The sequence below is a fragment of the Telopea speciosissima genome, chromosome 3 (assembly GCF_018873765.1).
Source record: "Telopea speciosissima isolate NSW1024214 ecotype Mountain lineage chromosome 3, Tspe_v1, whole genome shotgun sequence".
NCBI lineage: Eukaryota > Viridiplantae > Streptophyta > Magnoliopsida > Proteales > Proteaceae > Telopea > Telopea speciosissima.
In genome coordinates, this window is record NC_057918.1 from 35849233 (window position 1) to 35993411 (window position 144179).

At 40.6% G+C, this 144179-nt stretch overlaps 4 protein-coding genes across 7 annotated transcripts; 3 read left to right on the top strand and 1 right to left on the bottom strand.

Moving 5' to 3' along the window:
• The first annotated feature begins 54233 nt into the window (after positions 1–54233).
• On the top strand, positions 54234–55677 carry LOC122653695 (lysM domain receptor-like kinase 3). Of its 3 annotated transcripts, none has more exons than XM_043847628.1 (2): positions 54234–55101; positions 55150–55677. In XM_043847628.1, exons 1-2 carry the CDS (start codon positions 54266–54268, stop codon positions 55661–55663), a joined length of 1350 nt encoding a protein of 449 aa, XP_043703563.1. In that variant the 5' UTR covers positions 54234–54265; the 3' UTR covers positions 55664–55677. The 3 variants fall into 3 exon arrangements, with proteins under 3 accessions (XP_043703563.1, XP_043703562.1, XP_043703564.1); XM_043847627.1 differs by having other exon boundaries at positions 54234–55078; positions 55112–55677; XM_043847629.1 differs by having other exon boundaries at positions 54234–55070; positions 55122–55677.
• Positions 55678–78920: 23243 nt separating this feature from the next.
• Positions 78921–80014, top strand: LOC122654748 (DNL-type zinc finger protein). The gene is made up of 2 exons (XM_043848984.1): positions 78921–79032; positions 79476–80014. Exons 1-2 carry the CDS (start codon positions 78957–78959, stop codon positions 79964–79966), a joined length of 567 nt encoding a protein of 188 aa, XP_043704919.1. The 5' UTR covers positions 78921–78956; the 3' UTR covers positions 79967–80014.
• Positions 80015–80695: 681 nt separating this feature from the next.
• On the bottom strand, positions 80696–106736 carry LOC122654747. Of its 2 annotated transcripts, none has more exons than XM_043848983.1 (9): positions 106623–106736; positions 105499–105630; positions 90569–90764; positions 87323–87375; positions 86324–86414; positions 85385–86229; positions 84409–84684; positions 84277–84333; positions 80696–80981 (listed from the first exon to the last, which is right to left on the bottom strand). In XM_043848983.1, the coding sequence occupies exons 2-9, from the start codon at positions 105610–105612 to the stop codon at positions 80781–80783; spliced, it is 1833 nt and encodes a 610-aa protein (XP_043704918.1). In that variant the 5' UTR covers positions 105613–105630; positions 106623–106736; the 3' UTR covers positions 80696–80780. The 2 variants fall into 2 exon arrangements, with proteins under 2 accessions (XP_043704918.1, XP_043704917.1); XM_043848982.1 differs by having other exon boundaries at positions 105499–105632; positions 106618–106736.
• Positions 106737–141349: 34613 nt separating this feature from the next.
• LOC122655124 (uncharacterized mitochondrial protein AtMg00860-like) lies at positions 141350–141955 on the top strand. The gene has a single exon (XM_043849357.1). It carries the CDS (start codon positions 141350–141352, stop codon positions 141953–141955), a length of 606 nt encoding a protein of 201 aa, XP_043705292.1.
• The last annotated feature ends 2224 nt before the right edge of the window (positions 141956–144179 follow it).

Here is a 144179-nt window from a genome sequence, read left to right on the forward strand (position 1 = left end):
GAACTTCACTCATGACGGCACTAAAGCGAAGTAGGTACCATTTCTGCCCCTCTTTCCTTGTATTTTTGTATGTACATATGTTTTGGTTGCCCAAACCCAATCTGACTGAATTGTGGATACAGGTGCAACAAGACACATAGCGTGAGATCGAGGAGGGTACGTAGATTATAGAAAGATTCTGGATGGCGCCCAAAGTATCTACATGGGGAATGGTACGAGTGAAGCAGTTCGAGGAGTTGGTACCTACTAGCTCATCTTGCGCACTGGGCGCATCTTGCTACTTCATGATGTGTTATACGCACAAAAAATCCAGTATAATCTACTTTCTATTACTGCATTATTGACTTTAGGATATTCCTTTATTTTTTATGGTGACTCACTTGAGAAACGATTGGATGGCAGTATTTTTGGATATTGTAGACTTGAGAATGGTTTTGTTAAATTAGATTTGATAATTCTTGTTGTTTCCTCTTCATCTTTTGTAGTTGATTCTAATACTAGTCCTGATTTAATTATATGGCATGCTAGACTAGGACACATAGGTCGAGATAGGATGGGACGGCTAGCTCGAGAAGGTCTTCTGGGCTCATTCGTTAAAGTTAACTTACCGACATGTGAGGCTTATTTAACGGGTAAGGCCCATCGAAAGCCTTTTGGAAGGCTAAATGGCCAACCCAGACCCTATAGCTTGTCCATTCAGACATTTGCGGACCAATGAACGTGAAGGCACATCGTGGTGCTTCCTATTTTCTCACTTTTATCGACGATTACTCGCAATTTGGTTATGTCTATCTGATCGCTCACCGCTATGAAGCGCTAGATTTCTTCAAACGCTTTATAGCAGAGGTTGAGAATCAACAAAGCAAGAGTTTAAAAACTCTGCACACTGACCAAGGACGCGAATATTTGTCAGATCAATTTAAAGAGATGTGTGAGGAAAAAAGAATCACTAGACAACTTACTATTCCCAACACCCTGCAACAAAATGATGTAGCGGAGCGGAGGAATAGGAAGCTTTTAGATATGGTTAGGTCGATGATGGCGCAGGCTAACCTCCCAATATCTTTATGGGAGGATGCTATGTTGATCGCTGCCTACGTCCTTAACCGTGTGCCATCACAGTCAGTTCCTTCCACTCCCTATGAATTGTGGAAAGGCGCAAAGTCCACTTTGGGGCATATGCGACCATGGGGTTGTGCAGGATATGTTCATAGTACCTCCCATAAGTTTGGAAAACTTGACCCTAGAGCTAAAAAGAGTATCTTTGTAAGGTATTCCGATACCTCAAAAGGCTATGTAGTGTACGGTGAACATCAAGATGGAGGAATAACAGAGAGTGAGTCCCGCGATGTGGATTTTCTTGAGACCGATTTCCCTAGCATCAATGACGCTAGTAGAGACCTTGATCTCTTTGAGATAGAGACTGATGAAAACGTTTCACCTACTCTTGGCGAGGGTGAGTGATGAACACATTTATGTGTGAAATCTTAGGGCATAAAGCATACATTTTATCACATTGGACAGAGTTACTTCGGTACTTTCTTGTCTTTTCAAGTTTTAGGTGAATTCTTGTGAAAATGGAGCAAAAGATGCTAAGAATAGCCAGAAGCGCCCAGGAGTCGAGAAAATCAAGTTTGGATTGAGCACTGAAAGAATCATGCCAATCAATCAAATTTGAATGTGATAACAATGGGCCCCTTAGCATAATTTTGAGGTGTTAATAGTATGGATGCGTAGCCCGTCAAGTCAGCTTCGCAACGGTTCAAACGGCACTTGATTCTGAGTTGAAACGAAGAAGTTACGGTCGTTTCCGTGGATAGGGGTTTATTTATAATTATTGACAGTCGGCCAGAGACAAAGTAAAGCGAAAGTTCGGATTCCAGGGGCCTTAGCGCAATTATCAAAAGTTATCTTTTTGTCAGCCGAAAGATTTCATTTAGAAGGCTCTGGAGCAGTCCAACTTCAACTTGAGATATCTTGGGCTCTCGAACTCCAAATTGGATGAAATTTGGGTCTATTTTTGGGTGATTTTTTGTAAGGAATACAACAGTGAACCCATATAAGCATCCCATGCTCCACATTTTTTGAAAGACAGATTTGACATTTCATTAATTGTGAGTAGAATCCTAGTCATCACCCTTGCTCTCTCTCTCCTCCAACTTTTCAAGGGTATTTTTGGAATTCTACTTGGGATAGATTTCTTTTGAAAGATATTCTCTCATCTATGGAAGGTTGAAAGGTCAAAGATACCTTGATCTCATTGCTTGAAGAAGACACCTACAAAGAAAAGAAAGCACAAGTTAGAATTAGAAAGAAAGATATTCTCTCATCTATGGAAGGTTGAAAGGTCAAAGATACCTTGATCTCATTGCTTGGAGAAGACACCTACAAAGAAAAGAAAGCACAAGTTAGAATTAGAAAGTTATTTTTTAATAAATAGAAGGTTTATGTATCTAGGATTCTTTTCTCTCCCTCTTTCTATTTTTTTTCTTTTTTCTTGGGATTCAAGGCAATGTAAAGGAGGAAGGAGAAGAGAATATTCTCTTTTCTTAGAGAATACTTCTCCTACCACTTCCCTCTTCTCTCTTGTCCCTTCCCCCTATAAATACCCCTTGCCCTCTGAGTTGTAACAAGTTAGTTTTTTTAGTTCAGTTTTTAGTTAGTTTCTAGTTCAATTTTAATTCAATTTTTAGTGTAATTTTTTGTTCATTCACTTAGTGAAAAATTTCTTTTTTTTTTTTCTATTTTTGGCTTTAGTTCTTAGTTTGATTTCATAAGATTAGTTCTTTCAAGTTCTTAATTTTGCTTTCATAAGATTAGTTAATGGTTGTAATAGGATTAGTTTATGCTTTAATGTCTTCAATATGGTTGTAATAGTTTTAGTTTAAAGCTTCCTAGTCTAAGTTCCTATGTTGATGACAAGACTTGGAGATTTAGAAGAGGAAGCCATGGTAAGTTTATTCAAGTATTCATGCAAGCAAGTTCAATCCTGTTCAAGCACATCAAGGTATCTCATTCTCTAAACCCTTAATCTCATTCTCCCTCTCCTCTATCTCTCTCTAACTTTTTCTTCTCCCTCTTTTTCTTTTAATATTTTTTATATGGTTGAGGTATGTGGATGCACTTTTATTCTCTTATTTCTTTTTATGTGGTTATGAAGTGTGGCTACGTTTTTGTTATTTCTTCCAATTTACGTTAGTTTGATAGGTTAGATGCTCATGTGTTAGGACGCCAACTTATTCCCTTAATTTTGTTAGATGCTTATGAGTTAGGATGCATTAATTTTCATTAGTTTGATTAGTTTAATTTAACACTTTAATTTGGTTCACTTTGCATTACTTTTAAGTTAGTTAAATAGAGTGGCGTATATTTCCTCGTGTTCGACCCATAGCTACGATTGACCCGTACGCTTACGATATTATTTTAATTCAAACTAGTTTTTGGTGCCATTGCTGAGGAGATTATTGTCCACTTTATTTTTCTAATTATTAAGTAATTCGAAGTGCTTTATTTTATTTTACCTTCTGTTCTAAAAAATATATATATATATATATTTTTTTGAAAACTTCATCTTGTTTCTCTTCTGTTTCAAAGACTGTGAGTCCAATCTAAAGTCCTTCTTATGCTCAAACCCAACCTCTTTTGATGTCCCTCATAGGATTTGGTTACTTATAACGCTGCATCTTGATTTGGTTGGGTGAAATGGCATATGACTTATCTTTGGAGGTGACCAACTTTGATAACAGGAAAGTGACATAGTGAGTGCCTTGGAAACAGAAACGTATAGTAGTCCTTCACTCTACATTAGAATCCAATTGGAGTCGCCCGTAGGTGGCTCTTGAAGACTATACGGGTTCCCTTACCGTCAACCTATATGGCAACCTTACAGCTTTGGAATCATTGTTTCGATTTTTGAGGGCAATGTACCAACTGTCTATTTATTCCCTCATGTTTTTAGTGAAATTTTTTTAGTCTTTTATTTTTCTTTAATTTTTCTAAGGGAGACCTCAATTTGGAATAGGTGGTTAGTTTAGAATAATGGGAGATACACTTCCACCTATGACTTTGGGGGAAAGATGAAACTATGCTAAGGCAACTATGACTTTGGGGAAAATGTTTAAACAGGCTAGGGAAGCCAAAAGTAGTGAGATAGAGAACAATTTTGCACCACCCTAGTACAATTTTGCTCCCCAACCCAACTATGGGCTTTCGGGAAATTTTGATTGGTCACATCCCCAGACTACCCATGTTATGGAAGGATGCCCTAATCTTTATGGGGGTAACTTTGGTGATGAGAATATGAGTCCTCTATTTCAGTACAATTCTTTTGGCACTTACAATCAGGGGTGGAGTGACCATCCCGATTTCTCGTGGGATCAATGGAATAACCAAGTTGGACCACCCAATTTCCAATACCATGGTCAGTTTGGTCCTCCAATGCCCAACCCTCCATTGAATCTCAATGGGTCACCTCTCCTTGAACCATATCACCAACCCCCTGAGTTTCAGAAAATGGGTAAGGAGGCTAGACTGAGTGAGCTTGAGAAACACATAGCCCTTCTCACAACAAGCCACAATACCATGGAGAAGCAACTCTCTCAACTGATCACCATGGTGTAAGAGGAGGAAACGGGTACATTACCTAGTCAGCCTGCACCACCCCATCCCCAGTTTAGTGATGTTGAAAGTCCACCACCCCAGTTTGAGGTTAATGAGAGTCATTCCCAACACAATGATTTTCAAGATGATTTATTTGTTGAGATTGAGTCTTCTAAATATGTTAGTGCAGCAGAGTTTGATGAACTACCTAGGGAAGTCCAACTTTTGCCTGAAATTTCTGATCTTAGTGAGTCTAGTGTTTCCACTGATTTAGAATCAGATTTTTATGATAGCATAGAAACCTTGGAAATTTGATCTCTCCCTCTCTCTTTGAAAAACCCAGATAATTGTCATTATGAGGATTCAGTTGTCCCACCTATTGATTTGTCCAAACCTCCTAGGTTTGATAATTTTATTGAGGAGGACAATGTTAGTCATGATGCTTTTGAAGCAAATTATCGTGATCCTTATTTGGCGAACCAAGTTATGCAAAGGGCGGATAATTGTATTGCTAGGATTGATTTGAGTAAACCTCCCATTTTTTATAATTATTTTGATGAGGTTATTCATAATCCTTTTTATGCTTACTGTGATCCATTCTTGGTTGGTTTTTGCAATAATGACATGTGTTCTACATTGCAAACGAGAGAGAATGGGAGGATTTATGGCATGAGTTTTAATGCCTTCATTTTTTACTGTCTCATGAGGACAGATTTTTCTATTGGATATTTCTTAATTGTGCTTAACTTCTATATTATTTATCGCTTTACTAAAATTCATGGTCGAGTGTTTTCTGGTTTTGAAGCCTTTTCTACATTTGCCGACCATGGATTGAGATTTTTTTTAATGCCCAAAGTACTTGTTGTAGAGCTCATGATTCTTCATGATCCTCTTTTTGATTATATCTGGTAAGCTCTTTCATCTCGTCTCTTGTCCTTATTATTTCTTTTATGCAAACATTGCATGAATTAAGTGTGGGGGGGTATGTGAGCTAGCTTATTTGGTAAATTTTGATTGTGGCGGTAGTTTTGGTGTTGTGCATACGTCTCTTTGATTACGAAGCGAGAGAGGGAATTAGGTGCCCTAGCATGCGAAATAATAAAAAAATCCATTTTCAAGGACGGTAGTTGGCATGTATTCGATGAGAGGGACTGAATTGAAAAATATGAGCGTTATTTCATTTGATGGCTAGATTCCTCTATGTGTTTTATGGACCCTTTGATCTTTTGGCTAGTAGTTGAGACCAATTTGTTTGTGGCAAGGCAAAGCATAAAAGTGAATGAAAGAAAAAGAAAAAAAAAAAAAAAAAGAAAGAAACAGAAAGGAAAGTGGAATTCCTTGGGACTAGACAGGGCACTGTGCCTCATGAAGCAGGGTGACTTGATCGAAATTCCTTGGAAGGAAACTCAAAAAAAAACTCTTGTATCAATGTCTCAATGTCTTTATGGATATATGCAAAAAGCGAAGCTACCAAGTATTTGGGTGTCTGGTGTATGCTCCACCATGTCATTCAGAGAATAGTAGTGGAGTAGAAATAGAGTTTGTTGTTGAGAAAGAAAAAACACTTTTGTCTTAATGCTTGGAAAAAAAAGTATGGTAAAAAATACACAAGCCTAAGTCTTTGGTTCCATTGATATTATGAGTGGTTTACTTGAAAGTGAGTAGTGTTCAGAAAATATGAGGAGATTCCTTAATCTTGATGCATGTTTATTGCTTGAATTGATGTGGGGTGACAAAATTCAAGTGTGGGAGAACCTTTGGCTCCTTGATCTTTAGTTGAGCACTTTTTGGGATTATGTGCACTATCTTACTTATGCCATGATTAAAATTTATAGCATTCATTTACAATTGAATTTTGGGTGTATATTCACTGTAAACATCCACGAGACACAACTCGTCCACTAGGGGTAACCTAGGGGTTCAAAGGCTTGTTGCACATGCTAAGTGCAACCGTGATTCCTACGAAAGTGAGTTAGGATTTTTTTTTGCATTCTAGGTTAGTTTTTCTTTTTGTTTACTTGAGGACAAGTAACGTTCAAGTGTGGAAGAATCTGATGAGCACATTTATGTGTGAAATCTTAGGGCATAAAACATACATTTTACCACATTGAACAGAGTTACTTTAGTGCTTTCTTGTGATTTTTAGGTTTTAGGTGAATTCTTGTGAAAATGAAGCAAAAGATGCTAAGAATAGTCGGAAGCGCCCAGGAGTTGAGAAAATAAAGTTTGGATCCCACCAAAATGATGAACCTTTGAAAAAATCACGTCAATCAATCAAATTTGAATGTGATTACAGTGGGCCCCTTAGCATAATTTTGAGGTGTTAATAGTATGGATGCGTAGCCCGTCAAGTCAACCGCAACGCGGTTCAAAGCGGCACTTGATTACGAGTTGAAACGAAGAAGTTACGGTCATTTCCGTGGATAGGGTTTATTTATAATTATTGACAGTCGGCCGGAGACAAAGTAAAGCGAAAGTTCGGATTCCAGGAGCCTTAGCGTAATTATCGAGAAGTTATCTTTTTGTCTGCCAAAAGATTCGATTTGGAAGGCGAGCCGAGCGCTCCAACTTCAACTTGAGATATCTTGGGCTCCCAAACTCCAAATTGGATGAAATTTGGGTCTATTTTGAGTGATTTTTTGTAAGGAATACAATAGTGAGGCCCATATAAGCATCCCATACTCCACGTTTTTGAAGGACAGATTTGACATTTCATTAATTGTGAGTGGAATCCTAGTCATCACCCTTGCTCTCTCTCTCTCCTCCAACTTTTTAAGAGCATTTTTGAAATTCTACTTGGGATAGATTTCTTTTGAAAGATATTCTCTCATCTATGGAAGGTTGAAAGGTCAAAGATGCCTTGATCTCATTGTTTGGAGAAGACACCTACAAAGAAAAGGAAGCACAAGTTAGAATTAGAAAGTTACTTTTTAATAAATAGAAGGTTTATGTATCTAGGATTCTTTTCTCTTCCTCTTTCTATTTTTTTTCTTTTTTCTTGGGATTCAAGGCAATGTAAAGAAGGAAGGAGAAGAGAATATTCTCTTTTCTTAGGGAATATTTCTCCTACCACTTCCCTCTTCTCTCTTCTCCCTTCCCCCTATAAATACCCCTTGCTCTCTGGGTTGTAACAAGTTAATTTTTTTAGTTCAGTTTTTAGTTAGTTTCTAGTTCAATTTTAATTCAGTTTTTAGTGTAATTTTTGGTTCATTCACTTAGTGAAATTTTCTCTTCTTCTCTTATTTTTGGCTTTAGTTCTTAGTTTGATTTCATAAGATTAGTTCTTTCAAGTTCTTAATTTTGCTTTCATAAGATTAGTTAATGGTTGTAATAGTTTTAGTTTAAAGCTTCCTAGTCTAAGTTCCTATGTTGATGACAAGGCTTGGAGATTTAGAAGAGGAAGCCATGGTAAGTTTATTCAAATATTCATGCAAGCAAGTTCAATCTGGTTCAAGCACATCAAGGTATCTCATTCTCTAAACCCTTAATCTCATTCTCCCTCTCCTCTATCTCTCTCTATCTTCTTCTTCTTCTCTCTCAATTTCTTTTAATTTGTTTTACATGGTTGTGGTATGTGGATGCACTTTTATTCCCTTATTTCTTTTTATGTGGTTATGAAGTGTGGTTGCGTTTTTGTTATTCCTTCCAATTTACATTAGTTTGATAGGTTAGATGCTCATGTGTTAGGACGCCAACTTATTCCCTTAACTTTGTTAGATGCTTATGAGTTAGAATGCATTAATTTTCATTAGTTTGATTAGTTTAATTTAACACTTTAATTTGGTTCACTTTGCATTATTTTTAAGTTAGTTAAATAGAGTGGCGTATATCTCCTCGTGTTCGACTCGTACGCTTGCGGTATTATTTTAACTCAAACAGTGAGGAATCAAACACTCATCAAGAGATCGTCAGAGAGGGTGAGAGAGATCATCAGCCCAGTGGGAGTGCGCTACCTAATGAGAGCGCATAACCCGCTGGTCAAGAATCCTCTACGCATAAAAGCGCACGTGGACACGTTTCCCGACGTCATTTTGTGATTGAAGGGGACGCTACCCTCGTTTAAGTCTAGAGGGACGAGGATGAGCCAGTCTCAGTGAGTTAGGTACTCTCTTCTCCAACTAAGAAAATGTGGCAAGCTGCTATGGAAGACGAGTTGAGTTCTATGAGTAAGAACTAAGTCTGGGAGTTAGTTAATCTTCCACCTGGGCACAAGGCCATCGGGAACAAGTGGGTCCTGAAGGTCAAGCGAAAGGCAGACGAATCAATTGACAAGTATAGGGCACGTCTTATGGCGAAGGGATATACCCAAAAGGAGGGTATAGACTATGATAAGATGTTCTCCCCTGTGGTGAGAATGGCCTCCATACATCTCATTCTAGCCATTGTCGTAAAGTTGGATTTGGAACTCTACCAAATGGACGTTAAAACTGCTTTTCTCAATGGAGAACTGGACGAGGAGATCTTTATGGCTCAGCCTGTGAGCTTTGAGAAGAAGGGACATAAGCACAAAGTATGCCGTCTCAAACGTTCCATCTATAGCCTTAAGCAATCATCTAGACAGTGGTACATTAGATTTCACCATGCCATTACCACTACGGGTTTTGACATGATTGAAGAGGACCACTGCAAGTACATTAAACAGTCCAATGTAGGGTTTCTTATCCTATCCTTATATGTTGATGATATTTTGTTGGCTGGGAATGACATTGAAGTGATTGTCGCCACTAAAGAGTGGCTGCCCTATACTTTTGAGATGAAGGACATGGGTGAGGCCAACTTTGTATTGGGCGTGAAGACCGTATTAAGATACTTCTTAGTTTGTCTCAAGAGACTTACATAAAGAAAGTCCTGGAGCGATTCCATATGAACAACTCAAAACCCATGGACACCCCAATGGACAAGACATGCATTTTGAGCCTAGACCAATGCCCTAAGAGTGATGAAGAGAGAAACCAAATGTCCAAAATATCCTATGTAGCGGCAGTAGGCAGTCTGATGTATACGATGATGTGTGCCTCCAGATATTTGCTTTGCCGTTGGCATGGTGAGCCGTTACTAGAGTAACCCAAGGCCAGTTCATTGGCAGGCAATAAAGAGAATACTTCGATACCTACATGGCACTATAGACCTCTCGCTCACCTTCAGTGGTTCAGACTTGAGACTGAGAGGCTATAGTGATGTTGATTGGGCTAGTGAGAGACGAGCGCAAGTCTACTTCAGGATATGCGATATGCGTTTGTCCTGAGAGGCGATGCTATCACTTGAAGTAGCAAGAAACAGACCTGCATCGCCCTATCCACGATGGAGTTGGAGTACGTCGCATGTTTGGTAGCTGTACAGGAGGCCGTTTGGCTCAGGAGGTTCTTGCAGAGAGTTAGTGTTTCTACTCACTCAGACGATGCTGTGCTTATACATTGTGACAGCACGACAGCGTTTAAGTTTGCGAAGGACCCCAAATTCCATGGTAGAGCCAAGCACATTGACATACAGTACCACTACATTCAAGACATGGTCACGCAAGGTGAAGTTGTTCTACAACATATCTCCACTAGTAACATGTTGGTTGATCCTTTGACTAAGCCCATTGCCAGGGTTGTGTTCTCTTTGGGATTCCATCTCTTCCTAGGGATTTGTGGTGCAGAGTTCTTTGTGGAGAAGCCTGTCATGATCGTGGAGATTCATTCGTGTGCTCGTAACCATAAGCTTGGAGTTCGATCCCTCTTCCGTTGCGCTTCCGTACACATTTAGGTATGATCCAAACCCTAGTTAATTTGGATCTTGGTGTATGTGACCTAACACAAGAATTAACACAAATAATTTAACATAGTACAGCATGAAAGTTTAAATTCATCCAAGACAGCCTGATAATTTTTCACCAAGTCAAAATAACATTCTACACAAATTTCATCTTGCAATGTCATATCTTTTCTTTCTATCTAGGATTTTCTCTAGAGAGAATATGTAGGAAATATTAAAAGTTATAATCTCATACAATTACTATTAGGGGAAATGTTCTCTGCACTAGGGGCATAGGATGCGCCCAAACACATGGGGAGTGGGCGAAATGACCACCCTAACCCCTGAATGGCCGAAATGACTTGCGTGTCTTGCCCATGTGCGCTTCCGGGCATAGAATGTCTCCCCTAATAATTATGTTGATCATAAAAGAATACAACATAAACTCAACATACCTTACGGGTTAGGTCTGATTAGGGGTGTCAATACCCAACCCGAACCGATGAAACCGGCCCGAACCAACCCGGACCGAACTCTTAATGGTTCGGTTCGGTTTGTGGATCTAGAAAGGCAAACGGTTTGGTTTGGTTTGGGCTAACCTAACCCGATAAATGAGTAAATCAGTAAATGCCTAATGCCCCATTGTCCCCTAAATGTGTTGTGATAGTTTCTCACTTTATCTCTTATCCTTTGTTAGTTACCCAACCAATTGTATCCATAGGCCATAGGACATAGGATACAAAGATGCATTGTATTTGAAATATTTTATGTACTTAAAAGAGAAAGAGAAGAAAAATTAGCACTAACCGGACCTTACTAGTTATATAAAACCGGTACCAAACCGAATCCAAACCGATATCAACCCGTTATCATAAACCGAAACCGACACGAAACCAAACCGCCCGAAACCGAAACCGCACCGAAACTGAATATTTCTTAATGGTTTGGTTTCGGTTTCTATAAAAGTCTCACCGAAACCGACAAGCCCAAACCGGCCCATTGACACCCCTAGGTCTGATAAACATAATTTGGTACAACCAATCAGTTTGGCCACATGTCACCTTCAAAACCTGTAAAGGCCGACCCGAGCTAATTAGTAAAGCACAGATCGAAAATAAGCGACAAAGGTAAGAAAACTACGAAACCCGATATTAAAATACTCAGATCGGCTATACCATCACTGAGTCAACCATATCGCATCTCCAGGTCAACAAGTAAGCCGGGGTTCAGAATTACTTGACCCACAACATGCATCCTGCATGTCTTAAGGTCATGCCTTCCGCATGACTCCTTGTCAAAGATATCCGTGCTAGGGAGCGCCACCTATGCGAGTAGGAGTCAGAGACAATGGTCTAAAACTGATGAAAAGCCTATGATGATATACGAACTCAACCTTATAAATTGCTAAGCATCGTACAGGTAAAAGGGCAATTCACTTCACACTTTTCTCTACTTTGAAATTATCTGTTGTGCGAGGTTTGACTTAGGCATTGGAGCTAACTTCGCCGCTCAGATCGGTATTCCTCAACAAATTTGCTCATCTGTGCAGGATGGTTTGGTTCTAGAGGAGCTCGAGCAAATCTCATCATAATAGATTGGCGCAGTCTGTGGGAAACCGCATCAAAAAAGCTACGGAGACGATTCATCATGGCAGTAGTATAGCAGTCAGAAATTTCTAAAAGAACCAACCTTTGGGTCGGCAAGGAATACCTCATCTGTGAGGTGTGAAGAATGGATCTTCGGATCGGCATACGAAGACCTCATCCGTAAGGAGACGAGCCGACCTCCAGGTTGGAAAGAGACGAGGCCGACCTCCGGGTTGAAAAAAGACGAGGCCGACCTCTGGGTTGGTAAAGTCCTCATTCGTGAGGAAATGAAGACCTCATCCATGAGGAGGCTGACCTCCGATTTGGAAAGAGACGAGGCCGACTTCTGTGTTGGTAAAATCCTCATCCGTGAGGAGATGAGCCGACCTTCGGGTTGAAAAGAGACGAGGCCGACCTCCGGGTTGGTAAAGTCCTCATCAGTGAGGCAACGAAGACCTCATCTGTGAGGAGACGAGCCAACCTCCGAGTTGGAAAGAGACGAGGCTGACCTCCGAGTTGGTAAGAGACGAGGCCAACCTTCAGGTTGGTAAGATACGAGGTTGACCTCCAGGTTGGTAAGAGTCAAGGCCGACCTCTAGATTGGTAAAGTTTTCATCTATTTGGTATAAAGAACCAATCTCCGGAGATAAGGGTGAAGCGTCATGCCCCTTCCCGTGGAAATACGAATGAACGCATTTAGTGCGATTATTAACCATGTTACAGGCTGACTTGTGGCGTAAAGTAAAACCTTCTCAAGCTATGGACTTGTGACTACTTAGGGCGACCTCACCCTAAATGAGTGGGGGCCTCTAATGAACTAAATTACTGTCAACAAGTGAGAGGATGATATGTGGAAAACATCTGGGATGAGGCCGACCCGATCTGACCTAAGTCGACCATCAAATCATCCATCTAGCTCATCATACGTGTCAGATGGCAGACTGACCCGATCTAACCTGAGCTGACCCTCAGATCATCTATCCAACTCATCACACCTAGTAGATGTTAAGTCAACCATCAAATCATCCATTTAGGTCATCATACCTGTCAGATATCGGGCCGACCCTAGCTGACATGAGTTGACCCTCAGATCATCCATCTAGCTCATTACAACTATCAGATTCTAGCCGACTCGATGCCAGGCCGACCCAAGCTAACCCGAGTAACCTATCTGGTTAAAAAAGGGATCACACCTTCTGCATGACCTCCAAGCCAACATGTAACTAATCTGAAGAGCGTCACGTATACAAATCAAGGACACCCCGCAAATGGTCTACCATCATGGGAATTCTACACTGATCTATCGTCCAAACTCTATAAATAGCAACTCCAAGCCCAGGTAAAGGGGGAATTTCACTTGTCATTTTCTCTGCTTAGAGATTTATCTGTTGCAAGAGGCCTGACTTAAGCTTCAGAGTGATTCTGCCAGCTCAGGCCGACCCTCCATTTCTTAGCTTTGTTCTTCGGTGCAGGTCAGCTCAGCCACAGGAGAGCTTCGATCAGATCTTGCCGCAACAGATTGTCAGCTCGGCCATAGGAGAGCTCAGATCAGATCGTGCCGCAACAAGGTCAAACTCATCTAAACCCTGGTACGTAATTTTTATGATTGTGGCCTCTATGAATTCATTCGACTAATTAGTTCCCTGGACCTAACACAAATGTCCCTAAAAAGGGAACTGGTTGATCTGAAAGCTCAGGCCACGATGAGGAGAGAATCTCTGTACTTATAGGTCCTGATGCTATCAAGGATTGAGATATTGGTATTGGGGATGGTTTTGGTTTGGGTTCTTTTTATTTTACCTTTGATCCAATACCGATTACCGATTCCTCATAGGCTGATCCCAATCTTGCCGATTCGAAACGAATACCTCATTTTTTTTGGTAAGGAAACCAATACCTTATTCTATGGATGCTATTTTGGACCTTCATCTGTAGGAGGTAAGATTAAAGACTCCCCACAACAAGAATAGTGGAATTGCCATACTTTTCCTCATCCCATAGCATCATAGACCTAGATCCTTTGTGGTGTGGTAGGTCAGACGTTCAGGAGCACCTGACCACACAGCTCAACACACGGGCGGCGTTGGATGGGGCTGCGTACCCGGATGCTCCTGGCTATCCGATATGTGTGAGACACCCAGCTGCGCCATAGAGGAACCCATCCTAACACCATGCACACATTGATGTGAAATCCGCTTTACTAATTGATAATTGATGTAATCCTATGATTAAATTCTCATGTATCATTAACCCCCACTCTCTATTGTACATAATTAAAAATACCACATCCCCTTTACCCAAAATAAAAAAAACCCATCCCATGTTAATCAAGGGTTAGGTCTCTTTGGTGAAGTATTCTCTCTTCACCATCTATCTGGGAAAATGGTTCATAAGTGATTAACTAAGAAAAAAAAGTCGTTGACCCCCTTCTAAAGATAGACAGGAAAGCTACATAATTTTTTGGAATGGACTTCAAGTTTTGATTCTACCAAAAAAAAAAAGAAAAAAAAAAACTTCAATTTTGGAGAACTGAATCAATCAAATTGGTCGATTTGGATAAAAATTGGGTGTAATCGATTTGACCGATTTCCTCAATTGTGAACAATTTCTGGTCAATTTCGATTGATTCCGACAAATTGATATGTGGAAGGTTTCTACATGTTTACCTATCTTTAAGAAGACAAGAGACAGAAAACAAGAGAGTGATTATAGGAATTTAGTTGGTTTAATTTGGAGGGAGTTGATCCTCTTATCTCAATAGAGACTTTATACGTATTATTATCATATCCTTTTCATTCATTCATTCCTACGTATTTACTATGGCTGCCAAGTAATGGCAACTGTTACAACTCCTCCTTAGGATAACTCCTTTTACCACTATAACTCTTCCTACCACTCCCCACGACTCCTATCCATGCACATCAACTGACTCAACTCCCTACAATAACTAAATACTAGGGACAAATTATAATTAATTAAAATAATTAAATAAAATGACCTTTATTCTACCGGAAATTGATGCACCGTAGCTGTGACATTCTCTTCATCTTCATAATTCTCTTCAGTAAAAAATAATTTCTTACAACAGTGACCTGATACAAATCGTTCATTTCAATTATAGTATAATCCTTTCATACGTCTTTCTTGAATCTCCGTTGAAGTGAGTCTATGAACGGAAAGAGTTGACCCTTGATCAATTGGTTCAATGTTAGGTGGAATGTTCTTCTTCTCAAGTGAGTAGTTGTGGGCCTTGTACTACCGAGCTAGGCCAATCATCGATGACAAAGAAGTGGGACGGCTGGCTATGACATTTGCCCGTAGGTTCTCCTTGATTCCATTGAGGAAACAGTTAACCTGGCGGTGGGAGGGTAGTGACACGACCTTGGACAATTTTTTAAATTGTGTCTGGTAACTTCGAACGGAACCCAATTGTTGCAATTTTGCCTACTCAGAAAAAAAAACTCTTGAAACTGGGAGGGTCCATATCGCATATGCAACCCATCACAGAATTGCGGCCAAGTCATTTCACATTGTTCTTGCTAGAATAATTGGTACCAAAACTGAGCTTCCCCCTCCAAATGAAATGAAGTGAGTGCATGCCAGCGGTGTTTGGTGGAAGTGAAAAAACTACTCGACACGGCAAACCCAACTGGTAGTATCCTCTTCACCATTAGCACAAGGGAAATCGAGCTTGACAAGCTTGGCTGGGAAGGATTGTTGAGAGCCTTAAGGTCGACTACCCAATGATTGCCCATGTCGATCTTCATAGGTAGGTGGTGGACTCATGGAGTTTTCTCCCTCTCATTCTAGTGATTTGAACGTGTGCCGAATCTCTCAAGTACCTCGTAAACTTGCTCATGATCAAGTTCTATTCTCCTTCAAGCTTCTCCACCCTTTGATCCATGTTCTTGATCTAATACCAGACTGGTACGTGGTTTCTCCGCGTTTACCTATTGTTGTGTCAAGAACTGTGCCGGAGCGACCTATTCCTACAATATAGAATTAACAAGAGAGGGCCGGGCTGTGCCGGTATGTCCACTCCGATGTTTATGTCAGAACTCTTAGCAACAAATAATGATAATTGAAATCAGATGATCATGGAAGGAATTTACCCAGTTATTTATAGGCTTGGAGTGAAGCATTATGAGTAGAATCGTGCTCCACTAGGAAAGGAGAGTCCTGGGCATAAAGTGAGAGATTTCAGGAGTAATTCTAGGGATAGTGTTGATCCCTTGATCCCCTTGCGCCTTATTAGGTGCCACAGGGGCTATAATCTCGGGCACAGTTCGTGGCGTGTTCTCTTTTAGCAGAGTATGGTGCTCGGATCACCTGGGTAAGGTCGTCCCCTTCCTCCTACGAGGTAGTCCAGACTGTTGGCCAGGTCGTGCTCTAAGGAGGGGCTCGACGGGCGACCCCCGCTATCATGACGATGTCTGGCCTTGTGTGTATATCCTTTGAGATCGGGTATGCGCTCGGGTCTCGCTCTTCATGGATGGGGTCGACTCGCGCTCACCCTACACGACCTCAGTTCGTCCTCGATGCACATGTCAGCTTCTTATTGGTTGACGTTTCTTGACATATCACGAGCCCCCCACTCCTCTGGGCGTTCTCGCCCAGGGGAGTTGAATCGATTTCGTCCTTAATGTCTGCCTTCGCACGTGTGGATGTGACGGTTCGTAGCTGGGCATGGACTTGACGTTTCGTCTCCTGATTGACGCGTGGCAGGGAGTTATGATGGTGCCTCGGGCATGGCCACCGTCATTCGGGCTCAACGGAGCTTGGCGTTCCAATGGTGGATGGCACGTGGAACGTTATCATGATGTCTTGGGCAAAGCTACAGTCATCCATTCTCAGCCCTTGATGGCTTTAGATTTCGGCCGTTGGATCTGGATGGTTTCCTTCCTTGCTAAGGCCTATAAATTTGGAGCCTTTGCTTGCCATTTCTCCTATTGCTGCCCTGCGTTCTTTGCGTTTGTTTTGTGCTGCTGCTCCTTCTGCTTGCTTGCTTGCGCATTGCCCTACTGGTGCCTTGAATCTCATAGCTGCTCTAGCCTTCTCTGGTCGTGTCACGCTCGTTCTTAGGCGTTTCAATCTCGTTTTTCTCTTTAAACTTCAACCCTTTTCATTAAGTATTACTTTGTCTCCATGTCTTCTTCATCTTCTCTATAGGAGCTCAGTAGGGGCTCCGACAATGTTCCTGGCATGAGTGGGGGTTCTGACCCTGAGGTGAGTTTTGAAAGAACTCATGATGACCAGTTGGTACTTTTTGGGTCTAAGAACTTCGCTGCCCGTTATGGTCATTCGGCCGTTTCATCCTCTACTCCCCCGAGGAGTGACCCAGCCCCTGCCCAAGTTCTGGAGGAGCGAGTGGCTGAAGGAGGTAAGGCTCTGGATGAGGACAAGGATGAAGAGGGTCCTGACTCTGAGCCTGGAGAAGAGGCTATCAGGGGGTTGATTCCTATGACAGCGTTTTGACAGATCGTTCTCTATCAAATCTGTGGAACCGATACGGGTTCCCTAAAGAAGTGCGTGCCTGGGTGCCAAACCCAAGGGAGAAGGTGAACCACTTGCGTGAGGTCGATGTGTGCCTGTACGTGGTCGCATTCATCTGCGGCCTTTGTTTGCCCGTACGAGGGTTTATAGCCGACACCCTCCGTCACTACACCCTTTCTCCGGGTCAGCTGGTGGCTAACTCGTGGTGCCAGATAGTTGGTTTTTACCTTTTCTTCGCCCAGCTCGGTCGCGACCCGACCACGACCCTTTTTGCCTATTTCTTCATGTTGAAGAAGTCCCTTGGTGGGTGGTACTACTTGGCGCTCCGCCCCTTGAAGAGGTCGTTGAAGTTGGTCCAGTTCATCAGCCACCTTCCCCAGTCGGCCAAGAAGTGGAAAGACCGATACTTCTTCGTGCGAATCCCTGGGAGCCCCTTCAAATCGGAGTGGGAGAAGATCCGACAGAGGTCCATGAACCTCATTCCCGAGCTGTGCCAGTATGACCAGGAATCTCTTGACTTGTGTTTGAAGGGCGTGGCCTTCGATGTGCGCAACTTAAAGAATGAGGGTTTGCTGGCTCGCTACGGCTTAAGCTCGGCTCAGGGTGAGTGTGCTTGGCCTCAGCTACCGGTCTTTTCCCGTGTGCCTATACGAACCGAGCTTCTAACTTATGTGTGTTTATTTTTTGCAGTGGATTTCCAAGTGGACTTGAGGTCTCTCTGATCGTCGACGTCGGAGCAGAAGAAGAAAGCGGTCGAGGACCAGGCTCAGCGCTCCAAGGCCCCAGCCACCGGTGGCACCTCCAAGGTCCTTCCGAAGGACCAGGGTCGTACAGACAAGGTCGTCCCTCCGCCTTCCAAGGTCCCTCCAAAGGACCAGCGCCCTCCCCCTAAGAGAACCCAGGACGAGGTCGTTGACCTCGAGAAGGGGGTGCTGTTAAAGAAGGCCACCCTCAGCGCCTCTCAGGGTGCCAGCGCCAGCAGCTCACCCCAGGTTTCTGGGAAGGGGGTGCGGCACAGAATAAACTTTCGGTAGAACATCTCCGAGGGTGACTCGGCCTTCAAGGACCCGAAGGTCGCCAAGGAGTGGATGGATCAGGGCCTCCCCCCAAATCTGGAGGTCATCCGGGAGGGTCGAACGAGGACCTCGTCAATTCTTTCGCCTCTGATTTCACTTGGGTAAGCCTTGGTGTTCTTTGGATTGTTTTTCTTTGCAATATATGTGTTTGCTGACTTGGGGTTGTCTGTTTAGGTCTCCAACAAGGCTAGTGAGATCTGTCAGAGGATGGAGGTCCTCGTTGACCTCTACGAGCAGGAGAAGAAGAAGCGTAAGGCTGCGGAGGAGCAGGCATTGGATGCCGGGACCCAGGTCTCGACCCTTGACTTCAAGGGCAAGGATATGGAGGGGATGCTCAAGACTCTAACCGAGCATAAGGACGAGTTGGAGAAAGAGGTCGTCGCGGGCCAGAAGAAGATTCAGGGCCTTCAGAAGGCCCTGGTTGACCAGAAGGCGAGGGAGAGCGCGGTCTGTTTGGAAGCTATCGAAGCATTTAAGAAGTCGAAGGAGCTGACTGAATTTTTTACATTGAAGACCAAACAGGCTTACAACTTTGGCATTGGCGACACGGTTAGTTACGTCCTTGGGGAGAGCCAGGGCTTTAATTTCGCTAAGTTTGAATACTACGTCCCTCCTCCGCCAAAGTCTCCAGATCAGGTCGCCCTAGGCGACGTTACTTCTCTAGCCTCGGAATAGCTCGTGCCTCCAGCTCCGGTCGACCCTCCGGCTCTGGGCTCTCAGTCATGATCCTGCTCCTGCTGCCGATGCGATCGCCCCCACAGATCCTCCAACCAAAGAATAATAATGTTTTGCTCTCTTCTCTCTTTGTTTTGAATGTAAATATTAGGATCTTTAAATGAAGTATCTATTCCCATTTCTTGTTGTCATGCATGGAAGTCTTTTATTTTATTTTTTTTAACTCTTTGGATCGCTCTTCTTTATGCTTATCAGGGTCGGGTAGGTCTCTAGGTGCTAACTGTTAGAGTTGGTTTTTAGTGCCAACTTCCGAGGTTGATCTTTAGTGCCCAGTGGGGTCTTTCGTGCCGACCACTATATCGGTCTTTGATGCCAAGTTGCCAACCCCTGGGGTTGGTCTTTTAATGCCAACACCTGAGGTCGGTCTTTAGTGCCAACCTTTGAGGTTGGACATAAGTGCCAACCTCTGGGGTTGGTCTTTGGTGCCAACCTTTGGGGTTGGACTTTAGTGCCAACCTCTGGGGTTGGTCTTTGGTGCCAACCACTGGGGTTGGTCTTTAGTATAAAGACTCGAACTTGGACAGAGGATTTGCTCAAATCATATCTTTTTATTGAAGGAAGTCGTTCTTACAACAACTTTATTGAAAAAATTTCTTCAAATTTTTTGAGTTCCAAGGTCAGGGTATCTTGCTACCCCCTAGGGTCTTCAAGCGATATGTACCCGGCCTTATTTGCTTGGAGACCATATATGGACCCTCCCAATTTGCATCTAATTTTCCTTGGTTGCGAGGTTGTGAGGCGCTGGCCTTCCTTAAGACCAAGTCTCCAGCTCTGAACACTCTTTTTTTTACCTTTGAGTTGTAGAAGCGAGCCGTCCTCTGTTGACAGACTATGTTTCTCATGAGAGCGTCTTCTCTCAATTCATCGAGGAAGTCTAGGTTTGCTCTCAACCCGTCTTGATATGTCCTCTCGTTGAAGTTGAGGTTTCTGAGCGACCCTACTAGTATCTCGACCGACACTAAGGCTTCTGTTCCATATGTTAGTCGGAATGGGCTCTCCCCCGTTGGCGTTCAAACAGTAGTTCGGTACGACCACAGAACACTCAGGAGCTCTTCTACCCACTTTCCCTTTGCCTCGGTCAGTCTTCTTTTTATTCCTGCCAACAGGGTTCGGTTTGTGACTTCTACTTGACCATTTGCTTGGGGGTATGAGACCGACACCGTCCTTAGGTCTATGTGATAGTGTGCACAAAACCTTCAAAATTCTGGGTTGTTGAACTGAAGCCCATTGTCTGTTACCAGGATCTTAGGTAGCCCAAACCGATAAATCAATTTGTCTCTGAAGAATTTCTCCATCTGTTGCCGCGTGATCTTTGCTAGAGGCTCTGCTTCCACCCATTTGGTGAAGTAATCTATTGCGACCACCAGGTATTTTCTTCCTCCAGAAGCTGGTGTGAAATCGCCTAATATGTCCATTCCCCACATGGCGAATGGAATGGGGCTGAGTATTGAGGTCAGCTCGGTTGCTGGTTGGCGGGGTATGGGCATGAACTTCTGACATTGCTCGCACATTTTTACATTTTGCATGTTTGGCCAATAGAAGCCTAACCGAAGTATTTTGTAGGCCAAAGCACGGCCTCCCATGTGACTTCCACAGATTCCCCTATGCACTTTCGCTAGGGTGTATTGGGCGCGACTGAGTGGCAAGCACTTGAGCAATGGGGACGACATCGACCTCTTGTATAGCTCCCCTTCTATCAGCGTATATCTCGCTGCTCATCCTCGTACCTTTTGCACCTCGATCTTATCCTCAGGTAAGACGTCATCTTTTAGGTAGGCAACTGTTAGATCCATCCAGCTCGGTTCTACTTCGATCGGCGTGACCTCTTTCGCTTCATGGGATGGCTCGAGCAAATTTTCAATATATACCGATCCATCCAATTAGGCCAGCTCCTCACTTGAGAGGCTTGAGAGCACGTCAGCTGTGGCATACTCGTCCCTCGGTAGTCTATGCATCTTGAATGCTTCGAACACGTTTACCAGCTCCTTTGCTTTAGCTAGGTAGGCCGCCATCCGGTCATCTTTTGCCTCATAATCACTGTTCACCTGATTCACGACCAGCTGAGAGTCGCTTTTCACCACTAATCCCCCGACCTGGATGGCTTTAGCTATTTTTAGCCCTGCTATCAGTGCTTCATATTCGGCCTCATTATTGGATGCCGGGGATCCAAAAAATAGCGAGAACTGTATCTTAAAGCAATCTTGACTTGTCAGTATGAAGCCCGCTCTGTTGTCCCCTGAGTTACTTGAGCCGTCCGCGAACATGGTCCAGGATGGTGTAGATTTGACTTGTTCATCAGCTTGTTCCATTGGGTCGTGCTCAGTCTTGCCTTGTGTACACTTGACCACAAAATCGACCAGGGCTTGGCCCTTTATGGCTGTCCAGGGCTTGTACTCGATCTGGTACTCACTCAATTCTATTGCCCAGGCTATAAGTCTCCCTAACACGTCCGATTTGTGCAATACCTTTTTCAAGGGCTGATCTGTCATTACTGAGATGGGGTAGGCTTGGAAGTAGGGTTGTAGCTTTCTTACTGCTTTGACCAATGCAAACGCGAGCTTCTTGATCTTTCGGTAGCGGCTCTCTGTTTCCAGTAGGACATGGCTAATGTAGTAGACCATTTTTTATGACCCGTTCTCTTCCTTTACCAAGGTCGCGCTCACTGCTATGGGCGACGTTGCCAGGTAAATCATCAACTCCCCTTTTGGGTCAGGATGTGCCAACAAAGGTGGGTTGGCCAAGTATTCCTTCAAATCTTCGAACGCCCTCTGACAGTCATCAGTCCAAGTGATGTCTTTAACCTCCCTCAGGTTTTTTAGAGTCTTGAAGAAGGGTAAACACTTATCTCCAGATCGTGACACGAATCTGGCTAGGGCCGCTATTCTTCCATTCAGCCTCTATACCTCACGGACCGCTCTTGGTGGGCTCATCTCTTGTATAGCTCGTATCTTGGCAGGGTTGGCCTCGATCCCCCGTTGGGATACCATGTACCCAAGGAATTTACCTGAACTTACTCCAAAGGCGTACTTTGATGGGTTTAGCTTCATTTGGTGGGCGCGCAACACTTGAAATACTTCTCCGAGGTTGGCTAGGTGGTCCTTGGCCCATACACTCTTCACCAGCATGTCGTCCATATACACTGTACCTCCATATTTTTGCGGATCTGGGCTTTGAACATTCTGTTGACCATCCTCTAATAGGTCGCCCCTGCATTCTTTAAGCTAAAGGGCATAACCCGATTGCAGAAATTCTCTTGGTCTGACCGGAATGCCATGTACTTCTCGTCCCCTTCTTTCATCAGGATTTGATTATATCCTGAATATGCATCCATGAAACTCAGCCTTTCATGTCCTGCCGTTGCGTTTATCAGGAGGTCTGTCCTAGGGAGAGGATACTCATCTTTGGGGCAAGCTTTGTTGAGGTCGGTGTAATCTACACACATCCTCCATTTTCCATTCGGCTTCGGTACCATCGCCACATTGGCTAGCTAGGTAGGGAACTGCTCTTGTCGGATGAAGCCTGATGCTCTCAGCTTTCTTATCTCTTCTTTCATCGCAGCCTGTCGCTTTGGGGCGAAGCTCCTTTTTGTTGGATCGGCTTTCTGGCTGGGTCCATGTGCAGGGCATGCTCTGCTATATGGCGTGGGATGCATGGCATGTCGGCAACCATCCAGGCGAATACATCAGCATTCTCTCAAAGGAAAGATCCGAGCTCTCTCGCTTCTTCTTCCTTTAACAAGGCCCCAATTTTCACTATCTTCGTGGGGTCCTTGTCTTCGATTGGAACCTCAACGAGTTCTTCGACTGGCTTGCCCCGCTGATATCACTGGTCTCCCTCTCGATTGTCGCTGACTTCGACCACGAAGGCCATTCCCCTGCAGTTGCCTTTGATCTATTTTAGGAAGGCTGCATGGCACTCTCGCGCTTTCCTCTGCTCGGTCTGGCATTCTCCTATGTCATTTGGGGTAGAAAATTTGACCTTTAGATGTTTGGTGGAGACCACGGGCCCCAACTCATTCAAGCTTGGTCTCCCCCAGTATGATATTGTAGGCGGTCGCGACCCGGACCACCATAAAGTTGACCTTCACGATTTTTTGGCAAGGGGCTGTTCCCACTGCCATCAAGAGTTCGACCGACCCCTCGATCGAGGCGGGTGCTCCTGAGAACCTGTACAAGGGTGCGATCTCGGGTTTCAGCGTACCTGGTTTGAACCCAAACTGTAGATAGGCATCATACGACAACATGTCTACAGATGCCCAGGTGTCCACCAGTATCCTGTCTACCGGTCTGTTGGCTATAACTGCCTGAACCACGACAGCATCGTCGTGTGGCCAACTTAACCCTTCAAAATCCTCATCCGAGAAGGTGATTGTGGGCTCGGTTCGCGCTCTTTTTTCAGGTACTTCTGCTACTGCCACAAACCGTGCTTTGGACTTCGCCTTTCTGGATGATTCCTGTCCCGGACCTCCCAGGATGGTAAGGATAGCTGGGGCATTGGAGGTGTTGGCCCATTCCCCTATTGTCCCTTCGATCATCTCTCCGATCGTCCCGACGATCTCGCTCGTCCCTTCCTCGGGGTTGATCGTCCCTCTTAGGGTCACCATTTGCGCCATCTCGGCCCTGAGGGTTATCTTTTCTATCCTCATTGATGTATCACCGGAGGTGCCCTTTTTGGATTACGTCCTCGATCTCTCTCTTTAGTTATCGACAGTCTTTAGTGTCATGGCTGACGTCCCAGTGGAACTTGTAATATTTCTTCTTGTTTCTATCTTCGGGCTTCGAGAACACTGGTCTGGGCCACTATAGCAGGCCCCGATCGTAGACCTCCATCAGGATCTTTGTCCTAGTGGTATTCAAGGGCGTGTAGTCCGGGCTCTGGTCTCTGTCTGAGTACCGATCCGACCTCAGCTTCTTGGTATCTTTCTTGTCCTCTTTCTCGCTCGTCCTCTTCTTCTCTGCCGCTTTGGGGTCGACTGTCCTTCAAGCTTTCATGATGTCAAACATGTTGGCATACTGATAGCACCGGTCAAGCAGCTGGGCCATGGTAGAGACTGATTCGAGGGCGAACGATTTCACCAGATCATGGTTGGTCACCCTGTTGTGCAGGGCATTAAAAGCCATGCCATCATCTAGGTCTTTAATCTCGAGGGCTTCTCCGTTGAAACGGGTGATATAATCCCGTATGGACTCATCAGGCCACTACCGTACTGCCAACAGGTTCGCGGTCGTCATCTTTTTTTTGACGCTACTTTGGAATCGACTCACGAAGGCCCTGGCCAGCTCCGTGAAACTTCTTATGGAGTTGGGCTTTAACTTGGCGAATCAGAGCGCTGCTAGTCCCTTCAGGGAGGTCGGGAAAGAGCGACATGACATGACGTTAGATCTGCTGTACATCATCATCATTGTGTTGAAGTAGCTAATATGGTTGTTGGGGTCGGTCTTCCCATCATAAGCTTCAAAGGAAGGGGGTTTGAAACCCCGAGGAAGCTCGGCCCTCATGATCTCAGTCGTGAAGGGGTGTTGGCCAGGCCTGAAGTTTTCTTCTGGGGTGCCCCCCTTTTCTAGGGCCTCCAACTTGTTGTTAATCTCCTTGAGCTTACGATCAAGCTCGCTTTCCACGACCTGGTTTGCCATCGGCTTGACTCGTCCGTTGTGCCCGTTTACCTCTTGTCGGGTCTCTTACCTGACCGACCTCTGGAGACTAGCACGTGGGGTGCGCGAGTTCAAGTTCTTGGTATGGCTTTGCTCCGTCCTACCGTGAGTCTCCCGGGGTATCGAGATTGACGGATCCAACGCGCGAGAGGGATTGACTCTAGTAGGTAGGTCTTCGGTGCGAACAATCCCTGGAGGGGGAATGTTTCTTTGAGAGGGGTGGGACGACCCAACCCGGCTTCTAGTTCCATGCACATCACCCTCCCTTGGGGCTCTTTCTTCTCCTCGCGCTGTCTTCGGGAGGACCGGTGGCGGGGTAAAGCCCTTGCCGCAACGAATGCTATGTTGGCCGCCCTCACTGCTTGTAATTCCCTGAATATGTCTCTGAAGAAGGCGTTCTGCTGGAGTACCTGCTGCTGCAGGTCGTGGATCTGGCCCACCATGGCGGGCGCATCCGGGTTCATGCTTATTGGGATACTCCGGCAACAGTGGTGGGGGTGGAAGAGATCCCACACCCTGGGTGGCCTGAACACCCTTCGAGAGTGTACTTGGCCTTGCCGCTATTAAAGATGGTGGTCGGCATCCTTCTATTACTGTCGCCGTTGTTGACGGTCGAGATCTAGTCGTTGTAACTGCCGCTTGTCGTGCGGTTTGTCTTGCGGGTTATCCTCCGCCACAGGTGTTCTTCGTTACCCGACGGGGTGCTGGGTTCTCCATAGGCTGGGGAACTTCGCGATTGGTGGAAATGACATTCTGTTCACCGGCCATCGTTCCTGATTGATTTGTAGAGCTTTGGAAGGCTTGTAATTCGTCGTTCCCACAGACGGTGCCAATCTGTTGTGTCAAGAACTGTGTCAAAGCGACCTATTCCTGCAATATAGAATTAATAAGAGAAGGCCGAGCTGTGTCGGTATCTCTACTCCGATGCTTAAGTCAGAACTCTTAGCAACAGATAATGATAATTGAAATCAGATGATCATGGAAGGAATTTACCCAGTTATTTATGGGCTTGGACTGAAGTATTGTGAGTAGAATCGTGCTCCACTAGGAAAGGAGAGTCCTAGGCATGGAGTGAGAGATTTCAGGAGTAATTCTAGGGATAGTGTTGATCCCTTGATCCCCTTGCGCCTTATTAGGCGCCCCGTGGGCTATAATCTCAGGCCACAGTTCGTGGCGTGTTCTCTTTTAGCAGAGTGTGGTGCTCGGATCACCTGGGTAAGGTCGTCCCCTTCCTCCTACGGGGTAGTCCAGACTATTGGCCAGGTCGTGCTCTAAGGAGGGCTCAACGGGCGACTCCTGCTATCATGACGATGTCTGACCTTGCGTGTATATCCTTTGAGATAGGGTATGTGCTCGGGTCTCACTCTTCATGGATGGGGTCGGCTCGCGCTCACCTTACACGACCTCAGTTCGTACTCGATGCACGTGTCAGCTTGTTATTGGCTGACGTTTCTTGACATATCACCTATCTTGAAGAAGACATGATACGGTAAACAAAAGAGGGATTTTAGGAATTTAGTTGGCTTAATTTGGAGGAACCGATCTTCTTATCTCAATAGAGACTTTTAAGATAATATTTTCATAACATTTTCATTCATTCATTCCTATGTATTTTATATGACGGCTAGGTAATGACAACCGTTACAACTCCTCCTTAGGATAACTCCTATTGCCATTATAACTCTTCCTACCACTCCCCATGACTCCTATCCTTGCACAACAACTGACCCAACTCCTTACAATAACTAAATATTAAGACTAATTATTACTAATTACAATAAATAAAATGACCTTTACTCTACTAATGCACGTAACACAAACCACTTTTTAAAACCTTTGGTTTCAAACCATATCCATGGGACATCGGTCTTGGGACCACTTGTCATAGTGTTCTTTGGGATATGTTGGTTTTCAGTTCGAGTCTCCTCCATAGTCCGAAATCTCGCGAGATCTCGCCAAGATTCTCGATTTTTTCATTTATCGAGTCGAGATGGCCTACGAAACCAAAAAGTGTATTTTCTCGCCGAGATCTCGATTTGACATAGGAAAATACCCATGTAGGTCTTTTATATGAGTGCCAGATCTTGAGATCTTGCTGGAAATTCTTGGTATACATACACCTATCTATGCCTGGATGCAAGACAGACACTTAGGCACACACCTATCTATGCCAGGAACCAAGACAGACACTTATTTATGCCTAATACCATTTAAGTAAATGCTTTTGTATTTGTATTTCATTTACTTAAGATATTATTCCCCCCCCCATTTGAATCCATTAAAAATAGTTAAAAAATCAAATTCCAAAAGGAAAAAAAGTCAATCCTCCAGTTCAAGAACAAAAATTGGATTTTCGGCGGTAGGTGCAATTTTCAATTTTTTAATGCTGGGGTTTTTCTCAAATCTAAAAATTCCATAAATTTTATTATGGTAAAACATTGCTAAAAACCAAAAGTGCAGTAAAATATTCATTTGTTTTGATGTCCAAAAAATTATTTTCATTCAGAGCGATTTTGACAGCATTCGTGCACACCGAATTAAGTTTGACCGATACATAACTCTTTCAATATAAATCAGATTTTAGCAATCTTGGACAAAATTGCTTAAATCTGATTTATATTGAAGGAGTTATGTACCGATCAAACTTAATTCGGTCTGCGCGAATGCTATCAAATTCGCTCTGAATAAAAATATATTTTTGGACATCAAAACAAATGAATATTTTACCGCACTTATGATTTTTAGCAATGTTTTACCATATTAAGATTTATGAAATTTTTAGATTTGAGAAAAACCCCAGCATTAGAAAGATAAAAATTGCACCTACTATTGAAAATCCAGTTTTTGTTCTTGAACTGGGGGGTTGACTTTTTTTTCTTTTGGAATTTGATTTTTTAACTATTTTTACTGGATTCAAATAGGGGGGTATTTGCTTATTTATAAATAATATCTTAAGTAAATGAAATACAAATACAAAAGCATTTACTTAAATGATATTAGGCATAAATAAGACTGTTTATCCTGTGTCTGTCCTGGTTTTTAGCATAAGTAAGTGTCTGTCTTGCTTTCTCACTAACTGAAACTCTTATTTGGACTTTGTTTATGTAAAATCTGATAGTGCCATTGTGTTTAAATGGTCTAAAATAGGCTAAATACCAACTTTCAGACTCAAAAGAGGTCTAAAACCCACCAAGATGGGTTTTCGAGTCGAAAAAAAAAAAAGTGCACAAACTCACCGAGATCTCGGCAAGATCTCGTCCCAACTCGATTTTGGGTTGGGCCGAGATGGCTCCGAGACCCGAGTTTTCAAACCTTGGTCTCCTCCCCTATCACTTACAACAAATCAGGTCTTTTCTTGAATAAGTGTTGGTCCTTCATATCCCCTTCTGACCCTTTTGTGAGTCACCCCTAATGGTTTAAATTTTTTTTAAAAATTTCATACACGGCCAGCCCGTATAAGCATACACAATCGTATCTCCTCTCACAAAGGATTGAAAAAGTCATCAACTCCCACCCATTAATTGCTTTGAAATTTTCACCCACATTACAAAGCCGTGTAAGAAAACTTTTCCCACAGAAAATAAACAATATCCATTGATTGGGATTGACAACTTTATGTGTGGGATGAGCACTTTTTCGGTCACATGAACCACTTTATGCGTCATTCATTATCCATCACAGAGCGAGACAGCGACTCCAAGCACGCACTTTTTTTTGTTTTTTTGTTGTTAATTTGGTCTCAATAGAAAGTCGCAGTTAAAAAGTCCACCCTGAGTAGTGGTTCCATCTGGACCTTGAAATTTCTATGCTCGTATCCTCAGACTTTGACCTAAATAATCAATTCCACCATTTCAGCTTGGTGGACTATAATTTGTCCAGTTTAATTGCGTAGGTTTGGAATTCTTTTGACCAAGTCAATTTTCAAATTTAATGGGACTATCTCAATCCTTTGATCTACCATTTATAGAAATTTCTCATTTATGTTTTCTTTTCCTGATTCTTATTTGAACACACTTCCAAGACATTTCAAAGTTCCTTAAAAACCTCAACATCAATAGTGATAAATGGGGATAAGAAATTCATCTGAAAGTTTATCTATTGATTAATATGGATTTATATTACATTATACTAAATATAGGTCCCAACTGAATTGCCACATGGCTTTTTATTTCTTAGTCTTCTGGTTTAAACAAGGCTATTAGCAGGAGTGTACTTGAATGGATTCATGGTATTGAGTGTGCAGGAAGTTTACCAAAAAAAAAAGTGTGTAGGAACTCTGCCTCTATTATATTTAAGAGGAGAAGGATTCTTTGAGCAAGTGGCATTGAGGAGCGCACCAAATGAGTTGTGACAAAACAGTATTCTACATAGAAGGGAAGCAAGCTCATTTCATGTTAAGAGGAGAAAAATGGACACTGAGATGCTAGTGTACCCTGCCCCCAATGGATCAGAGAACCTATTTACTATATTAATTAGGGAGAGGGTTCTCTAACCATGCGACATAAGAGACTGCACTAATATGGTGTGATAGAATGGCATCAAATATAAGAAGGCAGCGAGTTTATTTCATGTGATGAGGAGAGAGATAAGCATAGATTGAGGTGCTATCATCTAGGGAACCTTTTACCATATTTTTTTTATTTTGGTGCAGTTGTCAAGGGCCTATTGGCCATCAGGGCCCCACAAGGAGGCAACAGAAGACCCACAAGGGATCAATATGGTACCCGCATGGACTCCACTTCTTGGAAAACAAATAAATGTGGACTTGGTGTCGCTAAGGAGACTTGAACCACCGATCAAGCTCCTGACGCAGTTCTCCCAAGGAAATAACGAACCACCAGTGCAAGCCCTGGATCGACCTTTTACCATAATTTAACTAATAGTTAATAGATTTTATCACTTCCTAATTCCTTAATGTTGTTTTTTATTTTCAATAGTTATTCTAGTATTCTTCATCTTAATTCTCCTTAAATATTCTTTTTTTTTGGGGGGGGAGGAATGGAATTATGTAACATTTGGGTAACCATTGTTCAATTGGGGGAATGTTCTCTGACATACTAAAAAATCTTTTCTCCTTCACTTAATTGATAAGGGGGAGCGTTCTCTGTGGGAGAGTGTGGCCCTTGCGTGGGGCCAATGAGAATGCATGCGGAAGTATCTTGGGGGGCAAGATTTCCACCTTTCATAAGGGGCAAGGCGGTCATTTCATCCTCCACTCCATCTAGACGTGGACGGTACACTCCCTCATATAAAACTTTTCTCTAATTGATAAATAGACAGAAAGATCCTATCCTATGCCCACTGGGTTTTAAGAAAAAGTTCTCCTCCACCCATAAAGGACGGTTCACCCACCATCCTAGGGTTCATAAATCCCTATAGGGTTTTAGTATATTCTTAGAATATCCTCCCAATGCCCTCTCTCATCCCCTATGGATGGAGGAAAACTTAGTCCGAGTTTTATCTGCCCCACATATCTATTTAGGTTACTTTTTATTCCTCAAGGAGATTTTATTCTTGTCATCCTCCATCGGTATGAACCTATTTGAAGTCATAAAAATTATAATTTTCATTTGTTTTTAGTTTTCAGTGTTGTGGTCCTTTGTGTTTGTTAAAAGAATGAATGCTGCAACCATCAGCATTACCTAAATTTAAGGTGTAATATATTTTGCACGAAAGATGACATTTTTTTAAACTAACCATCTCATTCATATGGATGAGATGGTTTGGCATTCTCACTCTTTGGATAGACAGAGAACTTTGATAGGCTACATGGTGGATTGGTGGCATGTCTCAATCAAATGATCCACCATGAATAGAGCTTTTTATATATATAATTTAAATAATCCCCTCTTGTTCAAATAATTTAACGAAGGATTGACTTTTCAAATGATGTTGACACCACATGTGGGTTATTTTAATATAAGGTTGTGTTTTGTTTACATTATCGGAGTAGATTCTGGGTCTAGAATGTATTCTGAAGCAAAAAAATAAAGAATTGGATTTCAGAATGCGTTCTAGATCCATAATCTATTCCAAGAATGCATACCAAACACACCAAATTTGTAATTAATGATGCATATGCACTTAAACTAGGCACTTCTGAAGATGTGACATGCATGTGTGGGGAAGAGTTCCTACAATAGGCCTGTTGGAAACATGAGCTTTGCAATTTTCATCAAAATTTAGAAAGTTATATTTAAAAACTAAGGGTTCCCCATTCATTGAAATTTGTTTTTGTTACCATAAAAAAAAAAAATGATAGTGTTGCGACATAAAACTGACTTTCCTTAATTACGAGCTATAGAAACAGACACCGTAAGAGGGTCGGGGCTGTGCTTGGCAAAGATTCTCCAATGCTTAGGTCAGCTTCCTAGAAACTGAAGGGAATATCAGAGTAATCTCCTCTAAGTGTAAAGTAGTAATTGTAACTTACCTTGCCCCCTGGGGGGAAGTTCTATTTATATTGATGGCATGGTAGCCGTGATTGGAGAGGAGGATCCTACTCTGATGTGGATCTGACTTGACTTAGTAGTTTCCTAATAGGAGTAGGAACTTATTCTTGGAGAGCCTGTTTAGGAAAACTTCTATATCTCAGAGATTGATAAGATTCCTTCCCTCAATGGGGAGATGGTGGCGTAGATCTTCTAAGCCTCCATATTGTAGTGTATTTCTTTACTATTAGAATTTTAGAAGGTTTCCATATAAGGAAAGTAAGGCGAGAATCCTCGTCGTTTACGTTTTCTATTTTTGTGTCTCCACGTGTCTTACTGTGAGTGGTTGGAGGATTTTACTCGTAACAGAAAGCAAACACATTATCCAACTAAATATTAGTGGCGTAGGAGGAATATTAAAATTTGAGTTAAAGTTACTAGTTCCACCAATTAACAATGCAAGTGTGGGGAGTAAACTGCCCACACCTAATGACTATACTAAAAAAGTATCATCCACATGAGGTCCACATATTTAAAGTAGGAGTGAAAGAAAAAATCTGTGAGGAGAAATTGCAATCTGATGTATCGTGGGGAAGTCTTTCTTTTGAATCAATTATTTGTTTACTGCTGCATTAGCACTCCCTCTCTCTCCCTCCCTCTCCCTCTCCCTCCCTTATTAACTCATCGCCATTGGCTGATTCCCCACCTTAACTCATCGCCATTGGCTGATTCCCCACCTTGTTGTCTCAAATATCACTCTCCCTTGTTTAAAAGGGGTGGGAAACTTACGAGGGTGAATCTCACATGTTGTGAATTGGATTGACAAGAAAAAGGAAGGAAAAGAAATAATGAAATATGTACTTTGCAGTGAGATATGATTTGGTGGAAGAGAAAAGAAATGGAGATGGAGTGGGATTCTATAGTTTAGAGAGGAAATGGGAGGAGGAGAAAGACAACACAAAATAAACTTCTCCATGAATAGTGCACTTTGAAAGTGAATGGAGTAGGAAAAAATGAGATGTCACATCACCAGTCAAGATTAAATGTATTTAATAAGGTTGTCTAGAAGTTTCCTACATCATCTAATCAAACACTCATACTTGTGGTAGTTTGTAAGAAATAAATACAAGTTTCTCACTCTTTTTTACCTTTTCCACTTTTCTCCATCAAACGAACATGGCCTTATGGAAAAAGAATGATGCATAGTCGCATGGCCTCTGTGTCTAAACAAAGGATTCCACGAAATTACTAACCCGACCCCTATGAAATAAAAGATCTCATCCATGTTGATGCCCCTCCGCACTTCACTCTCATTGCCCAAAACATTAATAGCTATAAGAAGATGAACTTATACTAGTCACTCTAAAGATTTGGTTCCGGATCTGGATATTCAGATCATTTTTCTTGGAGAAAGGGTTAATTTATAATAATAGCGGAACAAATAAAGATTTACATCCTAAAGAATGTTTTCACATTAGCATCATCTCGAATTAGATCGGAGAGAGCCTCAGGGAGACTGTCAATACACAGATGGACTTCTTGATAGGAAGGAAGATGACCCGCCAAGAAGTCCGCACAACCATTCACCTCTTTGATGTGGTGCTTGAAGATGCACGATCTAAATTGCTCCCGCAGCTCAAGAATGTCCCCAATAAGCCCAAGGGTATACCAGGGCACCGCATACTTGCAAAGAATAACCTGGATGGCCAACAAGGAATCTGATCTCACCTGGATTTGAGTTATGCCCAGCGATCTGGCCCTAGCCGTGCCATTCCGATTAGTCATGAGCTCCATACAGATAACATTTACATCTGCATCCCTTGTTGCCCCTGCTAACCCGAAGATAGGATGTCCATCATAATTCCTGCTTATAACGCTATAGCCGCCCATGTGGCCCCTTACAGAGCCATCACAATTAACAGCCACCTAACCAACAGGAGGACGTTGAAGGAAGTCATTATTCAACGCAAGTCAGATCATTATTATTGTATATATCAAAACGCAAGTCAGCGAAACTATCAAGATCTCCTCACAGGCATTAAGACAGTTTTGCTAAATGGTTCCTGTTCTACTGATTTGTATTACCTTACTGTCCCTCCTTCTTCAACTATTTTGCTCTTTCTCTCTTCTTTCTTCATTTAAACACTACCTTTCTTTCACCTACTTCCTGAGCCGGATTTATGTGATTGGGCTTTTGGAGCGTGCCAAGTGCGTGGCCAGAGTTCTACACGACAAGCTGGCCTCCTCTTCTTCATTTTCGTTTTGCTTTGCTCTTTTTATTTCGTTCCCTCTTCTCCTCTATTTCTTGGCCGCTGGTCTACTTGGTGCTCGTGGTTCTTGCACTGCTTTCTCCGGGGATTTGTTAGTTGATTTGAAATTACTGATATCTCTTTCCATCTGATTGTTGGGGTGCTTGATCACGTAATCTTCCTATTTTGGTGGGTTACTGGTCTTGCTAAGTTTCAGTTACTTTTATTTTGTATTTTTTTCTGCCCTGGCTTGGTGCACTGCGCTCCTGGTCTTGCGATCTCGTTTGACCAGGAGCTGTGTCTTTCTGGGTTTGGCTTGTTCTTTTGTCTGCTGCTTCGGTTGCTCCACTTCTTAATGTCTTCTCTTCCCCGGAGAACTCAGTTGGTAGGGATTCGCAGGCAATACCGTGGCGGCGAGCTTTTGGATACAGGCACAGAGGTACCTTCACCCCTACCCATTCTCAGTTTGCACCCCATGCTCGAGGAGCTCAGCTCTTCATACAAGACCTTCTTCGATCTCGCAGTGTCATCAGAGAGGAACCACTTCTCTCTTGCAATGGTAACCCACTGTTGTTTGGATTTTCGATCGGCTTCCCTCAACCCTCCAATTTGCAGCTGAAAGAGCATTTCACCACATTGTGGCACCCAGTTGGCCTGCTCTCCTTTACTTCGGTTGATGAAGGCCGATTCCAGGTGGAGCTTTCATCCATGGCAGCCCGTGATAGATTACTTAAATATATTCCCTGGTGGTGCGGTAACAATTTGGTCCATGTAATTCCACGTAGTTTTGATGAAGATCTCCATGCTGCTGAAAGAGAGTATGTGCCTATTTGGGTACAAGTTAGCCCGATTGCGGCCGAGGCATTCTCCAATGATGCTATAAAACAGGCTGTCTCTTGTGTCGGGAGAGTTATTTCTTTATATTTGGTGTCTGATTTGGCTCTGCCACCTACTGTTGCCCGAGTTAAATTACTAATCAAATGGAGACGTCCGTTGTGCATGCATTCAAAAATCAGGCCCTGTCGTGGAATTTTATCTCCAGTGGATTTAAAGTATGAGGCATTCAAAGTTTGTGGGCGTTGTGGACGGTTATATCATGATATTGGGTCCTGTCCTTCTATTTTTGGACCATCAAGCTCTTCTTCTACTACTGACCCATCTGTTGGGTTGTTTGATCAGGCCATCACTGTTCCTTTATTGGTGAATTTTACTGGGTTATTGGAGGATCATAATACAAGGCAAAATGATACTGTTATTTTGACTAAGTCAGATTCTTCTCGTGAGACGGTGGCTCCTTTGCCTGTGATTGCTAGCTCAGTGGCGTTGGAGGTAAATATTTCTATGGAATGGGAGGGTGTGACCGACCCTCTTGATTCAATGGTGGGCCCTACTTCTGATGGCTTACAAGAGGTCCTACCTGAACCAAACCTAGTCCCTGTGGAACCCATGGAGCCTTTATCCATCCTTTCACCTTCAGACTCCAGTGATGATTCATTCATTAACTCTCTTCTCACTGATCCCAGAACTGATTCGCTTTCGGCTGATGTCCTACCTGCTGTGCATAACGGGCTGGATACTCTAGAACCTGCTATTTCAGCTCCTATGTACCCACCACCTTTACCTCTTGACCTGGATCCTCAGTTTGGTATTTCCCCTTGCCCTGTGTTGGTCCCTTCTCTCCCAACCCAGCTGAGTTCTCTGCTGACATTCATCTGCATCAAGTTATAGCAAAAAAGAGAGACCTATCCCTCCCCCCTCTTTCCTCATCCATTTCCTCTAACATTGCCTCTATTAAGCTACTCTTGGACCATTATCTGGCTTCCACTACAGACCCTTCTGCTTTTCTCCACTTCTTTTCTGCTTGGTTTAAGGAGGCTTCTACTGGGTATTCTGTTGGTTTTGGCTTCTCGGATTATCACCTTGATCCTGGCCTGGCACCTAGAAGGATAATACTAAATCTCGTTTCGTTTTGGTGTTTCGGTCTGACCAAAATTTCTGAAATACCAAAATTTTGATGAAATATCGTCGAAATATGGTATTTATTTTATGGGTGTAAAATGCCAAAAAATGACCGAAATTTCTAAAACGAGATGACCGAAATTTCACCAAAATTTTTGAAATATTCAAAATATTGCATTTTTTAATTCGATGTTGCATTTCGTTTCGACTCGACCGAGATGCTAGAAATTCTCAAAATCTTGACCGAGACGAAACGAGTTTTAGTACTATGCCTGGCACTACTCGGGGAGCTCAGTCACTAAATCTAGTACACCTCTTATCCCTCTTTGTTGATTTCTTTAATTATTCCTGCGTTCTGTTTATTTGCCTTCTTTGTGTTTCTGTTAGTATCTGGATCCTTAATCGTCATTGTAGACACCAATTTTTATCACCACCTTCGGCGATGATGACAACAGGACACGGACAGACATCGGTATCTCTCTCAAGAAGGATTTTTGTCCCTACATCTGAACCAAATCACCCTAACATCTATAAAATGACTCATAAGACCCTTTACTGAACATTGAAGGAGGTACTGCTTACCCTCCCCCACCACGGCGGTACTTATCTGGCCAAGGGTGAGGGTCCTCCCTCCCCTATAAATAGGAGGGTCCCCCTCCCTCCAAAACAAGCTTTTCTCGAGTAGGGAGACCCTCTAGGGCTTGTTTTGCCCCCTTTTCATCCTCTTTTCTTCCGTCTTTCCCTCATGAGTATGTGAGTGAGTGGAGTTCTTCGACGTGGGTAGATCTTTCGGTTACCCATCCAAGCATAGAGTGATTCTGCTCTTGGGTATTGTTATCTATCAGTGTACGGATAACGAAAAACCCCCTTCACAGTCGTTATTCTGTCTGTATACAGATAACAAGAATCCCTTATATAGTCATTACTTTGTCCGAAGTTTGATTAGCGAAACCCATCTCATATAGTCCTTACTTTGTCCGACAAGAGAGAGACAAGCCGATCGTTTGTCTCCACCTGAGACGTGGGCCATCACATATTTCGCACTCAGTGCGCTTTGGTTTATTTTGTGTATTTCTTGACAGGTATCTGTATCTTTCCTTCTTATTATTTTTGGCTTAATGTAGACAATTAAAGTAACTCGTTTTAGTGTACATAGTAAATGATTTTTCTTTCTTTGTCATGATTAGTGCATCATAACTTAGCTTTACATGTTAGTATAGGATATATTATTAAGGGAGAATATTCGAAAACCAGCATCTAGTAGAAAGACCGGTTTATCCGGGCGAGGTGGGTGCCTAACACCTTTCCACCCTCGTAACCTGACTACTTACCTTGAATCTCTGACCAGACCATATGGAATCACGTAGCCCTTTCCGCTAACCTTAGATGGGGCTACACCCATTGGGTCCTAGGTCCTAACCCTAGGTGGTGACTCCATTTCTTTATAAAGCATGATCCCAATCCCCATGATGATATATCAGAACGATACGCGGTTATTCATCAAAGCCAATTCTTGTCGCCAAGAGGCCGAGGAACCCTCATCCCGAGGACCACGGTACTTACAGTGGCGACTCTGCTGGGGATAAAGTCAAGCTTTCAACACTAGATGCTCTCGTTAAATGTAAGAATATTCTCCCTTATGCATTGTTTGTATGATAACATGTTTGGCTAACCCTTTTGTTTGTATTAACTACATCATGCATAGTACTCAAAGTGAAATCAAACAACAAGGGTACTCCCTATCGTACCTCTACCCCCAGGGAGGTGAGGTACGTCATACTAATTACTCTGAGATCAAATGATAGCCGCTTCTTGCACCACTTGTGTGCACACACGCACTGCATGGGAACACTCTTATCCCCGTAGTTAGTCGTTGGACCCCATGAGTAGTCATGGGTAATTCACGGCAAAGCTACAGCCTTTGATATTTACTGTACGAGTTTAGAATCACCAACGAGGGTATTCACTAGTGTGCTGTGGGATGCATTAGCCATTCAAAAAAGGCACTAGCATGATTACTCTAAGATTGAGTGACCTACTCTCCAGGTATATTAAAAGAACCACGTACCCGCAATTTACAACCACGAGCGATAGGTTTATCGGTTCTGTCAAGAGTGACCTTTTTTTGTCCTATCAAGCCTACCCCTTACATGCATCATGTAGGAAAATAGACCATATATGATTAGGGTGCGACACAAACAAACCCTTGTTAGCTGTAAGAAAGACCGAGTTTAAGGTCGCTTGATGATTAATTTGGCCTTAATACAAAACGCCGCCCAAAGTAAGTAATTCCATAGTCCCGCGATAGTCCCTCAAAGAAAGATGGGAGCCCACTCCCATATGATGGATTCCTACATGTCCCTCGAAAATGGGGCACCTCGTATTGATTCAAGATATAATCATCAGGAACCTGAAACTCGGCTTTCTTCTTAGTTTGTTTATTTTTCTTTTTTAAGAAATGTTTGGAGCGACGATGGCATTTGAAGTATGGTCTGAGAGAACTTCTACAATTTCGAAAGCTCCGATGACAACTTCGATTACTTGAGCCAAATAAAATATAAAAAAAATGATAAAATACAAAAAATGATAAAAATAAAATAAAATACAAAAAAAAATATTTTACATACTCAAGTAAATTCCTTGTGACCTGAAATAATTCTCTCTGACTTATGTAAAGCACAATTCACATCAAAAGACTTCCTGTTACCTGCGTGAGCCCGTTATGACAATAGGCTGACCCGAATTGGTCTGATCTAATCCAGAGGTGTTCAGAACTTCCCCTTTTCCACTCAACATCGTGAGGCAGAGTTCGGTCAGGTTTTTCCCGGATAGAATCACCATGGATTCGTTAGGCAGTGATCCACCCGAAGTACGGTTAGGTCGACAAATGGACCAATTACAGGCTAAGGTGGCAGAGATGAAGCAACTTATGGTGCAAATCTTACAAACAGTACAAGACATGTCCCAAGGAGGCACAATACCTACTTTCAGGGAGCCGGAGCATGCTCAGCCTATGACTCGCAGAGTACTCCCGACAGTGCCTAGGGTACCCACCAGGATTATGATGGAGGAAGAATATGCCATAATCAACGCACCTCAGGAGTATCCCGAGACTGAAAGGGAGCGTATGATGAGGGAGACAGTTGAAAGCCTTGAAATTACTATCAAGGACACAGTTTGCGAGGAGCCTGAAGGTGACTTGGGGTTCTTCCCTGAAGGAAAGACACCCGAAGACTTCAAATGGAAATTGGATAAATTTGATGGTTCAGGTGATCCTAAAGCTCACCTCAAAATCTTTGCTACAGTGGCTAAATCTTGGGGCCTCACAAAAAATCAAATGGGGCAGACTTTTCTCTACTCGCTTGGTGGACCTGCTTTGCGATGGTTGACACAGTTAGATCAGGCACAGACTCAGACTTGGCCAACGGTGGTGAAAGCCTTTACAAAGCAATACTCATACAACACTGAAGTAGATGTCACACGGAGAGAGTTGGAGACACTAAGGCAAGGCCCTACTGAAGGATTCTCCAATTTCATTATGAGGTTTAGAAAGAAGGCCGCAAAGATGTGGAATCGCCCGACAGAAGCAGAACAGGTGGAGATGATCCTGGAGAAACTATACGGAGGATATCACGATTGCCTTTACTACCAACAAGTCAAGACTTTTGAAGAGCTAATGGTCGTAGGGAAGCGTATTGAAGACAAATTGTTCAAAAAGGCATATGGCCAGTATAGCCACATAGTGCAATATCAGAGCCAAAATTCAGAGGCGAATATGGCAAATTCAAGACAACGTGAGTTCACCGATTTGGGTGTGGCTAGGTCTGTTGCATATGCTGAATTAAAGAAATTGGGAATTCTGGGCACGGTTCCTCCACGACTGGTCAGGTATCCTCCACCATCTTGGTATGACCCAGATCAATACTGTGACAATCACACCCAAGAGGGGCATCCCACTGATGAATGCATTACACTCGGGCATGCTATCCAAGACCTACTGGAAGCAAGAAAATTCAAGCCAGGGGCAAAATAACAGTCTGTTAATTAGACAATCAATGCCCTCGAAGAAGATTTAGAAGGGTTTGATCCCACCTCCTTAATCCAAGCTTTGCCGATTCCTTTAGAAGAGGTAGTGACAGGTCAAAAGTCTCCATCAATGATGTTCGCCCAGGATGTTTATGAATCCTCTCTTCCTTCAACAACTGATATGACCAAGCTGAATGGGTTTGAAGGCCATGAAGAGATCAAGGAAAAAGAGGTTTTGGCAGGATTGCAATCTCGGATTGACCTTTTACCTTTCCATCTCCAAGAACAGATCATGCATCAGGTCTTACAATCAAGGAGTGAAGATTGCCTGGATTTGTTTCATGAAATTACTCTCCTCAACCATGGGAATGACGACCTCCGAGGACTTCCTGTCCATCCAGATTACCTTTCTTCAATATCTTCAGGATAAGAGACCTCTACTAGTTGTCTACTGAAGCCCTTTGTTTCCTTTTGTACCTTTGCGAAAGGTATGTGGTAGCATTCAGCTTTTGTGTTCCAGAATTATTGACATATATGAGCCAAGACGAATTGCATCCAGAATTTGTTCCTCCTCAGTCAAACTTTGGCAAAATTCTTTCTTCGGTTTCAGACACAGACTCAATGGCTCGAGCAAATATTCAGTTGTGCAAAATGGAATGTCCTCTATACCCTCCATAACCCTTATTAGATACAGGAGTCGCGAGAAGAACCAAATGCGAATCTGATCATGCGTCGACCTCGCTGCACCTTTCATTTTGGTACAACATTTTATTTGGTGGATTTCTTTAATAGAGGATACAGAAAGGATGATTGGGAGAAGATAAGGAATCATTTGTGTGAGGTTAATGGAGTCCCTAAGGAGCAGATTCCTCCAAGTTTATGGAAAAATCCTTTTGATGCTACCACTAGTTTTAAAAGGGAATACTTCTTTTACATTGCCAGCCTGCAAAGTGGTAGAATCGCCGAAGAAAGTTCTCCGTATTCCTCCGATGGAACAGGGGCAAACACTGATTGAGAACATCACAGTCATCCGAAGGCGTTAAACTACGGTCATTAACTTGATGAGCATTAGTCTTGCTGACTGAAAATAGTTCCAGCACCCGGCTCTGGTTAGAGGGGCACTTTTTTTTAGTACAAACTGCACAGTCCCGTGACAAAGCAATGACAGTACTTCACTCTTATGTAGACAGGATCGCACTGAAGACATCATCGGGTCTGCATCCCTTAGGTCTTTAGGTGTTTTCTTTCAGTCGAATCCTTCTGTAAACTCATCCACTGTGTTTTCTACAGTTATCAATGACTATGTTTCTTTCTCATCTCTTTTCTTTTTTCAATTCATCCAAATAGAAGTTTATGATGATCTCATGACTGTTAGTTTAAAAAAAAAAAAAAAAAAACTGCTACCCATTTTTCCAATGTTAAAGTCTTGATGGTCAAAGATCTAGAGCTTTCCATACATCTGATCCCCTTCCAACGAGCCAAAAGTCTGGATGAAGATTTCATCTCATAAAGCCTGTTAAGGGAGGCCCCCTTTGGCCGCTAGTCATCTCAAATAAACCCTGAGCTAATAAAATTCGCTAGTCCTCCGGTTGTGCCTTAGCCTTTCCCTTTTAAAAAAAAAAAAACAAAAAAGTCACTTTGGCCCACCTACACCTCATTATCCATATATCCTCTTGCTCATCAAAATGTCTCATTAGCTTCTAGGGTCTAACCGGGAAAGGTATCTCAGTGAAGTAAGATGTTACAAGGGCAATACGCCTCCGAAGGATTCAAAAAAAAGAAAAAAAAAGGTAGTTCTGTCTCCACAACCAAAATTGGGCCAATCTAAAAATTCAAAAAAAGAATTCAAAAAAAAGAGAGCAAAAAAAGAGCCAAAAGAAAAAGAGTGAAAAAAAAAAAAAAAGAAAGAGAGAAGAGGGGATGCATTGGCTCAAGACATAACAGATAATTGGGAGCACTTGAACCATGGGGCAAAAATAGCCACTTTTCCTTCGAAAACAATATTGTCAAAATTATCAAGGTTGAAATTACCAAAATCTTCAGTTGAAACACGAGAAGGATTGCCAAGCTTCTTGATTACATTATTAAAAAAGAAGAAATTCCTCAACAAGTTCAGTTACCAGAATCTTGGTAAAGTTTTGGGAGCAGAAGTGTCGAGTCATAGTTAGACCCTAGGGGCACATTTGAGCCTCTACCATCCTTTAGAACCCAGTCCTAAGCCCCATTACAATCTAGTAAAGCCCTCCCGGGCCAAATGGTGATGAGACTCTCATCCATAGCTTCGAGCTCACCCGGCTATGAGGGAACTTAATCATCAAGGCTTTGACGTTAAGGCATCTTTGTCCTGAACTACGTTCGACCTGATCCCTATTTGGGGTACGTAGGCAACTTGATGAAGTAATAATCAAGTTCAGTCCTCCCACATGTACAGTTTTCTATTCGTCCATGTACAACTTTTCACTTTTGCTCACTTGCATCATATCCATCATATACTTTCCCTTTCCTCTGTATCCTATCTCTTTGATCAATTCACTTTTGCTCACTTGCATCATATCCACATATTTCTTTTCCCCTTTCCTACTGGTATCCCTATCTCTTTGATGCAATCCGATGGTGTAAAGAAAAAGAAGCACGTCTACCAAGATCATGAAGATTTCTGAAGAGATGATTAGGGGATTAAATGCCAGCAACATTGTACTCACCCTCTCAACCAGTAAGATGACCAGAAAAATCAGCTTGTCACTGGGGCAATCCCTATCCAAGATAAGAAGGACAAAGGAGCATAAGAAAAAAGATTTTTTTTTTTTTGGGGGCAATCTACCAGGCAAGAGCATGTGAAATTAAAGGGGCATGTTGTTCATGAGGATCGACTACCAATCATGAAGAGTTTCAGCCTAAAAGATAAAATGACCGTACAAGCAGAGAAGGATGATACTGTCTGGGATAAACTATCATGACTCTCCATGAAGGGAGGGAAGAATGACCTATCCACCCATCTTGTTCATACACATTCTCTCAATTTACCCCTTTGACTCGCTTTGTCAAAAATTCACCCCACACCCGTTCGATGTTGGACAAGCGATGTTTGATGAGTCTACGAGTGTAACAGGATGAGAATAATATGTCTATATGGAATTGTGCATTACTAGGTTAGAATGTGAATAACCATAAGTTTTCAAAATAAATTTCTCTCACAAATAAAATTGTTTCTTAAAAAAAAAAAAATTTTAAAAAGGTTTGAGTGAATCTCAGATTTCTCTGCCAAAGTTTTTTTTTTGTAACGTATAATTGTGCACTAAACTTTTGTGAAGTACAAGTGTTGTGCAATACAAAAATGGAGAATATCTGGTAAGTGTCTATGGTTGTATGTGATTACTTTTCACTTGCTTGTATTTGTGTCATAAACATTTGCATAGAATCGATTACTTGCATAGGGTTATGTTTTCCTTTTTGCATGACATATTTTGCATTAGGCCTGTGATTCCCTTTGCATACTAAAAATAAAAAGATATATATAAAAATATGAAAAATTGCTTGCATAAGATTATTTTTTTTGTTGCATTTTGGATCATAATGCAACTACCTGAGTTTTAATGGTAGACTTCCTTTCCATTGTCATCATGGATACTGCACATGCATAGGATTGTATTTTTCTGACCAATGGCTTGATCATATACCATCTGAATTCTTATTTCCGTTGCACTCGCGTGCAACCTACTCAACCAATCATGATAAAATTCGTATACAGTCTAGGCTCTGATCATTTAGTTCCATCGGACCCTCGTACTTCCTGCACTCACGTGCAGTTGGACTATCTGATCACTGTTGAATTCATGTACAACTCGATCTCCAATGATTTGACCCCATGTACAGTTTGACCAAGTCCTTGACCACTTCTGCACTAATGTGCATTTGGTTTTTTGGATCACTGTTAGTTTGATCTTTCGGTTATACCAGATTCACATATGCTTCCGCACTCTCTTGCAATTTGATCCTTTTAATCCTTGCTATACTCGTGTATAGTTCGATTGCCATTTGAATCTTCTGGTCCCAGCTGTACTCGCATACAAATTGATTGAACCTTTGACCCTATTGAACCCTGCTATGCTTGTGTATAGCTTGATCATTCATTGATTTTTTTGATCCCACTATACTCACGTATAGTTTGATCACTCTGTGACCTTTCTGATCCTTGCTATATTCGTGTATAATTTGATCATCTCATTAACCTTTCGATCTTTGTTGTACTCGTGTACAGATTGATCCATCCTTTGATCCTTCTCGTACTCGCGTACAAGTTAATTGTTGAACTTTCTGACCTTCACTCTACTTGCATGTATAGTTCAATCATACCATGAATCTTCGATCTCTTTTGATTAACTATAGTCGTGTGTAGTTCAATCACCCCATGAATCTTTCGATTTTCGATTGGCCTATCATCTAGTCCTCCTTGTACTCGTGTACAAATTAATCATTGAACTTTCTGATCCCTCTATACTCGCGTGTAGTTCAATCACCCAATGAATCTTTCGGTCTCCATTGTACTCGTGTACAGAGTGACCCATCATCTTGATCCTCTTTATACTCGTGTACAAGATTGATCCATCATCTGATTTTCCTTGTACTCGTGTACAAGTTAGTCATTAACATTTTAATCCTCGCTATACTCTTATATAGTTCAATCATTCCATGAATCTTCGGTCTCTGTTGTACTCATGTACAGATTGACCCATCATCCTAATCCTCTTTTTACTCGTGTACAAGTTAATCATTGAACTTTTTGATCCTCATTATACTCGCATATAGTTCGATCATCCTATGAATCTTTTGGTATCTACTGTACTCGTGTACAGATTGACCCATCATTTGACCCTCATTGTACTCGCGTACAAAATTGATCCAGCATCTGATCTTCCTTGCACTCGTGTGCAAGTTAATTATTGACATTTCTAATACTCTTATATAGTTTAATCATTCCGTGAATCTTCGGTCTCTGTTGTACTCGTGTACAAATTGACCCATCATCCTGATTCTCTTTGTACTCGCGTACAAGGTAATCATTGAACTTTCTGATCTTCACTACACTCGCGTGTAGTTCGATCATCCCATGAATCTTTCGATATCCATTGTACTCAAGTACAAATTGATCCTTTTTGGTCTAAACTAATGAACAGTTTATCATCCAAATCATTGTTGTATCCAACCACTACAAGACTCATGTACAGTCTGATCCTTGTGATCTCTTGATCACCTTGAAATTTTGTCATCCAACCATTGTCAAAACCTATGTAGAGAAAAAAACAAAAAAAAATAAATAATAATAATGTACAAATAAAAGAGATGAAAAAAATAAATGATAATGGGAAAGTAATAGTTATGACCCTAAGAAAAAGACCGAGTCCGCTTGCTCCCAACCAAGCTCAGTCAAGTTCTCTTGCTCCCAATCAAGATCAATTAATCGAGTCCTCTTGCTTTCAAGACCAATTGAATTCTCTCAAATCAAGATTGAACGATCCAATTCTTGGAATCGATCAAGTCCTCTTAGAGTCCTCTTGCTTTCACGATCAATCAATCGAGTCCTCTTGCTTTCATGATCAATTGAATTCTCTCAAATCAAGATTGAACGGTCCAATTCTTGGAATCGATCAAGTCCTCTTAGAGTCCTTTTGCTTTCAAGATCAATCAATCAAGCCTTCTTGCTTTCAAGATCAATTGAGTTTTCTCAAATCAGGATTGAACGATCCAATTCTTGGAACCAATCAAGTCCTCTTGCTCTCAAAATAAATTAGGATAAATCAAGTCCTCTTGCTCTCAAGATAAATCAAGTCCTCTTGCTCTCAAGAACTAATCAAGTCCTCTTGCTCTCAAACATAAATTAAGATCTATCAAGTCCCCTTGCTCTCAAGATAAATTAAGATCAATCAAGTCCTCTTGCTCTCAAGAACCAATCAAGTCCTCTTGCTCTCAAGATAAATTAAGAACAATCAATTTGTCTTGCTCTCAAGACTGATTGAGTCCTCTTGCTCATAATCCAGATCAGTTGAGTCCTCTAACTCTCAGATAAGATTTTTTTGCTCACCCTCAAAACTTGATTCTCGGTTGAGCGGTGTCGTATCACCCTCAAAACTTGATTTTCGGTCGAGCGGTGCCTTATCACCCTCAAAACTTAATTTTTGATCTAGCGGTGCCTTATCACCCTCAAAATTTGATTTTCTGTCAAGCTGTGCCATATCACCCTCATACATTCTCTATTGATTAAGTAGAGTCATTTCCTCATTAACTTCTAGTTCATCTAAATCTTTTTCTAGATTTAGCGAATGATTTCAACCCGTTTGAATCTTTTTCAAGATTTAACGGATGATTCTTCAAAATTTAGCAAAAGATTCCTTACCATCTGAGTCTTTGATTTCTGACCATTCGGGTCGACTGTTACTCTCAGGTAAAAGACCGAAAGGTCACTTGCCAGAAGAGTACAGAATGAAGACCGTTACTCTTAGACGTGTGACCGGATGGGTCACCCGATAATAGAGTGTGGAATGACAGAATGAAGACCGTTACTCTTAGACGTGTGATCGGATGGGTCACCCGATAATAGAGTGCGGAATGACAAAATGAAGACCATTACTCTTAGACGTGTGACCAGATGGGTCACCCAATAATAAAGTGCGGAATGATGGAATGAAGACCGTAACTCTTAGACATGTGACTGGATGGGTCACCCGATAATAGAGTGCGGAATGACAGAATGAAGACCGTTACTCTTAGACCTGTGACCGGATGGGTCACCTGATAAAAGAGTGTGGCATGAAATTACTTTGAGTTGCTGAATGATCGGTATTATCATGAAGATTTGGTTATTCCTAATTTTTTTTATCGAAAGTTTTCATCGCCATTAACCGCCTGTTTGGTAACTCCGGTTGAGTGGTACCACATTACCCTCACATAATAAAGATTTAAGTTCTTCCCGAGTTTTTCTTTTGAGGTTTATCGAAGGATTTCATCGTGATCAACCGTCTATTTTGGCAACTCTGTCGCCTTTGAGCAAAGCATCAGCAGTACATGCTTTTGGTGACAAAATTAGTTGGTCTTTTGTCTTTACCCTTCAGCTGTTGGCACAAGCCTCGACCAAAGAGGGGCAAACTGTGGACACCAATTTTTGTCTCCACCTTCGACGATGATGACAACAGGACACGGATAGACATCGGTATCTCTCTCAAGAAGGACTCTTGTCCCTACATCTGAACCAAATCACCCTAACATCCATAAAATGACTCATAAGACCCTTTACTGAACACTGAAGGAGGTACTGCTCACCCTCCCCCACCACGGCGGTACTAATCTAGCCAAGGGTGAGGGTCCTCCCTCCCCTATAAATAGGAGGGCCCCCCTCCCTCCAAAACAAGCTTTTCTCGGGTAGGGAGACCCTCCAGGGCTTGTTTTGCCCCCTTTTCACCCTCTTTTCTTCCGTCTTTCCCTCATGAGTATGTGAGTGAGTGGAGTTCTTCGACGTGGGTAGATCCTTAGGTTTCCCATCCAAGTATAGAGCGATTCTGCTCTTAGGTATTGCTATCTCGTCAGTGTACGGATAACGAAAAACCTCCTTCACAGCCGTTATTCTATCTGTATACAGATAACAAGAATCCCTTATATAGTCGTTACTCTGCCCAAAGTTTGAGTAGTGAAAACCATCTCATATAGTCCTTACTCTGTCCGACAAGAGAGAGACAAGCAAATCGTCCGTCTCCACCTGAGCCGTGGGACATCACATATTTCTCACTCAGTGCAGTTTGGTTTAATTCGTGTATTTCTTGACAGGTATCTGTATCTTTCCTTCTTATTATTTTTGGCATAATGTAGACAATTAAAGTAACTCGTTTTAGTGCACATAGTAAATGATTTTTCTTTCTTTGTCATGATTAGTGCATCATAACTTAGCCTTACATGTTAGTATAGGATATATTATTAAGGGAGAATATTCGAAAACCAGCATCTAGTAGAAAGACCGATTTATCCGGGCAAGGGGGATGCCTAACACTTTCCCACCCTCGTAACCTAACTACTTACCCTGAATCTCTGACCAGACCATATGGAATCACGTAGCCCTTTCCGCCAACCCCGGATGGGGCTACACCGTTTGGGTCCTAGGCCATTTCTTTATAAAGCATGATCCCAATCCCCATGATGATATATAAGAACGATACGCTGTTATTCATCAAAGCCAATTCTTATAGCCAAGAGGCCGAGGAACCCTCGTCCCGAGGACCACGGTACTTACAATCGTGCTTTGGCTAGAACCTTTACTCCCCAACGGTATAAATTTTGTATGTCTACTGCTTTGTGCCTTGTGTCTTTTATCATCATGCTTTTCCTAGCTTGGAATATTAGAGGGTTAAATAACAAATTTACTCATAAATGCCTCCGGCTTCATGTTAAAAAAACATTCTCCTGACTTTATTTTTCTTTGTGAAACTAAATGCGTTGATCATTCTTCTGATTGTGTCACAAAAATTTTGCCTGCTTATACTTCTTGTTGTTCTATCAGTAGTTCAGGAACCAAAGGAAGGGAAGGAGGTTTATGGGTGTTAGCTAAACCACATTTTAAAATACTTGTCACAAAGTCTCTCCAACACTTTATTGCATTAAAAATTTTAGACAGATTTGATAGGGCTTTCTGGGTAATCTGTGTTTATGTCCCTCTGCATGTTGGACCTCGTGCGATTTTTTTGGAAGAACTATATTCATTCCTTACACAACTGGATAGTTTCTTCTGCATTATTGGAGACTTCAATGAGATCTTACGGCCAAAAGAAAAATTGGGCAGTTTTGTGTTTAAACAGTCGAATGCTTCTCTCAAACTTTCATCACTTATTTCTGATCTGGGGCTGGATGAAATAAAGTTTAAGGGATCGTGGTTCACCTGTACAAACAAGCAAAAACCTCCTCACCTGATAAAGGAATGTCTGGATCATGTTTTTGCCTGCCAATCCTGGTTAGCAGCATTTCCTAAGGCTACCATCACAAAACTTTCACCGATTGGCTCTAACCATAACTCTATCCTTTTGTCTACTGATGGGAACCGTCCAACTTATAAGAAATTATTTCATTTTCAAGATGCCTAGACTTACCACCCTGACTTTCCCAACTTCTGCCAAACCATTTGGCAGAATTTCTCCAGCGATCTTTTTCATATTAAATTGTCTACCTTATCTAATGCTCTTCGGCATTGGAATAGAGAGGTTTTTGGACATGTGTCCAATTTGCAATTTTCACTAACAGAATAGCTTTTACACCTTTCTAAGAGTTCTTGTCCAGATCAAGCTTCGCTTCACCATACCTCAACTCAATTAAATTGGCTTTTCCAGGCTGAGGAGGTCTTTTGGATGCAGAAATCCAGACAATTTTATATTCGGGATGGTGATAGAAATACCAGGTTTTATCACTCTATTTGCAAATCCAATTTGTGGCACCGACGCATTGAGATGTTGATTGATGACAATGGGAATCATGTTGAGGATCCTAAATTGATGGCTCAATTGTTTGCTAGCCATTTGGGCACTATCTTCACCACATCTAATCCTCTGGACGCTTCTTTTGTTGAATGTCTATTTCCATCGGTTTTGTAGGAACAGGATCAATCAATCCTCACTGATTTGCCTTCTTTGGGGTAAATTAAAAAGGTTATCTTCTTGTTTGATCCATTCAAGGCTCCTGGACCTGATAGCTTTCAGGCTGTTTTTTTCCATAAGTTTTGGGACTTGATCCATCAGGATTTATTTTCTCTTGTATCCAATTTTTTTCTTAATGCCCATATTCCTTCTGGTCTTAACCATATTCTTATATGCATGATTCCTAAAACCCCCACTTCATCCAAGGTAGGAGATTTTAGGCCTATTAGCTTATTTAATGTCACCTATAAAATTCTCTCAAAACTTATTGCTAATAGACTTAAACCTTTGTTGTCCAATATCATTTCTCTTTTCTAGGCCGCCTTTCTTCCTGGGCGACAAATTTCTGATAATATTATTATGGCCCATGAGATTTTCTATTTCTTTAAGCATTCCCAGAGCAAGACTGGCTATGTGGCTATTAAACTCGATATGTCCATAGCCTATGATAAACTCGAGTGGGGCCTTATTCTTTCTCTTTTTGATTGTCTCGGGTTCGGTGACCATTGGAAGAATCTCATCTCTGCTCTCATTTCTACCACTTCTTTCTCCATTAAGTTGGATGGAAGCCCTTTTGGGATGTTCCATGCGTCCAGAGGTTTGCGTCAGGGGTGCCCTCTTAGCCCCTATCTTTTTATTATTGCGATGGAGGTGTTATCTCGCCTTTTTGCTGCCTATAGAGACTTGAACCTTTTTCATGGCATCAAGATTGCTTGGACGGCACTTGAAATCACTCAGCTTTTATTTGCTTATGATATTTTTGTTTTTTGTTGGGCTTCATATGAAGATCTGTCAACGGTAAAGGCCATTCTGGACCTCTTCTCAGATATTTCTAGGCAAGAAATTAACTATTCTAAAAGTGGATTGCATTTTAGTAGAAATGTCCCTGTTTCTACCAAAAAGTACCTTGGGGAATTGATAGGAATTAAGGAAATGTCTCCAAACTCTACATACTTGGGTACTAATCTCTTTCCTTGCAGATCTAAGGTTAAGGACTTCAGCACTGTAGTTACCAGAATGCAGAACAAACTTTCAACTTGGAAGTCTCACCTCTTATCCTACGCAGGTCGCAGAGTTTTAATTCAGTCCATCCTTGCTTCAACTCCTGCTTATCTTATGAATTGTTTCCTATTTCCAAGTAAAATTTGCAGGAATATTGATTCCATTTGTCTAAAGTTCTAGCTCGGGAACAAGCAAGGTGGCAGAAATGTAACTCCTATAGCTTGGGATAAAATGTGCCGTCCCAAGTCGTGAGGAGGTCTGGGGTTTCGCAAGGCTGAGATCCATAATAAGACCCTATTGCTAAAGCTCGGATGGAGGGTGATTATCCAACCACAATCCTTATGGGCATGGATTATTAAGGCCAAATATTTTCCTTATACCTCCTTTTTTTATCCAACCACTAGATCTAAGAGAGGATCCTCAATTTGGAATAGTATTGCTCATATGATCCCTAGTCTTGAGAAAATGGTTATCAGGAAAATTGGAAATGGTAAGGATACTTTCTTTTGGAGTGATAGATGGAATCCATCCTTTTCTTCCTGCTTAGCTAATCTGGCATTGTGCTCTTTATCTGATCGTGATAAAAGGACCACGGTCTCTCGGATTTTGGAAGAGGAAAGCAACTCTTCCAATAATCTCCGATCCTTGTTGCCTACTCATATGCACCCTTTGATTTTTAATGTAAATTTACTTACGTTTGATGACAATGGTGGTGCATTTTTCATAAAAATGGCATCTTTAACACTCAAACTACTGCTAAATTTCTGCTCGTTTCTCCAGGTTCCAAAAATAATGTTCATACCTCTTGGTGGAATTTCTTTTGGAAACTCAAACTTCATTCTAAATTTAAGATGTTCTTCTGGCATGTGATACATGTAGGGCTTCTAGTCAAGGCTTCTCTTTCCAAATGGACACAGATCGATCCCACTTGTGCGTTCTGTGGAAAATGCATCGGATCTTACTGGCATCTCTTCCTATCTTGCGATTGGGTCAAGCACATCTGGGTGGCTGGCCTTCTGGGTTTACACACTGAATTTCTAGCTTATGATTCCATAAGTGATTTTTGTGTTCGGTTATTTTCTTCCAAAAAACTAGACAAAGTTTCCATTTCTTGGTTTTTTTGAGGTGTTTATTATTACGTGTTACTATGTTTGGAATACCCGAAATAAAGTGTTGTTCAATTTCGAAAAACCAAATGCTTTGGGGGTCTTGCGCCAGGTTTCACGCTGGCTGTCAGAACTACATTTGCAACCCTTCCCCTCCTTGCCCAATTCTATACCTAAGGATTCTTGTTATTTTTATACAGGACATTCTTGGATACCCATTCCTAAATATGAATATCCGATCTTATTGTGTGCAGGAATCCGGACCCCAGGGATAAGACTGGCAGGTTGGGCGTATTTGGTTTTGTTGGATGGAAGGTTTTTGTTTTTTGGTGCAGGACAGATTTCGACTTCTAAGGATTGGGATCTGGAATTGTACAGTATCAAGGCGGGTCTCGACCATGCACAGGCTCTAGGCTTACATATCAGAGAGATTTGGTGCTCTAACTCACAGATAGTTACTGTTCTTCCATCCCCTACTAACATTACTTGGCCATGGTTATATATCCAAGACCTTATGTATATCTGTAATCGTGAGCCGGATGTCGTTTTTAGCAACTTTAAGAATCCCGTTTGTTTGGACATTGTGCGTAACCTAGCAGCTTACGCATAGGGTTCTTAGCTACGATAGGTTTTCGCTGTACTGTGCTTCCTTTTATCTTCAAAAAACCAAAAAAAAAAAAGTCAACGTATGGAATGGGATTGTTGAAGGAAGTCATGGAGTGGTGGAATCCCATTATTGTCTAATGAAAATTGGAAGTCATGGAACTGCGTTGATAAGTATGAATGGCATATATTATATGACAATATATTGGGTAATGGACGCTGGAGCTTATCATTAAATGAGAAAGTCCAAAAAGTGCCTTTGGCTAATTTGAGAGAGAGGTATCCACGACGCCAATGTGGAGAAATCTACCATGCCACACCAATGATGATTTGAAGAATAATATTTTTCATGTGAACTCTACATGGTTAAAATAGGCGAAAGAAAATAATAAAAAGAAGGGAGAAAGTTCTCTATCCGGGAGTGTGGTCTATGCCAACACTCCCATGAGTCTATCTCTCTCCTTCCCATTTAAAAAGACACCTCTGCCCCTTTATTTTAAGGAGGAGAGAGATAGACACATGGGAGTGCTGGCGTAGATCACACTCCCACACAGAAAACTGCTTCCCTAAAAAGAAACTTCATGTAAAGAGGGGTAGTATATATGACATTGTGGAACTTCCCTATAAATTTTATGGCAAAAACACGAACTCTAAGCATGAGGTTGAATCACCTACCAATACATGAAGGGTTCACATACAGTTTCATGACAACATGTCTGCTTTTGCTTTCATAAATGTTCCCTCCATGCTTCAATTAAGAATATTTAGAGTAGCATTTAAGGAAGCAAAAGGCTATGTATGGTCACAAAATCATATGAAAATGAATTGACCAGTCCAATCATTAGATACAGAGGATATAGTGTAGGTTAGCCACACGCCAAATTTCAAAGTCTCATTCAATTAAATGACCCTCCCACATATTGGCATGCATCTCACATATATAATTATAATATCCTGACAATTATTGAATTTATTTTTTACTTTTCAATGTTTTATTTTACTAAAGGTTGACAAAATTTTATTTCTAGCCTAACATTCATGTAATCCTATGCCATTTCAAATAATAATTATAATAATAAGGGAGAGGGTTGGACATGCCACTGGCTTTCTTGGAGCTTAGCGATTGTGCCCAATGGAAAGTGTGGGAAGGGGAGGGCAAGGGGTCATTTCCATAGGGGGTGAGAGGGAGACAAACTTAGGTTGGGCATATTACCCTAATAATAATAAAAACAATGACAACAATAGGGAACAAGAATGCTAACCAATCGTGTGGTTCTTGTGTCTAGACACAGGATTGCCTGAAATTACCACTCAACTCTATGAACTACAAATCTCATTTTGTAAAATGCTCTTGCACGCGCTCCTGTTGACCCTAATGTTGGTACATGCGCTACTCAACTAGATAATGATCTCTTGCCCTAATGGGAAAAGACTCTCTGAGCCTAAGGCGTACACTATGCTTCCTCACATTCATTATCATATTAGGGAAAGAGAACGCTATCTAGTTGTGTGCGACGCGTGGTTCCTATGCCTAGACATAGGGCCGAACAATGATCATCGCATCCCCATGGAAAGGCAGAAATCTCTAAGGACACGACATTCATTTTGCACGGTCCTATATCTAGGCATAGGAACCACGCATCCCCTATGACTGGGTAGCGTTCTCTTTCTCATTGTATTAATTGTTTTAGAAAGAGAAAGAGAGAGAGAGAGAGAGAGTAGCTAATGAGATTGATGCAAATGTCACACAGTTTGGTTGTCTTATTTTCCCTTAAAATAAATAAGAGAAAGGATTGGGTAGGAGTGTAGGACACGCTAATACCTATGTGCCTATCTCTTTCTTTCTCACATGAAATGACTTTATTGCCCTCCTATTTTACATTTACCATACCTCATACCTCTTTGTGCTGCTGCAGTGCTGCTGCTCGCTAAGAGAACCTCTCCCAATATATAAATACATAAAATGATGGTGCTACTACCATATGATAATGTTCGGAGTGCCTAACTCGGTAACTGCATTATTTATTGCCAGCAGCAAGTCCAATACCAATTGCCTTTCTTCTTCCACATTCTTCCAGAGCTCACCGGCGGCGACAGCATTCAGCTTCCGTAAATGGATTCAACTCTGCTATAGCCCGCCGCTGGAACAATCACTTCGACTGGAGCTCCTCCGCTGCTTCTCCAATCTCAATTTCAATCTCAATCTAGCCCCAGCAAGCAACCGCACTACTACGCCCAATTCCACAATAAACTCCATTACCGTTAACCCTCAAAACTCCTCACCCGCTCCAAACCCAATACCCAATGCCACCTTCACATTGAAATCTATCTGCGCCTCTATCTTCCATATGTGCAACTGTTTAAAGAGAACTGATGCAACAGAACCCACAGCTACCCTTCGCAGCTCCCGAAACTCACGACTTTCCAAATGCTCTTCCTCCATGTCCCAGTCACAGGATTCTCGAACTTCTCCCATTTCCCCTTCAATTTCTAGCGCCGAGCACTCCATTAGTAGGAGCAGGAGCAGCACTTCAAGCGCTGTCTGTACCAGCGGTTCTATCAATAAGGGCTCATCCAGAGCTTCGATTTCCAGCAAAACATCCCTTTCCAGCATCCGTGAATCCTTGCCCGATAACCCCAACATCTATGATTTCTCCGAAATCTGCGCTGCCACCAACAACCTCTTGGCCAAACGCTTCTCCTCTTCGTCGGCTGTCTGGCGTTGCTCTCTCCACGGCAAGGACGCCATCGTCATCCAGCGTAGGTTGCGACGCTCCATGGAAGCCTCCATGCTCCGCGAACGGCTCTCCTTGATCTGCAGGAGCCACCACTCTAGCTTGATCAAATTGCTTGGTGCGTCCATCTCCGGCGATCATATCTACCTTGTCTACGAGTATGTAAACGGGGTCAGCCTCGCCGATTGCTTACGGAACCCTAAAAACCCAAACTTCACGGTCCTCTCCAACTGGATGTCGCGAATGAAGGTGGCCATAGATATCGCCCAGGGGCTCGATTACATCCACAACTCATTTGGGTTTAACCAAAATTTCGTCCACAACCACATCAGGAGTACCGGCTTGATCGTTACGGATCAACCCTCGTTCCATGCGAGGATCTGTCACTTCGGCACGGCAGAACTCTGCGGAGAGATCCCTGAGTATCATGATCAGCATCAGGAGGGAAAGTGCGATGTCACAGAGATGTCGAAAGCCTCGGCTTCTCTTTTTTCGAGATTGCAGATAGCAGACAACCGGAGCATGAGATTCGAAGGGACGAGAGGTTACATGTCGCCGGAATTTCAGGCGACCGGTATCGGAACTCAGAAATCCGACGTGTTTGCTTTTGGGGTTGTGCTCTTGGAATTGTTGTCGGGAGAGGAGCCCTTTAGGTATAGATTGGATGAGGAAAAGAAGGATTACCGGAGAGTCTCGCTGATCGAGATGGCCAGGGAAGCGATGGAGGAGGAAAAGGATGTTACGGGTAAGGGTGAGGAAGAAGGTGAAGGTGGACGGACCGGGTGGTTGAGGAGATGGGTGGACCGGAGGTTGAAAGATTCTTTTCCGGTCGAGGTGGTCGAGAAGATGACACGTGTAGCGCTGGATTGCGTTGACGTGGATCCAGGTAGGAGGCCTAACATGCGTGACGTGGCCGGGAAGATTTCCAAACTCTACTTGAAGTCGGAACGGTGGTCCAACTCCTTGGTTGGTTTACCTACGGGCATCACCGTTTCTTTAGCCCCTCGATAAAAGAACCAGAATATTTTTTAATGGAATTACGTAAATGCCCCTACTAAATCCTATTTTGTCTTTTTGTTGAAGTTTTTTTTTTCGTCATTGATGACGATCACCAAATCCAAATCGCAGGCAGGTTCTACAAATTACCATAGTTTTGTAAATAGTAGGTGTGGTTACAGCAAAGATGAGGTCGACACTTAACATTACTTTTGTGTATTTTGTGATTTTGGGATTCGTTTGTTTCTTTATTGGCTTGAAAATAGAATAAATGAGAATGATAGAATTGAAGACATCATGGGATACGTCATAAGTGAGATTTTTTGTCACCTTTCTCCAAAAAAAAAAATTATATTAAATTTAAGCTTTTTTCGTTTTTTTGGTAAGAGAAATTTATTAACGCCAAACGTTCCAGAAGAGTTGGAATACAAGAGAAGATTAAGACAATGGGGCGGGATGTGATGCCAAACAAAATGATCTTGAACAAAGCGCCCAAAGAGGCAAGACAGTCTGCAACAGAGTTGCCATCCCTATGAATGTGCCTGAATTGGATATCCTCAAACCGAAGGGCGAGCTGAGAGGAATCCAAGATGATCGAAGCGATCCTCCAAGGAAGAGCGCCAATGACTTTGTTGAGGATATTGATAACAAGGAGGTTGTCACTCTCGATGATTAAATTCCGGATGTTGAGATTGAGCGCCATAGTAATGGCTGTTCGAACCGCAAGAGCTTCGGCAAGAACCGCATATATAGTTCCACCCAATACCGATGGCAAAATCACAAATGAAGGCTGATTCTGAGCTTCTACAAACACCTCCAATACCGGCTTTGTCGGGGTTACCTCTACTTGCATCGTCAACATTGAACTTGACATAGAGTGGAGGAGGACTCCACCCGATCAGAGCTGTAGTACGTGTCTCCGGCACCCGAAGAAGAGGGACATGGTCCCTAACCCCATTGATAGCACGCCTGATGATTATATCCTGCTTGAAGGATTGATTCCTGAAAATGAAATCCCAATATCCAATCCAAATGTGCCAAATGATGTTGCAAAAGTAAGCCAGTTCGATGTTGCTATCTCTGTTGTTCTTGTTCAAATTGTTGATGAAGTGAAGGATGATGTTTGTGAACTGCTGGTTAATGAATTGGTGGCTCAAACCTGATTGAAGCCACAATTGCTGAATAATTGGGCAGTCCAAGAAGAGATGATTGGCCGATTGTTCTTGAACTTGACACAGGGGGCAGTAAGGATTGAGATTCATTGCCCTTCTGTTAAGTAAATCTGGAAGCAGTAGCTTTTGATGCAAGAACTTCCAAATAAAGTGTTGAACCTTTGGAGTAGTGGGTAAATGCCAAACTTTCAGCCAAGTTGAATTCACATTGTGATCAAAACCCCTGATTGCAATGCTATAAGCTGACGCTACAGTAAAACAACCACTAGCTGCAAGAGCCCAAATACACTTATTCGGAGAAGGGAAAATAGGAATTGGGATGGAAAGAATTTTAAATGTTATGTCTGGATGCCACCAATGGAAAATCAAATCCCTAACCCAAGAGTTACTGGAGGCAACAATGAATTCAGCAACAGAAGAAGGGGCATCTCTAGGAAGAGGGAAGGGAGCTGCAAAAGGGGGACAATCTAGGATCCAAAAATCAAGCCAAGGATTGATAGACAAACCATTACCAACCCTAAAGCACAGACCTTTTCTAAGAAGGTCCTTCGAAGAACAAACCGACTTCCAACCCCACAAAGTCGAAGAAGGACAAGCAGCATATAGGAAAGTCAAGGAGGGGAAGTACTTTTCTTTCATCAACTGGCCCCAGAAGGAAGAAGAAGGATTGAGGAGTTCCCATCCCTTCTTGGCGAGCAAAGCCAGATTCATATGATTAGAAAGCTTGACATTGAGCCCACCAAATCTTTTTGGGAGGCAGATAGAGTTCCAAGAGACAGTAGGGGTCATTTTAGAAGTACCACTAGACCAATAGAAGTCTCTACTAATTGAATCAAGAGCTTTATGGACTGTAGAGGGGATTTTGAAACAGGACATAGTATACAAAGGCATCGCAGAGAGAGTAGATTGAATGAGAACAATCTTACCAACTGGACTAAGAAACTGAGACTTCCAATGTTGGAGTTTGCTTGAGACTCTGGCGATAAGGTTAGAACAATGAGATCTTGTAATCTTCCCATTAATAAAAGGAATGTCGAAATAGGTGTCAAGGGAGGATGTGGGGGTAATCTAGAAAAACTCCTTTAACTGTCTTTTAACAGCAAAAGAGACATTCGAATTGAATTGAGCTCTACTCTTGTTGATATTGATTACTTGACCTAAAACTTTGCGATAAGTTTGAAGGACTTTGTTAAGAGCTCGAGCTTCCGTCATAGAGGCTTCCCCAAACAAAATCAAGTCATCTACAAAAGCCATATGAGTGATGCACTCCCCTCTTCTGCATATTTGAAGTCCTGTAATGTGATTCTCTTCCTTAGCAACTGCAAGTTTAGTGGACAGGACTTCAGCACAAAGGACAAACAGGTAAGTAGAAAGTAGGTCTCCTTGTCTGAGTCCTCAGGATGGCTTGAAAAAAGGGAGCGAAGAACCATTGAAAAGCATGACACGTTGTACCCAAACCTGATCAAAGCCATAACTCAAGAGAGTCTTCTGCAAGAATGACCATTCCACCCTGTCACAGGCCTTGTTCATATCAATCTTGTGAGAAAAGAATCCTTTGCTTCCCCTCCTGGTTTTCTTGATCTTGTGCATGAGCTCATGACAAATTAGAACATTATCCTGGATATGCCTCCCCTTTATGATTTGATTGAAAGAGATGATTCTATTCAAGATAGGTCTCAATCTGCTTACCAGAATCCTAGAGATAATTTTGTATACAAAATTGCACAACCCGATGGGCCGAAATTCTGAGATGGATGAGGGATGTTCCACTTTAGGGATGAGGGCAATATAGGTCTGGTTCAGTTGGAGACTAAAGGCCCCTGTAAGGAAGAAATTCTTGACACATGCACATACATCAACTCCAATAATAGACCAAGAATTATGAAAAAAAATCCCTGAGAACCCATCCGGACCTGGGGATTTGTTGGATGGCATTGACATAACGGTGGAGAAAATCTCTTCATTAGTGACCGGCCTGTTGAGATTGAGATTGTCAATGTCAGAAATTCTGCCCCTTATATGATTGAAGTAAGAGTCCTCAACCTGTGGATTTTGAGTAATATAAAGATCCTTATAGAAATTTGTAAAGGCAATCCCATATCCATTTCCTCATAAAGGTTAAGCCCATTAACATTGATGCACCTGATCCGATTTCCAGCTCTTCTTTTCAATGTCGATTGATGGAAAAACTTTGAATTTCTATCTCCAAACTTGTACCATTGAGCCCTCGACTTCTGTTGCCATAACAATTCCTGTTGGTGAGCAAGTCTCTTTAATAGAGCAATCAAGTATTTCTCGTGGTAAAACCATTGATCATCCCTGAATTGCGAAGGAACTACATAATGTTCATTCAAATCAGCTTTGGACTCCTCAAACTTAGAGAAAATATCCCCCACATAGTGTTCGGGTAAATTTCACACATCACCCATTATGGTTTTGATGATAATAAATAAGTTAGTTGTACTAACTCTTGTCTAAAAGATGCATAGATAAGAGCAGAGCATCAAGTGAGGGGGAGCACTCAATTCAAGAGATTGATGCTCAAAACAACTTGAACTTGTCCAACCTTTCAAGACATCAAAGAATCATGAAGAATGGAGAACAAGTTTTGAAGACAAAGATCAAGACAAGTTAGAAGAACTCACTTTGAAGATACTCATGTAAAGAAGTGAAGTTCAAGACTTGAAGAATTGTGAAGACTTAGAATTGTACTAAGTTGTAAATTCATTTGTTAAAGTCACAATTGATGTAATGCATACACGCACATATACATTCATTTAGAATGACCTTAGGAGGTTAAATGGACCCCTAAACATGTGACTATTGAGTTTTGGAACCCCCTAAATCAAACCCTTTTGGAATCTCCCATGTAAGTCCAATAAAGGACTTAAAAATGAGAATTCAGAAATTTGAGAATCCAGCATGCCGGATCAAAATCCAGCATAACGGATCAACTGTTGATCTCAGGAAAATGGTCACAGTAGCTTGGTTAAGTAAGCTGGATAAGGATCCAGCATACCGGATCATGAATCAGCATGCTGGATTATCACTTTATAACTATTTTAATTTGACCATTGCACCTTGTTTCAATATGGAAATTAGGTAATCCGGCATATCGGATTGGAATCCAGCATAGCGGATTATTGTTGTCTAAATCTATCCGATCTTAAGACAATTTTCATATTGATTAGAGCTACCTAGCCTATAAATACCCTTTTGTTTAAGGCTCTAATGACTACTAAGAATCATCATTAAGAGACTTCATCACAAGCTCTAATTGCAATAGCCTAAGTGAGTATTCAAGTATCCAATCATCACAAGCTCACACACTCAAGCTCCTCAACCTCATCTAGCTTCAAGCTCCCAGGGTGGAAGGTAGCATACACTCCTACTAAGGTTGAGGTAACCCTTTTCCTAGTAGTTTTTACTTTATGTTTTAATTGAGTCCTCTTGCTCGGAATCAAGAGTAGTGAGTCCTCTTGCTCGGAATCAAGATTGGTTGAGTCCTCTTACTCGAAATCAAGAGTAGTGTTGAGTCCTCTTGCTCATTTCTCAAGAGTAGTTGTACGAGTCCTCTTGCTCTTACTCAAGATTCTTATAGTAAAATTCTCTCTAAGTTGAGAAGAGTGGACGTAGGCACATGTTGGCCGAACCACTATAAATCTTTTATGTCTCTCTTTAATTATTGCTTGTCAATTGATTAACTTTACTTTTTTATTTTCTGCATAATTTTTTTTTCCAACCTTCACCTATTCACCCCCCTCTAGGTGAATTCGCACATAGAATTTGTTCCAATCCTTAAGATCAAGCTGAAGAGACTTGAGTTTGGAGCACATTTTAAAAGAAGGAGATCCACGGGGCTGAATAGAATTCCAAGCAGTCATGATGATATCACAAAACCCAGGTTCGGAGATCCAGAAAGCCTCAAATCTGAAGGGCCTAGGAATTATCGGCCGTTGTAAGTCAGGCTGTAGAATTTTTGCTTGATGGTCCGAGGATGAAACAAATTCATAATAGACCTTAGCTTCAGGAAAAAGAGTGAACCAATCTGCATTTGCTAAGACTCTATTGAGTCTTGCATCAATTCTTCTGCTGCCAAACTGATTATTAGTCCAAGTAAATTGATTGACAGGAGAGCCAATGTCAGACACAAAGGCATTGTTGATAAAATTATTGAATAGAGTGAGCTGGGTATCAGTGATAGGGCGACCACCTCTTTTATCCTCTTTAAACAGATATGAATTCCAATCACGAATCAAAAGCCAAGGGAGTTGAATGGAGGAGGAGAGAGAGCCAATAATGAGTCGAATTGGGCTTTCCTAACAGACTCTGAGAAACAAACGACACATTCCATGTCTGATTCAAATCAGGGAGGAACATTTCCACATGGATACACCACTCAGATTGCTAAAGCAAAGTGACATGAACAACATTAGACCACAACAATAAAAGACCTCCAGCCCCATTAATTACTGGGGAGCAGACAAAATTTGGGAATGCAGAAACTACCAAGAAAATCGCTAGAATTTTTAGTTTCAGAAAGAAAATAGAAGGAAGGCTTGTGCTTGATCACTAGATGACGAATTTCACGCTTGGTCGAGGGTTGGCCAATTCCTCGACAATTAAGAGCTAAGGCTTCATATCTTACCCAGTGACTATTTACGGCCAGTCACCAAGGCCTCAGAATCAACCAACGTGGGAGTCTTGTTGCCAAAATTGACTTTCTTGGAGCACAAGGCGGAAGAAAGGAATTCCTGTCCAAAATAGATCCACTGAAGATAAACAATATGAACCCACAAAACCACCATTGGGAAAATAACACGTTTTGCAGGTGTATCTGTATTCCATCTTTGGAGCACCACCAAATGGCCATGATAAATCCAATGCTGAGAAAAAATTGTAACATTCATATCAATAGCATTATCCAAAAGATGGATCTCTTCCACCTTCACAGCCCTAGAATGGACCATCTTGTTAAACAAGGAATAAAACTCGAGAATCGATAATCGTACTTTGTCGAGCATCAACCCAACAACAAAAACTTGAAGGGTAAGTCTAGCATTTTCTAGCGCCAAGATAGAGACCTCCATAGAACTAGCATGTAGATCAGATAATTCAAATTTTAATGAAAACTTGGCCGCTAAACGTTCAGAAAATGCCTTGTGACAAGAAGCTTCAACAAAAGAGAAAGGAGAAATGGCTAATGTAGACTGTTGGTGCTCAATGGGGAGGAATAGAGCTTGGCACGATTGTTCCACAAGTACAAACACACACAGGGATGCCACAAGGGTCGAAGAAGGTTTGGCAAATCCACCCCCAAAACCAATCCTACATATAATGTCTTCCGTAAAGAATCGAGCCACATAGTCATAACCGTGAACGCAACATAGCATAACACACACATGATGAACAAAACATAGGTTTTTGATGATCACATGCAAAGAGATGAGGGAGGATAATAGTAAGCCGCAATAAATGATAGCTTTAAGGGAATGCACCTCGAGTAGCTCAAACAAAATAAATGAAGAACCAATCTCAAATCTCATCCATAATCATTACAGTAACAAGAGAAGATGAAGGGACTCACTGGATAGAGAAGATCTGCATCGATAAACCATGGAGAGATAGTGAATGTTATAGCCTTAACTGAGAGGGCCTGCACTAAACGGCACACAAGCATGCCCCTACGAAGGACGGAGCGAACAAAAAAAGCCCGCAGGTAGATAATAAGGCCAGAAACGATCGAGACCACACTTCGCCTAATTGTGAGGCCAAAAATAATGATAATCCTCAAAATACAGAGTATTCCAGCTGAGCAACGATGAACGACACCTCCTAGGGCTCTCCGCTTCACCACCACTATTCAGTCGCTAACGCTGACCCAAAATTCTTATGATTATATGAAGAAGGTGCTTACAGATAGGCGATTAGTAGAGGCATACTCGTTTAAAAGAAATTTTGAGAACTAAAACAGCGTTGGGAACTCTGGGTCCATTGGGAGAGATCTAAGAGAAGATCAACAGCAGGAAAAAGAGGTGCAGTAGCTCAAGAGCATGGAGTGCATATAGATCATGAGAATCCGACACAGGGATCGGCGGCAAGAAACTTCGTTACCTTCGCTTGAGAACCTCGGTTCTTCTGCTCTTAGAGAGAGAGCTCCTTTCTCTCATAACTTATTTTAGTTCTCGTTTCTAGTGGCTATTAAATTTAAGCCATACAAATACTAAATGACCTAAGCTCTATTTGCAATGTCATTAGCCTTTCTATGCTGCTTTTCCCAAAAGCTGGCTCTAGCGTATTCGATGGGGCAGCCCATAGAGGGGAGGTGTGAACCCAAGAACCAATGATAGCAATGGGTTTTCACGTACCTCATACTACCACGTGGTAGTATAAATGCTACCTATCAATATGTGCATGACACATGGTGCGTATGACTTAGGGGTGAAACAAGGCCGGGTTTTTTAAAATCCTGGCCCAACCTTGAGTCCTCTTAGCCCAACCTAGCCCTAGTTTGGGCTAGATATCTCAGCCCTAGGCCCAATCAGGCCTTGATTATCCTTGATCAGGTTGGGTTGGGCCGGGTTGGCCTTGATTGACCTTGATTTTTTCTAGGGCCTAGTTGGCCCTTAATACACCACTTTTTATGCATCCAATCTCTACCTTACACGTGGCCTCCCTTGGGCTACAAGCAAACTGGTTCTCAAACCAAAACTAAAAAAGCCACGCTCAAGACAGTTATACCGGCCATGACACATCAGCAAAGACAGTTGTGAACTTCTAAGTGGGTATAGGCTTATAATCGTAATTCACGTGCCACATATGGAAAGGCCCCAAGATTTGATGAGGGAATCTTGGTTCTATAAAGGTTTCCTAATCCGATCATGCGGGGACCACTTTACCAGAATGGAAAGGTCCACTGGAAGAACGGAGAGATGAAATAGGAAAGGGATGGGACTCGAATTTGTATAAATAAGAGCCATAGTGCTCATGTAAAGGGGAATTCATTTATTCATTCATCAATAAAGAAATCAAGAAACTTAGCAGAGTTATCTTCATTTTTCCCTAATTCATCCCTAGCCCAAGGCTAGCTTGAAAGTTGTATTGCCTGAGGGCCTTCCTCCGGGCAGATTCTTTGTGCAACATTTTGGCGCCATCTGTGGGAAGCGAAGAACAGAGGCCTATGAAGTTCTCACCGTGACTAACACCAGAAATAAGTCAAAAGTCATAAGGGCCGCCGCAGCTGCAACAGCCGTTGCACCAACTATTGCTCCCGCTGTCGCTCAGGGAGGAACTTTGGGCAAACTTGCAGGCTCTTGTCAGGCGACGAAAGATCTTATCCTCGAAGTGAATGAATCACAGCAGGAGGAATCTCATCCAAGACTTCCTGGAGACCCACCGCGGTACGTGATGGTGGAACAGTTCGATGCGCTGCAGACTCGCTAGTAGGACAAGATGGAGCAGATGCTGAAGCTGCAGCGTGATTTCTTATAGGGGATCCAAATACCCCCACGTCCACCGTAGGACAGAGAAAAAACTCCTGCCCTGAAGCATAGCAAGAACCACAGTAACGTGAACAACGCCAGACGGAAGGACAAGGAAGTACCGAGGAACGCCAAGAATCAGGGTTCCCAGATGACTAAAGTCGAACAAACTCTGAATGACAAAGTCTTGGAACTACAGGATCAGATCCAGGGTTCTCGCGCCTCCAACCACGCTCCTTCTCCAACTTTGTGGGCCTGGGGCGAGCCTTCCTGGCTTACTTTGTGAGCAGCAGGATCCACAAGAAGACTGCCACCAATCTTCTGGCCATAAAGCAACTCCCCAATGAGTCAATTAGGAACTTTCTTACAAGATTCAATAAGGAGGCTCTGAAGGTGTGAAACCTAGATCAAATGGTGAAGTTTCAGGCGTTACGCAGCGACATCCGAGATGTCGAGTTGAAGAAGTCCTTAATCATGGATGAACCAGGGGATACGTATGAACTTTTCTCATGCTATGAGAAGTATATCAATCTAGCTGAAGTTCTAGCCGTAGAGTAAGAAAAAGAAGATAAACCTGAGAAGAATGGCCAAGAAAAGAAAGACAGCCATGTCGGTGAGAACAATTCAAAGCATAGTAGAGATGAGAAGGAGGGAAGGAGGAAGAGAGAGGACAAAAAGGCGTGGGTTCCCAAGAGTGACGTGGAGCCAGAACCTATTTACACCATCCTCAATCACAAACGAGCATACATCTTGAATAAGATAAAGGACCAGGTGACCCTGCGCTGGCTGGCTAAAATGGTGAAACCCGCGCATGAGCGCAATAAGAATAAATATTGTCGATTTTACCATGACCATGGCCACGACACCGAAGACTGCAAGCAGCTGAAGAACGAGATAGAAGCACTCATCTAAAGAGGCCATCTAGGCCGATTTGTCAAAAAAGATGGTAATGACAGAAGTTAAGACCATCGTGCCCAGGAGCCAGAGTTGAAGCCTAGATCACCTGCTCGATTGGATAGAGAAGACCATACCAGAGAAAAATAACATGCTGAGAATGCCCCCGTAAGGGAAATAGCCACCATATATGGAGGCCCAGGGTTTGGAGGCGAGTCCTCCAACTCAAGAAAAAACCATGTTCAAAGTGTGTTCCAGACGGAAGTACCGGACAAGAGGAGGAGAACTGAGCATCAGATTACCTTCTCGAATGAAGATTTATCTAACATCCAGTCTCCCCACGATGATGCTCCGGTGATCAAGATGACTATCGCCAATTGTACGGTGGGAAGGATCCTTGTGGATAACAGGAGCTCAGTTGACATCTTATACTACGATGCATTTGAGAAAATGCTCTTGAAACTTGAGAAGCTGAAAAGAGTTGAATCCCCCCTGTATAGATTCAATGGGGCCCCGGTACATGGTGAGGGGTCAATTGAACTATTGGTGATGGTGGGGACGTAGCCCAGGCTTGCTTCAGTGAGGATGAACTTCCTGGTGGTGAAGGTAAACTCTACCCATAATGGAATACTGGGATGACCGGGGCTTAATGCTCTACAGGCAGTGGTCTCCACCCCACACCTGGTAATGAAGTTCCTAATCGATCAGGGAATAGGGGAGTGCCGAGGAAGTCAGATAACTGCCAGAAGATGCTACGAGGGATATCTAAGAGCCAAAGGTAAGGAACCACAGATGCTCGTAATTAACCTAGACAATAACCGGGATATCACCGAGCACGAAAGAACAGAGCCAGCAGAGGATTTAGTCCCCATAGAGGTTGTTGAAGGAGATGCAAAGCGTACCGTGCAGATTAGAGCAATCCTGAGTGGTGAACAGAGGAGCGCCCTCGTGAGTTTCTTGAGAGCCAACGCTGATATATTTGCATGGTCGACATTTTGACATGCCGGGAGTAGATCGGGAGTTAGCCGAGCATAGACTCAGTGTGTACCTTACCTCCTAGCAAGTTTTTTAGAAGAAGAGGACCTTCACCCCGAAGTGACAAGAGAAAGTGATCGAAGAGGTGACCAAGCTGTTATAAGCAGGCTTCATAGAAGAGAGGCCATCTATCTAGAATGGCTTTCTAATATTGTGATGGTGCCAAAGCCTCATGGCAAATGGCAGATGTGCATTGATTTCACCAATCTGAATAAAGCATGCCCTAAAGACTACTACCCTTTGCCTCATATTGATTTATTGATAGATGTAACGGCTGGCCATGAAATGTTTGAGTTTCATGGGCGCCTATTCAGGATATAATCAGATGAGAATGTACAAGCCTGATATTCTGAAAACTTCCTTCATCGTCGAAAGGAATACATACGATCATACCCGTATGCCCTTCGGGTTAAAAAATGCCGGAGCCATGTATCAAGGTCTGGTGAACCGCATCTTTAAGGGTCAAATAGGGTGTAATATGGAAGTATATGTAGATGATATGCTAGTGAAAAGCTTGAAGGCAGAACACCATATCTCCGATCTAGATGAGGCGTTTCAGGTCTTAAGGAAAAGCAAAATGAAGTTGAATCCGGTAAAATGTGCCTTTGGCGTCACCTCAGAGAAGTTCCTCGGGTTCATGGTCTCAAAAAGGGGAATAGAGGCTAATCCAGCTAAGATCAAGGCCATACTAGAGATGCATCCACCAGGCAGAGTCAAAGAATTACAGGAGTTAACTGGGAGAGTAGCGGTGCTAGGAAGGTTCATCTCTACTTTCGGTAACTGCTGCCTACCCTTCTTTCAGGCATTAAAAAATCAAGCGCGGGAAAGAGAAATGAAGGGGACCAAACTCACATTCGAGTGGACGGAAGAATGCTAGACAGCGTTCATGGAGTTAAAGAGATATTTGGCCCAGCCACCACTCTTGACCAAGCCGGAGCCAGGAGACACGCTCCAGCTTGATTTAGCCATTACTACAGTAGTGGTGAGCGTGGTGTTGGGGTACAGAGACCCATCTACTATGTTAGCAAGGTGCTCTTAGATGCAGAAACTAGATACAACAATGTGGAGAAGTACGCCTATGCTCTAATAACGACTGCTCGAAAGTTGAGACCTTATTTTTAAGCCTATATCATAGAAGTAATAACAAACCAGCCTCTGAAGAAAATCCTGGCCAAACACGACCATTCTGGGAGGCTAGTAGCATGGTCAGCAGAGCTGGGTGAATTTAACATTTAGTATAATCCTTGCGCTGCTATTAAAGCCTAATCCCTTGCAGACTCTGTCATTGAATGCACCTTACTCAAACAAGAGATAGTACCAGAGACTGAAGCTAGGGAGGTAACAGAGACTAGAGACTAAAGCTAGGGAGGTAACAGAGACTTGGACCTTGTTTGTGGATGGTTCATCTAATGCCAATGGGTGTGGCGGGGGCTTGATATTGACAAGACCAAGGGGATTCTTAGTGCAGTATGTACTAAGATTTGAATTTCAGACCACAAACAACAGAGCAGAATATGAAACCCTAATTGCAGGTCTGAGTCTGGCCAAGAGTTTGGTAGTAGGGAACATCACCGTGCATAGCGACTCCCAATTGGTGGTCAATCAAGTCAATGGAGAGTATGAGGCGAAGGAACCACGCATAGCATAATACCTGGGTAAGGTGCACAACTTAATTAATGAGTTTGCCAGGTTTCAAATATTACAGGTACCTCAAGCACAGAATGCCTCAGTTGACGTGCTTTCTAGACTAGCCACCTTGAAATTTTAAGACATGGGCAGAACCGTATACATTGACATGATCGGTATGCCAAGTACAGAAGAAATCGAGGACGTACTACCTATTGAGGTTAAACCTTGCTGGATGGATTCCCTAATAGCATATCTCCAAAGGGACTCACTCCAAATAGACAAGGAAGAAGCCAAAAAGATAAGGATGAGAGCAGCACAGTACATGATGATTGGGGGAGTGCTTTACAAGAAGGCGTATGTCATGCCCTACCTGAAATGTCTCAGGCCATCTAAAGCAGAATACGTTCAATGGGAAATTCACACAGGCATTTGCTGACAACACTTGGGGGGCATAGCACTCGCCCACAAAGTCATCAGGCAGGGATACTTTTGGCCATATCTACTCAAGGAAGCAAAGAGTTTTGTGTGCAAATGCCTCAAGTGCCAAACGTTTGCACCAATCACGCGTCAGCCGGCCATGGAGCTCACTTCAATCTCAAGCCCATTACCTTTTGTACAGTGGCGCATGGATATCCTAGGTCCTTTCCCAAAGGCATCAGGAGGTAGGCAATTCGTGGTTGTGGCCGTGGACTACTTTACTAAATGGATAGAGGCAGAAGCTTTGGCAATAATTTCAGCTGCGAAAGTGTGGAGATTCTTCCTCCACTCTATCATATATAGATATGGAATTCCAAGAACTCTCATCATTGACAACAGAAAGCAATTTGAGCAAAAGTTCAAGGAACTCAGTGATCAGTATGAAATTCAGTTGCAAAAGACCTTGGTAGCGCACCCACAATCCAATGGCCTGGTAGAAGCCATGAATAAAATCCTACTGGACGGAATAAAAAAGAAGTTGGAGACAGCCAAAGGAATATGGGCAGTGGAATTGCCCAACATTTTGTGGGCGTATTGAACAACAACAAGAATTGCAACAGGTGAAACACCCTTCATGCTGGCATATGGAATCGAGGCTGTAATCCCCGCGGAGATAGGGTAAACGTCAATGAGGGTACAATTATACAATCCAGAAGCTAATGATGAGGAATTAAGAGCGAATTTAGACCTGTTAGAGGAAATCCAAGAAACAGCTCGGGTAAAGAACGTTGCTCACCAATAGCGAATGAAACACCATTATAACTCGAAGTTGAAGCTCAGGAAATTTCACCGAGGAGAATTGGTGCTTCGCAAGGTAGAAGCCTCTGACCCGAGATCCATGGGAGAGCTAGCGCCCAATTGGAAAGGACCATACAGAATCTCCAAACAAGTGGCGCCAAGAGCTTTTCATTTAGAGACTTTAGAGGGAGCACCCATACCACGGTCTTGGAATATAGAAAATTTGCGAAAATTCTATCAATGAGGTCAGTTCCCATTTGTTTTGAATCAAAATAGAAATTGTTTCAAAGTTTCATGTGGCTATGACCAATAAAGATGTCAATGCTTATTCAGTAAATTATAGCAATGGTTTATTCTTGCAATTAAACTTTGGAATCATTCTTCTAAGCAAATTTCATATGTTATTACTAATGATGTACCAAAAATTCAATGGTCATCCGACCATAATGGTAAGTTGCACCATAGGGGCGTTTCCCCAATGAAGATCATGGTCATCCGACCATAATGGTAAGTTGCACCATAGGGGCGTTTCCCCAGTGAAGATCATGGTCATTCGACTATAATGGTGAGTTGCACCATAGGGACGTCTCCCCAATGAAGACAATGGTCATCCGAGCACAATGATGAATTACACCACAACAACAAAAGGATTCAATTTATTACTATGGAGCGAAAGACCGAGCATAGAAAACGAAGCCCAACAAAAAGAACCAGAGCAGAAATAAATCGAAAATAATAAAGTTCTTTATTGACACTTCAAATGTTGGTACAAATACATGTGATTGTTACAAACATCAAACAGTATTACAAATACAAAGGTTAAACTGTGCTCGATTTTAGTTGGATTCTTTTCCTGGAGGATGAAAGCCGGACAAGATTGAAATGCTCCTAACCCACAAGCCCGATGTGCCTTATCTTGATCTTCTCGAGAAGAGCGTTAAGGCATGAATGAACCAGGGGACAAGAAATATGAAACAGGTGTAGCCATAATAAGAACATCGGGTAGAGTATGATTAACCCCGACATTCATGATATAATACGACCTGTCCCAAAGCGACCCCGAGAAGCCAAGAGGGGACTACTTTGCTAAATGGGAATCACCATCAGGGCGTCTTGAAGCTCCTCCAAAGCCCAAATGGCCTCCATTACCGGTCTCCTAAATCTACCACAGACGAGGAGATTAAAGACGACGAGCGTGGCACCAGTTTAGGTTCTCCAGCGCACTGCTTGTACAAAACCACCACACCTCGAACTCAGAAAAGGTTAGGGACGGCAAAAAACAGCCCCCTCAAGACTCTCATTCTCTTTGCAATAGCATAACCCCACCAAGTATTGGCAAGGGCACACCACGCAGAAAGAAAGCCCAAAAGCCTGGAAACCCAAAGGGCACTATGTGTCGATTGAGAATCGAAGCTGTAAGGGCCAATGTCGATTGAAGATTGGAGCCGAAAACAATACCATCTACAGAAGGGTCAGCCTTCAAAAACATACATCTTGTATAGCCATAAAGGGAACGGCAACCAAAACATCAGAGAAAAATAAAGGCTTCGACAGAACTACAAGAAGAACATCCACTGAGAGGACTCATGGCTTCGCTATGAATAGCAGAAGTGCAAACCAGAGGCACTACTTAAAGGCAAACCGACGGTTCAAGTCAAGAGAAGAATATCAAAAGGCAACCACCAAAACTAAAAGGAATAACTACCGAGGCCAAGTGGCCAAACCTCATTACACCTATACCTTTCAAAAATTGGGAAAGGGTCCAACTACGGAGGCAACGATTCGGCTCCAACTTAAGTTCCATTAATGGCATAGTAAACGAAGCATTAAGTACGACATAGGCAATAAATGTTTTACTTTGGGAGTTACAGACAAAATCCCTTGGAAAAAGATCTTCGTCATAAAGGCAATTCTTGCCAAAAGGAAGGGCGAGTGTTACAAAAAAAATAGAACGGAATTGTTCATCAAGACAGAGAAACTAAGCAGTATGAGTCAGACAAATACCGAGCAAGATGATGATTCCATAAATAAAATGTGACAACTATTGCTGCCCAAGGTACAATGAATTGTCTTTGAATACACACACATAGGGCATGGAGGATTAGGGGGCAAAGGTCCTGGAACATTCTGAGGAGGAGGAAAGAACGGTATCGAGAGGGAAGATGGATCTAACACCACCTCCCGTACAGGAATCCGAGGATTAAAGCCCAACTTAATCTTCCCCCATTTGAAATGGGGGGCAGCTTCCCTTATCTTATCGTACAAACGTTGGGCACCTTCTAGTGCCTTATCTTCGCTGAAGCACTGGAAGGCTGCCGACTTCACAACGTGCTCTATAGTAAGGTTGGCAGCAACATACTTCTCGACCCATAGATAGTCAGGAACGTTATCTACAATATCCCAAGCAAACTCCAGTCTTTCTAGTAAATCTTTCTCCCAACTTTTGAGGGACTTGTAGTAATTTAGTTCACTTTCAAGATGGAATAGTGCTTTCGTAGGACAGCATTTGCATTCGCATACGCTGATATCTGGGCTTATAAATCCTTTTCTTGCTTGGCGGCATCAGACATGGGAAGATTATCCTATAGATAAGATACAAAGGTTATGGTCGAGTAATGCCAAATCAAAGAAATTAACTCGGGATAAGAAATAAGGAAAGCGATGAAAAGGTAATCATTCTTCATTAAAGGCCCTAGAGGCAAGTTACATTTTTTCAGCAGACAAAAAACAAAAAGAGAAAAAAAAAATCAGAAAAAGGAGGAGAGCTAAACTAGGGAAGCGTCCTTGGGATCCTGAGCATTCAGAGCAGGGATTACCCACTCTGCAGGCACCAATGAAGGATTCTCCACTCCCAGCTCAGTACTCTACTCGGTGACCTGATCGGGAATCCTCGCAACTGTCTCAGCTTGCTCGGGAACAATGGTCTCAGTCTCCACAACACCTGCCAAAGAAGTCGACCCCCCGACCTCAATATTAACCATAGGAGGAATCACAGAAGAAGGATGCGATCGGGGAATCTCCAGTTGACCCCTAGACAAGGTGGGGACATAAGCACCTAATTCTAGCCAAGTAACCATGTACTGCACCTTGGATATGCTACCAAAATTGAAGTCAGGCTGCTTTTCCTTCACCTGCTCCCAAATGGAGTGAGACACTTTTAGATAAACCTTTGAGGCCATCTTCAGGTGCTCCTTAGTATTAGCCTCCGAGAGAGATAATCCTCCACAGCCTTGGCACAGGGATCCTCAAGTTAGGACTTCAGACTGGCAATCTCCTTCTTCTGATCCTTGATCAGCTGCTCCTTGTCGTGCAGCTTTTCCTTAATCTTCTCATAAGAAGAAGAAAGAGTCTTCACCCATTTCTCCGCCGCCGCAAGCTTCGCATTTGCCTCAGTACGAGCCTTCTCCGCAGCCTTCTTCCCCACTGTCAGATCCTTCACCTCAGTATCCAAGAAGTGAATCCGAGCATTGCTTTCATGATTAGTTTTTTCAACTCCCGGCACTCTTTCTCCCGCTCACTGTACACAGAGGCAATCTTTCTCTTATGCTCCACCAACCCGAAAGCAAAAGCCAAAGCCTGGAACAAGATAAAAATTAGCAAAGACCACCTGAAACCCGAGTTTCATGGAAAGACAAGAGTATCACCTCATAAACCTGTGCGAGGGTAGATCTCTCTAGGGTGTCATCATCCATATTCGAGAGCAAGTCCTGGTCAACTGGAGGAACATAGTGCAAGGCCAGATGCTCGGCAGTCCGTGTGTCGCCAATCACTTTCTGGTAGGTACGAACCAACCATTTAGGGACTAACACATCTACGTTCATCTTCTCCTTCCCCTTGCTCTTCTTTGCAATTTTTTAGGACGGAGGATCCTTGAAGACTACAAGAGAACTCTCCTCCCACATTGAATGCTCGGAGGAAGAAGATGTCTTCTTCTTGTTGGACTACTGCTCCTAAATTTTAAGGCCCTGGGAAGACGGAGGAGGTAGATTCTTGGACTCTTTCTTTTCAGAACAGTATCCTCGACCATCTGAAGATTCTCAGTCTCCATGAAACTGGTGAGGGAATCTAAAGCAAACTCCACTGCAACAAACATGAAAAGGAAGGTTAATGCAGCGTAAAGGTCCACGGGAAGAAGACAGGAAGAGGCAAATTCTAGAGATGCTTACCCCTCTCCATATCATTCATGTCCAGAGTGTCAATAGCATCCACTTTCACACACTTCTGGTCGGTCACCATCTTTTCCAGAGTAGACAAGTCAGCAGGTTCAAGGTAAGGGGTTCTATTCCGAGCAAAGGTGTCTGGGTAACCCCACACGTTAGGACACTTAGGCCCCTTGTATGAAGCCTAAAAGAATCTCTATTTCCAGCCATGAATGGTCGACAGGATCTTGCCCATGATAGGAACGTCATGCTGATGAAAATAATACCACACCGGGTGACCTCTGTTTGAGTTCAGGGTGAAGCACCTAATAAACAGAGCGGGACAGGGATGTCTACCTAACTGAGAACATGTAACAATGAAGGCTCCTACACACCTCTAGCAGTTGGGGACCAGTTGGCTAGGGGCAACCCTGTAATGCCTAAGGAGAAAAGTGATAAAGGTAGGAAAGGGATAACGGAGCCCCATCTTAAAAGCATCTAAGATGAGACCGACCTCGTTGGGTTGCGCATGGTTCAACCTATCCTCGGGAGAGGGGACCCTGAGGTCAACAGACTCTAGGATCGAGTAAACATCTCGGATCTCCACCAGGTTATATTCTGTCAGTATGGAGGAGATCTCATCCAACCCTTTCCCGATGGTGGGATCGAACTGGGGTTGGCGAACGCGATAACCCCTTTTTGCCGATGATTTCTTAGAGCCACGACTGGAAGTGCTGGCAGAAGCACTAGATGAACTTCGAGGAATCAAAATGGAAACCCTAGAAGCTACAGCACCCTCCATGGATGATAGGGGAGGAACCCTTCGGTTTCCTCTTGGAATCTCTCCATGAACCAACTTCTCGCCCTCTTCTAACAAAGAGCCCACCTCTTGGTTGGACTCAGGAACCGAAGTTTTCTTAGATTTTCCCATCTCTTAGAATGAACAGAACAGCAAAGCAAATAAAGAGAAAGAGAAAGGGAGAAACTTACTTGAGCAAGAAGGGATGCGATTGAAGAAAAGAAGAGGCATTGAGCGAGATGACTTCAGGAACTTAAGAGGTTTTTTAGCGAAAAAACTTGTAGAAGATGAAGAAGGAATGACAGGGGAAGTTAGAACGCTTTATACTCTTGGGGGCAGAAGAATAAAGCTTCCAAATCCAACCATTCGTTTTACTGGAATGGCAAGATGAAGAAGAAGAAAAGACAAATTTTGAGGATGAGAAAAACTACATCTACAAGAAAAACACCGGAAAAGCAAGAAAGCTTAAATCTAAACTTTATGACATCCCATCAAGTTTTTCTCAAAAGGCGTGAAAATTGAAAGATATTTCGCACCCACGTGCAAACATCGGCGAGTAGCGGCACGATTATAAAAGACCTATGGAGGGCAATGTCATCTAAAGAAGAAATATGATCCAAAGGACAAAACGATTTGTTCACAACCTGCACACGCCATCGAACATATAAATCGAGCTGCATTCGCGTCTGCACGGGATACCTAAGAAATATCCACCCCATACCTCACTTCAGCTAAGGGGAGTAGGGGGCAAATGATACACCACTTTTTATGCATCCAATCTCTACCTTGCACGTGGCCTCCCTTGGGCTACAAGCAAACCGGTTCTCAAACCAAAACTCAAAAAGCCACGCTCAAGACAGTTATACCGGCCAAGACACATCAGCAAAGACAGTTGTGAACTTCCAAGTGGGCATACGCTGATAATCGTAATTCACGTGCCACATATGGAAAAGCCCCAAGATTTGATGAGGGAATCCCGGTTCTATAAATGTTTCCTAATCCGAGCATGCGGGGACCACTTTACCAGAATGGAAAGGTCCTCTGGCAGAACAGAGAGATGAAATAGGAAAGGGATGGGACTCGAATTTGTATAAATAAGAGCCCTAGTACTCATGTAAAGGGGAATTCATTCATTCATTCATTCATCAATAAAGAAATCAAGAAACTTAGTTGAGTTATCTTCGTTTTTCCCTAATGCATCCCTAGCCCAAGGCTAGCTTGAAAGTTGCATTGCCTGAGGGCCTTCCTTCGGCAAGATTCTTTGTGCAATAGCCCTGATTGACCTGTCTCATGTGAATTAGTTTGTTTCATACTCAATTGACCATTAGATTTTTCTTTGGGTTAAAAAACTTACCCTAATTTTAAAATTTTAAATACTTTTATTCAATAGATAATTAGCAAAAAATGTAGCTCAATCTTAAAATTTTAAGTACTTTTGTTCAATAGATAATTAGCCTTTTTTATTTGGTAAACCAATAGATAATTAGATACTAAATAAAAATTACAAAATGTAATCCATAAATTGTAAAACATAACCTAACACCAAGCCGAGTTGGGCTTAGCCTAAGGCCTCAACCTTGGCCCAGTCCGACCCTAACCCTGGGCCTGAAAATTTCAACCCTAACTTGCCCTCAAGGTTGAAAAATCCAGCCCAGGCCCTATTCGGGCTCAGGACGAGCCAGGGTGGGCTCAGGCCGATAGGGCCAAACTTACACCCCTAGTATGATTTATAAATCACAAGAATGACCAAATTTCCCAGCAAGATCGGAACTCCCTTTCAATCCCACAAAGGTTCATAGCAGATCGGTATTTTCCATATTAAACACCCTTCAATTCAGAACATTTTCCAGCTAGGAGACCAATGTTGTAGTATAATTTGAGGAAACTTTCTCCATTGGGACCTCCCCAGAGATTCACTTTCCATTATCCCACAAAGATTTAACTTCCTTATTGGAGGTGTCTACCTTAACTAGACTTTCACCACTATCATTCTCAAGGTCTAAATATATGGCTAATGACACAAATATTGATCGAATTCACTATTGGCTAGTCTGTTGCACTATTGTTATACCAGTTCCTAACGTTGTTGCTAAAGAAGCTGACTTAGCCTTTAGAGAGTCCCCACCCCCCACCCCTGGAGTCGCCTCCGGTCTTCTCTTGTGTCTCGTATACTATCCTTGCAGGCAAACGTGGTGCCACATCAAAGCAGGTCCAGTTTTTACAGCAACAATATGGGTTTAAAAGTGGGACTTCATTGTTAACAGAGATGGATTGATATCCTTGTTGATTTTTGATTTCTTGTTCCTCATGCAACCAAGATGTCCATGTGTTAATCAAATTCATTATATGAAATGTTATTAACAAACCAATTTCTTTCATACCAAATGATGTACATAATGATTGCCCCGGCCCATAGATAAGAATGACTTGACACCTTTTAAAGGGAGACTAGGATTGGCAAGAATGTCACAAATTAAGTCTTTAAAAGAGTTTGTCCGAAGTAACTCTGTTCTAAGGCCCAAGTGATTCGCTAACCGATTTCTCTAGAGTAAGGTTCTTCAAATTTATTGCATACAACACATAAAGTATTAATTGGCATAATAAATTAGAGAAAATTACAAGATTAGACAAGATTGGGTTTTCCTTAATTTTATTAATCAATCCTTTGTTAGAAGCCAGTTATGACTTATGACAACATTTTCATAAGAAAGATTTTAAATTTGGGTGAATATTAACTTTTAAGGTAATAATCTTTCAATTTTATCAAAAGCTGGAAAGATGTTCTGTTTGGAAAGAAAACAAGTTATTGTCTTGGTATTTAAGTACCCTGATTTTGAGAGTGGACAAAATGATTTATCTTTGCAAACGGTTGAAGCGAATCTTTATTTTGATTATATGATCAATATTTTGAGGAGCAAAAAGAGAAGTCAAGAGAGGCAAATTCCAATTCCTAGAAGGATCTTCGTGTAGTTGGGATTTTGAAACCTTGTACTGTTGGGATCCAAGGATCTTCCCAAATCAAGACATCAGTTTCAATTCTGTTTGACTCTTTTTCTGGTTGCTCAAACAATCGGTTAACCATAGAATCGGTCTGCAATTGGTAACAATAATGGAAAGCGTGGGTGTGCTAACTCAATATGGAAGAAGTTCGCACTTCTAACTTCTATCAGGCTATGAAGATTACCCTCTTGCCTTGATTGCTCCAAGGACTTTAAATTAAAGACCAAATTGCAATATGTCAAGAAAGGAATAATCACGGAACAATTGATATTGAAATGAGAAATCGAGAACTTCTATTGATCTTAATTTGGGGGTATACACAGAGGACATACCATTATTACAAGTAATCAAAGAAGAACTTGACAGAGGGAGAGAGAAACTGATCGCAAAGATCAGGAGGGAGAAGATTACACTAAAAATAAATAAAATGCAAGTAAAATAAAAGATAAATTTAAATTGCAGGTTTGTTGATTGATGTAGAGATCCCTTCTTCCTCTGTAATTCTATCTTTTATACTTTCGAGGATGGAACCTCCATGAATGGTTTCTAACTGTGTCTCCCTTTGACAGTTGTGGAACGGTTTGAACACCATGTTCTCTTGAAGTAGCTCCTGGTTTGGAGGTAGCGTTCAACATGGGCAGATTGCAGTTGCAACCGTTTTATCATCCATGTTTTCTCTTCGCAAGGGATTTTGCCTTGCTAATCAATCCCTTGTAGCCTAAAGTTAATCAACCTTTCATTATCGGTCAGTCGGTAATTTTAGGGTGTAAACAAATTTCAATCCTTCAACAAATCATTTGTTGGAAGAGCGGCCTAACACTTATTATTCCTCTCCAAAATTTTGGGCATATATTTGAGGTTTGGGCACGTAGAAAACTTGAGTTGTTGAAGTATTTTGCCTTGAAGATTTTAGCCCAAAGGGCAAAAGGTTTAGTCAGTAGAGTCCAACTGCTATCATATAAGCATTCCAATTCATTAAACATAGAGGTGTAGATCTTACCTGAACGGAGTGGAAACACAGCGAAAGGGATGATCGAACACGGCTTGCAATTACGAGCAGTTCACGATCTCTACAGGCTTCTCTACGTAAAAGAACTCCACACCACAAAACCCTAGGCTAGGATGAAATCCCAAGAAGAACACAGAACTTGAAGGAGAGGGAGAGAACAACTTCTCAAAGATATGTCTCATATATTTAGGGTTTTAACCCTATGGGCTCACCAAACCCTTGTTTTTGTTTTTTGTTTAATGAAAGGTCATCAAGGATCACATCAAACCCTCTCAACTGAGGAGTAAGCCAGAACTCACGACAATGATGTAGGGATTCCAGAAGGCTCAGGACTTTGATCTCCAATTGCGAGAGATATGAAGTTTGAGCAAGGAAATATTACTTTTTGTTCCTCATGCAAAGAATCAACCATGGCCGTGGCATTTAGTTCCTCTTCTTTTTTATGTTTCAGATGATGATTAGGACTAATTCCCCAAACTTGAACCATGTTGTATCCTCTTCGTTTTATTATTAATATAATATTTTCTCTTGTGCATAAAAAAAAAAGGAAAAAAATTCTCTGTCCAGGAATGTGGCCTACGCCAGCACTCCCATGAGTCTATCTCTCTCCTCCCCATGTGAAAAGACACCTTTGCCTCCTTATTTTAAGTAGGAGAGAGATAGACGCATAGGAATGCTAGTGTAGGCCACACTCCCGTACAAAAAATTGCTTCCCCAAAACAAATTTGTAGAAGTTTTAAGGAGCGGGTTTTAGGATGGATGGGTAAAATAAGAAATTTATACAGTTCGATTGCCCTAGTTGCTGGGCACAGCCGCTCAGGGGATGTATAGGGGTATGAAAAATTGAAACCCATGACCCAATTTTAATTAAACCTAGGTACAGAGAATCCCGTTTATCATTTCTGTGCTGAACCAAGATCCAAGCATCGACTTTCATGGCGACTCGGCTGCTACGAAGGCGAATCTTCACCATCTTTAGCCAAAAACAATCTCGCATACCTCTCCTCAAGGGTAACTCTCTCTCTCTCTCTCTCTCTCTCTCTCTCTTTCCCGTTCTGTGTGTGCGTTAAATTTCAGTTCTTTATTCGAAACCCTACGAGACATAATAGCGAACCCTAATTCAGAAGAAATATGCAAAAGATTTCAAGTCCATTCAATAATGAAGAAATATATCAGTTGGGTTCCAAAAAAATTTCGAGATGTTGAACCCTTGATAGAAAATCCGTGAGAACCTTTTCTCTTGAAAGATTGATTAGCCACAACAAAGTTTCATATTTGTCCGAGAACCTAGCAAACCAGATGCTACGCAAGCTTTCTAACTATGCTTTCAGCTCGAGTCCAAGGTGGTAGGAGTTCTCCTTATTGCCTTCGACTTTGCTTGGTTCAGTCACTTCTTTTGTTACTCTGAATCAATCTTCCCCATGAATGTTGATGTATCAAGCGGATACTTGCAGGATCCTCATTGCATCATCTTCCCTCAACAACCGTTCTGCTGAACGATGGCACACATTCACAGGTGATGTTGGATAGAAGAAGAAGAATCCACACAGAGACAGAGCTTACCATTAGAGCAAACGAAGATGAGGAAACCCACGAACCCCGTTCAGACAATTGTGATACTGATAGTTCTTCTGTGAAGTACACAGCCTTATCTAACCTGAAAGCATCGAAGCGACACGACCTAGCCATGATATTTACCTGCAAGGTCTGTGAAACCAGGTCAGTAAAGACGGTTTGTCGAGAATCATATGAGAAGGGTGTGGTGCTGGCGCGTTGCGGTGGGTGTAACAATCTACACCTGATTGCAGACCGGCTTGGGTGGTTCGGAGAACCAGGAAGCATTGAGGACCTGTTGGCTGCTCGTGGGGAAGAAGTGAAGAAAGGCTCTATTGATACTCTTAATCTAACTCTTGAAGATTTGGCTGGAACCAGTTCTACTGGGTAGATTATGAGATTCTATCTGCAACAACATTGTAATTGTTTGTTGTTGATTTTTACGAGCTGCTAACGCCGACCTTTATTGTTCAAAATCCCCTCCCCCCCCCCCAATAAAGGTCAGCCATAGCTTAAAATAGGTTAAAAGATTTGATTTAACACGTTTCTTTCAACTCTAGAGTTTTTTACGTTGGACCAACCTAATATGGGAGGGATAGGTTTAAAAAACATATTTTAACACATTCTTTAGAGTTTTTATAACGTATCGATATCGGCATTTAAATCCATGTAAATTTTTCTGCTTCTCAATATCATAATTGTTTTAAACCAAAATAGTTCAGGCTATGATTTTAAATCAATGGCCAATCCAATTGGTTTGCTATCAATGCAGAAATTGTGACATCTTTTGCAACCACTGCAACTAGGGTTTCAAAAATCAGGATCGGCCTCTTATCAATTCCTCACCGATCCTGAGTCCTGACTGATTCCTAAGTTGCAGCCAAAAGGTTTTTCATAGCAATTTGCTCCACACAAAAGGAGAAAGAAAAGGAACACAATAAGATTAACCTAAACAGTGCCCAAATAAGTTTTTCACTATCTACAGTATCTAGTAAAGGAAAAATTCCCATCTGTTCTTACTACACCCCAAGCTCACTGCGGCATTTTTTTTCCGAGGTTAACAGAGATTCGAAACTGTACATATAAAGGTAAGTAAGTAAAGGCCCAAGGAGGGGGAGATCAATAACCAATATTCTATCACCATGTTAAATTGTTCCTGTATCCATTGAAGCCCTTAAAAGATGGTCTCTTTTACCCAACTAATTTCAAGTAAAACTCTTCCTGTGTACAATTCTTCCACAGCGGCTAACAGGGGTGCCACTCTCGGGAGTAGCAGTAATGGGGGTAGCACATAAGAGCTTGGACTTGCGCTGCCTCGGGTATGGATAGATGATGGCCAGTTCGCTTACACGTCGAAGTACAGATTGTGGTATGGGCTGTGATGCATTTTTCCGTCCTTGTTCAACCTGCATACCCATTTTTCTGAAACACTTATTTTCTATATTGAGGAATACTAAACACATAGATAAATCAAGTGAATCAATATCCTAACAAGCATTGTCATTTCATGAAGGAATCGGATGGGGGTAACATGCCATGCAATATCTATATTGGTAGCATAGAAAACAAAAGAGCAAATATAATACTATTGGCTTCAAAGTGTACAAGATAGTATTAACTGGATCGGATAGCATGCAATAATAATATTGATACTTGACATACATCGAGTACATAACTATGATACATGTAATGACCAACCATTAAGTTTCTTACATTCTGTAAATTGAAACAATGACACTAAGAAGTTCAACTGTGCTCATTCATGCTACAACTCATAAATGAGAACCAATTTTTGAGTACTCACTTTGCAGAAATTATAAGATACTCAAGGTGGCACCAGGCAGATTTAAGTAGCAGGTTTCGTTACCCTTAAAAAGTCTATATACAAATTTAAAATTTAAATAGTTAAATCTATAAGTGGTAATCAGTCAGTTGGCAAGCTAGATGAAGACATGAAGTCTCAGATCCAATTTATGATACAAATGTCCAAGCTGCATCTTTCATGCATACCATATTCTATTATTATATTTCATACGGTTCAGAGTATCATTACCAGGCATTCTGTAAGTCTCAGAAGGACTATGATGCACAACCAAAATGCATGGAAACACATTTTGTGCCCCAAAAAAATTGGCAAGAGATCGCTGCTTGGTCGTGTAGCTCCTGCACTAGCCTGGGGACCAATGAGAGCATACACAGGGGCATCAACACGGATGGGATTTTTTGTTTCAGGAGTGGCTGGGCGGTAATTTCTTGCACTTGTGTCTGGACACTGGAGCCACGGCTTCCAAGCAGCATTCTTTTTCCCAAAACAAAAATTAAAGAAACAAGGTGATAATCTTCTGATATCCACAGTTCTGGTTCAACTAGTTAATCATGCAGTAATTAATGTTGATTATAAGTGATGTTAAAATTGTTCAATTGAACCTAGAAAAACTTTATTTTGACCCATGACCCACGGATGGGTTTTATGGGGCTTGCTTAGGGCTTCTTATTTTTGGGTTTATTAATGTAATCTCTTTTTATACACCCATAATTTGGGGGCTTAATTCTATTTGTATACAGGATTGAGTATATAGATTGGGTCTCATGTGTTGTTAAGTTTACTCTAGTCCTTTTTAGTTAAGTATTTGTGGGGTCTTGGGAGGGTCATCATGTACACAGCCTGACCCTGAGAAACCTGCTCTCTCTCTCTCTCTCTCTCTCTCTCTCTCTCACACACACACACAATTCCCTCCTCTTTCTCCCTCCCCACATGAACAGTACTGTTCATTCCCCCTATTCTCTCTCTCTCTCCTGCAATCTGTTTTCTCCTCATCTTCGTTTATTCCTCTCTTCTATTATTTCTTCTCTTCTTTCATTCCCCCTACTTCTCCTTCCTGTGGGAGATCTCTGTTGTCAGATCTGATCACAATTTAGTTCTGTTTCTGAATCCTACACTCTGTTCTGTTTCTGCTCATATTCCTGCCTAGTTCAGATTTGGTATCTGTTATTCTTTTCTCTGATTTTAAATCTGGACCCATCTTCGTCCTGTGAGCAGTGTGAGATCTAAGAGTTGGATATTAGACTGCATTGCATTAATAAAAGACTGAAACTGAGATCTACTGAGACAAACAGCCCACAGAAACACAAGTACATATCCACATCATTATCTGACAGACCATATATGGATTAACTGGTTGTCTTTCACATTATATGTAGATAGTTCTGTAGTTACATAATTAAAAAAATTTGACAGCTGCCAGTACAAGAAGGGGGGGGGGAATTCCAAGTATACCCACCCAAATGATTAGAAACTCCAGTGGTCTATCTTTCATCAAAAAGAACTCCAGTGGTCTACCAAACACACAATAAGTGATAGAATTCAATAGCAACCAATGTAATGTGATTTATTCTATAAATCTAATTCAGAAAGAAAACCATCAAAAGAAAAAAGAATCACCCAGAGTCCACAAAACAACCAGAAATTAAGATTGGACCCAAGGACCTCCAATCAATCAGCAAAAGATTTTAGCAATTCTCAGACAATGCCACAGACAAGAGTAAGCATCAATTGCAACACTAAAAATCATCATCATTAGCTTGCTCTTGCTCAGGCTTGGGCTGTTGTTCTTAATTAGTGAACTAAAAGTTTTTGCCCTCCTTTTAGAAAAGTGAAACTGAGGATAAAACAACATAATTCTTGGGCAATATTATGGACTTGCATGTCAGCAGTCTAAAATTTCATTTGGAGGTGATTTCAGGACTGTCTAAGCAGCTTTAAGCAGTGTATGGATCATTAGACTGGAGTCCGATTTTTCAGACTGTCTACTGAAAATGCCATATTGGATCATTGCTGAAATCTGGGCCTGACTCATCCACAACTTGGTTGATTTTTAAATGCATTGGTTTTGATGTTTACGATGATCATTTAGAACTTGCATAAGCCTTGCATTATCAGCTTAAGTGAAAGAGTTGCAACCCAAATCCCTTCCACATGTCACACTATCACTGCGACATCATACAAACCATCAGCTAAGCAAATTCCCATTTGAATTAATAGCTAGGTAGCCAGGCCCATCTCAATGGTACACATACATGGCACTGCAGACCACAAGGTAATGAAAACCTTTAATATCTAACCAAGACTTCAAGCAATAAAACTATCAAGGTTAAAAGTGGTGTTTGCATTGAATGAAATTCACCAATATAACTGCCCAAGACTAATAGTGGCTTGTGGGTTGTTCTTCTGATTATATTTATTAACCATACATCATAGTTGTCAAGGCATCCAGGCGCCTTTCTCTCCCCTTGTTTTCTGGTGTCGCCTTGGTCGTCTAGGCAACGCCTTGTCGGTGTCACCTTGGTTTTTTACCCCCTCGATCTGCATGGTTCGCCTAGGCGCCTTGACAACTATGCTATACATGTGATATTATATATTTTAACAACTATAACTCAGAATACATTCATTTAAAAGCATGTAATCCCCCCAAAGCTAATAAGCATCACCAGAAAGCACTGTAACACCCATTAATAATCACTAGATTTTTATTATTCAAACAAAGAATCTAAGACATCACATTTATCCATGAACAAGCAAGTGGAACCTCAATAAAAATTGTTATAACCAGTAATCTCAGCTCATAATTAATCATTAAGGCTAATTCCCACAGACATGGAAGGTAATTTACGGAGGGAAGAAAACCAAATCAAAAGGCTAACCTCTCGCTTGTTATGCAACTGTGCACAGCTAGCCCTCAACAGATTCCGCCATTTGTCCTGTGAAGTGTGTAAACAGTGAATAAAATTTCTTCAGGAAATAGAGCAGTTTTCAAATGAAATATCTTGGACTACCTTTAGATCAACAGATGTTCGATAAGCAGATGCCGAGAACAAAAGCCGCTTTATTTCAGTCCATCTTCCAACTCCATATCGAGAAACACCATCAATCAACTTCATTACTTCAGAAAGAGTCCACAACCTGTGATGTTTCCGTCTCATCTCCCCTTTCCCAGTTTTAATTGTTGTGACACACTCATCTGACATCTCATCTTCCGATTCAGCAGAAGGTTCGATACCAGAATTTCTACTGGGATCTTTGTCTTCCTTGTTATTCTCAGAATCATAACCCTAAGCAGAATGTTATTATTTATATATTTACGATTAATAAAACAGAAGAATAAATTTGATAGTTCAAGCACAATGACTGGTTAAAAAGAAAATATAAGCTCTTCTGAACAAGAAAATTTAAAAGGTGCATACACTAATTTAGATAATACAAGTTCAAATGGAAAATTTTATCTCATAATTTAGACTTGCAGCAATTTGAAATAATCACTACTTAGCAGTTGCTTTTCTTCCAGGATATTTTGTAGCCCAAGACCAAGAGATCCCACGTCAAGGCTGCCTTATGAGAATAAGGATAAAAATCCTATGCACCTGTTTCTGGTTCAACGTCAGGTTGCCTTCATATGAATATGTTTTATGGTATTCTATAGAAAGCCCTTTCCTTCTCTCCTCTACTTTTCCCCCCTCAAAACTTCTCATCCTTTTTGGAGTTCAACAAGCGGATAAATTAACTGCACTAGAACTCCAGCAGGATTAAATCCCAAAGTTAAACGCATTTCAGAAAGGTTCTGGTAACTAGTAAGTCCATCAAATAGTGCAGGGGTTTACAAAGTGCTCCAATGCTGAGCAAATCAAAAAATAACTACAAAACAATTGTACCTTTTTTTTTTTTGGTTGTGTGTGTGTTTTTGGGGGTGGGGGTCCAGTTCCAAGGATAGAAGAGTAATAAAATTTACTATGCACAAAATGAAGTTTTTCTCACCGAAATGGATTTACTTCTCTTCAAACGCCCTTTCCGTACACGAAGACCAAATGGCACCTGAATACCAGATCCATTAAGATAGTCCTGCCTACAAACCAAAGGCGTTGAACCAAATCCCTTCCGATGAAGCTGATTGTGAGATTTAACATGCAAAAACTTATTCCTTGAACTAGTTGTAGGAGTTTCCAGTTTTCCTGTATAATATCTTGCTTTCAAAGCCGATGACTCTTCAATATACCTCCGTGTAGGCTTGCGCAATCTCTTCCGTCTTAGAAGCAAACCTTCTCTATCTCCTAAATCCAAGAGTTCAACTCCAACCTTGCCAGACTGGGGAGAATTCGTCACCAACTCAACCCCAGCAGCAAGGTTTTCCCTTTCCACACCTCTGCCTAATGGTCTAATCTTGCTTCCCTGAGCAATCATGGGGCGCTGATGCATTCGTCCAGAAGAATCGTTACATGAAGTGAAAATGCCACCTTCATTCTCATTCGTTTGTACTCCACATTCCAGTAAGCTCGAAACATTCTCGAACTCAACTAGGTTCTGTAAACCCAGTGAGAAACGATGCTTAAGCCACTCCTTGTCTGAAACAGATGTCTCACGTCCAAATGTGCTACTAAATGTCTTTTGTAGTTCATAAATGCTCATCTTCTCGAGTGACATAGCATTTGGATCAGATGAAGATTCAGGAACTGAAAAAGTTGGTGTTGACAATTCTGATAACTCATAAGTATGGCTATTCCTCCCTCTTAATTCAGAGGAGTGACTTTGCAACCCAATGTCTCCCAGACAAGATCCTCCCCATGAACCGTAATCCAACTCAGAAACTTCAGCAAAATCAGCATCTGGACACAAAAATTGTAGGATAGATAACATTTTACAATGAAATTTGATGAGAATTGCTTTCCAACTTGACAAAGTAACTAGAGGAATACTTACCCAATAGATAATCATCACACATGATAGACAGACCATTTGTTATATGAAGATCCCCTTCTCCATCAGCTCCATTCAATACTCCGTCGAGAAACTACAAAGATACCAATCTTGTCATGACGTCACCAATCAAAGAAAAGGCAGCAATGGACCAGGATGGGTGGGGGAATTCACACAGAGGGCAGATGCATTATATCATTTCTTTTAAACTATTAACGAAATAATAAAAAGTAAGCTACATGAGATTTTCTAGTTGTAACAATAGAAATGAAGTCCCTCTGCTAGCTCAAAAAAGAGACATGAAGATGGGGATTAGTAACAGATATGCAGCCTAATCAAGAAACATGATCTTCAAGAGCATAATATGTAACACCTGAAATTTCTCAGGGATAACCCCTCCAAGTCAAGCATTAACACCAGGCCAACAACATGTTCATATTTATTCTAACCATTTTGTTGCTGAATTCTTTTTTTTTTTTTTTTATGAACTGTTTTAGGGATTTAGATATTGTTTACAAACATAAATTGACAAGACTAAATAAGATAAATCAAATTCATTTATTAATTAGAGAGAATTAGAAAAGAATTCAGTCACTATAACCTATGAATTGTACCCATGGCAAACAAGAGAAAGAAAAATTGATTGTGATTGTTTGGCCATGTTCAATGAAAGACCAATCACAGAGCAAGCCAGAATGTAACTTGGGTTGAGCGTTGAGGTAAAACATGAGTTATAGCATAATTGGAGTGGAACATAGGGCCAACCTCAAGTAGTTGAGGTAAGGTTTTTTAAGTTGGTATGAGATGTGTTATTCTAATTAAATAAAGAACTTCTGTGGTTAATAATTTAACCACTTTTTCATTTAATATGAAGCAGAATTTTCATACACAAAAAAGGAGACAACAAACTACGCACTGGAAACAAATACATAAATGAATAACTGAATAACCACTGAGAATTTGGGATTCAGTTCATTACAGCATATAAAACAAGATACGTACTTCAAATTTTGATTCCTCCTTTACTTCTCGAGTAGTATTAGAATCCAGTGTACCTAACCAAGTAAGCCCATGGAAAAGAAGATGCATTAAAATGACCACATACAAAGATATAGGAAAAGAAAAGAAAAGAAAAAATAAATAAAATAAAAAAAGTAGTCCCAAAAGTGAAAAGAATCAAGGCAGCCATGTCAATGTCTGTCATTTATACAAAAGACAACACAAGCAAAACAACCCATGGGGGAAAATAGTAATAATAATAATACCATCATAACTCAATATATGCTAACATTCCTAGCAATTCTCCTCTTCAGGGGAAAGGTCTCCCAGGGTTTCAAAAGATCGGCAGCATATCATTAGGATACATAGGGATTGGCAATTAGCACGGCATAATGGATTGGTCAGCTGATGAACACTCCTGAATCCTGATTTCCGAAACTGTGTCTGCATGAACTGATCTAGTTCCCAACAGTCCATTTTCTCTGTAACTTCCTATCTTCAACATGTACCACAGTCATGGTGCTAATGGAACATCCATTGGATAGAGGAATCTTGGTTTGCAACAAGGCATCATGGTCAAAAACATTTCCATGCCTTGTGTGCTGTTCTAATTCCCAAAAAAAAATGAAGCTGTCAAATATTTGACAACTAACCAGGAGAAAGGGTTGGGGGGGGGGGGGGGGGGGGCAAGAACATGGAACAGCTTCTCCTTGCTGCTGCATGGCAGAGGCTAGAGGGCTTGAAGCAGAAAGAGAGGTGAACACCTTAGTTCTTGCCAACAAAGCCACCACATGCAAACCCCTTCCTGAGCAGATGATGTCGGCCGCAACACCTCAGGCTTACATGAACTGAGGTTTTTGCAATAGATAGCAGTAATTCAATGTGATTGATGAATCAAACTATATAAATGGGATAACATCGTTAGAAGAAAAACTGTACAAGAGACCTCTTCTCCATACCAAAATCAGCATCAAAGTCTTTCGACGAAGCAGATATTTAGGTAGTGCAATTATTATATCTCTTCCTACCAATATGTTTAGTAATTTCTGGCAACATTATAATGTTCTTGGAACAAAACACCCAAAGACTTCACCACTTTGATGGCTTCTGCCCCTAAATATTGATTTCAATGGTCTACCTTCTTCATGACATCTAACTCCTTTGACATTTGAGGTGATGTTTGAATCAGCAAATGGTTGGATGTGACCCAAGTGCTGCCATCCTTCAACACTGACCAATTCAGCATAGGAACTGATAACAGCACTATCAGCCTACCTGCAAGACCTCCATGAAGAAACATCGGGAACACGAAGACTTTCTAATTGCTAAAAGACCAATTTATAATTGCTTCTCCTTGCAAGAAGAAAACCATCAGAGACATTATTCAGCTTTCACAGTTCTTACTTCCCCTTCCCCTTCCCCTTCCCCACCCCCACCCCCAAGAAAAAAAAAATAAAAATAGGATGAGCCACTGCAGCAAGCAGAGTGATCTAAACAGACCAGCGTCATTCCCTCAGCTTCGACAGGAGAAACCACCACCACCCCCATGAGTATACTTTGGGAACACAAAGACTCTCCAATTGCTAAGAAGGTAAGAGCCCCATTAAAAGAGCCTCTCCAGTCAAGAAGAAAACCATCAGAGACCTCATTAAGACCCCCCCCCCTAGGGCTTCCTCCCTGCACCAGTGCCATTCCACCAAGCTTTCCAGGGGAACTCCATGCCCACCACCTCCACCAAAAGATTGTATGGCTGTGTGAGAGAGAGAGAGAAAGAGAGAAGAAGTTCTAGTTTTTTCTTCTCGAACCAACATCCTATGTGCATTTTTCATACCTGAATGGGAATTTTTAAATATGACTGAAAGCACCGGTTCTTGTAAATACCTTTCCCAATATATTACTTCCCAAGTTCCCATGACCCTACTTACAGAAACAATTTTGTAGTAATTTACTGCAGGCAGAGCCCTAATCATGAGAGAGCTTGGCTCCCAGAAGGCAAAGGACACAAGACCCCTTAAGACATAAGTCCACCGCCCACACAAGGTGAAAGGCCCAAATAACTGAAGTCAAGCAATTTTAAGAAAGGAGCAGTGCCTCAAACAGTTAGGGCTACCATCTTATGTCCCAACATCCTGGAACAGTGTCCAGGCCATTACAAGGATAGTAATGCAGTAAAACAACTTTAAAAATAGAAAAATGGGGAAAGGCAGAAAAATAAGGGAATTTTTTTTAAACATAAGAGAGGTTAGAGAGAGAGGTGCCAATCGAAACTGAAAGACAGAGGAGGCTTACTGGTGCAAGGCTCCAACAAGAGGTTGGCAGTCAGCACTTGTACTTGGTTGCCAGCAACTTAGCAGAGGAAGAAAACCTTCAGTCTAAGAACAGATTTAGAGGAGGGACAGAAACGAGGTGCAACATGTCATATCAATGTTGGTCTGCCCCATATTTAAATAGCATCCAAAACGGTCTGGTCATCCATTTTATAAAATATTCCTTTTCTTATCAAGGCCGCCCCAACCTTCACTCCATTTGCTGGACCCAAGCCTCCAGAGTAAAAAAATTTCCTGAATTATTAATCCACTCTTCAGAGGTTTGCATTATTCATTGGCTGTCCTACGTCCTACATCACCCTCTTTTCATTGAAGGCATACCTGAGGTAGGAGACTCCAATACAATGGTCTTTGATGCATATAAAAATATATAGGCTTCTCATCACTGATCCCTCAAGCCAACAGCCTCCTTTGCCTTTCTATATTTCTTTTCCTTTTTTATGATTCTCTTTGGCAGCTAGAAGGAGAGCAGAGTCAGTGAAAACCACTGGGACAAAAGTGGAAGCCTTTATTCGAATATAATGTAGGAGATGATTCTGACAGATAAGCATCTCATTCACAGAGGTATGCAAAATATAGATTAGACATATTCATGATGCAATACTTAAGGCAAAAGGAGATCCATAAGGTGCTTACCAATTGGGAAAAGTCACTTTCAGAGTTGTGAGCTCAAATTCTCTAGGTATTTCTTCCTTGAGCTATATTTTTAGCATTTACAAAGATTGCAATAAAAAGAAGTTTAAAAGTGTTTCTCCAACACAAATGATAAATATGTCTGTTGGTCAATTTCTTTTCTAATGTGCTTGCTCTCTTAAGGAATTTAGAGGACTCGAATTGGAGAATATTGAAATAGATCAGGCAAGAATCATCCTGAAATTGACTGTGCAGTTCTATGCTGAAACAGCAACAATTTGGTCATTACCACTATCACTTCGCATATGATCATGGCCAACAGTGCACGGAAAATCTTCATTTGCTAGGCACTTATTTGGGACATCTGTGTTGAAGCATAAAATATTGTCTGCTAGAACCTTATCGTTCTTTGGTTCTGCAAATAAATGCTCAACTTCTATTACATCATCTTCTGAAGCAGGAAGGAAGGATCCATCTCCCTCAACCTAGGCAAAGCAAGATAAAACATTAGAAATGAAAGTTCACGTACAAAGGTCATATTTATACATCCATGTTAAAAACAATGTGACATAAAGCCACAATGAACAACATCCAAAAAGCAAGCCTACCACTACCAGAGAACTTGAACACGCATGCTTGATCATACACAGAATCATGAGAAGAGACAACCAAATTCAGTATGGATTGAAAAATCATTTACATATACCTTAATACATGATATAAGAAATAAATTTTATTCAGAAAAAAAAAGGCAAACCATTTTTCAAAATACATTCTCATTACATATATTTACTTTATAAAATATTAGACATTGGAGTTTCATGGTGTGCACTTAATTGACTGTAATCTGGAAGAGTTTGCTACACTAGTCATGGGTTAGATAATGACTATATGTGGTTTCATGTAATGGCAGATAATTCATAGCTACAATTAGTATTACCCTATACTTCAGGGGGTTAGTTTCTGCATGCTAAATGCAATTAACAGAAACTTCACCAAGAGAATTCCCACAAAAACCAAGGAGGTGGGTGAAAATAGTGCGTAGCAACTGGCCTCACAGTCGCAGAACAGCAAAGAGGAAAGCAGCAATAATTTAAAAAAAAAATTAAGGGTTTGAAAGGAAATGGGAAAGGAGTAGGGGAAATTGTTGAGATATGACCAAGGAATTAAGTATCGGTCTGTATCGTATCGTATCGGCCGATACATCTCGGTATCAGTCAGTGTCGATACAATACAGACCAATATGTCTCTAGTTTTTTTTAAAAATAAACTATCTCGACTGTATCGATATGTATCGACCAATACATACCGATACAATACGATACGGTCGATACGTATCAATACAGCCGAGACGTCCTTTTTCATTTTTTTTTCTATTTTTTAGCGTATCGGTACGTATCGATATGTCTCGACCCACTTAAGAAAAACATGGGTTTTGTTCATTCCTACCTGCAGAACACGAAAAAGAGAGCTTCCAGAGGAAAAAAACACAGTCCAGCCTTGAGAAAAACCCCAAAATCCATGTTCAAACCCATTTTTTTTTACCAGATTTTTTTAAGGTTTTGATTCCTTGGTCAAAAACGATTCTAAAGGAGGTGGAATCAGAACATTTGCTGCATCCACCAACCCACATTTGAAATCAAAAGGTGTTCTTGAAGGGAAAGGTAGGTTTTTTGAAAAAAAACTAGATTTTTTTGTTCAAATCTTTGATTTTTGGTCTTTTTTTTGCTATGATTCATAGAGAATAGGTTAAACTAACTTAGTATTGCATTCTTTGTATACATTTACAAAGATTTGAACTCAAATCTTTGCATTTTCACCCAAAACCGAAAATTGCATCCAAAAATTGATTTTTTTTTATTTTCTTCCAAAAATTAAAACATATGCTAATGTATATAATTTATAACAATTTCAAAGTGCTGCACTTGTCTGGTTATACATTATTCACAATTCTTAGTGTATATGCATGATATATGACATAAATTACTTGTTTATATTATTTTTTGTATCCAAAAGTGTATTTTGATCATTTTCATGCGCTTCTGCACCGATCAATACGTATCTCCGATACGATATGATATGATACAATACGTCTCTTAAAATCGCCCAACCAATACGATACCCGATACCGATACTTTAAACCTTGGATATGACATCTAGTAAATGTTTTTGGTGATAACTAATTTGTGTATATTGATGAAAAAGCCCAAGTCTAGGTGGCAATTGGTATCCTCTCCTAGCATCAAGAAATTATAAGAAGCAAGCCCAAGCATATGGTCAAGTGTCGACGAGCAAAAAGCTTCAATTGGAAGATCATCCACACGCTCAGATGACAAAGTACATGAAGTGATGGAAGCACCAATTGGAAGACCAAGCTTCAAGAATTATTTATATGCCAAAGCGCCACGCAAGCAAAAAGTGGCAATGGACATCTTCAAGAATGTTCTACATCAGCAAAAGCACTTAGGATAGTTTCATATTTGTATATTATTGTAATCCTAAGTTGTATGATTCTCAAAGTTAGAACCCCAAGGACTTAGCCTTAAGTCACCATTAACCAAACAGTTTAACCTTTAGTTGGGGACTTAACCAATGACCAAATATAATGGGCCTTAAATTGGCAATTTAAGACCTCTTACATTCATCCTAGGCCGATGCTCATAACATGAAAATTGAAACTCTCTAAATAGCATTCATTTGGTTCAAGAATCAAGTCAATCCAAGTTTGGGAGAGCAAGTTACGGTCTTTGTACCGACCAGATCTCGTGGTCGACCATCAAAGCCCCAACAACTAAAAAACAGGTAGTTTTTTAGCTGTTATGCATGGGCTATAGATACGGGACCTTGGGACATCTCTTAAGAAGAATTTGCACATGCTTTAGTCTTGGGTTTAAGTGACTTTGAGAATCACTTTAGTTGTTCTTACACTTGCATATCTTACCTTTTGAGGTAAATTAGTATTTGTGTGCAAACTTGTTTATCTCAGTAATTGAGCCTTGTGTAGTTTCTCTCCTTCGTAATAGTTATAGTAAGAGAATGTGTATCTCCAAGGGCTAATCACGCTAGGTGATAGTGAAGGTTTGATTGCCACCATTTGGAAAGCAAATGGGTTGGTTGTGAGCCTGAAAGAAAAGTTCTGACTGCTACCATTTGGAAAGCAATTGTGAGAAGGCTTGATCATTGCCATTTGGAAAATGGCCATGAGATAGTGGAAAGTCCAAGAGTTCTCTCTCTTCCTGTCTGGGTTATGAGGAAGATTTCAAAATGGTTTTGCAGGTCTTTTATACTTTCCCAAGTCTTATATAGGCCACAGTGAGGATTCTGGTAGGGTTTGATGATCGAGTCTTTTGGTTTTTTTATCTTTATTAATTTATATTTTTTGCAGTTAAGATATATGTGAGATTCGTATGATGAATTTGAAGATACAAAAAGAAATAAAAAAATATATAACACTGCTAGGGTACAAAATTTGCAGGAAATCAGAACAAGATGAAGAAATCATTTACAAGAATTGCTTTCTTTCATTTTTTCTAATAGAAAGTGACAAAATTATTTTGTAATAACTAATGTACAAGTAACCTTTCCTCAATATATAACATGCAGTTCAGACAAAAAAAAAATTTGCAAAATCAAATACCACCACTGGTTGCCAAAATCATATCTACTTCTGCAAATTCCTTCAATGAAGGCCCATGAACAAGAATTGACCTGATATCCACACATATCCTTGTGACTTTCTGTACTTTATCATGAAAGACTCTACTATTGCCGATTTCCACAACCCATGTAGTTGCTAATGGAACTAGATGCTATCAAACCTATTCCTCATTGCAAAGAATTCTCCAGCCAGTCAATTTGAAAGCTCTCCTTTTTAATTGTTCTGTTACAAGCACTCTCTATAAGGATAAGATCCAAGAAAACATCGAGACCGTTATTGGTTATGCTGTTCCCAAAGCTGCAACTATTCATATTCTCCACCAACCACCACAAAGAAATTCATGTATCATTCTACTTAAGAGATCAAAAGCCAAGGCTCCATGAAATCCACTTATACATAAGGTTCAAAAGGATTAACTGATTAAAACATCCAGAGACATAAAAGCGAGGTTCAGCAACAGAGAATTTTTGTAATTCACATAGCATTTAAAGCTGAATGACATGTAAGCGGTCCGTCTAGTTTAACTTAGTCGGGTAGATCTATTTACCACCATGTGGAGGGCTGAACTGGTAACTAATTGATGCAATCCCTGGTCGAGGACCTTGTTTGGGGTTCTATGGCCCACCCAAATGCTCAAAATTCCAAGTTTGTGGTTGAGTGGCAGTTCTGTAATTATGTGTAAGTGCAAAGACTAACAAGAAACAAAAATGGATTTACATGGAAGTGGGTTTACAAGTAGAAGGGTTATTCTGGAACTGAAATAAAACCAAGGACAACTTGAGATAAAGAAAGAAGAGGGGGTATTTTTGTAATAACAGCAGGTTGGCTAAAGTTTTAAATAACAAAAGAATAATAACAAATAGATGAACTTCTTCCTCATGATACAGCAACCAAAGGCAGAGAACAAAATCCTCTACGACTAGATTACTCTCTCAACACACCTCCAATCAACTTCAAATTTCAGCCATGGATTGTTAATTCAGGGGACTACTGGAATCTAGTCGTAGAGGATTTTGTTCTCTGCCTTTGGTTGCTGTATCATGAGGAAGTAGTCAATGACTTATACGTGCTAGATTCTACAGACTCCTCTTCCTCATCATTGATGACACAAGCTCCTCCTGGTTCTTCTGAAGTTGCCCTGGCTGATTTATATGGATGGCATCACCGTTTGGGCCATTCCCCTCATGGGATTTTGGCTTAGTAAATGTAACCCGAACCACGTTTTTGTGATGCTTGCATTTTTGCAAAGGAAACCCATTCGGTTTATCCTCCTCCTGATAATATTAGTTTGGAACATTTTCATTTAATTCATTTTGATGTATGGGGCCCTGTGCCCGGTGTGTAACTGTTATTGGATACCAATGGTTTGTTACATTTATTGATTATCATACGTGGGTTACTTGGATCTACCTATTGCGCCAAAAGAGTGAAGCCTTCCGTTGTTTCCAACTCTTTCACCAAATGGTTAAGACTCAGTTTGTTGCCAAGATTAAAATTCTTCGGACAGACAATGGGCATGAATATGTCAATAGGTATTTTCAAAATTATTTGGGTGACAATGGCATCATTCATCAAACAAGCTGTATGGACACCCCTGCTCAAAACGATGTGGCCGAATGCAAGAATCGGCATTTATTGGAGGTTGCGTGTTCATTGATGTTTCAAATGAATGTCCCTGCCCCCTATTGGAGCGAAGCTGTCCTCATGGCTGCATACCACATTAATCGGATGCCTTCTCGAGTTCTGAACTCTTGCTGCCCCTTGGAGCTGCTTACGGGTACCCTTAATTTTATTGTGCCTCCGAAGGTATTTGGTTGTGTGTGTTTTGCCCGTAATCATCACCAGCATGGGAAGCTTGATCCTCGTGGCATCCGCTGCATATTCCTTGGTTACTCGGCGACTCAAAAAGGGTATAAATGCTATCATCCACCCTCTCACCGCATGTTTGTCTCTACAGACGTGGTGTTCCATGAGAATGAAGCATTTTTTTCCCATTACCGCACCTCTTTAATAGTACGCTTCACGAGAAGATGAGCTTCTGATTTGCTCCAATTTCAAATATGGAAGGAGAAAACATTATTCCGGCTCAGAGGGAGTAAGGAGACTGAGGGAGATTTTAGTTCAATGGGAGCCCCCCACGGTTATGGCCCAGGGGGAGCACACGGCTCCTGTCCAAGACAAGCCCACAGTTCCTTTGTAGGTTTTTGTTCGCACAAAGTCTAAAAGGCAACAAGATGAAGCCACCACCACTACCACTGTGCCACTTCAATCGTCACCTCTTGATCCAAGTTCTCCCACACAGTCTCAACCTGGTAAGCCTATTTTTGATCCTACACTTTTTTTTTGGGTGAATAAAAATTCATTACCAAAGAGAGAAAATACAGGGAAACTCCAGAATACAAGGGGGAAAGGAGAAAAACAACCTATAAAACAAAGGGCACGCAATAGTACCATCCATCTTTTGCTTCACAGTGAACATCTATTTGCATCCCACAGGTTTCTTCCCCGAGGAAGACTGACTAAGTCCCACGTCTCATTTTTTCCACGTGCTTTCATCTCTTTTACCATAGCAGCCTTCCTATTTGAATCTGCCAATGCTTCTTGCCAGTGCTTAGAAATAGAAATAGAAATGGATGACAAAGAGGAAACGAAAACATGAAAAGAAGGAGAAAGAGATTCATAGGAGACTATATTGGAAATAGGGTGTAGAGTGCAAGTTCAAACAGGTATACGGATGGCAATAGGTAAATCAAGTGTAGGAAAAGAAACTGCCTCCCAACTCATAAGATCCAGGGGCCTTATTGCTACATGGCACAAGATTGTCTAGTTCAAAGAACATATCCCTCGGCATAGCTTCTATGTTTAGCGCACTCTTACAAACTGCCTCCCAACTCAGTCATTTCTCCTACATCGGCAAATCAGTCTCTCCAACCTGCTGTCTTTGTTGGAATGGCATTGAATCTGTAGAGCACCTATTTTTTTACTGCCCATTCTCCTCCGCTACTTGGTTTGGGATGCTCTGCAAATGTTTGCCTAGAAGAAGAATTCCTCCTTTTCAAACAGAATGGGTGTGGATCGACATATCATCGGGGGCAACTCCCTATGTGACAGAATGGCAAGCTTGCTCTTGGAGCTAATGTTTCGTATATCTGGATGGAGTGTAACATCAGGAGATGGACTTCCAACTCTAGCTCCTACAGGCAGATTTGGGATTACATCTCCTTTGAAGTCAGCTCTAAATCCCAACCCCTCTCTCCCTCCTCTTCTATGTTTATTCCCCTAGGAACAGACATATTATTGCCTCCTGGGGCTTCCCCTCTTCTATGTTATACAAGGTTCGATTGATTGCCAAGGGCTTCACCCAGACATTTGGCATAGACTACCAGGAGACCTCTTATGGCCAAGTTAAACACTGTTCGGGTAATTCTCTCACGTGCAGTTAACTTGGGACGGGAGCTGCAACAACTGGATGTAAAAAATGTGTTCCTTCATGGGGAACATGAAGAGGAAGTATACATGGATGTCCCTCTTGGATTTTCTAGTCCAAAAACCCATGGCAAGGTCTGCAAGTTAAAGCGAGCATTGTATGAGTTAAAACAGTCACCTAGAGCATGGTTTGGACGCTTTCATAAAGTTATGATGTCTGCAGGTTACAAATAGAGTAATGTTGATCATACTCTGTTCATCAAGAATAATGATGAGCCGATTATTGTTCTTATTGTGTATGTCGATGGCATCATGGTTACAAGAAGTGACAGTGTGAGATAGCTAGGTTGAAGACATTTCTGGGTACCAAATTTGAGATTAAGGATCTGGGAAAGCTCAAAGCTACGATAATTCCTTGGGATTGAGGTTGCACGATCAGATCAAGGTATCTTCCTTTCTCAATGAAAGTATACACTCGATCTTTTGACTGACACTGGGATGGTAGGGTGTAAACCCGTAGATACCCCCAGAAGCAAATTTTAATCTCAAGCAAAAGGATGGTGAACCTGTAAATAAAGGGGATATCAGAGATTGGTTGGGAGATAAATTTATCTCTCTCACACTCGACCGGATATTGCATTTGCATCAGCCAATACATGCATGATCCCTACTTGTCATCTGGAAGCTATTTATAGGATCTTGAGGTACCTGAAGTTTGCTCCAGGTTGAGGGGTTCTTTTTTCTTCTCATGACCATCTGCGCATTGAAGCTTACACTGATGCCGATTGGGCTGGTTTCTCTCGAGGATAGACGTTCCACCTCAGGATACTGTACTTTGTGTTGAATTCCGTGAATACTAGCTTAAGTCAGAGTGACTATAGCCATCTTTATTTATAATGTAAAGAAGAACATTCTGGAATGGGTACAATGACAAAAATACCCCTAGGACAATTCTACCCTTGAACCCATATTACAACACTCCCCCTCAAGTTGGAGCATACATATCAAACATGCCCAACTTGCTAATTATAGGACAAAATAACTTATTACTGAATCCTTTGGTAAGGATATCAGCCAGCTGCTCACTAGACTTGATAAATGGAATGCAAATAATTCCCTGTTCCAATTTTTCTTTGATAAAATGCCGGTCAATCTCAACATGTTGGACCGGGTTATGAGCAATGTTGATTGCCGACTTGTTGTCACAGTAGGGTCGCATTAGAAGATCAGCATTCATACCCAAATCTTGAAGAAGATCCTTGAGCCAGAGAAGTTCACAAATACCCTGTGCCATAGCTCTAAATTCAGCTTCAGCACTCGATTGAGCTACAACTGCTTGTTTTTTGCTTCTCCAAGTAGTTAGGTTTCCTCCAACAAATGTGCAATACCCGGATGTTGACTTCCTGTCATCAAGACTGCCAGCCCAATCTGTATCAGTGTATGCTTCTATCCAGAGATGGCTATGTGGAGAATACAAGACTCCTTTTCCAAGAGATGACTTGAGGTAGCAAAGTATTCTGTATGCTGCCTCCAAGTGAGAAGAACTCATGCATGTACTAACTTACGACACTCACAGCAAATGTGATATCTGGTCAAGTATGTAAGAGGTATATCAATTGGCCAACTAACCTCTGATAGCTACCGTTATCCACTGGGTCACCTTCCTTACTCTTCAAGTGTGTGTTGGGCTCAAGAGGTGTATCTATTGGTTAACACCCAAGCATCCCTGTTTCACTCAATAAATCCAGGGTATATTTTCGTTGAGAGAGAGAGATGCCCTTGGCTGAATAGGCAACCTCAATCCCTAAGAAAAACCTTAACCTGCCCAAAACTTTGACTTCAAATTCGGGACCCAAATAAGTCTTTAACTTCTGGATTTCCTGTGCATCACTTCCTGTCCCATCCTTTTAACAAACAAAGTATGATCAGCATTTGCTTTGCTTATACCCATAAGCAATCATAGCCTTGTGGAATCGACCAAACCAAGCCCTTAGTGACTGCTTTAGACCATACAAAGCCTTCTTCAACTTACATACCTTTCCCTGAGTCTCTGAAGAAGTAAAACCAGGAGTTATCTCCACGTAAACATCTTCTTCCAAGTCTCCATGCAGGAAGGCATTCTTCACGTCAAGTTGTTGGAGTTCCCAACCTTGATTCACAGCACAAGAAATGATGACCCGCACAGTATTCATCTTTGCTACAGGTGCAAAGGTCTCTTGAGAGTCAATTCCTTGGGTTTGAGTAAACCCTTTGGCAACTAGTCTTGCTTTGTATCTTTCCACTGAGCCATCAGCCTTGTGCTTCACAACAAAGACCCATTTACAACCAATGGATTTCTTTCCTAGTGAAGGATTCACCAAATCCCAGGTCTGATTCTTCTCAAGGGCAAGTATTTCTTTGTTCATCGCATCCTTCCATTTCTGTTCGGCTATTGTTTCTTGCCAATTGTTAGGGATGGTAACAAAGGACAAAGAAGATATGAAGGCATGGAAAGTAGGAGTTAGAGAGTTGTATGACACAAAGTTGGAAATAGGGTGTTATGTACAACTCCGCTTTGGTTTTCGAATAGCAATGGGTAAATCAAGACTGGGATCAGGAGGAAGTTTACCAGAAATATGACTAGGAGCAGGACTTGGAGCAGGAACAGATGCTAATTGTGTAGGATCGGTGGTGGTGGTCTCTTTGTACCGAGGGCCATAAAAAGGAAAATCAGTTCCACGAGAGTAAGTCTTCACATTATTCTCCCCCTGAACCTTTTGTTGTTGCTCAGTCTATCCCACTTCTTGTTCCTGACTTGTAATTCCGTCTTCTAGTTCAACAAAGACATCGTCTATAGTAGGTATCTCAATGTCCAGAGGAGCAATCAACGGGACCTCTTCACCACTTAGAATCTCCCCCTGCAGAGGTACCGGCTGTTTAAAGTAAGCCTCAGACTCCCAGAACACCACATCCATAGTGACAAACACCTTTCATGTAGGAGGATGATAGCATTTATACCCCTTCTGGGTAGCAGAGTAGCCGAGAAAAATGCATCGTAGCCCTTTGGGATCAAACTTGCCGTGTACATGGTGATTCTGGGGAAATACTACGCAGCCAAAGACCTTGGGAGGCACAACAAACGTGGACTTCCCAAATAGAATTTCCAAAGGGCAACAGCCTCCTAAAACCCATGAGGGAAGTTGATTGATAAGATAAGTAGCTATAAGGACAACATCACTCTAGAAGCGAGGAACAGCTATAGTAAACATAAGAGAACGAGCAACCTCCAATAGATGTCGGTTCTTGCGTTCAGCCACTCCATTTTGAGCAGGAGTGTCAACACAAGAAGTATTGTGCATGATTCCATGGCTATCCAAATATGAGCGAAAGGCACCATCCATGTACTCTTTTCCATTATCTGATCGGAGAATCTTCACTTTGGCATCAAACTAGGTCTAGACCATTTTATGAAATAGGGTGAATCAGGTGAAGACGTCACTTTTACTATGCATCAAACAGACCCAAATGGTCCAGTTAAAACAGTCAATGAAAGTGACAAACCATCGAAACCCAGAAATAGAAACATATCGGGCAGGTCCCCACACATCAAAATGCATCAAACCAAATGGACTCAAACTTTGATTATTAGAAATAGGAAAAATACTTCGAGTTTGCTTCGCTAAAGTGCAAGCATCACAAGAAAAACTATGTTTGTTACAGCGTTTCACTAAACTAGGAAATAAATCAGATAAAACACCAATCGGTGGATGGCCCAAACAACGATGCCAATTATTCAACTCAAACAGTGCAGAATCAAAATCAGAAGATGTAGACTGAGATGTCAAAGTTGCCCGGGAACTATCAAGCACGTACAGACCACCAACCACTTTACCACATGCAATCGTACTGCCCATTGCCAAGTCCTGAAACAAACAATGGTTCGGGAAAAAAGTTACTTTACAATTTAAATCCTTAGTTAGGCTACTAATGGAAAGCAAATTAGTAGTAAACTTAGGGACATGTAACACAAATGAAAGGCTAAGAGAGGAAGTGCAGTGCACAGATTCCTTACCCGAGATAGGAGAAAGAGACCCATCAACAACATGAACCTTATTATGACCAGATAAAGGGAAATATTTGGAAAAAAGTGATGAACCTTCATATGGTCGGTTGCCCTGGAGTAAATTACCCAAGAATCGAGCATGACTGAGGTGCAATTCCCACCAAATGAAATACCTGTGGAAGAAGGTGTATTGGGATTGGTAGGGAGAGAAAGAGTTGAAGGAGCCATGGAAGGAGATATAGATGCCGAAGAAGATGTGTCCAAGTGATTCACCATATCCCGCAGATTTTGTAGTTCAACCACAACTTGGGAAAGAGATTGATCAGGTTGTTCTTCAATAGCTGTCTGATGAGCACGGGTGTTACTTAGCCAATTAGAACCACCCTTCCCACGCCCACGAGTGTCTGCGATACCGAAAGGATTTTATCTCAGCAATTAGTAATAAATTGTATAGATAAATTAGTATATTTTTATTACTAAGTATAAGGTTTTACAATTTATGTATACGAATTTATCTATACAATTTATTACTAATTGCTAAGATAAAATCCTTTCGGTATATACGTTGTTGTTTGCGAGGTCTCGATCATTTACATGGACCCACTTCTCATTCCATTTGTGGGAATTTGATGATCTATAAACCGTCCCTAACGAACAATCGGCTCATGTTTGAGCATGATGAATCACTTCATGCCGACCTGTTGCCAATAAACTTTCCAGCACAGCGCCTAGTATCCATCGTTTACGGCTAGGACTACTGGGGGTATCTAATCCCATTCGCTCCCCTAGCTTTCGTCTCTCAGTGTAAGTGTCGGCCCAGCAGAGTGCTTTCGCCGTTGGTGTTCTTTCCGATCTCTACGCATTTCACCGCTCCACCGAAAATTCCCTTTGCTCCTACCGTACTCCAGCTTGGTAGTTCAACCAATTATGCGCTTCAATATAATTTCCTGGAGTAAGCGCTATAGCTTGTTTCCAATACTGAGCAGCTTGATCGAACCAAGCCTCCACAATTTCAGAGTCTCCCTGTCGAATGGCCTGTTCTCCCAGGTTGGAATAGGCAGATCAATTCCTTTCCTTAGAACCGTACTTGAGAGTTTCCCGGGCGACCATGAAGCTTCCAACATCGGTCCTTTGTGTGCCATTCCTTCCCACAATGATCACATTTAATGGGAGGGCGATCACCAGATGTCCGATCAGTAGTAGCAGAACGGGAAGAATTTCCACGGGAAGACTAGGAACCGAAAACAAGGGCCAATCGTTCCTGAGTAACAGGATGAACCATGGTTGTACACCAACTGTCCTCAGCCGAAAGGATTGCATAGGCCTGCTCCAGAGTGGGAAGTAGATTCTGATTCAAAATGTTGGCCCGGATCTGATCAAACTCAATATTGAGTCCGGCCAAAAAATCAAAAACACGTAAACCATCCTCCCACCTCCAGAAGGCCATGGCATCAATATCACAAGTGGCAGTGAAGGTGCCAGAAAATCCAACTGCTGCCACATGGTACACATGGTATTGTAATACTGAGAAAGGGACAACTCCAACTGCTTGGTAGAATGGATCTTCTGACAGAGTTCATAACATTGGGCGCCATTCCCAACCTGAGAATAGGTGTCCTGGGCTGTCTTCCAAATTTTCGCAGCCGAATCAAGGAGAAGGTAACGCCCAGCAATTTCTTGGTCCATGGAATTAACCAGATAGGACATGACCAAGAAATTGAAATTCATCCATCTATCCTGCACAGAACCAGCCTCAATAGGCCTAACTTGAGTGCCCGTGATGTAGCTAGAGAGACAACGGGAACTGATTGCAAACAAGCAAGAGCGAGACCATAAAAGATAATTGTTGCCATTTAACTTGATGAGATTCACCGGAAACGGAATGAAGTCACGTTGCGACGAACCATCAGAACCAGAGGAAGCAGAAGAGACCTCTGAATTGTCAGGCATGGTGGCGGGTATAAAAAATCGCAGAAAAAAAGGCCTCCAAAAATTCAGAGCATAAGGAGGGAAGATAAAGTACCCTCGGTGGGAGTCAACTCACCACCAAGGGTGGGTAAAAAATAACGGCAAGGAAGAGGACCTCTCGCGGTAGAGAAAAGAATGGCGAGAGGCCTGCGGGACTGGAGGAGCTGGCGGAAGGTGGTGGTGGGCCTGGCAGAGGGCCTGCGGGGGCTAGCGGAAAGTGAAGGAGGGCTGGTGGTGGCCTGCGGTGGGAGCTGTCCTTAGGACAGAATCACGAAGAGAGAGAGAGAGAGAGAGAGAAAAGGAAAAAAGGAAAAATATTCGTTCCCATATTCCCGAAATATTTTTGGCTCTGATGCCATGTTGAATTCCGTGAATACTGGCTTGAGTCAGAGTGACTACAGCGGTACAACCATCTTTATTTATAATGTAAAGAAGAACATTCTAGACTGGGTACAAGGACAAAAATACCCCTAGGACAATTCTACCCTTAAACCCATATTACAACACTTTGGTTGGTGGAAACCTCGTTACTTGGCGCAGCAAGAAGCAGACAGTGGTTGCTCATTCTAGTGCAAAGGCTGAGTTTAGGGCTATGGCCCATGGTATTTGTGAACTTCTTTGGCTTCAGGTTCTTCTCCAAGATCTGTGTGTACCTGTTCAGCTTCCCATCAACTCTTTTGTGATAGCAAATCAGCCATCAGTATTGCACACAACCCAGTTCAGCATGATCGGACAAAGCAGATTGAGATTGATCGTCACTTCATCAAGGAAAAGTTAGAACAAGGCATCATTTGTGTTACCTTTATCACCTCCGCAGAGCAACTGGCAGACGTGTTCACTATTATCTAGTAAAGTTTTTATCCGATTATTTCCAAGTTGGGCATGATTGACATCTATGCACCAACTTGACGGGAGTGTTGTAATTTGGGGTACAGGGGTATTTTTGTCTTATTTTATCCCCAAGGGGTATTCTTGTACTTGTGCCTATTCTAGAACATTCTCTAGTCTATTATAAATAAAGTAGGTTGTGGACATAATGTCACAAGTCATTATTCTCTAATTCTTCAATCAGGAATCCAACATGGATCAGGGAAAAGATGGCATGTTCCATTTGAACGGATCTGATAGACCAATTATGATTGTTAAATTATGGTGCAGCTCATCCCATTTTGAAGATCAAAAAGGTTCTGGGAAAGTAGAAAAATGGATAACACTAATTTCAGCCTAATGGAATCCAAATACCACTGATGCAGATGATTTGGCAAAATAAGGGGCTGTGAGACCAAGAATATGTTCTAGGGATAACAAACCCGGTGATTGGACTCTTTGTCAATGTAAAGGGTTAAGTGGCTAGTTCTAGTTAAATCCAATTAGATCAACCCCTGTCCGGTTGTTAAATCTATGGAGCAGCTCATCCCCTTTTTTGTGATAAAAAAGGTGCTGGAAAACAGAAATAAGGAAAACACTAATTGCATCTTACATTCTACAGGAATCCAAGCATAGGCAATGAGGTGGCAGATGATTTGGCAAAACAAGCAGTTGTGAGATCAAGAATATGTTTTGGGGATTATAACCTTGGTGATTGGGCTCTTTCTTGATATTGTATAGGATTATGTGGTCCATGAGACTAGTGCCTTAGTGGTATATTTTATGGTGGTTTATTTTATGATGTTGTTGCATCTTTAGTATGTATTGCCCTCTTTTTAAGCAATTAAAAAAAACACTAACTTTATTACGAAGAATTGAAAACCTTTTACTATGCCCAGCATAATGGCCAGAACTTAACCAGAACTCTTAACAATAAAATGCCAACTATAATGCTTTCAAGGAATCAAGAAAAATGTTAGTTAGTATACACATTAAAAATGAAAGAAAGAACGTCCCAGTGCACAAGGCTTCCAACACAGCAAGGTCTGGAAGGGGCAAATGTATGAAACCTTACCCCCTGCGAAGAAAGAGAGGCTGTTTCCAAATACACATTAAAAATGATCAACAAAAAATGTCAGTCTAGGATTATTAACCAAAACAAGCCTGCATAATGCCTTCACATTTTGGAAGTAAATGAACTAAAGAAAGAGGAAGACCAACATATTCCAGCTTCAGTTATTATCATGGCACCTCATACCTGAACAAGTTTGCACATCAAAGTGTTTGACTTTTCAATTGGAGTCATGGAAGTGTCTCCTCCAGAATCTGGCATCATCTCCGACACAAAACTTTGTTGCCTGTTTCCATACATCTCTTTAAATTGTAGCCACACTGAAGAACCATGGAGAAGACAGAAGCACCATTTCGTAACTATATAATTAGAAACTTAATATACAAAGGGTGACCATGCAGCTTACATCCATAAGTTCAAATGCACTGATTCATTGTCATGCCTATTATAGTTTAAAAAAAAAAATGTAACAAATAACAGAATAAGGAGAAATGCTGAAATGCCACGAACCCGGCCCCACAGCCATTTCAGAACTCATAATCAGAAAACTTAATATATAAAGGGTGACCACGCAGTTTACATCAATAAGTTCAAATGCACTGATTCATTATCATGCCTACTACAGTTAAAAAATGTAAACAAATAACAGAATAAGGAGAAATGCAAACTAATTCATGTAAGCCCATTTGAGTTCATGCCATATAAACACTCAAGAATTTGAATTTCCTGCAGACATCTTTATTCTTTTACCTTTTATTTTTGTGTATACTTGGTCCCCATTTTATGATGTGACTACTAAATTTCTCTCATAGCTCAAATAACGTCAGTTCATATATTAGTACGAATTCATTCCTTTGCAGATAATGCACTCATCGTTGCATGTCCATTCCAGCAAAGAAATTCAATGGCATCCACAATACACATTCGATAATCTCGAGAAAAGTAAATTCAGAAACCGGCATACTATAAAAATGTGAAAAAAAATTGAATTTTCATGTTTAACGATCCTACAAAACAATCAGATTAAAAGAAATGCCAGTGCTAGAAAATCAAGATCAAAGCAGACAGCGCTACACTCAGAAAATTCTAGCATCCACGTCTACAGAAGGACTGCGTGTTGAAAAACTTAAACTGTAAGAAAAATTAAAGAATGAACAAAAGGAACTTAAAAAAAAAAAAAAAAAGAAGAAGAAGAAAGCCAGAAACAACTAAAACTTCGCAGGGAAAAATCGAAAACGGAAACAGAGAGCAGATTTCGAAGAAGAAAGATTGAATAAGAGAATTTCGAAAAGAAATGCAGAAGATCTTACCTCGCGTTGTCAGCGGATGTCAAGCGAATGTTCCAAACGAAAAAGCTAAAACCGCCAAAAGGAAAGCAAGTGAGACTCAGAGAGAGAGAGAGAGAGAAATGAGAGGGAAAATAAAAGCACTGAGGAGTCCCTACTCCCTAGTAAGGACTAAGGGAGTGAAGCGAAGCTGAGAAGGTCGCTTTTTACCTTTCCCAGGACGGACACCAAAGATTTCAGAAGTCATATCAGAACGTTGCTTGGAGTCCGCTGCTTCGACACGCGGACACTGAAATAACGGTTACTGTCCGTCGCCGTCCACGTAAGGGACGACGTTAGTACGGCTAGGGAGGTAGAGACGGCGCCATAATCTTTTAGCCGCTAGAGAATCGAAAAAAAATGCGCGCTTATTTTTGGCTTTTCGATTGTTTAAAGATAAATCTCCGAAGGAGAAAAAGTCACAGCGCCAGTGGGAAAGTAGGTTAAACGCATCGTTAATACTCAACGGTTAAATCTCAACTGTTGAGATTTAACCAATCCATCTTAACCGTTGAGATAAATGAAATGTTAACCGGCTAAATAAAGTTTCATTTACCGGATAGAAAAATTATCATTTGACAAAAAAGACCCTATACCGGTGAAATCGATATTTTGGGGAAACCAAAAAAGGTTGAATTGTGGAACGAGGGTTGGGGCGATCTCTGATTTTGAAAATCAACATTTTGGGGAGGGGGAAAAAAAGTTGAATCGTGGAACGAAGGTTGGGGCGATCTCTAATTTTGGAATCGTAGAACAAAGGTTGCAATTTAGGGTTGGTTGAATCGTAGAACGAAGGTTGGTGCCATCTCTGGTTTTCGAATCGTGAAACGAAGCTTTGTGCGATCTCTGGTTTTGGAATCGTGGAACGAAGCTTGGTGTGATCTCTGGTTTTGGAATCGTGGAACGAAGTTTGCGATTTAGGGTTTTGGTGGTATAATGGTACTGTTTTTTCGGCGATCCTCCGTCCATATCCCATCGGTAAAATCTGAGTATATGAAGTTCTGTTCTCAGTTTCTTTGTTTCCTCTTTTGAAGTGTTATTCTTTGTTTATTTCTTTCACGTTGTCAATTTTTTATTTTTAAATCTCAAGTTGAACAGTTCAATATGTTTATGCGTTGATCGATTTATGAAATTTTATCTTTATAAAAGATGGAAGAGTAGCCTGGCTTAGTGATTAATATGGATTTCAAACCCTAGATTTGCATTCCCCCCAAACCCGAAATTTGCATTCCATGTTGCTGAAGCCCATAGGAACTCTACCAGCAATTGATTACATTTTGCTGGGGAAAGGTTCACTAGGTCGGTGAGTGAAGTATGAGGTTAAACAGGATTGATTTGATGGAGAAATGGTCAGTTGGAGGTTGATGGAAATAGTGCTTCAGGGTATGGAAAAGCAAAATGGAACAGAGCAAAGTGATTGGACGATGGGGCTCTGGATGCTTGATTTCCAAGGACTGAAATTGAAGTAACAGCATTTGAATAGCAGTAACAATGGAGGAAGTGGAAGATCTATTGAAAAGATTCCAATAAATCTGTATCCGAGATGCTAGGTTCAAAAGAGAAAATGCCTTAAGGATTGTAGTGTCAACTTTTAAAACCCATATATTTCTCATAATTTTGCAACATAGCCATGGGAAGGACTCATGAATGAGCATTCTCAAACCATTCTTGGGCACCCTTAATTTGTTTTGACAAATAGTTAATGGTAATGAAATTTCTCTCATTTTGTTTTATCTCCTTTCTAGTGTGATGTTATTTTTAGATATTAATAGACATCTCTTTACCATCAAATTGATAAGATTAGATTGTGATGAGCAATAAGAAAAACAGACCCAATTGGTGCACATGGGAGTGGGTTGAAGGTAAAGGAACACTGCACTTATAGCAATGGAAATTAGACACATATGGCCTACAATAAGGGCCAACTAAAGTCTTTAGCTTCAAACCTGCAATTGTCTTCTTACATATGGGTTGTTTAGTTGGAGTACAATGAACAAGAAGAATTTGAAAATCTGAAAGTTTTGAAACAATCTAGAGGTTAACAATGGCCAATCAGAACTAAAGGATATGATTGCAGTAGGAGAAATGAAATTGGAACTCAACTTTATCATTTGACCAAGATTTGTAGGGAGTTTATAGGAATAAGAATATACATAATGTGAAAATTGGGCTATGAAAAAAAACCTTGAGATAAATCAAGGTCTCCTAATTAGAGGACTCTAAAAATAGTATAAATTCCAGTTTTGTAGAAGCCCTTGGATGGAGTGGGAAGGGTAGCACTAGATACCTCCACATTGCTAAGGTTTCATACCCATTTTTGTTTAAAACTTCTTGGTTGCTGCATAACAATGTTTGACCATGCAATCTCTGATTCAGAAGGTTGGGAGTTTATACTTCCAGTAGGTAATTGTAGATCCCTTAATCATTCCATTCAATTTTCAATATTAAATATATACTACAACATAGCTTGAACATATGAATTACAAACAAGATTTCCTACACATTGTATGCCAGTGTTTGGAAATTGATTCCCAAACAATGCATAGCATTACAAACAAGATTTGCTACACATTTGATTTTTTGTGAAATCAATTAACCTGAATGTTTTAATTTCCTAGGATGAACTCAAGCTTGTATGTATGCAGCATCTCATGATTACTTTATATTATTGTACTCTTTTTTTTTTTTTTTATGTATAATTGAGCAGATGTCTTCTTCTAAGAAAATGGTTACTATTGCTACTTGCGAACTATGTAAAATGACGTGTAAGAAAAATATTTCTAAGTCAGCTACAAATAATGGTAGAGAATACTACAATTGTCCAAGTGGATGTTCATTCTTCTTGTGGGTAGACCAATTAAGATTATGTGATTGTGGAAATGGACAATGTAAGGTGAGAACTTAAAAAACTGAAAAGAACAAAGATCGAAAATTCTGGTGCTGCCCAAAATCGACTTCAGTATGACTACTATACCAACCTTCATATTGTTATGTTCTTTATAACAAATATTGTTAGAATTAATTCTTTTGGTTTGACTAATGTTTTTTGAATTGAAAAATAGGTTGAACATAACGGGTGTGGAATGTTCAAATGGATTGAAGATGAAAGACCGTGCTCATCTACCTAACATACCCCAACTTCACTTGAGGGCGCAGAAAACTCCACAACTGAAGAAGGTCCTTCAACTGAATCCGTGTTTATGAAAGGATATTTGAAAGGGGTATTGAAAGAGTCGGATAATCAAACAAGATTGTTACAAGAAGTATTTGATACGTTCAATAAGATGGAACTGAACGCAAGGAGGAAAACATAAATGAGTAGTAGATAAGAACAAGTGAAGATGGTGATGTTATATATTTTGAGAAGAATGAGATGGTGACCTGGAACTGATTACTTGACATTTTTTTTAATTTGTTGTATAATGTATTGACATTTTAATGAGTTGGGAACATAAACTATTGTATATTGGGATGATGATGTAAACTAGGTTGTTTGGGTGATCATGGGATCTAGGTTGCTCTTTAATGATGGATGAATTGAGGAAAGAAATACAAGTTGGATTTTAGATATTTTCATTCTATTGTTTTGTTTTTTAATATCACTATTGTGTTACTTACAGGTATGCAATATTGTCTTGTATGTGTCAAAATGCTGTCAGTTTGGAAGTAGACTGGTCGGTTTGGGTCTGATCAATATTTTGGTTTTTAAATGCAGTTGTTTAGACCAGTTTAATATGAATTTCTATGACCGATTAAAAAAAATTAAGAAGCTAATTGGTGCTGAGAAATTCATTGTCTGGAATGAGTGTATAACACCCCTAATGAGTCCCCATCCTGAAAAAAACAAAAATTAATATGCAAATTGGTGAAGAAGTCCTTAATGTGTTCATGGGTACCTGAAAGTTGTGAATCATAGCATTCATAATAATAGAACATGGACAACCGCATGTATTTGCCTATAATAATCCGATTGACTTAGTGAACTGTCGATATGATTATTCAATATTTGTTCTGGAGAACCTGATCGAATTTGGCCAAATAAGTGTCAATTCCGAATGCAAAGATTGGTAACGAGAAGCTGAATTTGGCCAATTTAACAATTAGAAGTCTCTAAAACACTTTCTTGGGTACTAGGGTTTAGGGTTTAAGGGTTGGTGAGTATATAGGGTTTTGGGTTATTGGATGCAGGGTTATTGGGATATTGGGTATTAGGGTTTTGGGGTTTTATGATTTTTGGGGTTGGACGGTTTTTGTGGTTTTTGGGAATTAGGGTATTGGGTTATTGGGTATTATGGTTTTGGGTTATTAGGGTTATTTGGTTTTTGGGTATTAGGGTTTTAAGGTTTTTTGGGGTTATATGGTTTATGGGGTTTTAGGTAATAGGGTTTTAGGGTTTTGGGTTATTTGGAATTTAGGGTTTTAGGGTTTTAGGGTATTGGGGTTATTTGGGTTATATGGTAGTTATTGGGTATTAGGTTTTGGGTTATTGGGTATAAAGGTTTAAGGGTTTTTTGGGTATTAGGGTTTTGGGTTAATTGGAATTTGGGTTTTGGGTATTAGGGTTTTGGTTTAATTGGAATTTGGGGTTTAGTTTTGGGTATTAGGGTTTAAGGGTTTTTGGGTTTTTTGGGTATTTGGACTTTGGGTTTTCTTAATTAATATACCCAAGTTTTATAGATAAAATAATAGTTATTTATAAGGGTTTTAGGATTTTAGGGTTTTGGGGTTATTTGGGTTATATGGTAGTTCTTGGGTATTAGGGTTTTTTGGGTTTTTGGGTATTAGGGTTTTGGGTTAATTGAAATTTCGATTTTAGGGGGTTTTGGGTATTAGGGTTTAAGGGTTAATTGGCATTTTGGGTTTTGGGGTTTTTTGGATATTTGGACTTTGGGTTTTCTTAATTAATATACCCAAGTTTTATAGATAAAATAATAGTTATTTATTAAGGGTTTTGGGGTTATTTGGGTTATATGGTAGTTATTGGGTATTAGGGTTTAAGGGTTTTTGGGTCTTTAGGGGTATGAATAGTTTTTTGGAATTGTCAATATTCAATATAATGTAATGGTATGACTAGATCCGAAGAATTTTTCCGACTTTCATGATTCATTCCATCGACCATAGAATTTTTTTGATTCGTCATTCATGAACCATTAACCATTCTATAGATAGAATGATTAAATAGAGAAAATGATATTCTATATTTCTATATAATGATAGAATAAAAAAAAAACCATATATTCTAATAATTCTAATATAATATTAGTTAGAATATTAATAATAGAATTCTAAAAAGAATATAAATTTAAATGTAATAAAATGAAAAATGAAATAAAAAGAAAAAGTTTGAATTATTTTATTATTATTTAATTAATTAATATTAATAAAAATTAAATATATTTAAATAAAAATTGAGTAATTCTATTTATTAGTATTTTTATTAGGATATTTTTTAATAAAATAAAACTATAAGTATAAGATCCCATATTGGGGTTTTGGGTATTAGGGTTTTGGGTATTAGGGTTTAAGGGTTTTTGGGTTTTTTGGGTATTTGGACTTAGGGTTTTCTTAATTAATATACCCAAATTTTATAGATAAAATAATAGTTATTTATTAAGGATTTTAAGGTTTTGGGGTTATTTGGGTTATATGGTAGTTATTGGGTATTAGGGTTTAAGGGTTTTTGGGGTTTTTTGGGTTTAGGGTTTTGGGTTAATTGAAATTTCGGGTTTAGGGGGTTTTGGGTATTAGGGTTTAAGGATTTTTTGGTTATTTGGGTTTTGGGGTATTAGGACTTTGGGTTAATTGGAATTTTGGGTTTAGGGGGTTTTGGGTATTAGGGTTTAAGGGTTTTTGGGTATTTTGGGTTTTGGGGTATTAGGACTTTGGGTTAATTGGAATTTTGGATTTAGGGGGTTTTGGGTATTATGGTTTAAAGGTTTTGGGTAATTTTGAATTTTGGGTTTTTGGGTATTATGGTTTTAGGGTTTTAGGGTTATTGGGTTTTGGGGTTATTTGGGTTATATGGTTATTGGGTATTAGGGTTTAAGGATTTTTGGTGTTTTTTGGGTTTAGAGGGTATTAGGGTTTTGGGTTAATTGGAATTTGCGGTTTAGGGGCTTCAAGGGTTTTTGGGTTTTTTAGGTATTTGGACTTTGGGTGTTCTTAATTAATATACCCAACGGTTTAATCTCAATGGTTTAATCGACCAACGGTTTAATCGACCAATGGTTTAATCGATCAACGGTTTTACCGATCAAACCGTTGAGATCAATAGTTGTAAGGGAAACATAAACAAGATCACCCAGATTTGATGATGTGGGAAGAATATACAAGAAAATTGAATGAAACTCAGAGAGAGAGAAAGAGAAATGATATCTTATCGATGAGATTTTGAAATACGGCGAAAACTTGCAACGTCGATTCTAAAATCTACAGTCTCACACTCTCACCCTCAGCGGTGCATTTGGATTTGTAATTAATGTTATTGGCCGCAGTCGTAACGATGTTAGGGACAAAAATGTCCAATTTCAAGGGAAGGGATCACCAATAGGGAGAGAGAGAGAGAGGTCAGTGCAATGTTAGGGACAAAAATGTCCAACTCCTAGCTAATCTTGTAATAAGAGGTTTAATCCTAAATCAATGGCTGTAATAAGAGGTTTAATCTCAATGGCTCAGATCTCAAAGGTTTAAGCTAAGATTAGGGTTATTGGGTTTAACGGCTGAGATTTACTCTCAACAACTAAGGAAACTCCACCAAATCTTAACGGCTGGAAGGTATTAGGGTTATTGAGTTTAACGGCTGAGATTTACTAACCCTAAATCTCCTCTGATACCCTAATTCACTTTTTCAAACCCTAAAACCAACTGGACTATCATACCACCTATCTCTGGCTATCTGCAATTGTTCTTATAGGAGGCGGCGATGAAGAGGGTTATGGGTTTGGGTTTTCGTAACCCTAAAAGTGTGGAAGGAAGACGACTTTGATCCGGTATGAATGGTTGTACGTCATCTACGAGTAGTCGTCAGTCATTCGGATGCTCAAATAGTGGTTTAATGAAGAATGGGTTCACAACGATTGTCACAGGGTATGTATTCCCATTTCCAAATGGGATAGAGAGACAGAGAGAGTGAGCGATAAACAGAGGCGGTGAGGAAGGGGGTGAAGGCGAAGGAATGAGATATCGATTGATAGAAATGACAGCTGGTTCCATCTGGTCCTTATGGAACCAAATGGTAAAATCCCTTGTAGATCTGTGGAAAGGCGGGAATCGAAAAATCAGTACTCTTCTTTCCCGCCATCTTCGTTCTCTTCTTATACATACCTGGTTTCCATTTCCTTTTTTGTTTGTTCTCAGTCCATACATCAAGGTAAAATTCCTTATTGTAACTCATATAACCCTAATGTCTATTTCATACATTACTTCTATGCCTTTCATAATCTCTAATTGTTGGTTATAAGGGATCACAGTTTCAATGCACAGTGGTGATTTGGTATGAATTTGTTCTTGTTCTTGTACTTTAACTCTTCATGTTGTTACTTAATCTCAAACGGTGCTCAATCGATTAGGGTTTTTTGGGTTACGAAACAAAAAACCCTACTTTTCATTTCATGGATTATTGCGATCTATTTCATCTCTTTTTCTCTGTTGGTATGATGGTTGATTTCAGTTAGGGTTATTTTGGCCTACTGAATATGGAGGAGTCTGATATCATTAACTATGGTTTCTATTGCTGTAATTTCGATTTGGAGGAGTCTGATTATATGGCTTTGTAGCAGTATGGTTTGAATCTAATGTTCCATTTGTTAGTAAATATGGTTGCACCTATCTATATTGTTCCTGTGTCTTGTCTAAGAAATTAAGCTGTTGATTACAGTGCAAAAATGGCAAGATTAAGAACGTGTTTGGTTGCTTACATCCGTAGTTGTTACATCTACAGATATAGGAATCTTGAAGTTTTTCACCATTTGGTTGGGAAAACCGATTTACATCCTAAGATGCACCAAATCTTAAGATGCAGCATTTTACACTAAAAATCTGAATCTTTGGATTTCACCTCGTGAGGTGAAATCTTGAGATTCAAGAAATTAAACCCTATGGCTAACATCTTCAGATGCAAATAAAATCGTGAAAAACAAATGTTCTTCGTCTCGGCGCTCTGTTTCATCTTCAACCTCCCTTTGCAATATTGCCGCTGCTCCTAGAATCGATCAGAAGATGTCGCTCCAAGAATCGACCAGAAGATGTCGATCTCAGCGCTCTGCTTCATCTTCAACCTCCCTCTCTTCGATCCAGTCTGCGATTCGTTCTCTCTGTTGTTAGAACGAGGATATCATTTGATGGTGATGCAGAAGATGACTCTTCCGACAGCTCTATCCTTTGAAGGTCTGAAGAGCAAAGGTTCGAAGATCTGCAAGTACTTCCTTCCTCTCTCTTGCTCTCTCTCAAGCTGTCGCTCTCACTCTCTCTATCTCTCTATGTCCGTGTCTCTCTCTCTTGCTCTTTGTTCGTCTCTTTATATCTCTGCTCACTGTCTCCTTTATTTTTGTCAGATTTGTGATTTGTTTCTAAAGTTTGTTTTTCATTTTATCAACTTGATTTATGCAGGGAAAATAGAAGATAAAGTTGGAGTTTCGTCCTGCAACTAGGGTTTTAGGGGTTGCAGAAGTGGGATCTCAGGTATCAGGTAAGATTTCAAAAAAATCTAAAATTTGTATTTTGTGGAAGTGGGATCTGCGGTATTCAAGCTATTGAAGTATTGCTTTTTGGTAATCTGAGTCATAATTACACAGTTCAAATAGCTTGTGCAGCAAACCTATTGCTCTTGTTGAATAACATATTGATCCTGATATTGTATCCTTTGCAATTCATGATTATACGTAGTTAACCTCTTGGCTGTCCATGTAAAATGAAAGTTAGGAATAGAGCCTTGCACCATTAAATTCTAAGATGTCAGCTTGTTGATACAATTTGAGATTTTGTCATACGAAATCTGTTTTTATTTTTGGTACTGAAATATCATGGATTCTTTACAATGGAGCTATGTCAACAATTTTTCTGCTGTTGTGCCTTCTTGTACTGTTTTGCACTTTCAAATATTAGAGAGAGGTTCCTTTGCAGCGACATCATTCTCAGATTTTTAAAATAAGGAATTAATGGATCATCATGGTCGATTACAATGAAAATTGATGGAGAGCAATTGCAATGAAAATATAATTATGTTGTTCATGGATGGTTTGATTGTATAGCTAATGGATGGATTTTTTTATGAAGGTTAGGACTTTACTATTCTTCTTGTTTAGAGAATATTATTTCCTTTTATTTTGCTTTCTACTTCCTTTGAGGCAAAACCTTATGACCTTTACATCAATATCTTATGTTTTAAGTAAAACCCAGTAAGAGAAATGATAGAACATCAAAGCTATTTTTTTGTTGATAGAACGCCTTCATTTAGAATGCCAAGACAATCTTTAATGATCTCTACATCTGAAGTTTTCATGGGTATTTCTGACTAGGAGAGAAGCTATATCAGATGCTAATACATTATGAAAAGACAACCCTTCAATTAACAAAAACCCCACCCCACCCCCACTTAACTTAAAAAAATATTGATGGGGGACTAAAGCTAGATACCCAGAAAAAATTAATTCTTGTGGACTAAAGCCAGCCCAGTACCAATGAAATCTTGAGTGAGAGAGAGAAGGGGGTGTGTGTGGGGGAAGATCCAAATACATGCTCCTTTGTCAGTGCTCTTAACTGTTCTGTATCTCTGCATGAACAAGCACAGAAAAGAATTATACAAAGTCCACAATACTAAGAATTCATTAACTCCAAAACTGATTCGGGTGTTGCCCTTACACAAAAATAACTTACTAAATTGATTAATTTGGTAGAAGGAAAATGGAGATTTTCTTACTTTCATGGCCACCAAGAAGCTCTACTGCATGAACAAAATGGGCATGTAGGGTAGTGGTGCATCTCATCCTTGGTGCTCTAGAGCTTCTCTCTCTCATCTCTGTTTTTTTTTCCCAGGAGCAAATGCATATGCTGTACCTTTTTTTTATTTTATATATACACGTCTATGTCCCATAAATAGTCTGTTGTTGTACTTGTTGGGTCTTTAACTCAAATTGGTAGAGCACTTGAAACATGAGCATGTTCCAAGGGAATGGTGGTTCGAATCCACCGAGATCCTTTTATTCAATTATTCATAGCATAGTCAGTTAAGGCAATCATGAGCATTATACATTGTCTGGGAGGAAGGAGGAGAATGTGACAAAAATCACATGGCATTATCAAATCCTGTTTTTTTGTTTTATGTATTTGAATCAAGTGACACATAAATGTGAACCAACATGTTTGATTGAATTCTATTTAATTCTTCTATTGTTGAAAAAAATCATTCAACCAAAGCATCATATAATTAAAATTTCATATAATTAATTAAAGGGCTAAGGTTGCATGGAAGGCAGGGTGCACACATAATTAAATTATTAATTAAAAATACTAAAATTTTTAAATACTTATATTCTAACTGTGATTATATTTTATTATTATTAAATAATAAAATAATTAGTATAATTAATTTTATTTCATATTGCATTTTATCACATTTTGGATAGATCCAGATTTCAGAATCAGGATAACCAAATAGTTATTTTGGTAGATTCAGGTTTCAGAATCAAGGTAATCAAATAGTTATTCTGATAGATTCAGGTTTCAGAATCAGGGTAACCAAACAGTTATTCTGTCAGATTCGTTCATCCACAGATACTCTGATCTATGGATGTTACATCTGAATCAATGCAGACATCCAAAAATTTATGCAACCAAACGCAATCTAAGGTCTAGAATCGTGAGAAGACAAAATAGGCCACCTCAGGTTAGGGTGAGAAAGAGTAAATTTCCTAATCTAGTGCTTCTTACAGCTATCAAGAGATGGCATATTCATAAGCAGATGCAATTTTATTGCTTTGGCAGCTCAAGGTGTTGTACCAACTCCACCAGCTGTACCTGCTCCACCTCCACAAGCTGTAGCACCTCCAGCAGGTCCACCCGATGCAGTAGCTTCAATGGCTCCACCAATGGTTGCTGCCAATGGTACTGGTGTTTCTTTTGATGATCCAATAATGGTAGACAACTTACCAAATTGCATTATTTTGTCTTCAGATGAAGACGAAGAAGATGAAGAGATTATTATTGAAGCTGAAGCTGATGAAGGTGAAGTTGATGAGGTTGAAGATGGTCCAGAAGAAGAAGATGAAGCTGAAGATGATCTAGATGAAGAATATGATCCAGAGGAAGACAGAGTTTGAAAAATTGGGTTTCTTTTTTGTTTTTTGTTTTGCCCTTTTTGAATGAATCAATGTGGATTTATTAGGGTATTGGGTATCCACTTTGATTTTTTGAACAGTTCGTTTATTTTGGACATTTTGGGTCAGCTTAATGCATAATGATATGGACTCATGTATCAGGGTATTGGGTATGGATTTTGTTTATTGTACATAGTTTCTGGCTTGAGTGGAACAAGCCAAATGGGCACATGAGTTAAAATCATTATGCATTTCTGGATGGGGTCAGTAACAGTTTGTTTATTTAGCAAGTTTCTGGGTTAAGGTCACAAAGTAGAAGTCTGTGATGTAATGAACATTTGTATATAGTTCTGTGTTTATTGATATGGTAATCATGCTTTTCCCATCTGAGTTTTTGATTGTTACTTATTGTATTTCTTCTAAATCTGGTCTTTTCCCCCTCACTGTAATTCTGGTTTGAATTGAGTTTATGAATCTAATCCCTTAACACAATTCGTATTGCAGAGATGCATATCAATACATTTTGATGTTTTGAAAGTAATTAAAATCCTTTATTTTAATGTTTGTTTTTCATGCTTCTCAATGTTGAATCCTCTTGATTCTTCTTTCACAGGATTTCTTCAAAAAGGCAACTTTGAAGATGGGCCAAAGCCAATGAACCTGAATATGGTGTTCATGCAATAAGGCTTGGCAATGAGGACTTACTGTTTTCTATTTGAAAGGCTTAGAATGGCCGAGAGCTAAATGGGGGAGAGGGGGTGGCGGTCATTTTTAGTATTGCAAGGGCCCCGAGGACTTACTGTTTTATATTTGCGAGACTTAGAATGCCTCTTCCAATTTAGCCATTGTATGATGCAACTGTTGTTTTCTACATTATAGTAAGGCTATGACAGGAACTTTGGAACCTTTGTATGAAACAGTTGTTATTTTTTAATTGATTTTTTTGGGTAGTGAAATCTTTGTCTTTTGGACAGAAATCAGAAGCATCAAATAGGAGCTCCAAATTCTGAACCTGCAAGTTGCCAAAATACATTGAATGTTAGGAGCTCCAAATTTGAGCAGATATGTATAAGGTTACTATAAATCAAATTCTAGATCATACCCAGCTGAGTCATGAAAATCTAAGGTGTACCCAATCTTGTTCCATGACGTGTAACAGTTTTTCACTCTAAACAGAGTGCATTAAAGATGTCTACTTCTTAGAGTTCATGATTGACATTCGGCTGATATCCTCTGCTATTGTTAAGCATTGTAAATTACTCATACTAAAAATCATTCATTAAAAGAGTGTTTGGATGATCTTGACTTGGATTAGAGTGTTTATATTAGAATAAGAAAAAATAAATAAAAACAAAAGAAAGGAGAGAGCTAAACATGAGAAAAAGAGTTTCCCATGTTCCCATGTTCAAAGTAGAAGTGATGCTTGAAAGTGAAGCTTTGCCAACACCTCACCCAATTTAATCCCCCTTTTTAATCCTATTTCTTCATTTGCTTTTCACAATGTCTATTGTTTATCCAGAGCAAATGACATATATGTGATTCTACTTTTCTTATTGGAAAAAATGATCCATGAAACCTTGAGCTTTATTCCTAAAACGAAAATCATTAAACCCTTTGATGCCTCTTCATCTTTAGGGTTTATGTACTTTATACCCCAATAAAGGCAACCCCCCCTCTAAAAAAAAATCTCTTGGCTGACACATAATGGAATTTGCCAAATGACATAAAAAAACATTTTAAAAATTCATGGAACACATGAGAGGGATATTATAATAAATTTGACACAGTCAATCGAGGTCGTCTCAAATATATTCATACATCTGAATTACCGCATCACCCTTCAATGGGGGCACAACTAGGAGTAAAATTCAAGTATAATTATATTGTCTAAACAGATCAAAAAAACCTTTTACCAAAAAGGAAACCTGGGACCTAAACCCCTCCCCCCAAAGTGAATTTGGAATGTACCCACTTTTAGTGTGGTAGATATTATGTAAAGTAAACAGATCAAAAAAACCTTTTACCAAAAAGGAAACCTAGGACCTAAACCCCTCCCCCCAAAGTGAACTGGGACCTCAACAAGGCCACTGATTTCCCATGATGGGTACTGAGTGTTTCTCCTTGATGTCTGTTTTGTTCAGGTTCGTTGTGTTTGGCCCTTCTTCAAAGTTTCCATTTTGAAGAAATCCTGCGAAAGAATAATAGAGAGGATTCAGCATTCAGAAAATGATACCTTATCAAACCATGAGATGTGTAATAAAGAGGATTCAGCGTTCAGCACTGGTTTGTGTTATAGTAACAGCAAAAGAGAAAAGTTGAAGATGTTTGGTTGAAGCAAATGATACCTTATCAAACCATGAGATGTAAAACCCACATGCTCTACAAGAAAAACTCAACCATTTTTTTCTACAGGATCAGAGGAGATGGTAATTTTAATGAACAGAAGCAATCGATGATGGAAGAAAAACAAAATGAACCTCGGCTATTTCAAAACCAGGAAATACAGGACAAGAAAACCCACGTGGGTCGACATAAACTTGAACAAGAAAACAAATAGATAAATATGTTAAAAGAAAGAATGTTGAGTGAAATTTGAAATAGAACGACTTACAACATATACTAATGGACTTTTTAATCTATAAAAATTAGATTACCATGATTTCTAGTGTTAGATAACCACAAGTGCAATGAAATCAGCTATTATGCCTAATTAACAAAATTTGTCCAATGACTAACCATAATCCTTAACAAAAATGATAGAATGACAAAAAAATACTGTCACTAAAAAATAGCAGGTTCTGCATGACAATCATGGGTTTAGTCAATAAGGAGCCAGGTTGTTTTAACAAAAGAATTAAAAAATAAACAAAAAACAAGATTATATCTAACATAATTTTTTTACCGTTCAAATCTATTTGCAATGATTGGTTGCTTCCTTGTGTATTATCCCCTTGGGTTTCTATTTGCACGGATCGGTTCCTTCCTTTTGTATTATCCCCTCTGGTCTCTATTTGCAAAGTTTGGTTGCTTCCTTGTGTATTATCCCCCAATGTATCTATTTGTGAAGCCACGTTGCTGTCTTGTATATTATCCCCTAAGGTTCGCATAGTAACCTAAAAATACATTATATAAAAAACATATAAAGTTTAGATAATATTATTGACTATTTAAATATAAAGTTCAAAGCAATATATGTTTGCATGAAACAAGGAAATCATTACCAGAGGACAATTCTGAGTGTTGTGACCTATACTACCACAAGCAGAACAATGGTAACCCCTTCTCTGAACATCTGTTTCAAAGCCACCCCGTGGTCGGCGTAATCTCGGTCTCCCCCTTGTTAACGAGGTACATAATGGATCATTTATTCTTGGTCGAACTATGGCTGAAGCTCCCACAATAGAATATGTAGGAGGCACAGTTGGTTGCAATCTCTGGACCTGTAATAATCCTTCATTCATTATTTTTAAAACAACCTCTAATCTCTCTTGGGAAAGAGTTCCTTCCATAGCAAATTTATTGGCAAGGTCTTGTAAAAGCCATACGGATTGTTGTGGCTGTTGTAGCTATCCTTGAGATGATCCAGACACAGATACAGATGAGATGTTACTAAATCAGGCAGCTTTGGTCCACCTATGCATGATATACCTCGAGGGAATCTGGGATCTATCTGTTATCACGTATATCTTAAGTATATGTCTGCACAATATGCCTTTGTTATTAAATAAGTTGCATCCACAAATTGTGATATCAGTTTCATGGTTATCCAACACATATTGCACATCATTCTCTCGATTCCCATCTCTCTTAAATACCTTGTACCTCTTCTCTATAATTTCATCATCACATTGATTTGCTTCCATACCAAAACATGCGTACCACTCTTCCGAAAACACCTTGAGCACCTTTGCCATATAAACAGTAGTGGCTTGTTGCTCGATTTTGTGAGTTGTAGCACAAGTAGGGGCTAAGGTGATGCAGATAGTATCTTCCTTGGCTTCTTTTCCTCTTTTTTTTCTTGGCAGCCTCTTCATATTGAGTAACAAATTCATTTAGAGGTGTTGCAGATGTGAAGAAGCCCTTAAAATACTTATTCATTGACTCTCCCCTCTGTGTCATACTCATACCAGCAAAAAAGGTATCACGATAGTAACAAGACACCCAGTGTTGACGTATCCTGAACTGCTTCTTTAACCATAAATGATCTTGTAAATTAAACCTATGTAGCATGCTCTGTCAACTCTCCTCAAATTCAAGTGTTGTATTAGAACCATAAATACAACTCCTATAAACTGGTCTCAAATCAGGAAATTTCTTGTACAGTGGTCTCATGTGTTGTAACCTGTGTTTCTCTAAATGCCATCCACATAGCCGATGGACAGTCAATGAAAACACATGCTTAATTGCTCTCATTATACTAGGGTCTTGATCAGTAAACATTGCTTTTGGCTGTATATTTTGCATTGTTTGAAGCCATGTCCTAAATAGCCATATAAATGATTCTTTTGTCTCATCAACTATTAGGCCACAACCCAAAAGTGTACATTGCATATGGTGATTAACACTAGTAAAAAGAGAAAATAGGAATTTATACTTGTTTTTTTTATAAGTGGTGTCAAAGACAATAACATCACCAAATATCTTGTATTGTTCCCGTGCTCTAGTATCCAACCAAAAAATCCCAGTAAGTGGTTGCTCTACATTGACACGGATATCATAAAAAAACCCTGGATCTGATGCCCTTTTACTTTCCAAATAGTTAATTGTTTCTTCACAATCTAACCCAGTACTGTATTCCTTCGCTTTGATTTTAATAGATTCAAACAAAATGCATCACTTATACCAGCAAACCACTCACCACCAGTAAAATCTTTTACAACTCTCATTATTAGTGAAGTTGGTATCCCACACTTATGGAGTCGTTCTATAAGGTCAACTGTACCTCTATGCTTTTTCTGATGTGATCTAAGTCTGAAAGACTCATTCCTGTCCACTAATATATGGTTGTATTCCTTTTCAAATTTATCCACCACCCACAATGCATTATTACTCTTAATCTTCATTACAACCCCACAATTGGTTTTCTTTGTCACACGAGGCTGGTAATCCACCTTTCTCCGTTTATCAAATATTTTCTCACCTTGATTTGAATATACATAGTATCTTGATACTATGTGTTTATCTAACTTTGAGCGATCAACCCTGTATTTTCTAACTGAAAACCCCATCTCCTTGGCATAATTATTATAATGTTCATATGCCTCATCCTCAGTCTTAAATACCATGCTAATAGTGGGTTCCATGTCATTAACATTGGAACTCATGACTGGCATACTCTCATCCCCATCTAAGCTCAAATCAACAACTGCTTCTTCATTAGACTCATCAACTGAATCACTCTCAGAAAATGTGTTGTTCATCACTATCTGCACTTTGAGAATTAACCCAATCTTCATCATCTGAACTTCTAACATCATGACCATCATTACCCACACCATTCAATGTATTATCACTGTCACTATCACTCCCAGCATTTAGGACATCACTTGACCCTGTTTCATTTCCATTTGACACAGTTTTTCGCATCTATAAAATCATTGAATGTATCCTCTAATTCATTCAAGTCCATTTCAACACAATATTGTATAATCCTGCAAGAGTCTTACCATGTGTACAAACATGAGGAAAACAAAACTAAATTAGGACAAAATGTATTTTAACAATGAAGATATTCTCCCATTTCAGCAAAATATGTTCTAATTTGACAATGTAAGTTGAAGAGAACAAACTAATTTCAACAAAAACTAATTGGAATATGAAGATAACAAAACTAATTCAGAAGAAAATATCATAATAATATAGGAGCCTTGTAATTCAGAAATCATGTGAATCCATGTGTGTTTAGAGCCTTCTACTGCTACCCTGCTCAACAAGACAAAAAACCCAGCAATCAATGGTCGACCCTTAAGGCATCAAATCTTATGATCATAAGTTTTTAGAGCCTTATACTGTTACTCTGTTCAACAAGACTTCAAACACTCCCTCAAGGGTGACATGTTCCTTGGTCTTCACTCCCAAATGGATCCACAAATTTAAAATGTTTTGATTAATTGGAAAAGAAAACTACCCATTACTCAAGTTATGATTTAGTAGTACCAAATCATTCCTCTTTGGTTCAGAGGATTACCATGGTCCATTCCAATTTCAAGACACTAAATCAAAACATTAATGTCACTAGCAAGAAAAACTTCCAAAATTCAGAACCATTAGGAATAGACATTGCTAGAACACTGTGTGTGTGTGTGTGTGTGTGTGTTGTGTTTGTGCTTTTGTTTTACAAGAGTAATATATGGCAAAACCTAAGTAATAATTTAAGAAATTTAAATCTTAAAAGGGTGAATAGGTCAATGGTACATCTTCCCATTATTTTTTCTTTTTTCATCAGGGCAGAATGGGGGGGGGGGGGGGGACCAACAACAAAACAAAAAACCCAGCAATCAATGGTTGACCCTTAAGGCATTTCCTCTTCTGAACCAAGCATCTCGGATACAGATTTACTAGAATCTTTTCAATAGATCTTCCACTTCCTCCATTGTTACTACTATTCAAATGCTGCTACGTCAATTTCAGTTCTTGGAAATCAAGCATCCAGAGCCCCATCGTCCAATCACTCTGCTCTGTTCTATTTTGCTTTTCCATACCTTGAAGCCCTATTTTCATCAACCTCCAACTACCCATTTCTCCATCAAATCAATCCTGTTTAACCTCATACTTCACTCACCGACCTAGTGAACCTTTCCCCAGCAAAATGTAATCAATTGCTGGTAGAGTTCCTATGGGCTTCAGCAACATGGAATGCAAATTTCGGGTTTGGGGGGAATGCAAATCGAGGGTTTGAAATCCATATTAATCACTAAGCCAGATTACGCTTCCATCTTTTATCAAGATAAAATTTCATAAATCGATCAATGCATAAACATATTGAACTGTTCAACTTGAGATTTAAAAATAAAAAATTGACAAAGTGAAAGAAATAAACAAAGAATAACACTTCAAAAGAGGAAACAAAGAAACTGAGAGCAACACTTCAGATACCCAGATTTTACCGATGGGATATGGACGGAGGATCGCCGGAAAAACAGTACCGTTATACCACAAAAACCCTAAATCGCAACCTTCATTCCACGATTCCAAAACCAGAGATGGCACCAAGCTTCGTTCCACGATTCCAAAACCAGAGATGGCACCAACCTTTGTTCCACGATTCAACAATTTTTTTGCTAGTTTTTGGTAGAGGGGTGATTTTGGAATTTCAATTAAATCAAGGGTAAGTCATAAGACTTATAACCGGTACTGTTTGGCCTGACCGCCAGTAGAAGGTCACAGTCGATTTCTCATAACAGACAATAGCAGGTTATGCCAAGTTTCCATTTAATTGTACAGTCAACACAATAAACGGCTCAGATTTCGTTCAACAAAATTAAATGGCTCAGATTAAGCCGTTGAGGTTAGTGTTGAGTTTAAGAAATATACCCTTAGCGCTGGGACTACCCTCTCATCTCCGAATTACCAAAGTTGGTGATATCAAGTCGTCACCATACCATAGAGTTTTTTTTTTTTTTTTTGGGTGTTGAAAGCCCAAGAACAAAAAAAGGTTATAAGAATTTTTTCGTTACCTAAAATACCCCTATGATTCGATTCGGATTCCAAGCCAACAGTTTTGCCCAATTTGATGAGAAACCTCGTTTATTCAACCATGGTTAAATCAAGCAAGACTATTTTTTTAGGAAGAAAAAATGCCACGGTCACCACCGGGTCGCGCCCTGACACAGGGGCATGCAAAATGACAATCGCACCCCTAGTCATTTTTGGGGTTCCAGGGGAGCGTGCGGCGATTATTTCACCCACCCTTGTGTCAGGGTGTAAGGGCAATGTGCACTGCGCAATCGGGTGGCGTTTTCTTTCCCATTTTTTTAATAAATCGTGTTGTAATACACTTGAAGATTAAGTTCACCATGATTTTGCCCACAAGATTTTGATATCATTTTTTAATTATCTATCTCTCCTGGTTTTTCTGTACCATCGACCAAGTATCAATATCAGTCGATACCAATTTCTAAATCCATGAATACATCAAGAATTTAGACCTGAAGCGACACACCCCTACCAAGAACCACCATTATCAATCTATCTGAGCCTGTTTTCAAACAACATCTTAAGGTTGTGTGAGTTTAACACTATTGTAGAATTTAATGATGGTGATTGGTTGATGTTTACAAAATGATAATCTATTACTCATAGTGCAGCGTATTGTGTGTAGTATGTGATTTATAAGCTAATGATGTTAAATATTAAGAAGGATTAAGGTTGTGTTTAGAATGAATTCTTGGAATAGATTTTGGGTATTGAATGCATTTTAAAATGAAAAAGCAAAAAAAAAAAAAAGAGAAGAATCAAATGCATTCTAAACTGAGAACCTATTATGAAAATGCATACAACATAACCTAAAGTTTTCCTTTTCCCATGATCCTTTTTTTCTCAAATGCCCCTCTCAAATTGCCCATTTATACAAATGCACCCTTGAAGCTTTGCTAATTCCAAATGCATCTTTACTTTTCAAACTTTGTAACGCTTTAATCCTATCCATTAGTTTGGGATGTTAGACGTTATTTTCAGGAAATCTAATGACCAAAATGCCCTTATGATAAAAATCCACCAAAATTAAAGAGTAAAGTGACCAAATTGCCCTCATCTTCTCCAAATCGTTTAAGGTTTGAAACTGAAAATCGATTTGAGGAAGATTTGGGAATAGGGGAAGGATTTGACTGACTAATTCAAGGTCTTTACTATATTGTTCACAATAGGTCTTTTAGAATCCGCAAGCCGCAGCTTGCTGATAAGAAAGGAAATCTTATTGATGAATAGACTTAAGCTATTCCATCAACCTCCACTCAGAATCCTCTTTACAAATGCCTGAAACCCACTAACTGTCCTAAAACAACTGGAAAAGGGAAAGCCAAACAAAATCAAAGCCTATCATATAACAAAAAAAAATAAAAAAATGGGATGAATAAAAGAAGAAGAAGTGGTAGAAGACAAATAATAGAATAGGGAACAGAGGTTTTACAAAAAGGAAAAAGAAAAGGTGCTATTGGATCAGTAATACCTGATCCCCAACTGCAGATTGAGCACGAGCTCATAGTTCTTATGCCCCTTAGAAATTGTCACACCCTACTTCTTCATTGAGGTTGTAGTCTTGTTACTCTGGTCTCTACATCTTCAAGCTGGAGAGCCCCCAACCCATCCTCCACTTCTCTCCCTCTTGTCAATTTCATGTTAATGTGAACTCTGGGTTTTAGGAAGATTAATGTTTAGAATTGTAGGATTTAAGGAATGTGAAAGGAACCATATGAGTGTTTGGAACACTGATTTCATTTTTGTTTTTAATGTGAACTCTGGGTTAATCTATTACAGAAATGTTACAGAAGTGACCAAAACCCAAATCTTCCCCAAATCGATTTTCAGTTTCAAACCCTAAGCGATTTGGAGAAGATGAGGGTAATTTGATCACTTCACTTTTTAATTTTGGTGGGTTTGTATCATAAGGGCATTTTGGTCATTAAATTCTCCGAAACTAACGTCTAATGTCCTAGACTAACGGACTGGACTAAAGTATTACAAAGTTTAGAAAGTAGGGATGCATTTGGAATTAGTAAAGTTTTAAGGATGTATTTGTACAAATGGACAATTTGAGGGGCATTTGGGAAAAACCTTTTTTTTTTTTTTTTTCCATAGAATAAGACTTTATTTATTATTAGATTAATATGGGAAACTCATGTCAGGAGCAAAACACATCTCTTGAATCCATGAATCAAAATTGAGTCAAATCGTTGTACACGTCACCGACATAGTCTCCTTGTCAGGGAGTCATCTAAGCTATTAATCCCCCTTTGAAAAAACTTGAAAATACAATAATCAAAACAGGAAGAAAAGTACAAGATATCCTCCAGAATGGATCTAATAATCAATGTTAAAATTGTAATGTTTAGCTAAAGATACGAGTAGATCATGCCCTTGCTATCTGCTTCAATAATGATCCTTTCACATCCTTCAGAGGTAGACTCAAGCATCATCGATAGAATCACTATAGCTTACCAACTATAGGAGAGTTGAAAGTGGCTGGAGAAGAGATTACAAATAATGGGTGGACATACAGGATCACGACTAGTAAATCTGAATCCCCTTTGTCTATATCCAGAATCAAACTAGCATCACAATTTACTTTGTAGAAATCTACTAGTGGAGGAATCCATCAATCTTCAATCATGGTGATCTCTTGGATAGGAAACGATGAAGTATAAGAGTATTACAAAGTCGATGCATTCTGAAACTCTTGGAAGGCACATGCTGAAGCTCGAATCACTTCTTCAGGTAACCATGAGATCATTCCTTTATAACCACAAAACCAGCAAATGAAAAAACATTGAGACATGAGTTGTCGACCTACTACTTTCCCATACCGTGTAAAGACATTCTTCATGTATCAAAGATGCAAACATGGTTTTGTATCTTGTGGGGCAATATATCCAATAGTACTCGATCCCTAACCAAATTGGTCGGGTGAAAAGACATTGTAGGAGGATATGAGAAATGGTTTAATGGCCTCCACATCTCCCACATTGTGTATCGATTAAAAGATTTTGTCGACAAAGAGAAGTTGCAATAGCTAACCCTGATGCACAAGCACACCACAAGAAATGTTGAATTTTAAGTAAATTATGGCATAATTAAATATATTTTCATATTTTATCAGAAATCAAATTCCAAGAATTCAACGATGAAGATGATGCATTAGATAGCTCCTTAGCTTCAATTTGATTGGATAGAAGCTGATAAGAACTCTTGATAGAGAACAAAACGCATTCTTGGCCACACCCCATTCTAGCCGGTCTTGCTGGGGAAATAAAGATAAGTTCATCTTCATTAATCTCGCAACATCAGAGGGGCTAAATAGGTCTTCCAGGGTCGCACACTACCAAGTTCAAGTATTTTAATCAATAAGTTGTGATACCCAAATGAAAATAGTAAGTATCCACGAGACAATGTGATTGTACTTTGAAGCCCGATATTGTTGATACCCAATTATCGTGACATATTTCAACCTGATCTGCACTACCAATACGCCAACCAATCCCAACCTTTAAGACATTATTTCCTTCCATGATACTTTGCTAAGCCCAACTCGGTTGATGACCGATGGTAGCCAATAAAAAAGGTAAAATATATATGGATAATATATAGCCTTAAGAAATCAAACCAACAATGAATCAAGCTCACTCCATAAACGTCGAATCGACCCTACAGGGCTCGGCCGGCCGGCCGGAGGATGCAATTTTGGAAAGAAAAAGCCCTATTCTGCAATTACATATCCTAAAAACTAAGACCCATTTCTCCTTTGATTGGCACAAACGACGCCAAGAAACTTAGTGTGTCTTAGGTTTACCAGACTTCTCACCCCCCAAAAAATTGCTACTCCTCACCAAAGATGCTTATGATGGGAAGCCAGCCAGTAGTTTAAAATATGTAAAAACATAATTTGGTATAGAAATTAACACAAGACTTAAGTAAAACCACCTTACCTGTATGAGAGAGAAGTTTGAATTTCCATCCTTTAAGCTTACTAGCCACCTTAACTGGGACATTCTTGAATAAATAAGCTTTTGATATACCAAAATCAGTGGGCAGTCCGTCCTAAGTATTTCTTTGGTCCCGAACCATATTGGATTTTTAGAATTCGAAAAAATGATCTCTTTAATTTGGGATGAGTATTAGGAGTGAAAAGTCATACAAGATTTCTTCAAGTTGATTGCTTGTACTGATGTTTTGCAATAAACAGTCAAATAATTTCTCATAGTGCAAACTTCTGAAAGTTTCAAGTCAAAAAATAAAAGGCTATCATATGCAAAAAGTAAATGTGTAATAGGAGGAGCACGATTACAAACTCTAATTCCTTATATTAGACCATCCGCTTCAACCTTGATGAGAAGACAACTTAGTGCGTGTAAACTTAAAATGAATAAAGATAGTGATAGTGGATCACCTTGATGGATTATTCTCAAAGGACGTATGATACCACATGTCGCCCCATTCACAAGGACATAACCATTTGAACCCAATGCTCATTGAATCCCTATCATAACAATATATGTTCGATGAATTGCCATTATAGACAATCATAGGCATTCTTCATATCTAACCTCAAGGCAACGAACTTCTTAGTTTTCTTCTGCTACGTGATGTAGTAAAAAAGCTCATATACGATGAAGACAATATTAGATATTGACTGATTAGAAACAAATGCAGGTTGATATGATGAAAAAATCTCTTTAAGGATCAACTTCAATCTTGTGGCTAAGATCTTAGTAATCACCTTAAACACCATAATACACAAAGCCATCGGCCGAAATTGGTTTGTACTTTCCAACTTACAAATCTTAGGGATTAGACAAATAAGGGTCTTAGTTAGATGAGTAGACATTGTTCCTATTTCAAAGAAACTAGTAACAAAAGAAAATAAGTATACTTTAATATTTATGGAAAAAAAAAATTAGTGAAAACACGTTCGTTCCTAGAGACTTAAGATGACTCGTAGCAAATAAAGCAGTGCACATTTTCTCAATAGATGGGAGGCGACACAATATATTATTGATCTCTGTTGTAACAATTGTCAGAACCACATCTAAAACTATGGAGGAATCATCAATCCCATCAGACATAAAAATTATTCTAGAATGAGATAGCACATCTTGATAGACTTCATATTTTGACTAAGTCTAATTACCAGATGAGAGCTTGACCTTCAGAATTCGATTATGATTTCTCGTCTGCAAAGTGGATGCATGAAAGAACTTAGTGTTTTTATCTCCTTCCTGAATCTAGGTAATACGGGACTTTTGCCTCCAAACTTCCTCTTCAGGTGCAAGTTCCTTATTAAGAGCTGAGGTGAGATCTACAATTTGAGTGTGGATACAATCAAATGTAGGCAACCTCTGTAAGGATTCAATATCTTGCATCAAAGATTTAATTTTGGCCATAGTTAGTAAGTTCAAGCATAGTAATAAAATGGGGTACCGATATATACAACAATTAAACGAACTAGATGACAATAATACTTTTAAAAAATTAAACGCAATAAAATGCATACATCAATGATAAGGTATGCGTTTAATACGTGTTTAATCCATTTTTTGAACAATAGGGTAGATATGTATTAAGACAAAAGCAATGATTTTCTTACTTTTTTTTAACCGTACTTGCAATTTTCTCACTTTTTTCACTCATAATTGCAAAACCTAACCTACTGGGATGAGACATATTCAGCCTACGAGCGTGATCCTCTTCCTCTTCGCATCCCTTCTTCCTGTCCCATTTCCTAATGACTAAGTTTCACGAGGATTTCCTGCTAGACTTCCTCCTACCCTTAGTGCTAAACCTTCTACAAACTGTTCTCATCTTCGCCTATTACTGCTTGGTGCTTTTTGCCCTGCTTGTTGCTTTATTCGTGAACCTGAACTGAAGCTGGTTCTGCGCTTGGTGGCCTGGCCAAGGGCTTCTCCGCTGTGTCGCAGTGCTCTCTACTATTCCTCAAAGTGCCTCTGTCACTAGCCTCCTCGTTTTCTATGCAGCTGCTCTTGTTCCCAATGTCCTCCATGGGATGCCCTCCTCAAAATTAAGGAGAGACCATCCCGTTTGCCCACGACCAAAGCTACCCGGAACCACAATCTCCTGTCCCTTCCTCCCTCTTTAAAGATACTCTATCAGAAGGTTCTAAACCTTTTTCAGATGATGAAATCGTTCTTGAAGGAGAAGATGAAGTCAGATTAGCTAAACTCTGGGAGCACACACTAGTGGGTCACATACTTGAAGGACGGCCGTTCCGCCGACAAGCTGTCTCTGAGGGTTTGCTGGTGGCTTGGAACCCGCGACATAAAGTTGATATTTCTCCCCTGGCTGAGAGACGTTTCCTATTTCAGTTCCACCATTCCATGGATAAAATCAATGTTCTCAATGAAGGTTCGTGGTCGGTCGCCAGTGATCTTATTCTCCTTGAACCATGGAATACTACCCAGCAATGGGAGTTTTGCGAGTGTGACTTTTGGGTGCAACTTCATGCCATTCCTATTGAATTAATGGAGGCCTCTATCGCTCTGAAACTCGTCAGGAAGGTGGGCGAAGCTAGGAAGGTTATGATAGTGAAAGGAATCCAGTTTGGTAACAAAGTCCATTACGTCAGAGCAAGGATACGTTTGAACATCACCAAGCAGTTCCGAGCATGTACCACAGTCAAAAGACAACAAGGTAATAGTTCCACCATCTCCATACGTTATGAGAAACTCCCTTTGTTCTACTATTTCTGTGGTAAGATAGGGCATGATGAGAAGCATTGTACATCTATGTTCAAAGCCTATTCTCAACATCATGCGGTCCATGGATGTATGCAGGCAAGTAACTGTAAAGAGTTACCCCAACCAAGATGCAATGCACAGATAAGGGGTACCCCGCCCGATGAACGGTTGATTCAAAAAGCCACCGTCATCTTCTGTGACCAAACCAGTGAGGAAAGAATGCATCATCGAAGTTCAGAAATAGATACCGGTAGTTGCAGGTTCGGTGATACGTCTGGAAGAGAAGACGAAGATGGCAACAAGGAAAGTGTGTCGTGCATGCGCCATAGCCGTATGCCCCCAGCCTTGCAAATCCAAACGGGAATAGCTGGCCAAAGCAACAGCCTAGCCCTGGTGGGCTAAGAACTCAGTGGTACGGATGATCATTCTGTCGCCTTGTCCATCAATACACCCTTGTCTTCACCTGCCAATACCCCAAAAAGCTATCATGAGGATCAAAACCCAATCCTAATACCCAATCATCTTCGGCCTTATGTTCTAAACCATTTCTCCATGCCGTTACCCTCCCCAAATGAATCTTCTCACAATCACCCTGGAGGAAATTCCTTAAGCTTTCCCAAACCATCCAAGAATTTCTCACAAAGTATCTTGAGCACTCTGTCGTTGTCTTGTCCCTCTTACACCATATGGCAGGTGTGTCCATCTCAAACCCCCATAACAACAATACTTTGGAATACCCAGCTAGGTTAACCAACTGTGAACCCTGTCACCCCACCACGTCCTACACCCCTCTTACAATTAACCCCCTTCTTGGGGACCATCCCAGTCACCATATCCCTCCACCTGTAAGGGACCAAGTCAACAAATCCATCCATCATCATGACCCATTAACCATTGCTCTCTCGAACCAGAACCTGTACTCTCTGAAATCTCCTGTGGCCTACCCATCCAGTCATTTAATCCAAGCACCCCCATCCCCGCAACAGCCTACTTCCATATGCCCACCACCATCCCCCCCCCTCTGTTAGCTTACCCATCCCAGAACCAAATCCTTGCCTAACTAGAGGCCAACGCACACTGCAACCACCCAAGGCACGCCATTTTCTCATTATCTTGGAACCCTCAAGAGCATCCAGGAAGAACAAAATGGCAAGGTGTATCAGGCGAAGCAAGGAAGCGCAAGTGCATATGGAAAGTGATGGCAACCAAACCGACATTGATGGCTCTTTTTTATCATTTGGACCCATGGAGACTAGGGTCTATCAGTCCCACAGGGAACCATGAGAGTCCTCAGTTGTATCTGTCAGGGAGTGGGGGGAGTTCCCGAATGGTTCGAGCCTTGAAACATCTCTCCAAGTCGGAAAAACCTGATCTAATCTTCCTAATTGAGACTAAATGTGATGATAAAAGGATTTTAGTGATTCAAAAGAAGCTGAAGTTTGGTGGTTCATACTCGGTGAACGCTGTGGGTACCTCTGAAGGTCTCTCCATCCTATGGCATTTTCACTTGCAGGTCTGTATCAAGAACGTAAATGCAAGAATTATTGATGCTGAAGTTAAGTCGGAGCAAGGGAATTTTTGGCTATCATCCGTTTATGGTGATCCCGTTCGTAATAGAAGACATCTAGTCCAGTCTCAGTTGAATGCTATGGGGACTCATTGAAATGACCCTTGGCTGTGCGTTGGAGACTTCAATTCATTCCTAAGTTGGCACAAAAAGTCAGGGGCCAATCAGAAGGGTGATCATGATATGCTACAGTTTTGAGATATGCTATCTCAATGTGGCCTTATGGATTTAGGGACCAAAGGCCCTATCTATACCTGGAATAACAAGAGAACCAAAACTGCCAACATCAGGATCAAACTGGATCGACCACTGGCCAATAGTGAGTGGCGCATCCTCTTTGACAATGCTGCTGTGTTCATTCGGCTTGCTTTCAGCTCAGATCACAACCCCATTCTGATTGACATTCTGGGAGGAGCTGCATTTGGTCCTCGCCCGTTCCATTTTGAAGCCGCCTGGCTTCATCATCCATCGTGCAAAGAGGTGGTTGCTAATTCATGGGGTTAGACATTTGAAGGGTCAAGCCTTCACCCTTTGAACCAAAAAGCCAAGAACTACCGTAATGCCCTAAGGAAGTGGAACAAGGAGGAGTTTAGGAATATACAAACCAATATCCAAAGCCTCAAGCGTGATCTTGAACAGCTTCAAACATTGGATGATTTGTGTTTTAGCCAAATTGAAGAGGACAGACTTATCGGGTTACCGGAGGAGGAGCTTTTGATGGAGGAAATCTTGTGGCACCAGAAATCCCAGATCGATTGGATCAAGAGTGGGGACTATAACTCGTCTTTCTTTCATGCTTCCACGATTCAAAGGAGACATTTCAATTGAATTTTAAAGCTCAAGAATCAGAATGGGGACTGGACACAATCTGATGCCGAGCTCCATGATGTTTCCTCTCCCACTTCACCGATGCTGTCTCGACTCAAGGCATTGACAATGATTCTCTTCAACAAGCTTTACTTTCTATCAGTCCGGTTGTCTCGACAAATACAAATGAAGCTCTCTGTACGATTCCAACTTCTGAAGAGGTCTTTGCTGCAGTCTCCGAGATGGGTCCTCTGAAGTCCCCAGGGCCCGATGGATTTCCACCAATTTTCTTCCAAAGGTTTTGGGACTTGACGAAGGAGGACCTCTATGACTTTGTTCGCAATTTCTTTGAATCAGGGTCCATTCCAAAGGAATCAAATCAGACCTTTGTGTGTCTCATGCCAAAAGTGGTTGATCCATCCCTGGTTGAGCATTTCAGGCCCATTAGCCTCTGCATTGTAGTGGCCTCTAAAATTTTCTCCAAGATTTTTTCAACCGGTTGAAAGGCTCCCTCCAAGGTATTGTATCCCCATACCAATTTGCTTATGTTTCTGATCGCTTAATTTTCGATAATATTTTTATAGCCCATAAGCTTTTCCATTACATTAAGTAGCAGAAAAAAGGGAAGAAGAAACTTTTAGGGCTTAAACTTGATATGAGGAAAGCCTATAACCGGTTAGAATGGCCATTTATTCAGGCTACCCTCCTCAAATTGGGTTTTTGCACTCATTGGGTGGATCTTGTTATGAATTGTATCTCTTCGGTCTCATACACGATGCTTATTAATGGTGCGGAGAGGGTTTTTTTTTTCCCCAACCAGGGGGATCCGTCAGGGTGACCCCCTATCACCGTTCATATTTATCTTATGTTCTCAGGTGTTTAGTATCATTATCAGGGAAGCTGAGAGGAACAAGCTTGTCAAAGGCATCAGTGTTAAGAACAGGGCCCCTCCGATCTCACACTTACTATTTGCTGATGACTATTTCCTATTATCCGAGGTCAAGCTACGTCATATCAATCATTTGAAAGCATGCCTGTCCCTTTACTGTAATGCTAGCGGCCAAGAAATCAATCTTAGCAAGTCAAGCATCACCTTCAGCCCTAACACACATGACAAGTTCAAAAGATGGTTTTCTTGCTTATTGAAGGTCAAATATGGCTTTAGTCTAGCCAAATACTTGGGACTTCCTTTGGAGATCGGGGTGTCTAAAGTAAGGGTGTTCAAAGAAATTGGGGATAAAGTTTCTTCTCGTGTTCAAGGAAGGAAAAATTGGCTGTTGTCGCAAGCTGGCAAGGAAGTGCTCATAAAATCTATCGCATGCTCAATATCAAGCTATGCAGCTTCTCATTTTGCACTAGCATCTTCTCATCATGATACCATAAGGAATGTTGTGTCAAACGTCTACTGGGGGCAACAAGAGGAAGAGAAGAAGACCCATTGGATTTTTTGGTCCCGACTATGTCGATCGAAGGAAAAAGGTGGGTTAGGCTTTCGTGAGCCTATTCTCCACAATAGAGCTCTATTGTCAAAGGTAGCTTGGCATCTATGGGAAGATCAGGAATCATTTTGGGCTAAATACATGGAGGCAGTTTACTTCCCCAAATCTTCCTTTCTTGAAGCCAAAGACGGGTACAGTTCATCTTGGGCATGGAAGAGCATTCTGGTGGGTAGAAAGGTTTTGCAAAGTGGGCTGATTTGGCAATTGGGTGATGGCAGAAGCATTAACATTTGGGATACAAACTGGGTGCCCTCATTGCCCAATTTCAGAATTCAAACTCTCAAGCCTCCGTCTTGCCAAGTCCACAAGGTGGCGGACTTGATTGATCCTACTGCTATGGAGTGGAGATTAGACCTTCTTAATCATCTTTTCATTGCAGCTGACAGAGAAGCCATCTCGAAGATCAAAATCAATCTCTTTTCCAGGGCTGATCGTCTCATTTGGAGAGGAGCTCGCACGGGTTTGTTCTCGGTTAAATCTGCTTATCATCACCTATCAAATTTAAGGGATCAGCAAGATACCCTTAAGGCTTCATCCTCGCATATACACCGATGGGAGGAGATTAGTACCCCTACCTGGAAATGTATTTGGAATGGTAAAACCCCTTCAAAAATTAATTCTTTCTTGTGGAAAGTTTGTGCGCATGCTATGGCATCAGGAAAAAATCTCTTGAAGAGGAAGATGAAGATTGACCCTAGTTGCAAACGGTGTGGCTTGGACATGGAAACCACTGATCACATGTTACTGGGCTGCCCTTTTACGTGAGCAGTTTGGTTTGGAATCAACTTATCCTACATTCTCCCCTCTCTTACGGTTCCAAACTTCTCGCACCTCATCCAGTCATGGGAAGAAATTGGCTTCAGTTCTAAGAAGGAAAGTGCTCAAACCCTCAGCCTATTCTCCTTCATCTGCTGGCAACTTCGGCTTGCCCGCAACAATCTAGTTTTCAAAGGCAAAAATTGGACTCCAACCAAAGTCATCTCCCGTGTTCATAAAGCCTATGAAGAATTTAGATCTGCCTATTCGATAGACACGGTGCATAAGGGTGTTCCTCCCCATCATGCTCAGGGTTGTGCCCCACCTAATTCGGATATGGTCAAGCTTAATTGCGATGCTGCAGTGTCGTCTTCATCTTCCAGAGGTGGTGTTGGTCTTATTCTCAGGAACCATCTGGGATCCCCTTTGCTTGCGATCTCAGTTCCAATAACATGCTCCTCTGTGTTAATGGGTGAAGCCTTGGCAATTCGGGCTGGAATGCTATCAGTGGCCTTGGAGTCTCCAATATCATGGTAGAATCTGATAACGCCACTCTGGTGTCTCATCTTCTTGACCGATCTCTTCCAATCTCAGTGGATGTTGCAGGCATTGTGGAAGACATCCATTCCTTAGCTTCTCAATTACTTTTTTGTTTTTTTGGTCACATTACTAGAGAAGTGAATTGTGTCGCTGATTCTCTAGCCAGGAAGGCCCTGCCTGTGGCAAGTAAGACAGTTTGGCCTCTTTCCTCTCCTTGGCTCCTGGATGCTTGTAATCAGGATGCCTCATGTTCCCCTTTCCCCCTTTTTCAATAAATCTTGTTTCTACCAAAAAAAAAAACTGCAAAATCTAGCCCTACGACACTACCTTATTTTTTCCCTTTCTTTTCTTTTCCTTTTTATTATTATTATGAATAACCTTACCTTGTTTGGTGAGAGATAAGCTATCAAAACAACCATTTCCCTCATTTCTTGTGTCCCACGATTCTTGCCACACCATTACCTCGTAAGTTGTAAGCTCCTTCCAACACCCCATCCTCTTTCTCCCTGATGTAAACTGGCTATCTAAAACCAGCCGTAGGTGTAGGGATTATTCCCTGCACCAGCATAAGTAACCATCGGGTAGGTGTAAGGGAATTTCCCTACACCAGTAGCAGTCGTGGGGTTGTTAGGATTTAAATTAGTATTTGTTTTTAATATTCTTAATGAGTTGTAATTCTAAGTTAGGATTCCTAGTGCAAGTTTGAATCCTAATTAGAAGTCCTAGTCTTAGTTAGCATTCCTATTTCTATTTTGAGACCTAGTCCTAGTTAGCATTCCTATTTCTATTTTGAGTCCTAGTCATAGTTTGAATTTATTTTCTGTCCAGCCTTAAAGGCTATATAATGTAAGAGCTCAATTGAGCCCCCCACGTTTTAATAAAGAAGAATATTGCTTTAATGCATTCCATTGTCCTGAGATAGGTTGTAAAGGTGAGGCTGAGATAGCCTTCACTAGTTCACTGCTTCTCTCCTTCTCTCCTTCGAGTGCATTCAAGTTTGTTCAAGTTTGCTACTGTTGAGTGTGTGAAGAATCATAGCTCAGTTATTCAGATCTGCTATCAGTTCAAGGATCCATCCCACAACAAGTAAGCATATAATCCCCAATCCCCCAAACCCTTCTTCTCCTAACCCCTACCCTAACCCTAACTCCAAACCCTAGGTCTCTTCTCCTTTCACTTTCTCCAAAACCCAAAACCCAAAACCCAAACCCTAAATTGATACCTATCGTAGTTTACATCTGTAACTCCATTAGATCACTTCAAGACCTTCAATAAGAGACTGCTCCACATCAGCTTATCCTACCCATACCATCAAACCCTAAACGCGATTAACCCTAACCCTAATTTCATCTAATCATCCATTCTGCCCCAGCCGATTGCATTAAACCCAAGCAGATCTTGGTTCTGGTTCTAGTTGGCCTTATCTCCAGCTTGAATTACATTATTTTGGTATCAAAGCAAGCTATGGGTTCTCCAAAATCAAGTGATCCAATCATTCTATAGCAACTGGCTGAAATAGTTAAAGTTTTATCTGAAGATGTGAAGACCATCAAGCAACAGGTTGATATACTGTCACAACAAGATCCAACTGCACCTCCACAATAGATACCACAAATTGAAGCTGTTGTTTCCTACACCAACAACTGACATCCATGTAGGTTACCACAGAGGGTTCCCACACAACAGACACATAGGGTTATCAACAATTCTGCCTATGAAGAGGATGAAGATCACGATGGAAATGAGTACTACTGTGATGACAAGCATAAGTTAAAGCTGGATCTGAAAGAATATAATGGGAAACATGACCCTATTGCATTCCATGATTGGTTGAGTGCTTTAGATGACTAATTCAAGTGGTTTCGGTTGTCTAAGGACCAGTTGGCCACTACTAAGTTAACTGGAGGAGCTAGAGATTGGTGGTGTACACATGAAGACAGGTTGATCCGTCGTCACATGGAACCAGTTACTTTGGGCAGCTATGAAAGAGATTCTCAAAGAAAAGTAACTACCTCCTTCTTATCAAAGGCGTTTGCATGATTAGTTGAACACTATACGATCGATAAGGTACTTTAACAATTGAGGAGTATATTGATAAATTTAATGACTTGCTCTCACGAGCGGGTGTAGATGAGAATGATGACCAGCTTATATCCCATTTCAAGTTGGGATTGAAGTTTGACATTAAAGACAAGATGGGCGTGGTTGAAATATATAATCTGAATCACTGTTTTGAAAAGGCCATGGATGCTGAAGATTTAATCAAAGTTGCCCCACGAAGGTTCACACCGCAGTCCGGTAATGTTAGGAGAGCTTTTACTCCTAATAGATCTAGTGGTTTCCCTACTCGAACTCCACCAACTACAGAGGAAAAAGGTAAGGCACCTATGGGTATTCAAAACCCCAACAAGTGTTTCCATTGCCAGCAAGAGGGTCATTATGCACGATACTGTCCACCAAGAGGGAAGTCCAATTCAATAATTGCAACTATGGAAGCTAGTCCAGATGTCCAAGTGTTTGACCCACAACTTAATGACAATTGGGCTGTTAATGCTGCCCTTAAGAGAGAAGATTATGATGATACTTTAGAAGATGATATTTATGAAGTGAATATAGTAACCCGCATTCTGGTTGCTGAATCTAAAGGAGAGGATTGGCGTCCGCATTGCATCTTTTATACACTGATGGATAGTGGATCAGCAACAACACAAGTGATCGTGGACAGTGGTAGTTGCGTCAACGTAGTTTCTCAAGCCTTTGTCATTGAAGAGAAGCTTAAGGCTGAACCTCACCCACAACCCTACAAGGTATCTTTACTTAATAGCGACACTCTAGAGGTTAATCAACGATGTTCAGTACCACTTAAGATTTTTGGTTACAAAGAGAATGTTTGGTGTGATGTGATTCCTATGATTCTAACTGATGTATTACTTAGGAGACCATGGTTGTATGATAACAATGTGTTGACAGGAGGTACAAAGAATCAGTGTTTTTTTTACTACAAGGGAAAACCACTGGTTCTCAACCCACTCAATATACCATTGATGAAGCCAAGGCTTAGAGCTGCCCAGTTGAAGCAACAACAGATTTTGAAGACTATTGATAATAAACAGTCGATGAAAGAAGGATCAAGCAATAAGGTGCCACGTACTAGTACAGGTACTATTAAGGCAAAACCTATGGAGCCATGACTTTTGTCCCTACCCCACCATGAATTCCTTGCTACCAGTGAAGAGACAGGGTTGATACTAGCCTTGGTCATGAAAGCAGTGTCGCCAGCCATTACTACTATTCACCCCAAGCCCATAAAAGATCTACTTGATGACTTCTCAGATCTAGTACCAGACGATCTTCCAGATGAGCTACCTCCTATAAGGGATATTCAGCATGCCATTGACCTAGTACCAGGTTTGGTGCTACCAAATCTGCCCACTTTCCGTCTCAGCCCGACTGAGCATGCAGAGCTCAAAAGACAAGTGGATGACCTGATTCGCAAGGGGTTTATTGTTGAGAGCATGAGCCCATGTGCTGTCCCAGCATTACTTACTCTAAAGAAAGATGGTACATAGAGGATGAGTATTGGTAGCAGGTCAATAAATAAGATCACTGTCAAGTACAGATTTTTGATTCCACGACTTGACGACATGTTAGATACGCTTACGGGTGCTTCCTTCTTTTCGAAGACTGACTTGAAGAGCGGATATCATCAGATTCGGATCTGCCCAGGAGATGAGTGGAAGACTGCTTTAAAACAAAGGATGGTCTATATGAATGGAAAGTGATGCCCTTCAGTCTCACAAATGCACCAAGCACCTTCATGTGTGTAATGATACAGGTACTTCGTCCATTCATCGGCAAGTTTCTTGTAGTTTACTTTGATGACATTCTTATCTACAGTCACACCACTGAGGACCATCTCGATCATCTGAAGCACATGTTGAGAGTGTTACATACAGGGAAACTCTTCATCAGCCTCAAAAAATGTTCTTATATGTTGCCTAAGATTGTCTTCCTTGGGTTTATTATATCTTCAGCAGGGGTTGAAGCTGATCCGAAGAAAGTGCAAAGCATAGTCGATTGGCCAGTACCACAAACCTTGATAGAGGTCAGGAGCTTCCATGGCCTAGCATCTTTTTATCGACATTTTATTCAGAACTTCAGTGGCATCATGGCACCCATTACTGAATGCATGAAGAAAAGTAAGGGTAGATTCCAGTGGACACCGGCTGCTACCAAAGCTTTTGTATTGATCAAGCAAAAGATGACTGAGGCACCTGTTCTACGGCTTCCAAACTTAGATGTCATATTTGAGGTAGCTATAGATGCATCCCATGCTGGGATTAGAGGAGTTCTCATGCAATCAAATCATCCCATTGCCTACTACAGTGAGAAACTCAACGATGCTAAGCGGCGTTACTCTACCTATTGTTGAGGAAAAGGCCTCATACACTCCAAGTCATCCACCACAATGACATAAAGGTTTTGATGATAACAAATAAAGCCACTCTTGGACTAACACCTGTGTAAGTTGTTTACATGAGAGCATAACACCAAGTGAGAGGGAGCGTATAAAAGAGCGTATACAAGAGCATACAAGAGTACACATCTAGACTATGGCCCAAGTTGATTTCAAAGACATAAAAGTCAAAGAATCAAACCTTGAAGACAAAGACCATGTCTAACAAAAGAGCCTACATTGAAGACTGTGTAATTGTTTTGATTTTTTGTAAATTAAAGTCACAATCAATGTAATGCACACAAGCACGCATACATTCATATAGAATGACCTTAGGAGGTTAAATGAACCCTTAAACATGTGACCAATTAAATTTGAGACCCCCCCATAATAACCCCTTAAAGATACTGGCCTATTTCAGCAGAAATTGCCTAATCCAGTATATCGGATTCCCAAACGGCATATCGGATTAATTGCAATCTCAGTGAATTGCCTGCAGTAGGCCTCCAGAGTACGTTGGATGATGATCCAGCATATCGGATCACCTTTAGCCTATGTATTGCCCTAAAACGGATGGCTATCCAGCATACCGGATCAGTAAATGACTGTTATAATTTTAACTGTTACTCCTTATTCATATATGGAAATTTGGTAATCCAGCATACCGAATTGGAATCCAGCATACAGAATTATGTCTGGCTTTGGAATCCGATCTTAAATTAGATTCCTAATTAAATTAAGCCATTTAGCGTATAAATAGGCTATTGCTTAAGGCTCCAAACATCATTACTAATCACAATTAAGAGCTTTTAATATAAGATCAGTGCAATAGCCTCAAAGTGAGAATTCAAGCATACATTCAAAGCAAAAATCTCACACAAGCTTCCTTCATTCATTTTGCATTAAGCTTCAAAGATTGGAAGGTAGTAACACTACTAAAGTTGAGGTAACTCTAACCTTTAGTACATTTTTACTTTATGTGTAGTTGAGTCGTTTTGCTCGGAATCAAGAGAAGGTTGAGTCCTCTTACTCATTAATCAAGATTAGTTGGTGTTGAGTTCTCTTGCTCATTTCTCAAGATTTGTACAAGTTTTCTTGCTCATACTCAAGATTTGTTTTAGTGAAATTCTCTCTAAGGTGAGAGGAGTGGACGTAGGCAAGTATTGGTCGAACCACTATAAATCTCTTGTGTTATCTTTACTATTTGTTTAATTTCATTGATAACTTGTTTAAATTTCGCAGTAAGTTTTTATTCCCTACTTTCACCTATTCACCCCCCCTCTAGGTGAATTCATATTTGACATCAAAGCGGGAGCTCAAGACCGTGATTGTTTTGTCAATCCAAGTAAGAGTTTAAGACCATGGGATCCTCTACCAATCGTAAGATTGAAGGATACAACATTACCCGACCACCCTTCTTTGAAGGTGAATGATTTTTCTATTGGAAGAATCACTTCAAGAACTTCGTTTGTGCCAATAACATTGATGCATGGGAAGTCATTGGGAATGGATTAAACACCATAGACAAACCCAAAGAAGAGTGGACTCCAACTGAAAAAGCAAAGGTTTAACTCAATTATGTAGCTATAAGTTACATCCAATACGCTTTGGGAGAAAAAGAATATAATAGGACTTGTATGTGTGACTCCGCTAAGGAGATGTTTGATAAGCTCGTTGTTACCTATGAAGGCACTTCGGAGGTCAAACAATCTAAGATTGACATGCTTGTAAATGAATATGAGCTATTTAAAATGAAAAATGATGAGAACATATATGCTATGTTTACTCGTTTTACTAACATTGTAAACAAGCTGAAAGGTTTAGGGAAGATTTACTCCAATGGTAAAAATGTTCAAAAGATATTGAGATCTCTCTCAAAGGAATGGAGACCCAAGACTACAACAATCAAAGAATCTAAGGACATCGACAAGTTGAGCCTAGACGAGCTGTTGGGATTACGTCAAACCACTGGACACCAAGGAGGATGAACCAAAAGAACCAAAGAAGAAAGTTGTAGCATTCAAATCATATGAAATCAGTGATGATGAAGAAGAATTGTCTAATGATGAGATTGCTTATCTATCCAAGAAATTCTCTAGATTCTTGAAGAACAAAGGAAAAGCCACATTCAATAAGAAGAGATTCTCAAGAGACCAAAAAGGTAAAAATGCTCCTAAAGAAAATAATGACTCTTCTTCAA

Coding starts and splice junctions, on each gene's coding strand:
- LOC122654747 (XM_043848983.1), bottom strand. CDS start 105,612: ATGTATGGAAACAGGCAACAAAGTTTTGTGTCGGAGATGATGCCAGAT. Junction 84,685..85,384: donor AGAGAAGTAAATCCATTTCG/GTGAGAAAAACT, acceptor CATTCTGCTTAG/GGTTATGATTCTGAGAATAA. Junction 84,334..84,408: donor GAACATCTGTTGATCTAAAG/GTAGTCCAAGAT, acceptor CACACTTCACAG/GACAAATGGCGGAATCTGTT.
- LOC122655124 (XM_043849357.1), top strand. CDS start 141,350: ATGATACAGGTACTTCGTCCATTCATCGGCAAGTTTCTTGTAGTTTAC.
- LOC122654748 (XM_043848984.1), top strand. CDS start 78,957: ATGGCGACTCGGCTGCTACGAAGGCGAATCTTCACCATCTTTAGCCAA. Junction 79,033..79,475: donor TCGCATACCTCTCCTCAAGG/GTAACTCTCTCT, acceptor GGATACTTGCAG/GATCCTCATTGCATCATCTT.
- LOC122653695 (XM_043847627.1), top strand. CDS start 54,266: ATGTGCAACTGTTTAAAGAGAACTGATGCAACAGAACCCACAGCTACC. Junction 55,079..55,111: donor GCGGAGAGATCCCTGAGTAT/CATGATCAGCAT, acceptor AAGTGCGATGTC/ACAGAGATGTCGAAAGCCTC.